Source organism: Homarus americanus, unplaced genomic scaffold (genome assembly GCF_018991925.1).
Source record: "Homarus americanus isolate GMGI-L3 unplaced genomic scaffold, GMGI_Hamer_2.0 scaffold32583, whole genome shotgun sequence".
NCBI classification, from domain to species: domain Eukaryota; kingdom Metazoa; phylum Arthropoda; class Malacostraca; order Decapoda; family Nephropidae; genus Homarus; species Homarus americanus.
The window spans coordinates 23,684,184-23,793,127 of NW_024713129.1; the positions used below are offsets into that span (position 1 = coordinate 23,684,184).

A 108,944-nucleotide genomic window follows, 5' to 3' on the forward strand; every position below is an offset into this window, starting at 1 on the left:
GTTTTTCATGAACTTGGGGTTGGGTGAGTGTAATAAAGAGAACTATGGCCTTTTCTGTGGATGAAGTCAGTAGAATATAACAAAGTACAGTATTAGGTATTAGTGTAAATAAAGAGAACTATGGCCTGTTCTGTGGATGAAATCAGTAGAATATAACAAAGTACAGTACAGGTTGTACCTCTCTAGTCCGGCAACCTCGGGACCTGACCGGTGACGGACCATGGAAATTTACCCTTTTCTTGGATACATAGTGACTTGTGCTTATGCTTGGCAACACTAGCACCACTTTCTCTGCTTCATGGTCCCTTTGAAGACATATTGAAGGGTTAAATGTCGTACGGAAGCTTTTCAAATTTGCGAGTTTTTAATTCGACGTTTTTTATTTGAACACACAAAAAAAAAATTTTGACGGCGGAAACTCGAATTTCGACGTGTTTGAACGGCCCACCAATGTTCCGACGACGTGCACAATCATGTAAACAGCGTCAATTCTCTTATGTACAAAAGATTCATTATTGTTTAATACTGAAAGTCTTTTTGATTGAATTAAGAGTCCCGGACCTGACATGGTGCATCCTAGAGTGCTAAGAGAGTTGTGCAACGAGCTTGCAGAGCCCCTGAAGATCCTGTTTTGTAAATGCCTAGATGAACAAAAGGTCCCCAGTGAATGGAAAGTGGCTTATGTGAGTCCTATCTTCAAGAAGGGCGATCGTCACTCCACGAACAACTATAGACCGGTGAGCCTGACCAGCATAATATGTAAAGTACTTGAGAGTATTATCAGAGATGCCGCAATGGAACATCTAATACGAAACATCCTTGTAAAAGATTGCCAACACGGTTTTATCCCGGGGCGCTCCTGCTTAACACAACTGCTCAAGGTATTGGATATTTGGACCCATATTCTGGAACGGGGTGGTAATATCGACAATATTTACCTAGATTTTGCCAAGGCTTTCGACAGTCTACCCCACGGAAGGTTGAAAATCAAACTGGAAGGGTACGGAATTCGGGGAAATTTCCTAGCGTGGATAGAAGACTTTCCACATGACCGCAAGCAGTGTGTGGTGATTAATGGTAAGAAATCGTCATCTGTACCTGTCACAAGTGGGGTACCACAGGGCAGTGTATTGGGCCCGCTGTTGTTGGTTTGTTTCATAAATGACATGCCCGACGTTGTACACTCCTCCATACAAATGGTTGCCGATGACGCCAAGTTATTTCGGGAAATTAAGAACCAAGCGGACTGTGAAGAGCTGCAGAAGGACCTCTGTGGGCTCCAGGAATGGTCGAAGAAATGGCTGCTGAGATTCAATGTCACGAAGTGTAAGAGGATGCACCTAGGGCGTACCAACGGTAAGGAGGCGTATCATATGTCCCAACGGGATGAAGAAACTGCACTAGTTGAGACTGTGTGAGAAGGACCTAGGTGTGTATGTTGACAATGAGCTGAAGTTCTCGGGCCATTGTGAAAAGAAGGTAAATCAGGCAAATAAATTATTGGGTCTTATAAGAAGGTCGTTCAGATATCTAGACGGACCGTCCCTCATAACGATCTTCAGGAGTGAAGTGCTTCCCCGTGTGGAGTACTGTCACCCCATCTGGTCCCCGAGATATGCTCGGGACTGTCAGTTGGTTGAAAATGTTCAAAGGAGGGCCACCAGACTGGTGCCTGCACTTCGGCACCTCAGCTACCCTGAGAGATTGGAGCGCCTGAACTTGCCTAGCTTATACTACAGACGGGCAAGGGGAGACCTAGTTGAGGTGTATAAGCATCTCAGGGGGCACTACTCAGTTGAGTGTCCTTACTTGGAGCTGGCGGACGCTCGCCCCACAAGGGGTCACAGCTCAAGATTGAAGAAGCCAAGTCCAGAAAACCGTGAGGGCAAACTTTTTCGGAGTGAGGGTTGTAAACTCTTGGAACAATCTACCAGAGAGTGTTGTGACGGCACCGAGTGTGAGCTCTTTCAAGACAAGACTTGACCAACACTGGAGCGGGTTCAGGTACATTCAGGAGCCGGTGCATGCCCAGTATTTGTCAACAGTGCGTGACAGAGACGTGACCGATAGCCCGGGCGGCTAGCGGGCCGATCAGTGGCGAGAGAGGATAAAACACTAGCGTAGCTAGGGGTGGGGGGGGCGGTCCGCCCGGGCGGCACTTTTGGGTCTGCTCATCACCCATATCTGCAGCTACTGGAGACGTTAATCCATCCCTTTGTATCGGCGGCAAGTTAATCCTTGTCGTGTCTGACCTAACACCTGACCCACATCATCACGGCCACGTCATGAGCTACACCCTTGCTATGCGCCCCCCCGCCACACACACAACCTGTAACCTGTTGAGGATTAAGGAAACAACTTCAAACAAGTACGCCAGTGAGCTCATGTGGTGTGGGTCAGGTGTTAGGTCAGACACGACGAGGATTAACTTGCCGCCGATACAAAGGGAAGGATTAACGTCTCCAGTAGCTGCAAAACCATGCAGTCTCGGGTCATATCAGTTCATGTACAGCCGACCAATCCACCAGTTACAAGCAATTCACTTCAGTTCTGCACAAGTCTCCATCGTGACAAGACGAGGGGAGGCTAGACGACTTTTAAGTTCTCTTGTGTTTTCGATCCAGTTATTTACTTCGTTGGAAGACATAATACTATAAGGTAAGAAATATTAAAGTATTGGTTAAAAAATATTGATGTGACTTTTGCTGCGGTACTGAGATTAAATATTAAGATTTTGTTTCACAGCATTGCGATTTTATACTAAGACACTGTAGTGGACGTCTCCCTTACAACTGCGTAGCCGCATTCCAATGCCACAGTATCCTAGCAACCAGCCACGTCTTCCCTAGCAACAGAGTCAAGAAACCGGCGACTTCCCACGGTTTACTTCCGGCGGCTGTGTATATAAGCTCTGTCTCTCCATTGAGATTCATTCTGCTCTCGGTTCCTGAACACGCAACACCTCCTCCAAGCAAGCTCCTCGCTGTCCAGCTCTCATTCAACCTGGAGGCCAGCAACAGGCAACATCTCCTCTAACGAAGCTCCTGCACATCTACCTCCTTCAGCACGCTACTCACCGAACGTGTCTACTGAGCAGCTCCTCACCACACGGCATCTCCAGCACCAGACTGTCTACCATATAACTTATATAAGAAAACCACCACCTTAGAGTTTCCATTCATCCATCCTGAGTGCTAGACAACATAATATCACGAAACCCTACAACACTATCCTCACTGGGGTACAGACAAAAGCCCCCCCGACAAAATGTTTTCTTCGCTGGACAGAGTGATCCAAGAAATAACTTTGAGATTTCCACAGCTTCATGAACTTGCTGAGAAATATGCCTTCCTTACCCCATTGAATCTTTTGGATGATAAATATGAGTGTCAAATAGATCACGATCACGACGACATTGATAAAGAGGAGTTCCTCGTTGAGAGAAAAAGACTTCAGCATTTTGTTGCTGTTGCTGCTATAACTATTAAAGACAGAATACAGACGTGGAAAGAAGGCCCCCTTGAACTTTTGCAGTGTATTCAAAAGTATAACCTTGGGAACACGGTTCCAAATATAGTAATAATGCTGAGGATTTTCCTCACAATTGCTGTTAGTGTTGCTACCTGTGAGAGGAGTTTTTCGAAACTAAAACTGATCAAGAATTACTTAAGATCTACTATGAGCACCTTGCGGTTGAGAAATCTTGCCATACTGTTTATAGAGCGACAATTGACAGATGAAATAGTTTTTGACAATGTCATTGAAGAATTTGCCAACAAAAAAACAAGAAAAGTTACTTTGTAGAAAGTTGTAGTTTTCATTTCAGAAATAAAGATGGTCCTAATTTTTTTACACTTTTTTACTTTTTTCCCTATCCTATATGTCGTTTTTGCTTTTTGTTTAACTGTTACTTATAAAGTTTAAGTATGTTTGGTGTGTATTTAAAGCATACTATATTTGAGTATGTGAAAGTACAGTAATATTATAATGGTACACAAACTATATATATATATATATATATATATATATATATATATATATAAGAGTGAGTCACTGTGCAATATGTATTTTTTGTGGGGGCACGGGGGGGGAAGGGGGGCGGCAAACTCAAGGGCCGCCCCGGGCGACACACACTCTAGCTACGCCACTGGGAAAAAAGCAAAAAATGTGTGCAAAATGGGCAATACAATTCATTAATAATACGTAGAATATTAAAACACACAAGGAAATGAGAAAGCATTGTTTTCGTTGATTACAAAACCAGTGACTGACTGGTTCTACATATAAAACTGAAGAAAATAAGACCTTGGTTGCAGCTGCAGTAAAATTAATGTGGTTGTTTTAAGTAATGTTATTTAATGTTAATAAATAGAGCAATAGAAGTAGCTAACGATAATGGTAAAGAAAAAAAGAGAGATCGCGTATGTAAGTGCGCACATGTGAAAACATATCGTCATTACTCTACATAAGAGTATGAAAGCAACACTTATTTACTGCTCATATATATTGAAGGGATAAATGTTGTACTCTGTATAGACAAGCAGAGAGATAGAGAGAGAGCAGCCGAACTGCCGGATGTAAACATACCTTAATTTCCCGCGGCTTTGTTTTTTTTTTTTTATGGGGATTAGCCCACCCCAGCACAGGTCACTGACCCACATTGGGGCCGAAGGGGCAAAAATTGAATACTCCAGCAGCAGCAGCAGCAGCAGCCTATCTACCTATTGGACAAACTAAAATCGTTCCGAACCACCGGAGTTTCCGGACCACAGAATGCAGGACTAGAGAGGTACAACCTGTATTAGGTATTATAATTTTGTTATGACAGATGAATTGGGATAAAATCTTGAAAAAATATCACCATAACTGTTAGTTTTCTATAAAACAGGAAATTATCTTTGTACCAAAAATTTTACTTTCATATTATACATGTATAAAGGCCAGTTATCTACAAGATATGAAAACTTGAGATAATGTTTCCTCCTTTAATCCACCTGATTACCGTATAGTAATGCAATAAATACCCTTTCAAAAAAGCAAGACATGAAGACTTCCCCAATATCAGGAGTAAGAATGTATCTGCTGTTTAAATGGTCTTTTATTTGGAAAAATATTCCATGTAAATCCTCACCAGAGGATCCTCACCAGAGTCTTCATATAGTTAGTGTGTAGACATTTGTTTACAGGGCACATACTCAACTGTTATGGAAATGAAGACATGTTAGGTTAGGTTAGATTAGGTTCATCTTGTGAGCAAATGTCATGGAACCCATATACAGTAGGTATTGTCATGAAATTCTACCAACTAATCAGAGACTAATAATGTTAAACATAGAACAAGATGATAATTAAATGGTTTAAAAATATCCTCAATACAGTCTGCAATGTTAATTGCAAATTATTCCTGCATTTTTTAATGTTTAATATAAACTGTAATAATAATAAGGATGAGAATACAATGATAATGGTTGTTATTTCAGAATATAGGCTTTATTAAAAGCAGGATATGTTATAATATATGGATTATCAAGAGTTAAAAAAGTATTTTAAAAGAAAAATCATCCACAAATTTCACAAATATATTAATACGTAATATCCATGTATGTATGCAGTGTAAAAAAAAAAATAATAATAATAATAATAATAATAATTAAGGCATACAGTGTGTTATAATTTCTCCAAGGCACATTTTCAGAAAATTCCAGAAACTGCATTTTTTCTTGTCAACGAGTAATTTGGGGATTTTACGGAAAGTCTCCACATTTTTCTGTTCCAAGTCTGGGAACCAATTCCAAGGTTAGCTTGTAGTGGACCCCATCCCCTACAAATGACGACTGAGTTCCCGCGCGCCTACCAGCCAATCAGCGTACAGCCAGCGATGCTGGTAGACCTACTCTCCAGTGAAGACGCACACGTAGCAACGCTAGGACCAGAGTGCCAGGTATTCCTGGCCTCCTCCTCTGTGATTGGCTCTCACGCTACGCGCAACCCAAACCTGATGTTTCTGAATTATATAAATATGGGCGTGGCTGGCCAGGGAGACCATTCTACTCTGACCTACTGAACCAGCAAGACCTCTCTCCAGCGCCTCACCACCCAGCTCCCTCAGAAAGCTCCTCGCCCTACAGGACCTCTGAGCAAGCTACTCATCACTTAGTAACTCCTTAGCACTGCACTGTACAACAATATATATACAGAAAATGCATTGAGTTTCTATTCTACCTCATTCCTGAGTGTGAGATATCTACATGTATGTACGTTTGTGTGCCCATACAAAGAGACAATAGACAACTAAAGAGAATTGACAACTGGCCACATACTGTACGCGACAAGCTTATGTAGCAAATTCTAAAATCTTCCCTCGAACTGGAAAAATTCCATATCACTCATGATACCAAGATTTATTTCTTCAGTATTGGTGAAAGGTCACCTGTATCTCCACCTGTAAGTGAAAATAAATTCATTAATATTGTGTTAGTTAAATTTGCGAATTCCGAAACATCTTTATTTATGAGGGTTAATATTTATAAGTTTCCAACATCTAATTTGGGGATTTTACGGAAAGTCTCCACATTTTTCTGTTCGAGTCTGGGAACCAATTCCGAGGTTAGCTTAGGTAGCTCAAATTTGTTTGGTTTGATATGCAACACACACTAAAAATATTGATCCCTTTTTGGGGAGCAATTCGTAGAACAAAAATTATAAGCCCTTTAAAATTTTAATGATCTACACTCAAAATGTTAACCTAACCTACCTAACTTAACCTAACTGGAAACTGACTTAACTATCATAAAATAAAGTGTACTGTCTTTCATATTTTAAAGGTTGGATTGAGGACAAAATCACTGAGGTTAATTTCTGGTTACAGTTAATTAGTCAAGTATGACATATTTCTGTTGTCATCATTAGAATGTACGTACAGTGGTCCCTCGGTTAACGAACACAATCCGTTCCAGCAGGTTGTTCGTTAACCGAAAAATTCGTTAACCGAAACCATTGTTTCAATGGGTTTTTGGGTAATTGGTTCCAGCTCACCGAAAATTGCCTAAATTCAACAAAAATGGTAGAAACGTTCACTTTCTTTGAGGTGTGTATGTAGAAGGCTCCTGGATGATGATGATGATGTGCATTTGAAGTGGGAGGTGGAGGAGAAGGAAGAAGAGAAGGAAGTGGGAGGTGGAGGAGAAGGAAGAAGAGAAGGCATTGGGGTGGAAGAGAAGTCACCCCATGGCGCCATTTCACTCATAAAATTTTAGCTCTCTTGGTGTATTTCAAGATTATTTTCTTTAAATCAACACTGCACTGCATTATATATTGTCAATATGTAAAATATATTTCAAAATGACCAATAATTTGCTTGGAAACACAGAAAAAAGCGTTTAGTTGAAGAGAGTCTCAAGCAAGATGTTACTTTTTACTTTTACTTTTATCCTCTTCGCCACTGATCGGCTTGTTAGCCGCTTGGGCGATCGGTCACGTCTCTTTTCATTTATATTCTTCACCGAAAGATCGGCTCGCTAGCCGCCCGGGCGATCGGTCACGTCTCTGTCACGCACTGTTGGCAAATACTGGACATGCACCGGCTCCTGAATGTACCTGAACCCGCTCCAGTGTTGGTCAAGTCCTCTCTTGAAAGAGCTCACACTGGTGCCGTCACAACACTCTCTGGTAGATTGTTCCAAGAGTTTACAACCCTCACTCCGAAAAAGTTTGCCCTCACGGTTTTCTGGACTTGCGGCTTCTTCAATCTTGAGCTGTGACCCCTTGTGGGGCGAGCGTCCGCCAGCTCCTAGTAAGGACACTCAACTGAGTAGTGCCCCCTGAGATGCTTATACACCTCAACTAGGTCCCCCCTTGCCCGTCTGTAGTATAAGCTAGGCAAGTTCAGGCGCTCCAATCTCTTAGGGTAGCTGAGGTGCCGAAGTGCAGGCACCAGTTTGGTGGCCCTCCTTTGAACATTTTCAACCAACTGACAGTCCCTAGCATATCTCGGGGACCAGATGGGGTGACAGTACTCCAGATGGGGAAGCACTTCACTCCTGAAGATCGTCACGAGGGACGGACCGTCTAGATATCTGAACGACCTTCTTATAAGACCCAATAATTTATTTGCCTGATTTACCTTCTTCTCACAATGGCCCGAGAACTTCAGCTCATTGTCAACATACACACCTAGGTCCTTCTCACACACAGTCTCAACTAGTACATTTTCTTCATCCCGTTGGGACATATGATACGCCTCCTTACCGTTGGTACGCCCCAGGTGCATCCTCTTACACTTCGTGACATTGAATCTCAGCAGCCATTCCTTCGACCATTCCTGGAGCCCACAGAGGTCCTTCTGCAGCTCTTCACAGTCCGCTTGGTTCTTAATTTCCCGAAATAACTTGCCATCATCGGCAAACATTTGTATGGAGGAGTGTACAACGTCAGGCATATCATTTATGAAACAAACAAACAACAGCGGGCCCAATACACTACCCTGCGGTACCCCACTTGTTACAGGTACAGATGACGATTTCGTGCCATTAATCACCACACATTGCTTGCGGTCATGTAGAAAGTCTTCTATCCACGCTAGGACATTTCCCCGAATTCCGTACCCTTCCAGTTTGATTTTCAGCCTTTCGTGGGGTACACTGTCGAAAGCCTTGGCAAAATCTAGGTAAATATTGTCGATATTACCACCCCGTTCTAGAATATGGGTCCAAATATCCAATACCTTGAGCAATTGTGTCAAGCAAGAGCGCCCCGGCATAAAACCGTGTTGGCAATCTTTTACAAGGTTGTTTCGTAGTAGATGTTCCATCGCGGCATCTCTGATAATACTCTCAAGTACTTTACATATTATGCTGGTCAGGCTCACCGGTCTATAGTTGTTCGTGGAGTGACTATCGCCCTTCTTGAAGATAGGACTCACATAAGCCACTTTCCATTCACTGGGGACCATTTGTTCATCCAGGCATTTACAAAACAGAATCTTCAGGGGCTCTGCAAGCTCGTTGCACAGCTCTCTTAGCACTCTAGGATGCACCATGTCAGGTCCGGGACTCTTATGGACCTTTAGCCTGGACAGTTTATTTCTAATACCCTCTTCTGTGAACACAATGTGGGTCAGTGCTGTGTCGAACCGTCTGTCCTCAAACGCAGGAAGGTTAGTTGCATCCTCTCTTGTGAACACTGAGGAAAAGAAGCTGTTCAATGCCTCAGCTTTATCCTGGTCAGAATCTGCGTAACTACCATCTTCAAGCCTCAGGTCTGATACTCCTACTCGCGTTTTCAATTTCGACTTTGCATAGCGGTAAAACACCTTTGGGTTTGACTTGACCTCGCGTGCAACCAGCCTCTGGAACTCCTTTTCAGCCCTCCTACATTCTATCTTTGCTTGGTTTCTGGCTCTTGCATACATCCTCCTGTCTTGCTCATCGTTTGACCCAACCCACGTCTTGAATTTCTGGGTTTTCTTAATTTTGTCGACCGCCGCATGGTTCATGTGTAGGGATCCCCTCGTATTCCTAGAAGCACTGGGTTTGGTCTTGGGTATATATTTATCGATCAAATGGGTCACATTACTAGTTATGATATTCAACGTAGTGTCTGCGTTCTTGTACCTTAATAAGTCAGGCCAGTTGATACCCCTCATCTCTTCCCTCATCCCATTGTAATTTCCCTTGTAATATTTGCACCTTGGCCTGGCCTTATCTTGAACTAGGTAACAGTTAAATCTGAATGACAACACTGTATGGTGACTGGTGCCAACTGGGGCAAGGTGTTCCAGTTTGGCCACCATACCCTCCTCGTTTGTTATGATGAAAAGACAGAGAGAGACTAACGCCTGTCTGGTGTGTTAAGAGGCTGGATGGCACGCCAGAAACTAGTTTCTTTACCTTCAATTATGTTCAATAAATGTTAAAATGACTAAAAAAGTTAATTTTAAACTCTTAAAATTATTGAATAGTATAAACTTCTTGATATTTACTAAAATAGTAAGGAATTTAAGCCTTAGAACCTATTAATGTATTGGCGGACTAATACTAAAGCTGGTTGCCCGGTCAGTGCAAGCGAAAACATGTTGAGGTCGGTTCATAAGAAATTCATTAACCGAATTTTTGTTCGTTAACCGAATTTAAGAATCTTATGGGAGGCAGTTCGTTAACCGAAATTTCGTTAACCGAGGCGTTAGTTAACCAAGGGACCACTGTATATCACATTTATTGAATATTCATAATTTCATTATCTTTGAATATCCAAGAATTGTAATAAAAAACCAATTAAAGGTAAAGGGAGTCATACCTGTGATTACTTTCTACAATTATTACATCTAGTTATAATTGAGTGGAACAGCAAGGTGAGTTAGGTAAGATACAAGGAGTTTAAAGATGAAATTGTAGTACAGTCTCTCCTCGACTTACGACGGAGTTCCGTCCCGATGACCAGGTCGTAATACCTGAAATATTGTTATTTAATATTATCATCAATGACTTCTTTTGGTATTAAACAATACAATTTGGTGCTAATTTTTTCCTCTTACATAAAGTAGCTTTAGTGTATAGGGTGAAACATCTATTATGAAGTCTGAATTTGTAAAAAAAAAAAAACCTAATGTTTCTGATCTACTCATAATCAATTTGGTAAAATGAATGTTCAGGTCATCCACCTACTTGGCATTTGAAAAAAACATAATTTCAATGTCACCAAACCTAACCTAACTCAACTTAACTAATCTAACGTAACCTATCTTAACTGGTAAAAATCGGTCAACTTAAAATCATTAAATTCGCTGGATGGCCAAACGATAATAATATCATCAATTCCATTTACTTTAGAAGGACTTATTAATTTTTCTGGAAATCATGGACATACAAAGCCAATATATCTGCATTTGATTCTACCACTGTGAATGGCAAAGTTAATTAATATCACCACTCCAACTGTTGGCCCAAACAAGTCGTAAAATAGTTACTTCTTGTAATACATTGAGTCACTAAGGGAATAAAAAAATAAACATGAATTTAGGTCACTGAATTTATCTTATTAGTAGCAAATTGTGGTTAAACTGATACACAAATGAAACATGCCTGGGAAATACCTGGCACTAGTTACCTGGCATATTTGGACTTATTAAAATATGAAATCTAGGCTAATAAGTAATTATACTAAGGAAATAATTATTTTTGTAATTGCTGGAAGGTTATTAATTGCTCTCATTATGAAAATTAGGTCGATATTATTTCTGATAAAGGACGTCCATTGACCATCACGGATGGACCAGTTTGGATTCACCTGGCATTGGTTACCCGGCATATTTGGACTTATTAAAATATGAAATTTATGCTACAAAGTATTTATAATAAGGAAATAATTATTTTGGTAGTGCTGGAGTGTTATTAATTGCCATCATTACGAAAATTGGGTCGATATTAATTCTGATAAAGGACGTCATTCACCATCCCAGAGGAAGCTCTTCTCACCACTCTTCAAATAGACCATTTACGACTTTTTTTTAGCTTAATTTTATTTCAATACATTTTTACACATAAATTAGTTATATTAGTTATCTTAAAGGCTTACCTTTTATGATGGTTAGGCGAATTTGCAGGATATAAACGGCGATGAGACAAGTAGAGGCTGGCGGCATTTTTCGTCCACAAACATGGACCGCTGTTAAAAAGAACAATAGAATTCTGCATGTGCTGTTCTATATGGAGTATATCGTATAAAAAATATTATTCCTTTGCAGATTTATACATTTTATGTGCATCCAAATCAATTTTCTTTCTTTTGGTTTCAAAAATAGTTCCATCGTAGCTATCATTGGGCGGGGGTACGAGTACCACGAAATTTCCCCACGTTCCAATAACGAATCGTACATATTTTTTTTCAGCCAAAAACGCTTCTTGCACAACAACCATGGCAGTACTACAGCATGGTATACACCACGGCTGATCTTGCAATTGGCCCCAAATGCTATCACTGCCTACACTGTACAGTATCTCCCTTATGAGTGGTGGATCATATGTGCAATCACAGTCCTTTAGAAAACACAGAAAAAAACTTTGTGTCGGCAATAATGCGCTTCGGTTTCTTTACAGGCACTCATGCCTTTTGCTTGTCTCATTTTTTTTTTTTCACTCACAATTATTTTCAATTTCAACCTAGGTCACTGTTATCACTATGGACTGTCCTAGCTAGAGGAACAATACTACACTCTCTGATCATCCTTTGGACGGTCAATCACAGCCATGGACATGCCTCGTTAAAATTTTCTGAAGTAAATCTTGGCATATGGCAGTGGTTTTATGGTTGTGTCCTCATAGCCTATACATCAGTCGAGTAGGTAGAAAGTTTCAATATACAATCACAAATAACATTAAAAATCCTACATTGATTTGCACATTCACACCACAAAGATAATCTTGATGCTCTTATGCATTTACTGTCCAGTTTTTTATGATATCAAATATTATCAACCAATACGTACTGCTATCAGTAATGCAATAAGAAATGGTGTTCATGTGACCACAAAAATCATTGGCACTTCTGCATTTCCTTTTTTTGAAGAATCATGAAAGTGGTGTAAAATTAAACTAAAGGAGAGAGACTTACTCATTGTTGGATGTATCTACAGATCCCCAAACTGTACCTTATTAAACCAAAAGAACTTAAGACCCTTCATTAATTGACAACACTATGGCGCTCAACCCAAGCCACCTCCTTGTCATGGGGGACTAAACTATTGCAACATCGACTGGAGAAATGAAACCATGCCAAATGACTTAAATAATCCCACTACCCCTTTTGTAGAAACTCTGAGAGACGATATTCTGTTCCAACGTGTTAAAGATCAAACTCACTACAAGGGAGAGGAAACACCCAAGCCACTGGACCTCATCATAACAAACGAGGAGGGTATGGTGGCCAAACTGGAACACCTAGCCCCCGTTGGCACCAGCCACCATGTAATGCTGTCCTTCAGATTTAACTGTTTCTTGATTCATGACAAAACCAGGCCAAGGTTAAAATATTACAAGGGAAATTATGACTGGATGGGGGAGAAGATGAGGGGTATTCACTGGCCTGACTCACTAAGGTATAAGAACATAGACACTACACTGAATATTATAGCTAGTAAACCAAATGATCAATAAATATATACCCAAGACCATACCCAGTGCCTCCAGTAATACAAGACCATTGCACATGAACCATGCGGAGGTCGACAAAGTTCAGAAAAAACTAAGAAATTCGAGATGTGGGTTAGGACAAATGATGAGCAGGACAGGAGAATGTATTCCAGATCCAGGACCCACGCAAAGTAAGAGTGTACAAGGCCTGAAAATGAGTTCCAGAGGTGGACTGCAAGTGAGGTCAAGTCAAACCCAAAGGCGTTTTACAGTTACCCAAAGTCGAAATTAAAAACGCTAGTAGGTATATCGGACCTGAGGCTTGAAGATGATAGTTACGCAAATTCTGACTAGGATAAGACAGAGGCGTTAAACAGATTTTTTTCCTAGGTTTTCACAAGGAAGGATGCAAACAACCTTCATGCATTTGAGGACAAACGGTTTGACACCGCTGACCCACATTATGTTTTCAGAAGAGGTTATAAGAAATCAATTATCAAAGCTAAAGGTTCATATGAGTCCTGGACCTGACTTGATGCATCCCAGAGTGCTAAGAGAATTGTGCAACAAGCTTGCTAAGCCCCTGAAGATTCTGTTCTGTAAATGCCTGGATGAGCGAAAGGTCCCCAGTGATTGGAAAATAGCTTATGTGAGTCCTATATTCAAGAAGGGCGATCGACACTCCACAAATAATTATAGACCAGTGAGCCTGACTAGCATAGTGTATAAATTACTTGAGACCATTATAAGAGAAGCCATGATGAAATATCTACTATGAAACACCCTTGTAAAGGACTGCCAACATGGTTTTATGCCAGGACACTCCTGCTTAACACAATTAGTCAAGGTTTACAGGATGTTTGGACCCAAATTCTGGAACAGGGCAGCATATTGACAATATATACCTAGATTTTGCCAAGGTATTCGACAGCATACCCCATGAAAGCTGAGAATTAAACTAGAAGGGTACAGGATTCAGAGACGTGTCCTAGCATGGATCGGAGACTTTCTGCATGATCGCAAGAAGTGTGTGGTGATTAATGGTATGAAATTGTCATGTGTACCCATTACAAGAGGGGTACCACAGGGCAATGTACCGATATTGGGCCTGTTGTTGTTTGTTTGTTTGTTTCATTAATGACATGCCAGATCCTAGACACTCCCCCATACAAATGTTTGCAGACAATGCCAAGTTACTCAAGGAAATTAAGAACCAATCAGATTGTGAAGAGCAACAGAAAAATCTCTGTGAGCTTCAAGAGTGGTCCAAGAAATGGCTGTTAAGATTCAATGTCATTAAGTGTAAGAGGATGCACAGTATGGAGGCATATCATATGTCCCAAAAGGGCGAAAAAACTGCATCAGTAGAGACTGAATGTGAAAAGGACCTGGGGGCATATGTTGACAACAAACAGAAGTTCTCAGGCCATTGTGAGAAGGCGAATAAAGCTATTAAACTATTATAGTACCGGTAGGTCTTATAAGAAGGTCGTTCAGATATCTAGATGGTCTGTCATTCTTAACGATCTTCAAGAGTGAGGTGCTTCCCTGTCTGGTGTACTGTCATCCCACCTGGTCCCCAAAATTTGCTAGAGACTGTCACTTGATCGAATATGTACAAAGGAGGGCCACCAGACTGGTTCCTGTGCTATGGAACCTTATTTACCCAGAGAGATTAGAATGCCTGCAACTGTCTAGCTTATACTATAAATGGGCAAGGGGTGACCTAATTGAAGCTTAAAAATATCTCAAGAGGGCACTACTCAGTCGAGTGTCCCCACTTGGAGTGTAAATTGTAAACTCTTGGAATCATCTGCCAGAGAGTGTTGTGATGGGACCGGGTGTGAGCTCATTCAAGACCAGGCTTAACCAATGCTGGAGCAGGTCCAGATACATTCTGGAGCCAGTACATACGCAGTACTTGCCAGCAGGGCTTAACAGAAATGTAACTGACAGCCCAAGCGGCTACCAAGCCGATCAGTGGCAAAGAGGATAGAAGTAAAAGTAAAAGCTAGAGGATACAGTAATGCCACTTGTAGGAGGAAGTGGTGAAGTATGGTGTTGTGATCTTTGTATTCGGCTTGGAACATGTACGTACCAAGCAAAGTAAAGTACAGTATTGTAAAAAAAATTCCATTTTATTGCCGGCATGAAGGACCCAACTCTTGAGATCTTTCCACAATTGTTTTACATTTTGCATATGAATGTCTGTAGCACAGAGGTTGGCAGAATACCATGAGCCTTAAAAATGTTAATGGCAGCAGCTTTGTTTTAAAAAACACGATGGATGATTTGCCAAACTGAGAAAGAACACCCATGTAGAGAGAAACTATTTTGCAACAAGCCAACTAAAATTAAAAACTTTGAGGATGCACAGGATTATCATGTGACACTGAGAGCAACACTGATTGGTGGAACGTAGTCGAGTGACACCAAGGATCACAGTGATTGTTGAGACGTGTGTGATTTAGCTGGAGACAGGGTCTCCTGCCAAAATATAATTTCCTAATTTTCTGTGTGAAATCAATAAGTCCAAAATGCTAAAAAATTAGAAATTTGTGATGGAAACATTATAGAAAGAAGTATTTGTCTTTACTTTTGCTCTTTCTCCCTGTATAAAGAAAAATATGAATTTCTATGGTTGACAAATTCTGAATCTTAACCCAGAAAGAGAATACTTGTACAGTACCTGTATGTTTAGCCACTCTTCTCCCTACAATAAATGATAAACTAGTCGGTCATATAAGAAGGGTGTTCACATACCTAGATGGACCGTCCCTCGTGACGCTCTTCAAAAGTGAAGTGCTTCCCTGTTTGGAGGACTGTCATCCTACCTAGTCCCCGAGATATGCTAAAAAGACTGCCAATTGATTGAGAATGTCCAAAAGAGGGCCACCAGACTGTTGCCTGCACTATGGCTGTTAGTCACATCTGTCATGCATTGTTGATAAGTATTGGACATACGTAGGTTCCAGAATGTATCTCGACTTGTGCCAGTGTTGGTCAAGTCTGGTCTTAAATAAGTTCATATTTGATGCCATCAGAACAATCTCTGGCAGATTATTCTAAGAGCTAGTTACTCTTACTCCAAAAAAGTTTTCTCTGACAGTTTTTGAACTTGTGGTTTACTTAACCTGAGGCTGTCACCTCCAGTGGGGCAGGCATCTGCTACTAGTTATAAACACTACTGATTAATGTCATCTATTCTTCTATTAAATCACCTCTTGCCCACCTATAGAATAAGCTAGGTAACTGCAGGTGTTCTAATCTCTTTGGGTAAGTGAGTTGGTGGAGCACAGGCACCAATCTGGTGGTCATTCTTTGCACATTTTCAATCAACTGACAGTCTCCAGGATATCTCGGGGACCACAGGGGATGGAAATACTCCAAATGTGGAAGCACCACGCATTCAAAAAGCAGTATGGAGGACTGATTACCAAGGTATGTGCAGTTAATCTTAAAAATCACAGGCATTACATTCATTAAACTCTCTCTCTTCAACTTAACAGCAAAAAACTGTAGAAACAAATAATTAATTTAATATCCCCTTCAACAAAACTCTATTAATACACTGTACAGTATTAATATGTTGTATAGATAAGTATTTTTGTTAGTTCAAACTCACCCAAAATAATGCTATCTTTGAATATAGAGTATTTTCTAACCTGAGTGCCTTGTTCATCCTAAACACAAATGTACATACAGTACATAGTCTCACCACTAATCTCACTTTTTTATTTTATTTTATTTTGCCAGTGTTACTTTCGTCACAATATAATTAGGCCTACTGGAGAATCTCCAGTTACATGTTAAGACAATTTGGACATGCAGGTGTCTAGTTACTGGTAATACTCTACTATATTAATGAACAATTTTAACATAAATGGTGAACATTTGTTTCTATCAATGACAAAGATGATGATGACTGATATCAGGGTGTATGGCATAAACTGTCCACTCTTTGTATAAACAATCTAAAATATGTTGGGGACTGAAGGAGGATGTCATAAATTTAGCAAAAAAGTGACAAATGCTATATTGGATGTTTATTGAAGAAGAAAAATGAGATACTTTAGCCATAAAATTTAGGATGGAGATAATGCGAGAAATAGTAATGAACACAACTGAAGGTAGGAGGGCTAAAGGTCCTTTGAGATACAAAATTTGGGAGGATTGCTAAAGAGAATCCAAAAATATTTTGGATGGAGAGCTGTTGTCACCAACCAGTAACTGGGTTGATCTATTGCCTGCTTGAACTGTTTCTTACCTCACTGACTTTCTCAAGCAATGTATTTTACCCCTTCACTACTGGGATACCACTTTTCATATTTTATTTGGCAAATGTCAGAGGATTTTATTCAGCAGAGAGGACCCTGTACACTAGTGGTTAAATATCTGCTGTACTGTACTTATTGCATAGGGGACATCATAAGATTATTGCAACTCAAGATCTTATTAGTGTGTACTTCATTCAAAATGAAAGGAGCAGTTAACTGCCCTTAAGAAATTCATGATTATTACTTGTACATTTAATAGTTCAGGATAACACGGCAGGATACACAGTATTGTACTTAGAAGGTGTTATACAAATGATACTTTGCTTGGTTTTTTGTAATTTATTAGAGTCATTAAGATCCTTAGAGTACTACATAAAAATACACTTTTCACCAATCCTATTTGTGCAGAGAACTGGTATTAACATGAGGAAATTCACAAAGAAAATACACCTGTATTAAATACAGGTGGCATACTTTTTTGTATGATTGCAAATAAAAGACAAAAATTAAATACAGTACCATCCCCCCACCCCAAGTTCGCAGAATTTTTACTCCGTGGTTTTCGGTTATTTGCGGATGACACCCTGGATGTACTCAAGAATGTCTGTGGGTAGTTTTAAAGTTGCCGGTATTTTTGCGGCTGGGACAGGGAGCCATTCATTCTAGAGACAGTAATTTTCTTTACCTGTATATAAAATTCACCAGGAAATGAAAAAGTAAATAGCCTAAGAATGTAAATGTTTACAACAGGTGTTGTTACTCATAACCTCTAAGAAAGAATCACAGATGAAGCTTATTAATAAAAAAGCCCCATGCAATATTGAGGTTCTTGTCAACTAAGGACAAGAAATGTTAAAAAATTTCCGAGCCTGCTAGAATCTTGATTATCCAAGACTTTCATTTATATGATGATAATTTGAAAGCATACCTTCCTCCCAGTACAAAACTTAAGCCTGTTTTAACCCTTTGGGTGAGTGATAAGATTTCTTGGGTATTCTCTAAAGGTGCAATGAAAAAATTTTAATAATATTTTCAACTTTTTTTTTTCAAGATTTAAAATTAAAAAGCATGAGATTTTCGTTTCTGGCATTCTGATTTCTTGTAAATCTTGTGAAAGTGGGTCTTATAAATGCTATGTACCCCAACTCTACTGTTTAAAATGGGCCAAAACTAATTTAGAAGGCATTTATAATACTGTATAATAAGTCATAAATTACTGTACAGTATATTCAATATTATTGGCTGCTTTTTATTCATAGAAAATAGGAGATTGAGAAGGGGAAAAAACTTTTGATGGCCATGTCATTACTGTTACCATCATCCCAGAGGGTTAAAGGTGGTTGCTCACAAGGAAAATTTTATAAACATGAGTCATTGCAATTTCAAACCTTCATGTTATGTTAATTTACATAAATTACCATAATATTAAAAATTGCAGGGAAATAAACAATAGACATCCTGAAAAATAAATGTGGCAGGCATAGAGAATGAAAGACTCGAGTTGTATTGGCAATCAGTGGGCAGAAAAATGCTGGAAATTCTGCGGGTCTTTAACATATAATAATGTGAAAAAAATCAACTACGTATATCCTAGCAGCTTTTCCTTATAGTACAGTATAACAAACAAACTTAAACACAGCTCCTTCCACACCAGCCATCTTGGCACAACATGCAGCACTACCACTATCAACTCCCTGACCTGCCACCATCATCACTTCCACACACTTCACTTACAAATATTTTCAGCATTTATTTTCCCGCACCTCCCGCCATATTGGGTTTCATTCTTTTATTCCATCAACCAAAACTATATTTTGTAAGTTTCCCACAATTCCCTCATTCATCACTGTTTTCACTCTCCAAACATAAAAATACTTGTTAAAATATCCTCAACTGTTTGCACTGTAGTAGTCAATCTACCATCAAACATTAAGGTTGCACTGGAATACAAATAACTTATAAAATAATTTAATATTCCGTTCTTGGCTAAACTGGTTTCCAATAGTATATTAAATCATAAAGTTGTTATTTCTACAAAAGCTTACATCCTGGATAATCAAAAGAATGGTTCAAAGACCCTTATAAATAAAGCACAGTATTGGACTGTACTGTATAATGTAGTAAGGAACAGAAGAGTAACCTTTTACTCTCCTGACAGTTTTATCGTTAAGATTTAATTCTTAAAACTAAAGGAAACTTAAAAGGTGTAGGAGCAAGTTTTTCACGAGATTAAATTTTTTTTATTTATTTTTTTGTACTTATCTCATTGTGACTAGCCCTCATCCACCACTCATAAATATACATTTCCACTGCCACAGAAAATATATCCATTAAACTAAATATTACAGTATTAATCAAATATATACCAAGTTTAAGTAAAAATCATATTTTATTACCTGACAACAAAAATAAAGCATACCTTCAGTACCCGGTACATGAGATAAAACACAACAAAACTTATACACAAGGCTTTTAAGAACTAACTGGTGAGTGACGAGGAATACACGTAGTATTCATTATGTTGCCTGGACCCTCACCCCATCGGATGAAGTCATTCACTCATCTACCAAGTAGAACCTATAACTAACAACTGTAACTTAAGCCACTCAGTGAGGTGACACATAAAAAAAAGGGGCTTTTCCAGCCAAGGCCCTTTGGAAAAAAGGAATTTACAGTGTATTTTCTAAACCACTGCAATTACAGTACAGCAATACCATACAAATGACCCAGGTCTTACTGTATTTATAGAGACCTCTCCCTGGCCAACCACTGGTAAATAAATACTGCCATTTCTTTCATACCCTGACTGCCTAACAATACCCTCACAACAATTTGTTTTATTTTAAGTACAGTACTGTGGAATAGACTTAAAAAAAATTATATAATGCTTTCAACATTTTTACTATTTTGTAACTGAGGATATATGGCTCAAAAATATATTGCGAATTTTAAGTGTAATGTATGTCTTTAAGTGTGTATTTGTACAGGATGTTTGTATATATACATATATATATATATGTACTGTATTTGTATATGTGTATATACAAATGTATGATTCACAAAAAATATGGCAAAAACAGGCAAATTCATCCTTTTCCATATGTGCATATAACACAATAAAAAATCATCTCACTTCACTGTACAGTACAGGAAGATGTGACTCAATATGTGATGACTAAAGAAACTACAGGTTGAACCTCCCTAATCCGGTACTCTATTGTCCGGCACCTCCCGTCATCCAGCAAAATTTTAGTTTGCCAGGCGGCCCCTAGTACCCACCGGTGCTAGTATCCATAGTTCGGCATACCCTTTGTTTACATCTGGTCTTCGTGGAGTTTGGTGCGTTCCTAGGTTTTCAAGTGTTTCTGTAATATTTCACTTGTTATTTACCCTTAATATGCCTCCTAAGCATATTAGTTTGGTATTTGAGAGAAACAAAATACTAAAAAGATTGAAAGTCTACCCAGATACACCTCAGCCCATCTCCTATAATAAACAAAACATTGTTTTTTGTAGTATTATGTTAAAGCAAACATTCATAAATCAACACAGCTAAAATTAAGGGATGCGAAATGGTCTGTTTACTGGCTGGAAAGATGGGAGGGGGGGGGGGCAGGTGAGGTGATACCGGTATGTTTGACAGTTGATGCCAAGGTCTAGTGTTTATTTATCTGTCCTTATGAGTGACTAAGTTTTCCTCTTATAAAATGTCACTGAGCTGACCTGGGAGAATATAATTAACATTGCTGGAATTCTTATAAGATAGTGATTAATTTGATTATAAACATGCATTAGACATACAAAGAGCAAATTTTTTATCTCTTGTGCAAAATATATGAAGTTTATATTCAAATTATTCGCTGTCTTGCAAGGATTCTAGCAATGTAAATTATATTCTCCTAACTTTAGTCTGTGATATTATATATGATAAAAACTTAAAGCCTACTGTATAACCACCAAACCCTGGCAGAGAGGGAGGGAGGAAGGAAGGGGAGGTGACAGTGACATGTTTGACAGTTGGCGCTGAAGGCCTAGTGAAGTATTTATTTGTTTATTTATGTCTTTTATCTTAGGTTTATGTTTTTTGCTTATAAAATGTCACAGAAGTGACCAGGGAGACTATAATTGGCGCATTAATAATACTAAGTATTTTACAAAGACCACCTGTGGTTCGGAAAATTCTATAGTCCGGCACCGGTCAGGTACAAAGGGTGCCGGATTAGGGAGGTTCAACCTGTACTATATACAGTATCTGCCTAAAACTAAAAGGAACTACTAAGTGATCCATTTTACTCTCAGAATAACACAACTTTGTGTATCCTCTTTCTGTATAATTAATCTTCAAACTAAATAATGAAATGCTTGACACAAATATGCATCTATCCATTGTCTACAACACAGAAGACCATAGGATTTTCCTACAAATTATTATCACCTTTTTTTATAATACAATTACAAAAACTAAATACTCTTCCATTTTTATGAACAAAAATACAGTAAAGAAAAAACAAAACAGAAGTGAAACAATTCCTTGCTGTACATAACATTACTCATTATATAAATGACGTGATTCCATTCCCCCAATAATAATAAGGATGGGGAGAGGGCTTTGTTAGGTGTTCAAAATACTTCCTCAAAGTCCATGCATGAATTGCCAATCAGTCCAGAGTCGTGAGGAGAACCACAATATTGCGACACGGAGCGGCAGGTGAAGAAAACAATCCTCTTGAGACGAGAATTGTAAAAAAAGTAGTTGAATGACCAGAGACAACCATCTTCAGAATAAGGGTCCGATGTTTGATCTGAAGACAGAACACACATAAAACATTACACTTTTCTTAAAACAATAACATCAACATATGTACAGTAAAAGTCCAAAATTCCGGATGCCAGAAATCCCGACCACCCGAGAATCAGGACTTTTCGAAAACTGATTTTTTTTTTTTTTTTAGCAGGCTTTTGTGTATGTGCGCATGCGTGAGCGCCACAGCTGCACAGCGACAACAAGCGACCACGTGGTCGCTACTTTAAAACGAGCAATCAAACTGTGACAACATACCGTTTATAGGTCGACCCTGATTTTTTGATCAAGAAATCGTTAATTTATGATATTCCTCGTTTATAGTTTGACCCACGTTTTTGAGGGTAATGGAACAACAAAACCTTCAGCAAAAACACTCTATGTCCTATAAACTGAGGCTCGCCGTGCCTGAAACACGAGTGCCGAAGGCAAATTGTTTACCATTTATTATTACGACACTTTACACTGAAACGCGGGTAGTTTCAACAAAAATATTGTATATTTCCATTCAAATATTTATTCAAGTCAATTAGGAGGGAATATTATTGCAATACAACAGTTTTTTAACTAAACCATTCGAAAAGCGATTTCGGTAACATCTTTTGAAGGAAAGAAAGCGAAAGTCATTGTTTTCGTCACGATTTTATCCCACTTTCCACTGTAATATGTACGTAATTTTAGCAAAAATATTACATTTCGTGAATGTATTATATCAAGCACAGTATGAATAGAATATCATTGTAATATAACAGAATTTTATCAGAAAACTATTAAAAAAACGAGTAACATCTTAAGAACATTGGAAGCTTAGGTAAAGTCTTTTGTTTTCGTCATGTATTTTATCCTATTTTACATTGAAATATGTCACGTTTCAGCAAAACTATTTATTTCCAAGAATATATTCATTCAGGCGCAGTTTAAGTAAAATATACGTGTGATGTAATAGTTTTTTAATTGAAAACGATTCGAAAAACACGTACCCTCTAGCCCTGTTTAAGGAGAGGACTGGGAGAAGCTGTTTGGTGATGCAGACGATGACAAGGAAAATGATTTTGATGGATTTTAATGAAAATATTCAGAAATATGGTATCGTAGTATTTATTCAAGTCAATTAGGATAGAATATTATTGTAATACAACAGTTTTTTAACTGAAAACCATTCGAAAAGCGATTACGGTAACATCTTTTGAACGAGAGAAAGATAAAGTCATTGTTTTCGTCACGATTTTATCCAACTTTCCACTGTAATACGTACGCCATTTCAGCAAAAATATTACATTTCCGTGAATGCATTATATCAAGCACAGTATGAATAGAATACCAGTGCAATATAACATTATTTTGAGTCTTACTCTTTCCATTTACAGAGTACTGTACAAGCCCATGATAATGGCTCCTATAGTAGATAAACCTCGTTGTGTGAAGAGAAAGAAGAACTCGTTGAAATTGAGTGACAAACTTGAAATAATTAAGAAACTAGAGCGTGGTGTGAGCAATACTGTTCTAATGGAAACATACGACATTGGAAAGTCTACAATTTATGATATAAAAAAGGCAAAGAATAAAATTCTAGAATTCACAGCTTTTTCATTAAAACTGCTCATTTTGGTATATGAAGCATGCTATATTTGCTAATGAATAAACTATCAAAGTGTACCTGTTCATCTCTTCTTTATTCCTCCTTAAATTTGAATTTTAAAAGTACTGCCTGAGAATCCGGAAAATCCGAAAATCAGGACCGACCCAAGCCCCAAGCAGTCCGGATTTTTGGACTTCTACTGTAATCATCTTATTATTATATTTAATTCTCAGGCAAAAGTTGAATAAAATTAATTTATTTGGAAATTTCATACTACTGCCACAGCTCTGAAATACTGTAGAGTATAATAATTTTGTAATCACATGAAGATAAGCCCCAACTTAATTCACCTGATGATTAAACACCCTTAATACTACCTGAGGTGGTTTGGTTAAGTTAAGTTGTGAAATTACATTAGGCCAAGTCAGGTTAGGTTAGCATTAGGATGTTTAATCATCAGGTGAAATAAGCTGGGGAGGGTGAATCTTATATGATGCCATATTTGTTCAGCTTTAACTATTGGTAAACAGTGAAACTACTCACCAGGGTTATAGCTGTAAATCTCACACTCTCGCAGACAGATGGCACTGTCCAGAGCAGCCCAAAGTGCAGACTCCACAGAAATGAATTCTGACCGAGCAACTGCCATCATCTGTCGCTCAACAGCACGCATCACCCACTATCAATAAAACATTATCACTGAAACTAAAGATCAATAAATGTAACCACAAAAACAGTTTTATGTTTTATGTACAGGATATGAGAAGGTGCATGTGAATGTTCCTGCTTGATGTTTCATCCCTTTCCTCTTAAATAATCTTATAACCCTTTATAACTCCATGTTAATCTTTGACAAGAGTGGCTGGTATTTGACAAACAATTAGTAAATCCTCCCATGGCAACCAGAGCTTTTAAAAAAGGATTCTTAGAGGTGACAGTTAACACTAAAGGCTGAGGAGTGACAAACTCTGGAAATAAGATGCAATATTTGCCACCAACTCAAATGTGGTCCTTTTCATTTTTCACCCTCCAGAAGTGGGATTTCTACTGTCACCTAAGTAAGGTACGTACAAAATTTAAACTTATAATCTATTATATCCTCTCCAAGACTCGAGCTGGTGTGAAAATTGATCAGCCTATCTCCAAGTGGCCCGGGAACCCCAAAACTTCATTAAACACAACTCTTCCTTGGTTCAAAGGGGAAAGTACAGTACAGTAGTACCCCGATTTACGCGGTCAATTGAACCCACGGGGTACCGCGGAAAGTGAAAACCGCGTTAAGTTAACAACAGAACATATGGGATTAATTGAAATAGAGACTGGCCCGACCCCCAAACTCCACTTTTTCAGACACAATACCTACGTTGTAGTAAAAATTACATCTTAATTTTATGATGGTATGCACACACAATTAATAATTAAGAGAAATATCCATAATATTAGTTTTTTTAACACTTACATTAGTAGAAAAGATGGCTGGGCACACAGGGATGAGGGGTTCGTTCCGAGGCAGAGGGCAGATTATTGGCCCTCACCTGTATCACTTGTATCACTATCCACCACATAGGCTTGCAGGGCCTCTTTGTCAAACCCCTCAAAGTCCATATAAGTCCATATCCTCACTATCACTGACTTGGGCCGGCTGTGGTGGGTGGCGGGTGAAGAACTCGGTAATGTTTTGATGACTGGGCGACCTTGTGCGCATTCTGCCCAGGCCGCTTCCCGCGTATATGAGTTGATGCACCGCGTAAAGTGAAAGTCTGGTTCTGGCTAGGTACTGCGTAAATGCGAAATTGCGGAAAGTGAAACCGCGTTAAGCGGGGTATTACTGTAGTGTACCAGAGAAAATACTCTTTCACCTTACTGTATATTAAATTTTAGATGACCCAGCTTATATCACCTTAACCTAACCTCCAACCAGGTAGCATTGGGGTGTTTAATCATCAGATGAACTTAGCTGGGGGCTAATCCTCAGGTGATCCAAAAATTCTAAGGTGGACAGGACACCCTAAAAGTTACGCCTAACACTAAAACTGTTAGCATAAATTTGAGGAAAAATAGAAGACTGAGCTCGGGGGTTGAGAAGTAACAGCTATTATACTTTATCAGACGGGCAGAGAAATATAACCATAAAGCAGAGTATGACAAGACAGGAAGGAAGCTGTCCCAGTTTTCAACACAAACCTTTCAAATAATGTATACTCCATTAAAACAGTCATATGCCACATAAACCTGTTCATTGAGTGAAAATAAATATTTTCCCTGTAATCTTCTCAATTTCCAATGCATCCTTCTCTTTTCCTTCCTAATCACCACACTTATATGATCTTCACCACAATTTTCCTTTCCAATAACAATGCTTAAATGGCACCCTACCCTTCTCCTTCCCAATCTGTCTGTTCTATATCCACTACCAAATAAAACAGAATGAAATAGGTTGTCAAGACTTCTACATCCTAAGGCCTTCCTCAGCCCCTCTGTAGTCACTGTCACATCAGATGCAGGGAATTTGGTGTTCTATGAGATGCAGGGAACATGGAGGTCACACAAAGCACAAAATGCAGGGAGGTTGTATGAGAAACAGGAAATATGAGTAGCTCTCATTTATAATCCATAGTATATTCTGTCCTTTTTGGATACAGTTGTGTGATGCTGAAAATACTCTCAACTCTTTCAGCCACAACTGGACAGATAAGTATAGACAGTTATTCAGATAAACTGATAAATACTTCAATAGACACAGTGCATAGACAGATAGATATTTAGATAGACAGAAAGATAGATATATGAGATGCCTGGGCAAATCTCTGTAATGTCAGCTGGGCCAGGAAGGGAGATACTGTATGTCTTTGGAACAGGGAAAAATCGACTTATAAAACATAGGAATTTCAACCATTTGTGCAGTCTTCATGTGTCACTTGTAGGTTGCAGGGTCAGTGGGACATGATGTCACTCACCCAATGAGAGACCCAGGTGTGTGTGTGTGTGGGGGGCTTGGTAGGGGAAACTAAAGCTTTGTTATTCCCACCATTATCAGATGCCACTTCAGTGATTCTCCATTACTTTTTACTTAAATAGTGCTCATCATCCACACACACCTTTTCTAGTGATCATTTACTGATGTTCTAAACTCTAAAGTGATCCTCTAAAATAAACTCGACCAAATGACTATTCAGACTTTAGCTACCAAACACATTTTTATATACCCTGTATTGTACTCTAAAACTATATTATTTCTCTATCTTTTGACACCAGAATCATTTGGTTGGCTACAGTGTAATGATACAAATTATGTACATTATAAACCTTGAGTACCGGAGCATCTGAGTAACACCACGAATCTTGGAAAATTTATTTAAAAATATAAAAAAATTTCTTGCGGGTCATAGTAATTGTTGTGGATCTACGCAGATTGTACCATGTGGTGCCCACATCACAACAACACAGCCGTGCTGTACTCAGTCTACGCTTGGCTATTACTCAGTGCAGACTTACTTGTTCTTTCATGATATATAAATTACAAGCATTGTGCAAATACATTCAGGTAAGGCCCCAGAGTAGAAAGCGCCTACCACGAAGGATAAACTTGAAAGTGCTAACTATGGTCGACAATAAATACTCTGTTACTGAAATAATGCAGAAATTTGGAACTCTGAATATACTGAAAGCATGTCTTAAGTGTGAGCCACTTCATCTCCACTAAAAACAAAAGTGGATCACATGTTGCCAGGCAGCTGTGGCCTTGAGATGGCTATGCATGATGCCAGTGATTCATGTAATGACACTGTTAAAGTTAAGTGAAAATCATTTCAATACTCTGTGACTTAGAAATAAACAAAATATAATATAAAACTAAAAAAGAAAAAGAAAAAAGAAAAGCATAAATGTTAACAACATTGTGTGTGGATCGTGAATCTTATATGAAAGCGCTTTACTCTCCCCAATGTAACGTCACGACATTCACGGCATAGCAGCCATGTGTCTCAAGTCAGCTGGCTGGCTGAGCTCTCCACTCTTATCGTTACCTATAAGATGGTTCAAGGGCAAAAGAAGCTATTTTTTTTTTACATAAAATATGTGCTACTGTATTTTATAATGTGCTATGTACAGTATAGTCTGCATTTACGCGGCTTTTGTTTATGCGTTTGGTCATTTACGTTGGTGCCTTGCCAGAATGAAAATGCTTTAATTATGTGGTAAATTTGGTCATTTATGCGGCGAGCGGCTGGAGGGGTCCAGACCGCCGCGCCATTTTTTACTCACGCGGTCCATTCTTGACCATACGAGGGAAGCGGCGCGGTGAGTGGTGCGCATTAGGTCGCTCTTACGTTATCGCTGACGTCATATATGACGTATCGGACTGTGATTGGGCCAAGCATACTTACCCCCCTCCACCGCTAGCTGTGATTGGTCTAATGTAACATGACGTGCCCTGCCACCAGAGGGTAGAAGTCGCTGACCTAGCAGGGCATTGTCTCATTGTTCTCAGTCCGTGTATACAGTTCTCTCTTGTGCCCGCTATTCCCCTCACAACTCATAATGGCTTCCTCGGGACCCCCACCACCAGAGAAAAACATTGAATTACCTGGACCAAGCCATGATAATGTGAAAGAAATCATCGAGTTGGGGGAGAAACTTAAGCTCATCCTTGACAACGACCCAGACAAGCATCGGTACGAAGTGTCTAATAACCATCTGACGAAAGTTGTGGAGCCGTATATCCAGATCTATCTTGACAACATCAATGGTAGTTGTCAACGTAGTATTGAGGACTTCCTCGCCCGCAACCCACCACAACCGCAGCCAACCCATGTCAGTGATAGTGATATTGACAGTGAGGATATGGATTTTGAGGTGTTTGTCTGGGAGGCCCTGCAAACCTCTGCGAGTAGTGTAGGTGAAAGTGATTCACCGGCGGGCAACTAATCTGCCCTCTGCCTTGGAACCAGCCGCCATCCACGCGTGCCGACCCAGCTTTTCTAATGTAAGTGTTAAAAAACCTAATATTATTGATATTTCTCTTAATTATTAATTGTGTGTGCATACCATCAAAAAATTAGATGATATTTTTACTACAAAGTACGTATTGTGTCGGAAAAAGTGGAGTTTGGGGGTCGGCCCTGTCTCTATTTCAATTAATCCCATATGTTCTGTTGTTTCATTTATGCGTTTCTCGTTTTACGCGGCACTCCATGGGTTCAATTGACCGCGTAAATGCAGACTATACTGTATTATTCCCATTATTACCTGTATAATAATTTTTTGCTCATTTTGCCGTATGTAAAATACAGAATAATGAAGGATTGGAACCTACTCCCTTTTACTCATTGTTACATCAACAGCACCTACTGCATAACAATGAAGTTCCTGAGAACGAAGTGGATTTTGTGAACATATCCATTTCATTGCCAGAGGTATACAGTACACATCCACATCATCTTACACAACACAAGGCCATCCATGCCACATACATACATATGTCGGGACTGAGAAACCTTCAGTAATCTTCTTTCCTGCTGTGAAAGCTTCTACCTACATTATAGTATTAACACTTTAAATAAAAAAAATTAACTGAATTTACTATTAGTATACAGCATATCATAAGTATAACCATTTTACTTAAACTAATTTATTATGAGCCAATCTGCATTAGTGTAATATGCTGGTTGTTATAAACAGTTGTGCCTCCTTCCCTACTGATATGGACGTCTGAAAAAAAAAGCACCCAGATTTCGTCTAATTAACAACGTCGCTGTGGCATAATTGGTCCGGTACTCGGTTTTTTTTTACTGTACACTAAGTTTAACCTTGATTATCACAGAGAGTGAACTTTGCACATGTTGGTGTTTCACCGAGTGCCTTATATACAGACAGATAGAAGAGTCATCAAGTCTTATATTAATCCCTTCATGTACCACACATTTTTAACCTGACACCATAATCAAAACAGGATCTCTTGACAACCACTTCCAGACAACTTGTGCCATAAACCTGGGATGAGTGACTTGTTCCACCTAGTCATAAAATAGGATGTCTGGACTCATTCACCCACTTATATTAACTTGTGACTTACCTGAACTAGCTAGAGAAAGGGAAAAGGTGAAACAAAGGAATTTGTACACTAATGTCTAAGGAAGTTGTGTTACAGTTATTATACAATTAAATAACTACAGGAATGGCCAACTTGGAAGAGGATTTATCTACCTAATTCAAGGACTGCAGGTGAGGTAGTGACTAACCTTCCTTACTTTCACTACTTATACATTCAATTTATGGGATCACCTAAAATCAGCCCTCCCAGCTTATTTTACCTTTAGATTAAAGATTAACCACCCTAATACTAACCTAACATTAAAGGTGTTTAATCATCAGGTGATCCAGTCTATGCAAAATACGTAGTTATTCAAAATGGAGGTCCTTATAAAGCAATAATATTCCTCTTTGTAAGGTTAAGGAAAACACACCCCCCATGCAAACCACAAAACATTTGAAGCCTCTCCTGTCATTAAGTAGATTGCACTATTACAGAAAGAGAAAGAAAGACAGAGACTCATCACTTTCTCTGGTGACCATTAAGATAAACAACTCATACAATTGTAAAGAATGCTTGTAAATTCCTCAATAACAACTTTTATTCAGACCCTGTTAAAAAAATTTTAATCTCTCATGAAATTTTGTACAGTTTTAAAATTTCTTGAGATAAATGTACCATATTTATTAGGGGCAACCAGCATTCACTAAACTCAGCCATGTCAATAATGTTAGTGTTCACTTTGAACCTGTATTTTCTCAAAGTTAGTAAACTGGTTCAATTTCAAGATTCATTTCTTCCTGCCTAGGCAATCCACTCATTGATGAACAATCAGTGAAAAATATCACTAGTTTACCATACTATGTGTTTATGAAGAAATATTTAATTACAGTATTAGTCTTATAACTAATAAAGCTGATCACATTTAAATATGCAAAATAATGTACTAATGATGCAAGATAATGAATGTAATATAGTTTATGTAATACAGTATTGTTTATAGGGGAAAAATGACCTTATTGGGTGGTGCCCAAAACCAAACTCTAATTGATGGAAAAAAAAAACTAATCTTGGGAAACAATCCACCTTTTTCTAGTTTAATTAATTATAAGTGATGTTATATGAAGACTGTAATGTTGTAAGTTGCATAAAGGGGAATAAGAATTGCAGTAATAGATGATCTTTGCAGTTCCTGGACCTTAGTCATTACTTTCCAATCATTTAATGGCTTTGTGTAGTGAGAATTTAATGATTACACAATCCCTTTTCAAACAAAATCTCACATAAAAATGAGGGTTTATTCAACTTGAAATTTTGCAGTGACTGATATTTGAAGGAGTTTCCACATAAACTACCACACTGGCAGGATATGACAGGAAGCATGCATATAACTCCTCACCTTATAATGTGGGCTGGTTAACACCCTTTCAATCACAAAGTAAAACACATTTACAATTCAAAATTCACTCCGAGTCTTTAAATACTCTGAATGGGACACTCAATACAGTATATGCAAAAAAAGCATTCAAGATTGTTATAATCACTTTTTAATATTCCAGCAATCCTGTGAATTGTCCATTAAAAATTATCTTTAGCCCCATATATCAACATGACGTTTATGTAGCAGAGCTATATCACCCTCTCCCTATCTTACATTAAACTCCAGATAAATCTTACCTCTAGGGAAGGCTCCCTAGAAAATTCCTGAGAAGAAGCATTGCTGAAATCATAGTCCGGGTAGAACGCTGCATTGAGGGTGGATATCAGGTAAAATAATGTCTTGCGGTTGATCTTGTCCTCCAGCGGACTATCCTCGCCTCCACTGCTTTGCGAACTCCTGAGAACAAATCTTACACTTGACAGTGGAGGCCAATAGGGGCACTCCTTTAAACTGTAAACCAAGACTATGATCAATATCTGGAAGCACTATGATTTACCTCCTTTTCATCTATAAACTTTACCCAAATTTCTATGTCTAAGAATTTTAGTGAAACTGTTTTGAAAGCATCACTTGTATTCTCTCATCTTCAATACATAAACTGTTGTAGACAAATTTTCAAAATGAAATAAGATTGTTACAGTGATATGTACTATATCAATACAAACCAGAGGAAGGTGATCACCAGAAACAAACACTGTCCCCACAACCATCTGTCACACACCCAACAACAAAACCTGAAATGAAGCTAACAGAATGCGTGGTGCAGTTTGCCGCGGGTGCCTCCTCTCCTGGCCTTACCACCATGGTTGAACCTGCCAGAGGGTCGCAAGCCACAACACTCCCATCAGTCACACCCTCAACTTGGTGAACAATAGTAATTTGATTTTGTTTTGGCTTTGACAGTACAGTATCTACATAATGGCATCCAAGGTTTACTGTATACAAGATAAAACATCAAGACTCATACAACTTATTATCAATGCATCAAACTTGCTTTTCTCAATCAAGTCTGATCATTAAATCTACAAAGTAAGATCAAGCTACTGAATATGTTAATTTATAAAATCATAATCTACATACAGATTTGAGTCTTTGCTACTGTACACTACTGTATATTCCATATTGGAAATAAATAAGTTATGAAATTCAACTACATAAAGGAAGAGTATGTGAATACAATACAACTGGCTTTGAATGACTCTATATGCAATTTCAAAATATAGTATTGTAGTTACACTGTTTACAATTACTTACTGATAACTGGCATTATGCTTAATGAATCTGAAATTCCAAGTACGTATGCTATCTAATTTAATTCCAAATTAAATCTAACTTTGATACTTATAGGAGAATTATGATCAATTTGATACAAAGTGCAGGAATTAAAGTATTCTTTGATATTAAGCAATTTATGAATCACTTCTAAAGTTAAACACTGATACGATAGTTTCAGTCTTCAAAGGTGCACAATACACACCAGTGAACGTCATCTGAAGTACGTACTGTATTATGATTTTAACAATTTCATTATATGTAATGAAATGTGCACAGACCCAATCACACTCAAAGGTCTCCGGTGTGACAGTGGGTTGGTCAGCGGAGAAGTCCCGTCATGACCCTGACCAAACGCCCTCCGGTGGCCTCGCCCAAGAGATTCATTGGCACCCCCGTTGCCACTGGTCCACCCACTATGAGGTAGCACCACCGACTTCGGACCAGAACTTGCTTATGTACAAATCCATGTAGAATGAAATTTCAGGAACGGTGTAGAAAGAGTTAAGATATCAAGTTGACTTACTGTGTATTTAACACCCATCACTAATCTGTCTTCCACTCCTACTCTGTGTGCAGGGTGAACCAAGGAAAAAGAGAAACCTTAAGAATGGGATGAAACAAGCAGAAGCAATCCACAGTGTCTCATATTCTCAACTTGCTTCAGAAACTAATTATACAATGTAATTCCTCTATCTTAACACTGCTCACAATTCACTATGTAACCCACTCACATTATCACAATACTCTCTGTCTTACATTTCTAGGCCAGAATAATTCAATTTTACACTCGGTTCATAATTTTTTTCCTGGTGCTCTCATAAATCTTCCACATCAATCCTTCCCGTCATACCCTACATGCCATAACAGAATCACCATAACACAATCCCCTGCCATACAATACAGGTTGACAACCCTTTATCCGAAATTCTGAAAACCGAAAAGCTATGAAAACCGAAATTTTTTTTTTTTTTGTGGGGGCCATTTATTTATTTTATTTATTTTTTTAACAGGGATTAGCCCACCCAGGCATAGATCACTGACCCACATCGGGGACTGGGGGGCGAAAATGTAATAGAAATAATAATTATAATAATAATAATTATTCATAGTAAATAAGATTTTTAATTAAAATACTGTACACCAAAATAAAATAATAATGATAACAACAATAATAATAATAAAATATAATAACAAAATTAATAATAATAACAATAAAGAAATACAAGAATGAAAAAAAGATCAAAGGTGAGAAACGCGACCTAGACCTATGAATTATTATTATTATTATATTTCCCCCCCCCAGGCCCCAATGTGGGTCAGTGATCTATGCCCAGGTGGGCTAATAAAAAAAAAAAAAAACATTCCGAAAACCGAAAAATTCCGAAATCCGAAATGCCTCCGGCCCCAAGGATTTCGGATAAGGGATTGTCAACCTGTATCACCATAGCACAATCCCCCCCATCATACTCCACTTGCCACTATCACTTAAGCACAATCTCGTCCATTCCACTCTTAACAGACTACATCACCCCACATGTCCTCTTCAGAATTAATAAACTGTTCATCTCTCATTATGTATCACTATTCATGAAATAAAAATTAAAAGTTTTACATCGACACAAATAAGATTGATCGAGCACTCCTTGCATGAAATCTCCTTAATATCTTATACTCATAGTCCACCCATAAATGCTCCCTGGGCTTCACTTACAATTCTACCTCCAAGCATTACTCAATTTCCAACTGTTGCTTATTAATTACTGTACTGTACCATGTATTTTGACAGTTCTCTTTCTCCATACACTTCTCAATACTGTACACTCGTTACTTGCTTTCCCCTTTCTATTATTTAATTCAGTTAGTTACTCAATGTTCCCCTTGCTGACACAATTACTAGAACCTTCTCACTTTATTCTATCGTTCTTCAAACTTTAATAATTAACTGCCTCCATTTTTCATGCACTTTACTTTTGTTTATATTTAGTAATAAATTTCTCCTAGTGCAGTACTGTTTTGTTCTGACCTCACTAGGGGAAAGGTCACGGCAGCTTAGCTCCGCTCCCGGGGATAATTACCAGATATGGCTAGTGCTACTTGTAAACGGGGTCACGCCCTTCTGTAGGCCGAGTTAGAGAGTACCAAGGAAAATAACCTGAAATTAGAGGAAGAAAACTTGAAATTAAAGGAAGAGATAGCAAGGATGAAGGAAGAAACGAGACAAGGAAAGCCGGTGAATGACGAATGGAAGGTTGTGAGGAGAGGGACTACCAAACTGGTGGCTAAGAAACACACCAAGGATACAACAATGACAACAACAGCTAAGTGTACCAACTCGTTCAGTCCCTTGATAGACGAAATGGACGTTAGTACAGTCAGGGACAGGGCTGACAAGGAAGGTATAAAAACTTTAATTGTTGTTGACTCACAGGTAAGGTACTTGGACAGAGCCTTTAGTGGTAAAAATAAAAATAGGATGATGGTGTGTTTGCCAGGGGCTGGGGTGGGGGATATAGTTGACAGGATGGACAATATCTTGTCTGGTAATGGGAACAAACCCATTATCTGCCTCAGTGCAGGAGGCAATGATATAGGCCGGTGTAGGAGTGAAGAGCTTCTTGATAAGTTCAAGACAGCTATAGATCATGTTAGGACTAAGGGAGGGATCCCTAACATATGTGGTGTCCTGCCTAAAAGGAGAGTTAGCATTGAATGGTTGTCAAGGGCAGTTGGTGTCAACGGCCGTCTTGACGGATACTGCAAGTCAACATCAGTCCCATTCATTGACAACTGGGGCAACTTCTACGGCAGAAGGGACCTTTATGCTAGGGATGGGGTGCACCTGTCTCGGGATGGGGTGGCAACCCTGGCTGGGTCTCTAGAGGGGGCAGTTCAATAGATATCGAAGTCTTTAAACTGCTAGGGGAACATATGGGCATGGGGGTGGAGGAGACTGCAGTGGGAGTGGGTAAACAAAGTGAAAGATTACAGGGAAATAGTGTTAGGAATGATGACAAAACTAAATTAGACGGAGTTTAAACCTAAACGCGGTAAAGGGAGGACTCACAACACGACAAACTTAAATGTCTACTACGTGAACAGTAGAAGCATGAGAAACAAAATGGATGATATTACGGCCTTGGTATGTACTGAAAAAATCGATACAATAGCATTCACCGAAACATGGATCAACCTAGAACTCACGTGAGTTACCGGTCGAATACCAAATTGCGGGTTACAAATTGTTCCATACCGATAGGCAGACCAGGAAAGGAGGCGGAGTAGCAATCTATGTCAGGGATAATCTGAAGTGTGAAATAAATAAGGAAATAAAAACTGAGCAGAATACAGAAACAATTTGGATAGAATTAATCAACGGAAGGGAAAATTAATCACAGGAGTAATATATAGACCACCCACTCTTGATAGAGTCAATGAGAGACTTATCTGGGATGAAATGTGCAGGGCTTCCATACACAATTAAGTCTGTATAGTAGGCAACTTTAACCTTGGCCAAATAGATTGGACTGACATTACGGGTAACTCAGAATCAGAGGATTTTCTCGAAACGATCCAGGACTGTTTTCTAAGTCAACATATAACCAAACCCACCCGGGGTAATAATATACTCGATTTAGTTCTGTTGAACAGAGAAAACCTCATTAGCAATGTCGAGGTAGGGAACAGACTTGCAAACAGCGATCACAAAGAAATTAGATTCCAGTTAGATTTTCAGGGCAGACATAAGGAAAATTCCACTAAAGTACCAGATTTCAGAAGGGCAAACTTTGACAGTTTAAAGAGGCAGCTGAGAGAGGGGGTGTCGCATTTGGGCGTGAACCTGACAGATGACACCGACCTGATAACGAGATCTGAGATTGCCGAGTTCCACGACAATTTAAATAATGAGTTACTTAATGCACAAGGGCAGAACATACCATACAAAAAACTCAGATTAGACAACAATGACCCTAAAAGGATAAATAATTATTTAAAGAACATCATTGGCCAAAGGAAGGCTATAGGTACAATAGGCTCTCGCCAATAATGACTTCCGCAATAACGTTTTCGACAATAATGGTAAGTTACAATAGATAACCATTTTTGATAATAACGTCTGAATTCTCTTGAATAACGGAAATTTCGCTGGAAGCGTCCGAGCGCATCAATGATCGCGTTTGTTTGCTGCCATGTTGATGACGTAGTTGACCGCTCCGCCTCACTCTCTCTCACACACGCTCAGTGGAATACAGCACTGTGCCCACGTGTGAGATTTTTGCCTCTATAACCAATGGTTGTTAGGGTCGGTGATCAATAATGGCTTCCGCATTTTTGCCTGTGGGGGCTTATGGGAGGTGGTGGAGGGAGTGATTTGCCACCTGAATGACTGGGAACTTTTAAAGTGAGGAAATTGAACTGTCCTGAGTCTACAGTGCGAAATATTAAGAGGAACGTAGAAGAGACCAAGAAGAGTATTGCGCTGGCTAAAAAATTTCGGTAGTGATGGAAATGCGAGGCGAGCTATGAATGATAAAGGCGATAGAAACAGGTTGTTAGTGAAAACAGAGCATTTTCTTGTGAAATGGTTAGCTTGTAGAATGAAAGACAATGCAAGTGTTAGCGGCCCTCAGATACGGAACAATCATCACACCAAGCACCCCAAAAACTCCCCCAAGCTAAGTGTTATATTACTCAAACTCTTTATTTTGATGATTGAATAGCAATTCTTTTTATTTCAGCTAACAAAAAGTGTTAGGAGGGCTTTAAGGTGAAAAACTAGGTAAAATTCTTGGGCGGCGGCACCAATAAACCCTTTCTACATGTATTTTAATGTCACAAATAACGTTTTCACTAATAACGGCTTTTTCAGGCACCTATTAAACGTTATTGGCGAGAGCCTACTGTAGAAGGATAAATCGTGGCGAAATTTACCTCCGGGATTATTATAAGGTATTGGCAAGTAGGGTAAAAACCAAGATAAGGAAAGCCAAGAGGAATAATGAGGTAAGGATAGCAAGGGAGGCGAAGTCAAACCCCAAAGGATTCTACCAAATGTAATAAACTAAAACACGAGAAAAGATTGGACCAATACGGTCAGATACCGGCGAGCTCACTGATAACGACGGAGAAATGAGCAATAATTTGAATAAATATTTTTCAACAGTTTTCACCACTGAAAATTTAAACATGATACCCGAGGCACCGACTCTATTCAGAGATAGTGAAGAAAACAAATTAAGCAAGATAGTAGTGACTAGTAACGATGTTAGTAAGCAAATAGACAAACTAAAGCCTAATAAGTCACCTGGTCCCGATGAGATATGTGCCAGAGTATTAAAGGAATGTAAGGAAGAGCTTAGTATGCCCTTAGCAAAGTTGTTTAACATGTCCTTAAAAACAGGTGTAGTACCAGAATCCTGGAGGATAGCGAATGTAATACCGATTTTCAAGAAGGGGGATAGATCACTATCCTCTAACTACCGCCCAATCAGTCTAACATCAATAGTAGGCAAATTACTGGAAGCAATCATTTCAAACTATACAAAATCACCTGGAGAAGCACCGAATGATCAATGATTCCCAGCAAGGCTTCACAAGCGGACGTTCATGTCTAACTAATCTATTAACATTCTTTTCATCAGTTTTCGAATCGGTGGACAAGGGGCACAATTATGATGTGGTATACAGTGGGGTATGCTATAACGAACGGATCCTACTATGAATATTCCTATAACGAACGGTTTTACCTATAAAATTGAGAATGCTATAACGAACGCAACTCCTACAACGAACGCGGATGAATACGGGACTATTTCGCCTGGCGCATGAATATTGTTGTACCGCGACCCACAACAAGAGCGTCAGGCGCCATCTTTGTCTCATTGTGTAGCCAGTGCACCACTGTTATTGTTGAAATTTCGTCTTTTGATGTGGAAATTCGCGTTATTTGTATAACTATTTTGTTATACAAGTATACAATTGTAACAATGAGTCGTCCAAAGCGAGTGAGAAAGCTAATAACCCTTGAAACTAAGAAAGAAATTATAAAGAAACGTGAGAATGGAAGAAGCATTGCGAAACTTAGTGATGAATATGGGATGGCTAAATCGACTATATGTACGATTTTGAAGAATAAAGAGGAGTTAAAAACTGTGCAAGTGGCTAAGGGAATCTTTAGACTTAGCAAAGCAAAGTGTAATGTGATTGAAGAGATGGAAAATTTACTCTTAGTGTGGATAAAGGAGAAAGAAATGGCAGGTGGTAACATTAGTGAAGCTATAATTTGTGAGAAGGCTAAACAATTGTTTGAGGACCTTAAAGCCAAGACTCCCAGTGGAAGTGATAGTGATGTGCCAGTGTTTAGGGGTACCTGCATGCTGAATAACACTAAGGTAAGATAAAGTACCGTATTTTTTACATTTTCCACAGAATTTTTTCAGTGTTAAGTGGTTGTATTTGGGGGCCTGGAACGGATTAATCCTATAACGAACGAATGCTATAACGAACGAGGTTCTGGAACCAATTACGTTCGTTATAGCATACCCCACTGTATCTCGACTTTAGCAAAGCCTTCGACAGAGTCCCCCACAAAAGACAAATTAGAAAGGTAGAAGCACATGGCATCAAAGGTAATATCCTTAAATGGATTAGGGCGTGGTTACAGGACAGGAAACAGCGAGTGAGCATTAACGGCACTAAGTCCCATTGGAGCAACGTCACTAGTGGAGTTCCCCAAGGCTCAGTACTTGGACCATTATTATTTATTATATACATAAACGATATCGGCATAGACAGCAACATAAGTAAATTTGCTGATGACACTAAAATAGGAGGTGTTATTAAATCTGACGAGGACTCCGCAAAACTACAGGAAGATCTAAACAAATATTTCAAATGGTCTGAAAAATGGCAGATGAAATTCAAAGTGGACAAATGTAAAGTACTCAGTATAGGAGATGTAAACAGGGAAACCAGATACCAGATGAATAACGATGCCATAGAGAAATCCGACTGCCGGAGAGATTTAGGAGTAACGATAAGTAGGAACCTTAAACCAAGAAAACAATGTGTTTTTGCTCGTAACAAGGCTAATAAAGTACTTGGGTTCATACAAAGGAGTGTTAGTTACAAGATTAGCGAGGTCATCCTAAAACTGTATCTTGCGCTTGTGAGACCACACCTGGATTACGCAGTTCAGTTCTGGTCACCTTATTACAGAATGGATATAGAAACCTTGGAAAGAATTCAGAGGAGAATGACAAGACTAATCCAGGGCATTAGGAACCTTGAGTATAGAGACAGGTTAAAGCATCTCAATTTGCACTCTCTCTCGAGACGTAGAGCGAGGGGCGACCTGATAGAGGTGTATAAATGGAAGTCAAGGCTAAACAAAGGGGACATTACAAAGGTACTCAAACTATCCAACCAGGAGCAAACTTGTAACAATGGTTTTAAATTAGACAACTTTAGATTTAGGCGCGAAATAGGTAAACACTGGTTTGGAAACAGAGTACAGTGGTCCCTCAGTTAACGAGATTTCGGTTAACGAGTTACCTTCCTTAAGATTCTTAATTTCGGTTAACGAGCAATCCCTCGATTAACGAGTTTCTTACGAGCCGACCTCCACATGTTTTAGCTTGCATTTGGCGGTCCACCAGCTGTAGTATTAGTCCGCCAATACAGTAATCGGTTCTAGGGCTTAAATTCCTTACCCCTTTTACTAAATATCAAGAAGTTTATACTATTCAATAATTTTAAAAGTTTAATATTAAATTTTTTAGTCATTTTAACAATTATTGAACATAATTGAAGGTAGGGTCACTAGTTTGTGGCACGCCATCCAGCCTGCCAACACAGCATACAGGCATCAGTCTTTGTGTCTTTTCAGTGGAGGTAACATCTAGCTTGAGACTCTCTTCAAAGAAATGCTTTTTTTGTGTTTGCAAGCAAATTATTGGTAATTTTGAAATTTATTTTACATACCTGTATTGATAATATATAATACAGTGCAGTGTTGATTTAAAGAAAATATTCTTGAATTACACCAAGAGAACTAAAATTTTATGGGTGAAATGGCGCCATGGGGTGACTTCTCTTCCACCCCAATGCCTTCTCTTCTCCCTTCTCCTCCACCCCCATTCTAATTCCCATCATCATCATCATCATCACACACCTCAAAGTAAGTGTACTTTTCTACCTTTTTTGTTGAATTTAGGCAATTTTTGGTGAGCTGGAACCAATTACCCAAAAACCCATTGAAACAATGGTTTCGGTTAACGAGCAACCTGCTGGAATGGATTGTGCTCGTTAACCGAGGGACCACTGTATATTACACAGTACTGTGAGATGGAGTGGGTGAGCGACCAGCTATGGGGGGGTGGGGGGAGCAATGGGTGGGCACCCCGGCAACCACAGCCTGCCGGCCTTACCAACGCCTCTGACCCACCCCGCCTCCCATCCTGCCCGCTGCGCCCTGCCCCATGCCACATGCCTCTTTACCCTGCCACCCACACCCTGTCCTCCCCCGCCCGTCTGACAGTGACGAGACTTGCATTGACCTTGATGGTGATAAAAGTGAGCCTGATCCAACGAATGCTAGTGAAAGTCTTATAATGAAACTGAACTGTTGCCGGCATCCATAATCAATGATTTAGTTGATGAAGAATCTGTGTGGCAATTTTTAGAGAGTGCAGAGAAAGACTTTGATCAGTACACGATTGATTATGACAAGGCTATTAAAGTTATACGCACTCCTCATGATTTAAGTAAGTTCAAGTTGCTACAATCTTCAGGGATAATAAAACGAAGGAACTAAACAAAGTAAGATTGTTAAACTATTGTCATAATACTGGTTTTACCAATGATTATGCAAACTTTCTCCGCCTTTGTATGCGTATGTTAATTACGTTGGGGGAAGAGAGAGAGGTTAATGGTGGGGGGGGGGGATGAGTAGTGGTATTTCCTTATTATTACACACTATTATACTTAACAATATTATAAATCTTTGGCTAATAATAGGGACGGAAAGATAAATACTGATAGGCAAATAACCTTTTATTATTATTGTTTAATTTTGGGGGGGTTATGGGGAAGGGGGGTGTAAGACGAGTGCGTTTTTTGGTGATTATTAACTTGTTTTACAGTATTAGCCCACAATAATAATAGAATTTTGCAGAAAATTGCAATTATTGTTGGTTTGAAGCTCAAACAACTGTACATCACGGGTAGTTATTCTCATTCAACTCACGCTAAAATAATAACTATTCACAGTACCAACTTTCAGTTTTCACAGTTCGCTAGGAGAGGGATTGAGCTGCACGATAAAAAAAAGAACCTTCTAGCTTATAAAACAAAAAAGTTACGATTGTTTGAACTTCAAAAACTTTAAACGTTTTTTTCTCAGCTTTTTTTAATTTGGCGATTCACCCCCTTCTGATGCGGAGCACCTCAAATGTTATGTAACAATGTTGAAGGGATACAAATTCGCTCATTTATACTTACACTTATCACATTCTCCCTCAAAAATACTTTAGGTTTCATGTTTATTCAAAACATCTTCAGGTCACGAGACCCACTAATCCTCCAGCCAAGAAAGGGTGACCTGACATTCCATCAGGTCAGTAATATGAGATCAATAATCCCCCACCCTACCTCAACCTGACATTGCATCGCAACAGTTAAGGTGAATGAGGTCCACACACTTTTATGTGGTAGTGTTGACACTGCTGCGACCATGAAGATGTGGACGAGTGGCTGCAGGTGGATGCCAAAGGGCCTGTTACCCTCACCCATGAGGAAATTGCTGCTGGTGTCATCAGCGAAGGACAGGAGGAAGCAGAGGATGGCACAGAGGAAGAAGTGGAGGAAGTTCCCACCAACAGTCTCAGCGAGGCCAGGAAATACCTAGACGGCCTCCTAAATATTACGGCCAACACTGACACCCTCCGCCTCTTCCCCTTTTACCAGAACCTTCACGATATGTAAACAGTCGTCACTGACGAACTCCAGATGAAGCAGCGTAAGAATGACCACTACTTTTCTAGGGCCCCCCAGGTGTCCCAGTGCTGCTTCCTCTACCAGCTGTCTCCCTTGTACCAGTGGTGGCGGTATTTCTGGCCCCAGCCCATGGCCCTCAATGTCAGAGATAGCAGACCTACCATTAAGTCCATCACCACCACCTACGTCATCAACACCACCAGATGATTCATCATCACCACGAACCAGCACTTCGTCGGCAGTGGAAATCATTGGTGTCATTCCTGACTTGCCTATGTCGTCCATGGAGGGAGAGGTGAGTGACGGTTAACACCACCCACCTGCCTGCATCACAAGCTCAAAGTGACAGCATCTGCTGGTGAGTACTGTATCCTATACAAAATGTATTATTTGACAATTTCCTACTTTTGTGATGAGGTGAGGGGTGTGGAGGCAGGTAGTGAGGTGAGGGGAGTGAGGAATGAGGAGGCAGGTAGTGAGGTGACGAGTTGAGGGGTGAGGGGGCAGGTAGTGAGGGGACGCAGTGAGGAGGCGAGGGGTGAGGTGATGAGATGGGGCAGGTAGTCAGGGGACGAGGTAGTCAGGGGACGAGGTGAAGGATGAGGAGGCAGGTAGTGAGGTGACGAGTCAAGGGGTGAGGAGGTGAAGCAGTAGGTGAGGTGACATGATAAAGACACTTAAACAGCACACACATTAATTGCATTGTCTTATAATATTTCGATTTATAATTTATAATCTAAAATTAATTGATACATGGCTACTTTTGTACTGAAAATCAACGTATCCTGCGGTAAAGCATCAACCCTCTTGAGCAGTGAACAACGGCGCGTGAGATGGCGAGTGCTGGCAACTTTACTGTACTATATTGGGAAGAGCGGTCGGTGGAAACATCAGCTGTTGTAAACAAGAGACTGATAATATACTACGGCACAATAGCTCATCTGAGACTAAGTGTAGGATTTTGGAGGGTAAATTATTTATTTTTTGATAATGTTTTATTAACCAGGCACCAAATGAACCTAAATAATGTGGTAATTATGTTGACAGCATGGGCCGGGAGGTGAGTTGTCCATTGTCCACCCGCCACCTCTCCCAGACTATGCACCAAAATGTAGTTTTATACAGTATCTTAATACAGTATAATTCATATTCTATTCCTAAAATTCATTAGTCGGTAATTTATGAGGAAACCGCTACCACCAGTTGTTCAATTTCGTTCATTTTACCACAGATGTTTATTATACAAATTACATCTGCTCTTCAACTTACGACGGGGTTAGGGACCCAAATCCAGGTCATAAGTCGAAAATGCTTAAATAATACAGTACTGTACATAGAAAATCTAAAATGGGTGTTTCTTTTTCTTCTCAGCACCACAAAACTCTCACTTTTAAGCTTGCCAGTCATTTTAAGGTGAATTACAAACAAAAATTTTGTCAGTACACAGTGCAATCACTAAAGTCGGGACTCAAAAAAACGTAATATGACAAAATTTTGGGAAGACTGAGGCTGTCGTATGTCCGGGTGGTCGTAAGTCGAGTAGGTCGCAAGTCGAGGATAAGCTGTATATACAGGAAAGCCTCCGATAACGACAGTTCTACTAACAACGATTCATATTTAAGACCCTGGATAATTTAGGACCCAATTCAATTTACGCCATTATTTTCTTCGTATTTACGACAAAAAAATAAAAAATTAAATAAAAAATAAATTTTCATATAATAAATAAATCCCAATATGTATTATATACTGTAAAAAGAAAAAAAACCCTTGTGCACAATTATTAGATGTTTTAATTGCCTGTATGTTGGCCTAGCGAGGTATTGCTAGGCATTAACATACCTAGGTATAAAGCTAGACGTCGCATTCTGGATTGAACAAAAAAAAAAAAAAAAAAGTCTTGCGCACGGAGGCTGCTGGGCTTGTGAATGGTGACGCCAGCATCACTAGTATAAACAGTCGCAGCTTGGCGGGCCTTTTGTTTTCACGCATCTGATCAAGAAAGAGAGAAAAACTTTCTAAGGTTTCTTACGTAATTTTTGCGTCCCTATTCAACATGAGCAAGACAGCAAGTGATGGTAGTACTGGTTCAAAATCTAAAACAAAGTGTATAAGCTTAGCCGAGAAACTAGATGTGTTAAAACGATTTGAAAAAGGTGAAAAGTATGTGGATATTATATGGAGCAAGCAATGAACATATTTTCTGAAGTGGATCCATTGACAGAGCAAAGCATTAAAATTAACAGGGACGTGAAAAATGCAAATGAACCTCTACATCAAGAGGTATAATGCGATAAGAACGCAGCTGTGCAAGGTTCTTTCAACAGCTTTATTATTCAAAAGCCTAAACCATCAACTTCAGCTACACCATCAAATTCAGCATCATAAGTAACTTCATCGACAACTTCAGGTTCAGCAACAGTTTCAGCAAACAGCTTTATGGAAAGATACAGCTTCAGCCAGAGTTGAACCTGATGACTTTGAGTTAAAAATCACACAACATCATTGGTTGTCCTTATGTTTTAGACTTGACCACCATTGGTGAGTAGAATTTTTGTTTTACATTCATAAGTATTATTTAAAACATTATGAACAGCAAATAAGTGTTGCTTTCATATTCTTATGTACAGAAATGACGATATGTTTTCACATATACACAATTACATACGTTGGCGTCCCTGATCCATCTCTCCTTATTTCTTTACCTTTAGTGGTTAGCTACTTCTATTGTTCCATTATTAACATTAAATAACATTACCTAAAACATATACTGTACAGTATACAGTATTATTTCTTTTTTTACATTAATTTTACTACAGCTACAACCAGGGTCTTATTTTCTTCATTTTCTTATGTAGAACCACCGTCCCGGACTCCCGGGTGTAAAAGTGCATTCAGAAACATTATTTAAGGAATATAGTTTGCATTTTTCATTAATTGTATTGTTTTTTGGGGGAAAAAAGAGGGTAAAAAGCCACACAAAAGATATGAAAAGGTCCCACTTGGGAACGCATCTCATTATTATTGCTTTATTTTACTGGTAATTAATGATTCACGATACGATTCACCTTGCACTGCAATATTGGATGACACATTACAGTTGTATTAGAGGCTTTACTGTATAATACAGTTGTACCCCGCTTAACACGGTTTCACTTAACGCGATTTCTCATATACAGTGGCCCCTCCATTAACGAACTCAATCCGTTCCAGAAGGTCGTTCGTTAACCGAAAAGTTCGTTAACCGAAACCATTGTTTCAATGGATTTTTGGGTAATTGGTTCCAGCTCACCGAAAATTTCCTAAATTCAACAAAAATGGTAGAAAAGTTCACTTAATTTGAGGTGTGTATGTAGAAGGCTCCTGGATGATGATGATGATGGAAATTAGAATGGGGGTGGAGGAGAAGGAAGAAGAAAAGGCATTGGGGTGGAAGAGAAGTTACCCCATGACACCATTTCATCCATAAAATTTTAGTTCTCTTGGTGTATTTCAAGATTATTTTCTTTATATCAACACGGCACTGCATTATATATTGTCAATATGTAAAATATATTTCAAAATGACCAATAATTTGCTTGGAAACACAGAAAAAAAGCATTGAGTTGAAGAGAGTCTCAAGCAAGATGTTACCTCCAGTGAAAACAGAGAGAGACTAACTCCTGTTTGCTGTGTTAAGAGGCTGGATGCCGCGCATTAAACTTGTCACTTTACCTTCAATTATGTTCAATAATCGTTAAAATGACTAAAAAATTGAATATTAAACTTTTAAAATTATTGAATAGTATAACTTCTTGATATTTACTAAAATAGTAAGGAATTTAAGCCCTAGAACCGATTAATGTATTGGCGGACTGATACTAAAGCTGGTTGCCCGGTCAGTGCAAGCGAAAACATGTTGAGGTCGGTTCGTGAGAACTTCGTTAACCGAATTTTTTTCGTTAACCGAATTGAAGATCCTTATGGAAGGCAGTTCGTTAATCGAAATTACGTTAACCGAGGTGTTCGTTAAACGAGGGGTCACTGTACGCGGTGCCTCGAGCCAGAACCGAACTTTCACTTAACGCGGTTCATCTACTCATATACTACTCATATACGCGGTGAAGTATAATATATTTCTTTTTTTATTTAGCTCATAAAATTCATACAAATTACCCGGCCAGAATATAATTTACATTGCTGGAATTCTTACAATATGATGATCATTTTGAATATAAACATCATGGATTTTGCATTAGACATACAAATTTTAGATCTAATGTAATAATTTGGTTTACACAAAGCAAGTATTTTATCTTTTGTGCAAAATATATGAAGTTTACATTCAAAATATTCCCTGACCTGCAAGGAATCCAGAAATGTCAATTATATTATCCTAACTTTAGTCTGAGGTATTATTTATTACTAAACGTTAAAATCTAGTGTTTCACCCAATCATTTCTCAGAGAGGTAGGGGCCAGTGAGCTGGGAAGAGGGGGGGGGGATTTGAGTCTATTATTTGAATGGACATTAACCTGGCGACTGTATTTCTCTTAAATATTAATTGTGTGAGCATACCATCATAAAATTTAGATGTTATTTTTACTACAACATAGGTATTGTGTCGGAAAAAGTGGAGTTTGGGGGTCGGGCCAGTCTCTATTGGAATTAATCCCATATGTTCTGTTGTTCCATTTACGCGGATTTCACTTTCTGCGGTACCCTGTGGGTTCAATTGACCTCGTAAATCGGGGTACTACTGTATATATATAATAATAATAATAATAAATAGCAGTCAATAAACCAAATTTAAATTTCAAATGTTGCAAAACTTTCTCTGGCAGGTGCATACCAAAGTAGAGTAATATAACTAGTGATAAATATTAAAAACTTGACTATCTTGAAAATTTAGAAACAATCTGGGATGCTTCATATATCCTGTATACCTGTGGTGTAATGGTCAGCATGCTCGCCTCGCATGTGAGCGGACCCGGGTTTGATCCTCGGGCAAGGTGAAACCATGGGCAAGTTTCTTTATGCCATTTGCCTCTGTCTACCCAGCAGTAATTGGGAACCTGGGTGTTAATCGATTTGCGGATTTTTATTTCAGGGTAATGGTTAGCCAGTGCAGTTTGCGAGTTGTCCGGTCTTCTCGGACTATTCCTTGACACCGGGTCATGCAACTCGTTAACTCAAGGAGTGGTTGTTGTGTTGGCAATAGTTTCTACACCTTTAGCAAATTCATGCCTAGGTGGCCCTTGGGCCGACCATCCTTGTTTCACGAGGGCAGCCATTATTATTATTACAGGGTATTATTATTATTATATACAGTTGAGTCTGGATTTACACAGTTTTGGTTTACGCGTTTTGTCATTTACGCGGTGCCTTGCCAGAATTGAAATGCTTGATTTACGCAGCAAATTTGGTCATTTACGCAGGAAGCGGTGCGGGCAGGGTGCGCACAAGGTCGCCCAGTCATCAAAACATTACCGAGTTCTTCACCTGCAACCCACCACAGCCGGCCTAAGTCAGTGATAGTGAGGATATGGACTTATATGGACTTTGAGGGGTATGACAAAGAGGCCCTGCAAGCCTTTGTGGTGGATAGTGATACAAGTGATACAGGTGAGGGCCAATAATCTGCCCTCTGCCTCGGAACCAACCCCCCCATCCCCGTGTGCCCAGCCATCTTTTCTACAAATGTAAGTGTTAAAAAAACTAATATTATTGACGTTTCTCCTAATTATTAATTGTGTGTGCATACCATCATAAAATTAAGATGTTATTTTGACTACAAGGTATGTATTGTGTTGGAAAAAGTGGAGTTTGGGGATTGGCCCAGTCTCTATTTCAATTAATCCCACATGTTCTGTTATTTCATTTACACGTTTCTCGTTTTACGCGGTACTCCGCAGGTTCAATTGACCACGTAAATGAAGACCCAACTGTACCTGAAAATGTGACATGAATGGAGGCACAGTACAGTCATTTCCACTACAATGCGTGTTTTGTCAACTCAAATTAGTTATACAGTAACGATATTGATGAATAGGGGAAGGCTGTTTGTAAAACGCGAACTTTTGCATATGAATGTTGGTTATAACGCGATTCCCAACATTTTAAGTGTCGCGTGGCGCGGGGTTATGCAATGTTTACAGTTCACGTTTGACATCACATGTTCAATTGATTCATGTGTTTTGTCTGTGAAATGTTTTTTGAGAGGTATTCTATAAATTTTGTTTTTGTTTTTTTTACAAATTTAGCCATTACCCATAATTAAGTAAAAAGAATGTTTCGCAGTGTGGACTAATAACGGTTTACAACAGCGCTCACCTGCTTACATCACATGATCAGTTGAATCGCGTGGGTTCTATTGAATTCTCTTTGAAGTGTCCTCCGTGATTTTTGACGTTTTCTCCAATTTTGTTATTAGCCATGAGTATGGAAAGACAAAGTAAGAAGAATGTTTCCAAGAAGCGTTCTGGTGATCGAATTGCCGGTGATGAACATAAAAGAAACGCTAAAACACTTAAGAAAAAAGCTCGACGTTATTAAGCGTTTTGAAGGTAATGAAAGAATGTGATATTGTTTGTGCAACGGGAATAAAGGAGTCTACATTACGCATCATTAGAGACAAGGCAGAAAAGAATAAAGCAAGCTGTACTGCTGGGACAAGCTTGAGTGCTAGCAAATCTGTGAGATCACGGCCAAAGGAACTTGAGGAAATGGAACGGCTTCTAAGTTTATGGATAGATCAAACGAAAAAATGATCTGGGACCAGCTTCCTCACCATTAAAGAGAAAGCCTTATCAATTTATGAGGACCTAAAGAAAAAGGCTGAAAACCCTGCTGATGTGCTTGCCTGTACTGCTAGTAGTGGATGGTTTTCTGGTTTTAAGAACTATGCTTTTCATAATGTAAAGTTATGTGGCAAAGCAGACAGTGCCGATGAAGGAGTTGCGATGACATTTCCTCCCATAGTGAAGAAATTGATCGAGGAAGAAGGCTACACCTTAGACCAAATTTTTAATTTGGATGAAACCGGATTATACTGGAAGCGAATACCATCAAGAACTTACATTTCTAAGAATGAAGCACATGCTCCAGGCTTTAAAGCTGCAAAGGATCGTATGACAGTGCTGCTGGGTGGCAATGCTAATGGAGACTTAAAACTTAGGCCTGTGGTGGTGTATCACTCTGCCAACCCGTGAGCTTAAAAGGGTTACTTAAAGTCTACTCTAGGTGTTTACTTTAGGTCAAGCAAAAAAGGTTGGATGAGGGAGCAAATTTTTTCCGACCTTCTTGTGGATGTTTTTGAAAATATTTTTAAAAGTTATTGCAAGAAGAATATAGATTTCAAGATTCTCCTCATTTTAGATAATGCACCAAGCTGCCCTCCCACCATTAAGGATCTTTCTGACAATATCAAAGAGCTCTTTCTCCCTCCAAATACAACATCTTTCCTTCAACCAATGGACCAAGGTATAATAGCAGCTTTCAAAGCCTGTTATTGAAGACGCACATTTAAGAAGCTGATTGCAGATACTGAGGAGGGGGGATGATAAGGCCAGTGTTCTTTAATTTTGGAAGAGTTTTAATATCAAGAATGCAATTGACATCAGTGTGGAGGCCTGGGGTGATGTCAGTAAGGATTGCTTGCATGAAGTTTGGCAGAGGCTTCTCCCAGATTTCATTCATGATTTTAAAGACTTTGATGCATCAAAGGAGCTACCCCAAACACTATCTGAAGTGATCCTCACAATTCCTGCCAATGGAGGTGTGTGGTAAAACACCAACAACCTTCTATCACTGGACTAGGAGATCGAAGGCCAGCTTTAATCCTGGTTAAATGGGTGAAGAGCTGTTATGTAACACTAACCCACGGGAAAGTGTAGCTAGTTGTTAGGCCATATCAAGCCTCTCATCAGGGCAGGCACTGACAAGGGGTACTCTAATGGAGGTATACTCATGGGTCACTCGCCAACAATTCGTGAGCTATATACTGTACCTGTATGTAACAACAAAAAGTGTAATGTACTTTGTGACAAATAATGCTACACAGCTTTAATCTACTACCGACATCCTCAATCTGAACCTAACTAACAAGAGGACATCAAGAACCCATAAATTTGTGGCAACAGTTTTCAGTGGCATAGCCATAGGGGGACCATAGAGAGGGGCCACATGCCCCCTGCTCAGGAGGGGCTGTGGCCCCACTCAATATTTCTATAAGTTATATATAAAAAAAAAAAGAGACTAAGATTCATCATATAAGAGATTCACAAGCTACCTTAATAACTGTGACTGCTGCTGACTGATTGATGGCCAAGATGTAGAGGTAAATTTGTTCCTTTGTTGTGTAGCTTTGTTTTACAGTGGTCCCTCGGTTAATAAACGGTTCGATTAACAAAATTTTGGTTAACGCATTAGCTCCCATAAGGATTTTCAGTTCGATTAACGAACAAAACTTCGATTAACGAAATCGTTACGACAAACACGTTTTGTTGTGCGCATCAGCCGATTCGCTAGTCCGCCAATACAGTAATTGGTTCCATGTTTACATCGTTTCCAGTGGAGTAAATATCAAGAAAGTTGGTCTCTTGAATATTTCTGCATTTTTTATATTAATATTATTGGTCATTCTGAAATTTAGTTAACATATTGATAATATAGACAATACAGGGAACTGTTTTTGTGCGCCCATCAGCTGATTGAATCACCCAACAACGCTTCTCAGTTTAACTTTGTTTACAGTGGAGTGAACATCGATTTTGTTGGTCTCTTGAATATTTTTTTGCATTTTTACATTAAAATTGGTCTTTCTGAAATTTAGTTAACTTATTGATTATATACAGTGCAGAAATTATTATGAAACATGAAGAAGGCATTAGAACCAATGCACTGGCATGTCATCATCGACTACCTCTACAATCAGCTGTTTGCTATGTAAACAAAGCTGCAGGGAATACGACATACACACGTCAAAGTAAGTTAAAATACAGTATTCTATTGTTTTCTATTTATTATTGTACAGTATACAGTACTGTACAGTACAGTACTGTATTTAGTTTATATTTAATGTTTTGTTAATTCTATTACTGGTATACAGTACTTTATGTGTATACCTTTTCTTTGAGTTGGAACCAATTATCCAATATCCCATTGAAATAATAGATTCGGTTAACGAACGACTCTGTGGAACGAATTGTGTCATTAACCGAGGGACCACTATACTAGAATACAGAGCTTTATGTTTTTATTTTATGATGGGGTGTTTTTTATCACCTAGAATGGCTATTTTCCCCACTTACAGCAAGTACAACAAATGCAGCTAACTTCATATTTCTTATTAACTCAACTCTAGAGTCTACTGTCCCTGTTACTCATTGTTTCTTGTTCATGTCAATATAGAGCAGTGACAACACACTATTCTATTCTGTAATGTTACAAAGAACTTACTACTGAAGAGCAGTCACCACCCGATAGGTGGACACTGGTGTCTTAGTGGTGCAAGATGCTTTATCTTTGACAATTTGGCTTTAATGAATGTCTAAGGCTGGGTCCACAGAAGGGTAAATAGACTGGTTCCAGGTCAAATTAAATCTAGTTTACCCACAGCTAGAAATGTTTTAAAGAACTTTGGAGAACAAAATAGTACAGTAAATAGATTGATTAAGAGAAGATATAGAAGTACAGTACTGCATATAAATTAAAAACAATCACCTCATAATTGATACTTTCCAACACCTTTTTTTGTGTGTGAAAAAGTGTGCTGTATTAGACTGAGTAGTTAATATACTGCATACTGAAGCTTACTTGCTTTGAAGGAAATCATATTCAAGCATATAAAATAGAAGGCAATTAACTCCTCATATTCGATCATTGACAACATCTTGCTTTGAGTGCGTTTAGTTTGTTGTTTGAAAGGTTTTAATTTAGCACAAACATTATTCTGTGTTAGCAACTTGACATCCAGAAGAGCATAGAAAGCAACCAGACGAGTTTGATACTTCCACAACAGTGATGACAGTCCTACAGTGTCCCAAGAGTGAGCCATGGCTTGATGAGGGTACTTCAGACTCAGACATCACAGATAGTGATGATTTCGTGTCAGTGCATAATGTCAGCAGTAAGCCGAGTCTGAAGCCACCTGGTCCTAGCTACTGATATTAGTGCTAGGCAAACATATGACCTTAAACAATCAAAGTTATCTGCTTTTCCACCCACAGTCTTTAGTAATAAATGTCAGTCCTTCTCCTCTAGGTGGTATGAGATACTGCATATCACTGGCTTGAATAACCAGTGAGCCAGGATGCTGCATACTGTTGACCTTACCAGGGAAAACTATACCAGAAAGTGTTCAGAAAATCTGGGTATAGGTAACATAAAAAGATGGAGATTTTCTCAGTATGAGAGAAGTGACTATCACAATACTATACTGTATAATGTGCCTGGAAAGATTTCAAGACTCATGTTGAAGCAGAAAAAAGCATTGACATTGCTCTTGTATCTGCAATGAGAAGCAAGTATAAATAAACAGGCACTATGTTAAACAAGTTAGAAAAGTGTTGTGCTTGACCACAAGGCAGAAAATAGCCTGAAGGGGTCATAGGGAAGGCAGTGAGAGTACCAATAGAGGCAACTTTCTTGAGATCATGGATTCGTTAAGTGAAAATGATGACATTGTCAATGACCGGTTGAATGACATATATCAAATTAAGTATACAAGTCCTGAAATCCAAAATTAAATGCTTCCAGTGTAGACTAATCAGTTATGACTAATGAAAGTAAGGATATCAGTGGGAAGGGAAAATTGTCATGAATCTGTATAAAAATGCATTCCCAGATCTTTGCAAGTTGATAAACTTTGCTCTTGTTTTACCGCCAATGTCAGGATCATGTGAGAGGAGTTTTTCATCAATGCATCTTATCAAAAGTCATTTTTTGATTTTGCTCATCTGCAGGAGTTAAAAGCAAGTTATTTGAAAGACAAAATAATTCATGTATTAAATTCGTGCAATATACAGTAGAACCAAAAAACCGTGTAGGACAAACTTATAATGGACATTCTGTAATGAGTGATGTGAACCAAGGTGTGCAAGTAGCAAGTATTATTTCTAGAGTGTGCTCCAAAGGCAGTTTATATCCAGTGCTACAGTCACAGACTCAATCTGGTCATTGTTGACTGTGTTAAGTCAGTTAAAGTAGCAGACAAACTTCTTAGCCTCCTTGAGACTATATACAGTATATGTATTCATGTCAACACATGTTCTTCATAAAATTTACTTGATGAAGCAATATATATATATATATATATATATATATATATATATATATATATATATATATATATACCTATATATATATATATATATATATATATATATATATATATATATATATATATATACATATATATATACATATATATATATATACATATATATATATACATATATATATATATATATATACACACATACTGCTGCTCTGCAAGTAAAATCACTGTGCGTGATCTGGTGCTGTGTACAGGAAGAGAAAACCTTGAGGTTCCCAAGCTACGTGCAATTCACATCTTCAGGGGTGGTACAGTCTGTACTTTCACCTGAACTGACCAGAAAAATACAGACTCCCAAAAAAAAAAAAAAAAAAAAAAAAAAAAAAAAAAAAAAAAAAAAAAAAAAAAAAAAAAAAAAAAAAAAAAAAAATTCGACACTCGGTGGTCATGGCAATACCTGTCATGCTCAGTATTACCCAACACTCTGTCTGCAGTTATGGGAGCATTGAAAGTCACAGTAGAGAATCACACAGGAAAATGAGCTCATGATGCCGGTAGCCTGCTGAAGAATATTGACCATGGCATGATTATATGCCTTGTGATGTTTACAGCTAACTTGCACAAGACAAAGCTACTGTCTGATATGCTTCAAATGCCACCACTGGATCTGTCTGCTGCAGCTTACATGGTGCAAACCATACAAGAAGACTCGATTAGCAGGTGAAGTGAGGAAGCCTGGCATGAAATGTGGCTAAAAGCTGAAGACCTCAAGAGAGAAAATTGGCATTGAACCCGAGATTCCAGCATCAAGAACAATCAGACCATCAAGACAGCTAAGTGATGGGATCTACTGGCCAACGAGACAGTGGGGGAGAACAATGTCTATGAAGCACAAATAATGTGTCAACTTGTACTACCAGGTATTGGGCAAGTTGCTGTCTGTATTAGAATCTAACATCGAAGTTTCTCAAAGTTATGTCTGTACTGTATCCGTGTAGTTCCAGATTTCTTGAAATGGACATACTCAAACCCATGGCTGAGCAATACTCTATTGATCTTACATATCTGGATGTACAGTAGAACTGAGACAGGCAAAAAGACTAACACAGTACCATGCAAAGAAAAACTGATGAATATGGATCTGTGGAAAGTTGGGTGGATCTTGCATCCTCTATGAATCTGTATAAAGATGCATTCCCAGATCTTTGCAAGTTGATAAACATTGCTCTTGTTTTGCCCCCAATGTCAGGATCATGTGAGAGGAGTTTTTCATCAATGCATCTTATCAAGAGTCATTTAAGAAGCAAAATGTCTGATTGTAAACCATCACAATTTGTGTGACTGGAAGTCACCCTGGAAGGGCAAAATAAATTGATATAGCACATTTTGTCTCTGCACCAAAACATAACAATAGGAAAATACAATTTTTTTTTTAGTATTCACAAGTCTTAGTTACTGAAAGGCATACAATCCATGTAATTCTGGTAAACAAATATATAAGTGAATGTGTGATTCTTCAATCTGATACTGTATTAATCAAATCATCACATGTAAACTTTTGAATCTGCATGTATACCTGTGGCCACCTAAATATACAGCTTGAAATTTTTTGTTAACTGAGGTTATAATTACTTGGAGTGCATCATTACAGTATATGTTTTATTACACTTATGAAAGCACACAAAACAAGAATGAGTATACTTTACTTAAAAATGTGAATTTTTTTTTTGAAAATAATTCGTTTTTCGTTGAATTGGGTTATTTATTTGTTGTTACTGTATATCATTTGGTTAAAACTGCACTTTCATAATTAAAAATAACACAGTACAGTTTGTAGATCTATAGCTGGTTTTGATATATATATATATATATATATATATATATATATATATATATATATATATATATATATATATATATATATATATATATATATATATATATATATATATATATATATATATATGTGCAAATAAATCACAGTAGGTGCACGTGATCCAAGTATATGCTGATAATCACAAGGAAACAACAAAACACGAAGTTCCCAAGCGCTTTCGTGTAATTCACATCTTCAGGGGTGAGTACAGACTAAGGAGTATTACTTGACAAGGCTAATATATGCAGTAGAGGAGAGTGAGAGCAAGTCCCTAGGGGACAGCAGGTGTCCACAATGTTCTTGTCATAAGGCAATGACCCTTACTAATCTTCTTAATCAAAAAATTGACCATGCCATCTCTAAGCACAGCAGTTGTCCGTAGTCAGGTCATAGGGTAAGATGACCCAACCTTCTCACCTGGTTACAAATCTTCTTAATCACAAAATTATCCATTTTGTACATACCATTACGCAAATTCAAGTTGACAGATTCGGTATGTTTAATGAGACTGGATTCTATAAAGTTCCCACTGACAATTGAATTACAAGGTAATATTGAGGAGGCATTATCCCAGCCAATGCAATGCTTATTATCTCTCATATGAATGAACAGAGCATTGGATTCCTGGCCTGTCCTAATGCAATATTTATGCTGTTTAAGTCTAGTTATAAGATCTTTACCCGCCTGGCCTAAGTAGAACATATTACATTCCTTGCAAGGAACCTTGTAAATGCAGCCGCCTGCATTGTTGGGGGGAGTTCTTAATTAACATTTGTTTTACAGTGCACAAGTTTTTTAAATGTCACATTAATGTTCCATGTTTTCAGTTGTATAGGAATTTGAGAGAAATTTTTGTTAAATGGTAATACTGTACTACGAGAATACATGAAAGCACTTGGGAACTTCGTGTTTTCTCGTTTCCTTATGGTTATCAGCATATATATATATATATATATATATATATATATATATATATATATATATATATATATATATATATATATATATATACTGCAGTTGTTAAGTTGTTGTGATAACTATGTATGTGTTTGGTATGTTTCCCCTTTGGTGGCCCCCTGCAAATTTGACCCTAGCTATGCCACTGACAGTTCTTCCAAGTGCAAAACTCTTAAATGACAAAATAACTTCAGATTTACATTACAGATCCTATAACACTATATGACACAAAGATTCTAAGGAAAAAATTTTAGCCGACTTTTCTTAACACATTACTGTACAGCACTGTACCGGTATTCCAAAAAACCTTTTGAAATGACCCAGCTGCATTACTGTACAGTACCATTAAGCAGTACTGTACTTGAATATTTCAAAATGAATACAGTATGTACTGTACTGTATTTCACTACTACATTGATGTACAGTATTATTTATTCACCTAATGTCATATACTACCTTTGATATCAAGTGACATTTAATTTTAAAATAAAAGGAAAATTAGTTAGTACATCTCAGAAATAACATAATACTGTACAGTAATATGAGTAAAGGAAGACTATACAGATCATGAAAATAACCTTAGATACTGAGGCAAATAAAATAATTCCTAGAATCTGACAATGAATATACAGGTAATTCACTTTAGTGCTTTTAGCCTACATATGATTATTTTTAACAAAGAATCATATGAAAAAAAATCTCATCCTTCCAAAGAATCTACCTCTAACTTGAATTATTTATGCTCCATACTACAGTACAGTATACTGAAATCATACTGATATTAGCAGTGTTGTACAGTACAGTATCTACACTCACTACATCCATCTAGAGTGTGAACTGAACTATGCAGGCCATGACCAACTCTCTACCACTACCTAGTGCATCTATATTTACTCCTCTTCCCAAACTGTAATGCATTTTACTTTTTGTAATGTATAATATTTTCATTCCTAATGTATCTCTGTACTGAGTAAAAAATGCACTTCATGAACTATCATGCCCAATAAAAGCATTTATAGATCAATGGCCTTACTCATCATTTTATCATGTATATTTGGTACCAATATGTACCACCTACTTTTAAGAAAGGTACTGTACAGAAGAGTTTATTTCATATTGGCTGCTCTAGGGCCCGATATACAGTAACTGATCTCTCTAACCCAAAGATTACAGCAACAAGTCATCTTTGGTGAATGGCAACACAATATCGAAGATGACAAAATGCAATAAAGTATACAGTACCAACCATTTCCAGTGAACAGTACATACTTAGCAAGAGATTGCGGTGATGATGCCTCAAACATAGACTGTGGCGGTGACAGGGCCTGAAGGTCATTCACTCCAGAGAAACTATGGAATCTCTTGTACAATGCCTTCTCTTGACCCACCATTTTGCACGAGTAGCTCTCTAATCTGCAAAACAATTGATATATATGAGCAGGGATATTCCATCATAAAACTTCCTAGAAAATTATGATTACAAAAACTCCCCAAGCATCCCAATCTCATGTGACTTAGGATGACTTGATGCACTGTGTATATTGTTTGTATACCTATGATGTCTTGTTCATAATATTGTTTGTGTACCGGGTATATGTGCAATGTCTGTACACCTGCAGTCTATGTACATTGTATACCTGCACTGTATATATACATTGTACACCTGTATCTATATACTGTTTGCATACCTGCAGTCTAAGTAATGGACATTGTTTTTAAACCTGCAGTCTCATATATATTTTGTATACCTGCATTGTATATGTAGTACAGTATAGTCTCGGTTTACGAGGATTTTCCTTGCTTGGTTGGTCATTTACGCGGCACCTGTCCAGACGTGCCAATTATTAGTTATGCGGTACATTCCTGAATTTACGCGGGAAGCGGAGTCAAGTCACTCTTACGTCACCGCTGAAGTCAGATGACGTTTCGGACTGTGATTGGGCCACGCATCCTTACCACCCACGCATACCCTCCACCGCAAGCTGTGATTGGTCTAATTCTGGTCTAATTCAACTCAGCGTGCCCTGCCACCAGAGGGAATAAGTCGCTGACCTTAGATCCCATTGTCCTCCGGCTCCATGTATACAGTGCTCCCTCCTGCCTGCTAATCTGCTCAACAATGGCTTCCGCTGGACCCCCACCACCCAAGAGAAACCTTGAACTACCTGGCCCAATAAATAAAAATTTAAACATGAAAATAAAAATAGACCACTTTTCTAGAGAGAGAGCGAGAGCGAGAGCGAGAGCGAGAGAGAGAGAGAGAGAGAGAGAGAGAGAGAGAGAGAGAGAGATATATATATATATATTAAAACTCCAGGATTTTCTAAGTTTCTCCATCCTCAATTTGAGTGAAGTACTATACAGTACATCGTATGTGTAGTAGCAACCGAAACGCATAAAAAAATCAAAAGGGTGCGCAAAATGAACCTTTACCTTGGAGCCTTTTGTCCGACGTTTGGCCCTGGTAAGGACATACAGACATACAGTACACACAGGACGAAATCCAGACAACTACGTATCCCCGACCACAAAATCTACTCAGTACAGACATCGGGAGTACCCCCCCCCCTACAGATTACTCTGTGTGGGTGGGTCTTTAAACTAGGAAGGGGGATGGGAGGTAGTCGTTATTGACGGAAACTGGAGGGAAAAGGGTGTATGAGGTTCTAGGAAAATGAGGATAACGAAGTGAAGTACAACACTGTACACAGCAATCCTATCATATCACTGTGCACAGTTGCCAGACGCCGTTACTGGTGGAAAGAGAAAAGTATACAGTAACATTATGTGCGCGGGATATGTGTAACAGGACACATGTAAAGACAGTAAGGCCAAATGTTCTCTATTCGCCACATAAGTTTTAGGCCCGAAGACTGAAGAACGAGCCACTGAATATATTACACTTTATATGTTGCTATTTTCAAAGTTAAAGAAAGATGACAACAACAAAATTAAATACCTTAAGTAGTAAGCTTATACTAATTATTTCCAGGTTGTTGCAAAAAATATTGGTTCAGGAACGTTTACTGTATTCTGTACTGATTCGCTAAAATTAACAATACAAAACATGGATATATTATGGATATCAAGAGACAAATATTAAGTGCATAAAAAAAATTTCGGCAACTGTTAACGGTTTTCCCACCAAATCAGAAAAAGTGGCTTGGCAGTCACAGCGCCCGGATACAGGGGTGAGGGAGTACGTTCCTGCCATCTTATACTGCACACACCTCGGTTGAATGTGTTTGTCTCTTGCAACGATATACAAATAAATAACATTATACACAAAAAGGCGTGAAAATGCACAACATAGTAATTCCACCTTCTTGCTTAATGTGGAATTGCCTCAAAAAGTCAAGTAGACCTTGAAAAAATGCCAGACAAAGTTATTGAAAATGTACATCTAAGAGTTTCTAGTAAGTAAACTAAAAAGCATTAAACTTATTTTTTTACTTATATAGGGTCCTCTTTACCATGAAGATACAAACCAATATGGCAAGTACAGATCAGGAGCTTAGTGTATTAGATAAATGACAGAAGTATCATACGGCAACACCGGTCCAAGACGTGGGCGTTGCAGGAGTCACGCGGTCGTCATCGTTTCTATTAACTTCTATGATTCAGCAACTAACAACCAAGATCTGTCATATACTCTAAAAAGGTCCGTAAACTACACAACATAACAACTATTTAAAAAAAAATCTTCCTTTTCAAACGGCCGTGGCGCTCAAGTTAAAACTTGGCAGGTTCCACGAACATTCGTACTCTACAGTATAACCTAGCCAGCTACAATGGCAAGGTTACATCCACTCACCCAGTCAGTATAGTATATGTACTGCCGAAGCAGGTGCGAAACTAATTTTTAATCATAGCTATACTGTACCACAATCTTGTAACTTTAAGATCTTGAAAAATAAATGCAGTTATAATGCCATATCATTGTAGACAGCTTTTATTTATAGGCATATCACTAACGCACTGTCAGGTCAGATCAACCAAGCCACAAGTATCCTATCTACGTAGTTATATCACGATGCGTCAGTGTTCGCCATATACTTCTAACCATATATATTTACCGTCAATTATTTTCACGCACCCTTCTACAGTTTTAGTCGGCCAAAATCAATACAATGTCAAATACACTAAATATTTTTTGTTCCGACCTTTCTAATCAAACCTAAGTTTGACCTTAAGTGTGGTCAGTTCTAAAATTTTCCTTTTTTTTATATTTGCCGTTAATATCCGTGTTGGGTGGCTACAGAACTTCTGACGCGAGTCTAACATCCATCTCATTTCTTCCCTAACTTTCTCCCACGCATACATCCTTCCTCCCCAGGTGAGACTTCACATTTACAGTAGCTTCTTGTATAGGCAGAACGGAACCAAAAAGTCAAAATAACTTTTTTTCCCTTTTCAACATTCTTTTTTACGATCAATAACTTAAAAGAGTACATTCAATTCACAGCCAGGCTCGGTTCGAGCGGGCGCCAACCACATTCTTACCTCAATTTGACCAGCACGCCCATATATACCTCGACATTCATGCACGGAACGCGGAACCAAATCATCTTGCACTGTACTTATTTTTCGTCATGGCTAGGAAGCTTCCCCAAACCTGGTTAGCTATGTCAGCCCCCGCCAGCCACCAGTGAAGACTTCCATCATAATTTGATTATTGATTCTGATCCCGTATAAGACTACGGCTTCACAAAAACACCCTGAGATCATAATATGTCCCACCATCGATCACGGCCACTCATGACGCTGGTCGAGTCTCTCTCTCTCTCTATGCAATATGGTCAGCACTGCACTCGATTGCCTTTCAATGCCTCAATTGTAAACTTGGGTACCCTATCACAGCCGAATGAACTGGGAGTCCCCGGAAGTGAACTACTAATCCTTAAGACTATGAATTGTCCACATTTCAGAAAATCTAAAAATCGTGAAAGCTGAAAGTAGTATAACACAAAACACAAGTAACAATAAGAGAAACACGAAAATCATAAAACAACAATAATAATAATTCACACAAACAGGAAAAAACACATTAACCCAATGAATATACTAAAATATCAATGTTATTAGTGAGGGAAAGCACCCTCAATACTTTTCCCAGTTTCCTTGTTATAAGGAGATACAGATAAAGGGTACTATGGCACAGACCTCGTGATGAACCTTCGACCGTATGCAAGATCATTTAGCTTGAGATCTTCCTATGCAGGGCTGTCGGAATTTCCGGATCTTGTTTACCGAACACGCCGATTGTTCAACTGCTCGCGGTGTGATTGGTTGCGAGTCCATGACGTAATATTACTATTTTCTATAATATAATGTCTGGTGAGGGGTAACGAAGATCCCAGATACAGTAATTATATTAGAGTAGTCCTCATACTCAGTGAATTTCATTGTTTCTGTCATTAGTTTTATAAATTTCTGAATAATAAACACTGCATTATACACCATTCAGAGTGTTATATGAGTTCACATTTGGAACAGACCGTTGGCTTCCTTGTCTCGACTCTCGATATCGCTTCGTGTGTGACTCAGCAGAATATAATGTAGGTAAGGTAATTAAATACATCTAAAATTTATTTATGTGTATTCTATATGGTATTTTAGCCATGAAAAAGCATATTTCCTAAAGTCGGTAATTTACCGACTGTCGGAGCAGTGACGTCACGGCTTACCGACTACGTCATCAAGTACCGGATTTGAACCAATCAGCGTGTTCGATAAACAAGAGTCGGAAATTCCGACAGCCCTGCATATGGGGATTGCCCACGTTGACTATGAACATAATATCAATTACAAATACGTTACAATGCTTCTAGTATTGTCGAAAAAAATAATCATCATACATTTATGATGAATTTCGCTGATGGAAAAAAGACGATATGGCGTTTTGACATTCATACCCTACCCCCAAAAAATTGATATTTCACGTTTGTTTACGAAAAATCAGACCGCCAAATTTGAAACCCATCTTCAGACGACACCACAGCAAATCTCATTCAAGCCTCAAGGTATGCTATCTCAGTTGTATTTCCTATAGATAAATAAGTATTGACGAGGTTTGTTCAAACAAAAATAAAACAGCAAATCGCTTATTAGAATATTTTGTATTTTCATGAATCTAGTGTTAATATAGAGGAAGGCAAGTCTTACTATAGAAATATCCCTTCAATTTTGATGTCTTTAGGCCTACTCTAATGTAACACACGCATGTGTAAACTCTCTCTCAAATAATATAGAAGATACATTTGATAATACTATTGACTTAGTATATCTTTAGTGTATTTTATTGCCCACGACTAACATTACAGTATGGGTTGTTGAACACTCAACAAGATTTCTCTTTAGTTGTCAATATTGGTGCTACTATAGTATGCGGTCTACCAAGCTGGAGTTGTCTACCGGGATGTTTACTCTATAGCATCCATGTTAGGATACGTTAGGTTAGGTTAGGTCAGATTAAGATATATATTAACTTATGTTAGGTTGGGTTAATAGACACTAGTGTAAATATCCCGGTAAACCAACTCCAGCTTGGTAGACCGCATACTAAAGTAGCACCCAATATTTTTAATGGTGATATATTAATCAAATAGTATATCCGAAATTAATTAAATGTTTCAATACTTATGAGATATTAGCCTAGGTAAGGACCGAGTCAATACTGATGCTGAAGCCTTCACTCTATATCACACTTACATGTGAACTCATTCATCACCAGTATACAAGATTTGTATTTTGTACAATACAGTAAATATGATAATTTTATTGATTTAGTATATCTTTATTTTATTTTCATTACGCACAACTAACAGTACTTGTGATCAGCTGTTCGTGTACAACTGTAAGGCATACCAACATTCCTTTTTTTCCCCCAAGTTGGCAGACATGGAGCAAGTCCCACGCAAACCATACTATTTGTGCCACCTAGCAAGCGACCTACGCCCATGTCTTAAGACAAACTTTACCGTGGATTGCTCATGGGGAGAACCCACATAAAACGATCTTGAATATGGCCGCTTCACGGTATCATGAACTCAAACAGACGCCACACGGTTCCGTCCAGACGATTCTTCACCCGTCAATTTGTCACCGATATATAAGTTTGTAGTGTCTGAATGTCGGTTACCATTACTGCGTCAGAGTCCGTTGTTATTTTTGCCTTTATCCACAAACAATTAAAATCAGTATAAACCTAACCTACCTAATTTGTCTCCAAAATAAAGAAATTATTTAAATTTAATAAATATAACACGGCTTTAAAAATAATGGAATTAAATATCGTGACTAATTGTCCGGTAACTAATTGTCCAGTGACGTAATGTCCGGTGACGAAATGTCCGTGCACCCCACCAGTCATGGATCACCTGAAGATTAATCCCGATGCTAACCAAACATAACACAACCTAACCTTACCTTGATAGTGTTAGGGTGGTTAATATTCAGGTGAAATAAGCTGGGGGACGAATCATCAAAGTGAAATTAGCTAGGGAGCGAATCTTCAAGTGAAATACGCAGGGGTATACTGTATATTCAGATGACCGTAATACATTGTAGATGAATAATTCTTTAAAAATAACAATTCATGGCTTTAGGAAAAATGAATCCGAATAGTAGTACAGAAAACCCAGTCATGGAGTGACGTCAGCAACAGCAGCGGGCGGTGGTTGTATCGATTCCCGGCAGTGTCGCCTCAGGTACTCAACTCTCCTACGGTTCCGTGGCCGATAAGGTGTGTGTGTGGGGGCGTGCCCACATACACTCACACACAATGAAAAATACAAATACACAACAACCACACGAAAAAAAAACACACAATGACTAATCCTTACGCACGCGCACACAATGACTTCACCAAACGTTCAATAACTGACACACACAAATCCACCCATAAGACAGACACATACATAGTAACAGCCATATATTAAGTTACACCCAAATAATACACAAGCAAACGAGTTGACACTAACTGGCCAGATAACGCAAGCCTTGGCACTGTTAACCTTTTGAACACAGGAGAAGACCCAGGGTAACTCAGTGCCAGGTAACCTATAACAAGGGAAACAAACACTGGAGAATATTACAAATATAAGCGTATGATAGTGAGTGTGCTCAATCGTCACCACAAACCTTATGTACGGTATATATCTTAGTTAAACGTACAAAGAGCTCGTACAGTACAACAGTACATCAACCCATGTATATTATATATTATACAATATCAACACCTGTACCTCACACATAATTATCACCTAAATACCTAGATATTACTGATCATTAACACCTGTACACCTTGGTTATCACACCTCACCAACACCTGCACGACGGATTACCTCGTACACACATCACCAAAACTAACTCTACGATAGTTAGTGATCCTTTCAAAGGAAAAAGAGTGACCCCTACCCTTTAGTGGCAACAAAGGAATGATAACCACAAACCTTACACCCCCTACCCCCTCGAGCTCACTAAAGGAGGATTTTAAAGTTGCACGTATCTTATACAAAGGAAAAAATGGCAACTCACTCGTAGAAATTAAAACGTAAGATCGATACACCGTTTTTTTCATTCATATAAAAATGCATCAAAACGAGATCACCTGAGGATTTAACACCCCAGTTTAGTTCACCTAATGATCACACACACCCAAACGCCCCCTAGGCCCCGTTGTGGGTCGATGACCTGTGCCCGGGTGGGCTATTCCCAGATGTTTAATTTGACCAAATAAATTGGGGTGTCTAATCTTCAGGTGATCCTTAATATAAACTGGCCTCTCCATCTTTTTTCATATTAACCATATCGTTGTGAACAAATAAAACACTGAAGTCACACAAGTAAGACATTGGTGACTTACTATTAACAAGTTAATTGTAATGAGCCTCAGGGAAGACGTACGGTAGTGTACCGTATTATAATCTACACAATGTTAAGTTTACGGAATGATTTGGGACGTAAAATAAACAATAAAATAATACTGTCACACGATAATGGCAGACGTGACAACTATGGATGAGGTGATGATGGACGGTTGTGCATACTCGGTGGCTTATAACCTTTATTTCGTTCTGGCGGTGACCCAACATGTACAGACTCTTCACCTACATTTTTCTACAAGGATTAACCCACCCAGACACAAGTCACCGACCCACATCGGTGCCCGGACGAGGGGGGAGGGGGGGGGTGTGAACTGCACCATAAATAAATATAAAATATTACGAGTGAGAAATGTGTTGTCAAAGTAAGAGAAACAACTGACACCCTGTAATTGTGTGTGTAACAGGCGGAAAGTCAGTCAGATCAGCAACCTGGGACTACCGGTATTGTACAGATAATCATCAATTACGTGTACACTGTCACCTGCACTTTATGAACACTTGGGTGCAACCTGTGGTGCGAGCTGGCTCACACGACGGTCAACCTACACCACTGCGTAATACCACGATACCGGTATACAGTATGTTGCGTGTTTGAACACACACACACACAAAGGTTCCTTAATGTAATGTTTAAATATAAAATAGATTTGAGTGTGGTCCATTTACCGTCCTAACAGTACACAAACGAGTATTATGTGTATATACAGTATAGGTTTAAGTTACTTACGGTAAATTTACTTACACATTTTATAAAAATGTAAGTAATGTAAGTTTTAAATGCCGTTCGAAACATTAATCGCTGTTCTTTAAATGGTATGCTTCAGGTAAAAAATGAAAACCAATTTGTTTAATAGTATTCAAATAAGAGCTAAAATAATAAACTTAATCCATCAACATACAAACTAAATATTTACAAGGAAGATAAACGTAAAAACTTTGCACCTCTTAACACATACAACAACGCCACAAAACAACTCACAACGCCTCTTTAGAAAAATGCATGAACAAACAGTTGGCAAAACAGCAAAAACGCGGTTGACGTGTGGGTGTGGGCTGCAGATCTTGTGGCACCGCCTTTAAGCTCGAGCAGTGGCACCAGGTAGGTAGGGGGTGAGGTAGGTAGGTAGGGGGGAGGGGGGAGGGGGGAGGAGGGGGAGGGGGAGGGAGGGAGGTGAAGGAGGGGGTGAAGGAGGGAGGGAGGGAGGGCTAGTGTGCTAGCAACACCCTGACCTACTTGTGTGGCCCTCCTGCCTGCCGATCTGCACACCTCCCCTCCCCTTGCTCCTGTTCATCACTCATAGATGCAGGCATACCTGTATATACACACAGATACACTTACATACACACACAGGCACACTTACATACTCAGACACACATACACCTACTGCATACACAGTAGACATACACCTATTGCATATACTGTACACACACACATACACCTACTGCATATACAGTACATAGAGGTACAACCCCATACACACACAGGTACACCTACATACATACAAAGATACACATACACACAGGTACACGCTTATATACACACATGTACACCTACACACACAAAAGTACACCTATATACAGTTACACACGCGCGCTAACACATCCACAAACTCATCACCCTTGGTAGTACAGTAGCATTTACCTCGTCCACTGCCCCCCTCTCTCTCTATCTCCCCCAGCAACACACAACATTCCCCCTCAACCTCTCTTATCTCCTAGTTTCCCCCCAGCAACACACACACACACGTTCTCCTTACCTCTCCGTTTCCGAGTTCTCCTAAACTTCATAAGTATTCTCCCAATCTCCAACGCCCCCCCCCATCTCCTCCTATTAATTATCAGTATCTGCTCCTGGCTAGTTAAACGGGGACAAAGGATCTCACAACAAATGGGAACTTAGGGATTACGTCTGTGGTGGCGAGATGGCAGGTATTTTGGGTGTATTTTATTTGATAAATCCTTCAGTTCCCATTTGTTGTGAGATACATGGTCCCCGTTTAACTAGCCAGGAACATAGGTTTATTATTTTGAAGTGTAGCTGTTAAACCCTAATAAAAAGTATTCAATAAATACAGTAACCGTTAATAAGAGTCCTAATTCATCCCTCCCTTTTTGAGAAAGGTATTATGCAGTAATACGGCGAGTCATATATATATATAATAACTATCCTATATTTCCCCCTCTGTGAAGTATTGTATCTTAGTCCCCAGCTATCCACCCTGAGTCTCCCCTCGGTGTAGGTCTTTCTAGCCTGACCACAAACCCGCCGTTAGTCCCATACTCCCCTCCCCTCACACCCTCTCCTTAAACGTAAACAATTACCTCTCACTACCTCCACCGAGTATAACGAGAAAGAAGAACGGGAATAAGTAAAAGAAAGAGTAAGATAAATAAGTAAATAAACAAAGAATTAAAGACAATAAAAGAGTTATTTGTTACATAAGATGTTACGAGAGAGAGAGAGAGAGAGAGAGAGAGAGAGAGAGAGAGAGAGAGTTACCGTACTAATCAATACACCTCATCCAGTACCTAAACAAGTCAAACAATAATGCCACTAATTCCATGTACCTAATACCATCTCCGTGTACTGTATACAGTATCGTGGACATATTGCGTGAGGGTATACCGCATCTAGGACATGTTCAATGAGGATATACCGCTTCTAGAACATGTTCAATGAGGATATACCGCATTTAGGACATGTTCAATAAGGATATACCGCATCTAGGACATGTTCAATGAGGATATACCGCATCTAGGACATGTTCAATGAGGATATACCGCACCTAGGACATGTTCAATGAGGATATACCGCATCTAGGACATGTTCAATGAGGATATACCGCATCTAAGACATGTTCAATGAGGATATACCGCATCTAGGACATGTTCAATGAGGATATACCGCATCTAGGACATGTTCAATGAGGATATACCGCATCTAGGACATGTTCAATGAGGATATACCGCTTCTAGAACATGTTCAGTGAGGGTACATCGGATCTAGGACATGTTCAATGAGGATATACCGCTTCTAGAACATGTTCAATGAGGATATACCGCTTCTAGAACATGTTCAGTGAGGGTACATCGGATCTAGGACATGTTCAATGAGGGTATACCGCATCTAGGACATGTTTAATGAGGGTATACCGCATCTAGGACATGTTCAGAGGATGTGGGACACTGATACCCCACAGTTCAAACAGGCTACAGATAAGCTAAACAATGAATATTCTTATAATGAGTGGCGTATGACTTAACTGAAGTTAAATTTTCTGTTAATGCTGACTATTAACTGGTAGATGATGTCATTGACTTTATTTTTTTTTATTTATTATTTTTTACGGGGATTAGCCCACCCGGGCACAGGTCACTGACCCACATCAGGGCCTGGGGGGCGAAAATATAATAATAATGCTAGTGACCTACGTATCTACGCCAAGAAGGACGTCCCCCTTGAAGCCGACACTACCGACATACACGCCATCACAATCACACTAAAAGGAATGTCCCTCAATATTGCCAACGCCTATGGCCTGGCACTTGACATCATTAGGGACCTGCCACACTTTGCCATAAACAGATAAATTGTACCGGGAATCCCCTCCCCCCACACACTAATCATCGTCACTTTATGTAACTTGCTGACAAAACCCATGACCCTTCATGCTTTTACGCCCTTACGCATGAGGTATAAAGGCAAGCATGAACTCCGCATGATTCCCAGATGGGCGCAGTAAACGGTTCTGTGCTTCACCTAACACAAGATATACGGGGGTGTCCAATAACTAGCCCCCTCGGGGGCAATCTATAAAACAAATAATAATCTAAAAATAATAATTATTATTATTATAACAAGAATATTTAATATCAATAAAAAAATAAAAAAATAATAATAACCATAAATAAATAGTGTGGATCGATATACAGTATGTATGTTGTGTTGTCAATAGTAAGAGAAACAATTGAGACCCTGCAATTGTGTGTAAATTAGTCAGATCAGCAACCTGGGACTTGGTGTAGGGTGAGGCATTAAACGATCCCATTACCCAACCGCTGACAGGTGATATGACTGTTAGGCTGCATTTACACCAAGCCAGTCAAGTTGAGTCAAGTCAATCATAACTCATCGTGAATCGCCACTCTAATGCACATTTACTCCAATGTATATTCTCAGAAACCATTCCCACCAGATGAGTCAAGTCAAGTCACGTCACGTCGCATCAAGTCACAGATGGGGTTGGGCCATTTTCTTCATCAGTCACGCCGGGTCCGCAGTGGTGTTTACATCATGCAGGTTGACGTCCTGATAAATTTAGTTCGAGAGCGTCCTGCTATATATGATCCCACTGATCTTAGCCACCGGGATCGTGATGTTATAGCTGCTCTGTGGAAGGAGGTTGCTGCTGCATTGAAATGGTGGTTCATCAAGTCTGGGAATAAATGACTGAAGCTTCCAAAATTGGGTCTTTTGGTGTTGAGCTCATGCATCCAGATTTGGGTCCTCCTCTTGCGTTTACGAAGCCGAATCCACAACAAAACAGCTAATTCAGCGAGAGAATATGCGTCCATTCTCCTCGAAATCAGTCTGGGTACTGGGTCCTGATTGAGTTTCCCCTCAGCGAGTGTGTGTGTGGTGGACCACCTGTGATCTTTTTAAGATTACGGTGGTACACACTGGGATTAGAGGAGCAGGATTCTCACAGGGTGTTACTGAATATTAGGTGTTCTTCCTAACACAATGACTTGGAGGATTACCTTAACCGATAGGTGAACAACTGCAAATATGTTGCCTGTACAACAAGTGAACTAACGCGTCGTGGGTTGAGTACTGTGGAGTGGGTGTGTAAGACCCCAACTAGGCAGGCCTACTCCTGCGGTCACCCCTGGCCATGTGGTGAAGGTTTGTATAAACAACCCCCCCCCCTTATATGGTGCCAAGGTGGATAGTTCTTTTGAAACTAAAATTGACTTTGATACTGTATCTAACCAGAAAAACAGAGATACTATTAAGAACAAGTGAAGTGTAATAAAAGTGCTTATAAACTGAGAATACGCCTGTTACCTTAGTCCCCCCGACACCACCCGACACCACACTCCCTCCGCTCCCAGGAGGCCCTCCTACCCTCACACCGTTGATGTCAGGCTCCCCTTGTCCTATAAGTGGGTTTAAGCCTCAAGGACACCGCTGGCCTACATATCGCCTCTCTGCCCCAGTGTATAAGACCTAGATTCCATCTAAATCTAACCATGGCAGGAGTCATCGCTGGGCGGCGCTCTGCTAATGTCCTTGATGAAGAAGATGAGGAGGACAGTCATGGCGACACTGAAGCTGGCTTTCAAAAGTTTAAGACACGTCAGCAGAAACGCAAAATGAGGACCCAGGGAAGGAAGCAGAGGAGAGCCAATAGGTGCATCCCTCCCATTGCTCCCCGGGCTGACTACATGCGCCTTGCCTTCCCCGAGAACGCAACCAATTTGATGAAGATTAATTGGTTGACTGCCCTGAATGAGGATTATGGCACGACTCCGCTGAATGTTGTTGTGCCAGGTAGCGCCCCTCGTTTTGTCTATGTAGGCCGAGAGGAGACGGATGCTATCCAATGCTTCATTGATGGAAAGGTCGGCTCACTACATCTCATTAAGTGGGATGTACCTGTTCGACCCCCAAAAATGAAGGAATACCTTGTCACCCAATTCCCCAAGGGTATTCCCCCCAGTAGACCTCTGTCACTTCAGGGCATCCACAGAGCAAGAAGACTTTATAAGGATGGTGGAAAAGGAAGGAACCACCTCCTGAGGAATACCGCTTCTTCGGCAGCATGTATGGTACTCCTAGTAACATCAGTCGGTGGACTCCTCCCCGTGGTGTGCTACAACTGCTTCGGGGTCAATCATGTGGCGAAATACTGTCACAAGACAGCCACCTGCGGCTTCTGCGCAGGAATGCATAGCACAAGGAGCTGCCCCACCAAGGAAGCTGCCTCTCAGGAGGGGAGAGAGCAGGACTCCCCACCTGGGTGGCAGTGTGCCAGATGCAGGAAGAAGGGTGGCTAACATACACTAATTGAAAAATACATGTCCCAGTCATGCCTCGCCGGGCATCTTATCTCTAGTAAAACAAACTTTGGCGGTGGTTGCGTGGGTAAGCCTAACGCAACCCATGACAATCAATAATCATAATATCACTGTATACGACACAGACAAGGTGACACATCTGATGGGGGGCAGACTTGATTATGTGATTGGGTATAACCTAGTAGACAGTAATGTCAAGGCTAAAGTCATCTCAGACCACCTAATCAGTGATCATTATGCAATACTTACTGAATACACTGTTGCTGATGTCAAGAGTGAACCCCATCCTAAGCTCAGAATTAACATCCCAGATAATCTTAAACTGCACTTCAAGGCCTACATCCACAGATGGTATGCTGGATATACACCTGGGTCAGTGGATGAATTTTGCTGTGAACTTGTAAATGTCATTACCACATATTATACCACCTGGGTTAAGTCAAGGAGGAAGGGGGGCAGCACTAAACCACCTCTGTGGACACAAGACCCCATCCTCACCAAAGAAGGAGAGAATGTAAAACAGCTTGCCAACACTTATAAGCAAAATAAAACGAGTGATAACCTTTTGGCATTCCTCAAAGCTAACAGAGAATTTTGTGAACTCAAAGGTCAGGTGAGAAACACCTATTGGGAACAACTCTTACAGGGGATTAATAGAACAACCACTCTAGCAGGAGTGTGGAACAAAATTAGAGCCATTACCAAGTCGCCCACCCCAGTCCAGCTTCATCACAGCCCTGCAGAATATGCTGACATGCTATTAGACCAATGGTCTAGTGTGTCACAAATCACTTCCCTGCCTCCTGACATACAGCAATATCTTAACACCACACACATTAATAGGGGTTTCAATATTAAAATAGCCTGTTCCTCACCAGACCTTATAAACCAGTTTCCTATAACGCACCACGAACTAACAACATCACTAATGAAAGGTGAGTCATCCTCCCCTGGTGAGGATGGCATAACCTATAACACCCTGAGATTGTTGAATGAGATCCCTAACCATCCACTGCTTGACCTGTATCAAATGAGCCTCACACAGGGTATTCTGCCTAAGACATGGACTCATGGAAACATAGTTCCAATCCCTAAAGCTAATTCTCCAAACTTCAGGTCAATTTCACTCACATCCTGTATGTGTAAAGTCCTTGAAAGAGTTGTTCTAAACCATCTCATGTTTCAAGTCAAAGACAAACTCGCCCCTAATCTGTACGGGTCCATGACCGGTCGTAGCACACAGACATGCTTTGCAGAATATCTTGTTCACTCAAAAGATAAGACACAAACAGCCTTCATAGACCTTAAATCAGCCTTTGGTGTAGCTAATAGGGACATTATACTTGAGCAACTAGCTAATTTTGGCATCCAAGGTAACCTCCTGACATGGATAAAGGGTTATCTGTCCAACAGGTATGCCAATGTTCTGCTTAGGGGAGTTAAAAGCACCAGATGAGATCATTTGAGCTTGGCACGCCTCAGGGAGGAGTGTTAAGTCCTATGCTCTTTAATATACTGATGCACAAGCTTATTGCTGAAATTCCAGTTCAGCCAAACAAAGCCGTAATATGCTATGCTGATGATATCTGCATTATGACACAAACCAAACTTAGGCTCCAAGCCTTGCTGGTTGTATTTGCTCGGAGAACTGTTGAATGTGGTCTCATAATATCTGTTGACAAGACGAGGGTCCTCAATCCTCGTCCTGCTCACCATCTGCCTCTTGACTATAACATTAACAGCATGCCCTTGGAACTATGTAGCTCCTATAAATATCTTGGAATTTGTGTGAATGATGCAAATTTTGTCAGCAACCTTCGTGACAAACTAATGCAGTGCATTAAACCCCTCAGAACCCTTGTTGGCAAGGGCTATGGAATTAACATCACCTATGCTCGTACTTTCTATCTTCACTTCATTCGTTCTGTAGTTGACTATCATGCTCTCCATCTTGTGACTATTCCGCCTAAACAACTCAACAGCCTTGAGGTAGTGCAAAATGAAGCCATGCGCATCATTCTAGGTTGCCCAAAATCAACCAGAATTGTAAACATGAGGAAAGTGCTCGGACTGCCTTCCGTATCTGAGAGGATAGCTCTACTTAATACCATGTTGTGTGTCAAAGTTTTGAAGAACAATGGTTCCCAAACAACAGCTCAAACTGAGTTGATGTTCTATCTAAGTAATCCCGACCATCTTGCCAAACTTCCACAAAAGATTCTCTTTGGGGCGTGGCTTCATAAAAGTGTTGCAGATCTCTTGAAACTGAATGTCCTAATCACCCCAGACGAACATATTAATGCCATTCCTCCTTGGCTGGATATATCAGTTCCTATTAATTACACTCCTGTTGGTAGTAAGCAAATGCTAAACACCGATGTGGTGAAGTGTGTCACACTAGAAACTTAACAGACACATAGAGAGTATTAAATTAAGTGAATGTTATGCTTTTACTGATGGTTCTGTGCAGACAAACACAGGTAGAACAGGCAGTGCAACTGTAATATATAAAGAAAAAGAGATGATAGTGTCAAACAAACAATGGCTGAACAACTGGGCCAGCACAACACAAACTGAACTAACTGGAATCTACTTAGCCACAGACTACCTCAAAGAAAATGGAGGTTGGGTGATATTCTGTGACTCTCAAAGTGCTTTGAAATCAATGAACAGCCCGTCACGCTCTATGTCTAAAGTTGTATGTGATATTAAAAGGAATGTGATAACTGCCAATAAGAACATCTTTCGTATCGAATTAGTGTGGATTCCGTCCCATGTTGGAATCAGGTATCATGACCTTGCTGATAGACTGGCCAATGAGGCAAGTAAGAAAGAAAATGTTGACCGTGACCTTGGCCTGTCCAATGCTGTAATTAAAAACATTCAAGTCAGAATCATGAACTCTGATCTAGAAGTGAGAAATGCAGAGAGACCTGGTAGTTGTAGCATTAGTAATTATGACAAATTTTGTGACAAGAGGTACCGGTATGGCCAGCATAAGGACAGAACGAGACAATGTGATGTAGTCGTGGCCAGAATTAGACTAGGATACAGACACATCTGGCAAGTTAGTAACGCTGTACCCATACCGGAACACTCAGCATGTAAACTTTGTGATAAACCTCTAAAGCAGGGGTCACCAAACTACGGCCCGCGGGCCGGATCCCAAGTCCTTCCCCGGCTTGTGGTAGCTCTGCCTACGCTCTGACGTTACCAGAGCTTTCGTTCTGGCTTGCAAGTATTGAACAGAATGATTATGCGGCCCGCGCTCGTCATTCTTTCAGTTATCCGGCCCACTGTGAAAAAAGTTTGGTGACCCCTGCTCTAAAGCATACACTTGAAACACTATATTATTGAATGTGACACTGTCAAAGACTTCAGGCCACCTGACTTATTGTATCTTGAACTATGTAATTACTACATTGAATCAGGGGTGCTTGAGGACATTCTTGCTGTTTATTCCAAATTTGCTAGCCCACACTGATTAGTCTTCAATTAGAATATGACTCCAATGTATATGATCCATTGACCTATATACACTGCAAAAGAATATGATGTATTTCCTTCTTTGTGTACGAACCTCTGTCCTGCATGGCAGTGAACAGTGACATTACCCACATGAATCTGACCTCTATACATATATAGCTGTTAATGAATATGATGTGTATGAACCTCTGTCCTGCATGGCAGTGAGAAGTGATACCACCCTGTGCCAAGACCTGACTGAATTACTCAGAATAGGCAAACTGTACTACAAGCTTTGCCAATAAATTTGTTAAACTTAAAGAGTCAGGTTGACTCAGTCGGCGTGAACGGCAATGAGTCAAGTCAAGTCAAATGACTTGATTGACTTGACTTGACTGGCTTGGTGTAAATGCAGCCTTAGCTTAGTATCAGCACTGATAAGTCATACGAGGTGGCACTCAATTGAAAAGCAACCAAAAACACCCACAGAGGTAAATAAAAAAGCAGCGGCATTTACAGCACACCAATAACATTACACTAGTGCAAACCCATAACAAAGCATCTACAATAGTAAACACACTGCCGTGGCCAGATGTGATAGAGGCGTTGTTTCTAGGGATCAGCCGAAGATTAGACATCCCATCTTATTTCACCTGATAATTGAACACCCTAAACTTGCAGCGGTGTCAAACTCAAAACCTTTCGAGGGCCAATTCTTATTTTAGTTACCCTCTTCAGGGCCAACACAGTATCACATATTTGCAGGATTGAAGTTTACAGGTTCACACATTGCCTTACCTGGCTGACCAGGAATACCCCAATTGGGTTTGTCTGAAATTATTAAAGAAACTGGCAAATAGGTGTTTTATAATGCGCCAAAAAAAAATCAGAAAAACAAAAACAAAATATGAACCTGGACTGTACCCATACACCGGCGAAGCCTAGCGCAAGGCCGCGGTTAGCGGGTTTGATGCAACTGTCATGTGTACAAGTTTCCCTATAAATCTTATATATTCTTTTAATTTCAAAGGATTGACTGCACATCAATTCTACATACAGTTAGTCATACCTATAGATAACTGAGTGATTAAATAGCGAAGTATAACTCACGAATTCTCCAAAGAAGTGGAGAGGGTCCAACAACGTACACCAGTTCTCCTCGTCTGTTTAGCATAGTTTTGCAACGTTTGGCTGCTGCCTTTCTTCAGATGCCAGTAATGGCTGAGGCTTCATTTTTTATTTCTTAAGTGATTTTGATTTATAAGCATTTTCCCTTTACAATAGTGTTATTACTGGCATTAACAATATAAATTCAATTATTGCCACAATGCTGTAGATCATTTAGGAATTTACTGACTCATATCTGCATTTCTCCCTTCATATCTATTTCTGTCATTATTTCATGGGCTGATAAATTTTACCGTCATCCAGCGGGCTATGAGTTTGACACCCCTGCGGGCCTAAAGCCACTGGGGGATTACCATGGGTTAGGTTAGAGTATTTAATCATCACGTGATCCGGTAAGACTGGGTTGGGAAAGGTCAATTAAGACTCGCTTCGTTCAGCTTCATTATGTCAAGTACAAGACAAGTTTCGGAATTTAGGTTCAGTCGTCAAGTGGACGATAAAACCGCTCCGGCGTCCTCCATCACCTTGTCAAACACGTCGCCATTCCCCTGGAGTGACGTCATAAGCTCACACCTGGTCCTCAGAGAAATTGTTCCTTTTTTTTGTCTAGTCATTTCCTTACACACTGTTCCTACCTCAATACCGCCCCCCTCTCACTATCACCCACCCGACCGCCATCATTTGCACAATCCACCGCTCATCACCAACCCAGTGCCAGCTGTCAGGGGATGTTAGTTTGCACCCCCCTCCCCCCATCAGCTCTCTCTCCTTGTTACCACGTTCTTTCTTTCTTTGTTCTTTCCCTCCAACCTTGATTTATTTCTCTCTCTCGTTTCCTCCCCATATGTCGCCCATCTTGTGAAGAATGTTATATGCATGTAAAACTATGTATAACTCACAAGAGTAATAATTGAAACTTGGTTATATCAAGGTCATCGAGACTCAGGCGTACCCCACTTGCTGTGTGCAGAGATGTCAAGACCAGACCCCAGAACACCCCAAGCCCAGCAGCTGTCTCAGCCTGTCTGTAAAGTATACCTGACGGAGGAGCTCACCCTAGACTCGAAGAGGTACTAGATACTGGTATGGTTCGACTCCAATTGACCCGAGTCTGTTGTAATAATGGTATGTATTAACAGAGCATCTAAAAATTACCCCCACTAACCCTACCTGTAGGGTTAGATTAGGTTAGTCTGTTCATTATGGAAATGTCAGACATGGCCCCGCCCAGTATTGATGTACGGTTTTGTGATTGGATAACGCGGTAGTATCTCACGTGGTAGCAAATTTTAAGTCAATATACAAACTTCATTAATTGTTTTCTAACTGGCCAATCACAAGCCAAGACAGAAAGTGGGCGGGGCTATTTGACATTCCTATAATGGAGACTACAGTAGATAGCTATTATGGATAAACAAAAAAAAATGGTTAGATGATAAACACGAACCGGATGTAGTGTAAGAAACACCTAGATCCCCAGCTGACACGTCGGAATCACTGCCCGTGACCCAACTTCCCACAACACTGTAGACTAAAGTACAATAATACCTCACCTTACCACGACAAAACCATGACAAACGGACAGTGTGATGGAGGGGAAGGTAAATGACGGGGGTTACCAGGCTTCGGGACAGCATCACACTGTCGTAATGGATAACACTACGCTCCCTGTACTTGTACTTATTTGCTTAAATTGGATTTTTATGTATTGGCATTTTAATACTGAATCAACCCCAAGCTTAAAATTAACTACACTTACTGGGGGTCTAATCTTCAGATGATCCGAATTAAATATAATCTACTTAAAGAGGTAATTAATGCTGCACGGTGACATAATTTTAACAGGGTTTGTTTCAGGTGGTGGTGGCATAGTTGTATGATACTGTACTGCGCCACTACACGGCCACACACAACGCCATGCGATAAGGCCAACACGAGGGACTGCCTGGTGGTTATACGTGTTCACTGTCTGTTACGTACACGTCCAACTTACGTCATGCCGTCTGCCCAGTAATGTCGTCACCCCCACGCACGGTGCAGCTAGGTTAGTTTAGTTGTTGGATCACCCAGAAATTAGCCCCAGCTTATTTCACCTGATGATTAAACACCCTAAGGCTAACCTAAACTAACCCAAGGTAGCTTTAGGGTGTTTAATCGTTAGGTCTTGGATCAGCTGCCCAACACCTTGCCTGGCTAAAGCATAAACATGTTCCACTCCAGCAACAATCAACACTGCTGATACTAAACCATGTTTCTTATACACGACGGTCCACAACCCCTCACTACGGGACGCCACTTTTAATGTTTTATTTGGGTGTCGCCAGACGTTTTTCGTCAGTACAGAGACTCCTCGTACCCAAGAAGTTAAACATCCTCCTCTTACATGTGCCCCGGCGGCTCAGCACATTTCCCCCACAGCACTGCTTCCAACTGCGTTACGCCCTTCAGAGTGGGTAATGTTGCAGGAAGATGGAGTTACATAAATACAGCTCACCCACAAGAAACATAAATGGATTTTCTTATTTAAGGCTTTACGAATATACACGACTAATGTATGCCTCGCCTCTTTGTGTATGCTTTTTTATTTGCTCACGTTTGTTTTTCTAAGCAACTGGATTGCATTTTTAGTATCACTAGAAGACATTGTGAAAATGTTTAATTTATGATATTTACTGTCAGTCTGTCAAGTAGATTAATTACAATAGATCACACCCATTATTTTACGTGATCAAATACTCAAACGTTACCTGGGGGTTAGGTTAGCGTTAGAGGCTGTTAAATCATCACGTAAAATAACTAGTACACCTAATTTTATGTGAGTTTTTTCTTTATTTATATTGTTGACAAAAATATCGTCAAAAACAAAGATAATCATATAAGAGGAATAAAGGTGCTGCAAGTCATTAAGCCCACAGGAGGATGGCTGGGCACAGTGAGCAGGCCCAAATTAACCCCCACACACACACACACACACACGGTGTTGGCGACTGTGACTGGCAGAATGTGGAAATGGCAACAGTCAGCAACCAGAGCATGGGCGACCCGTGTTTACCAAGTAAAAGAGTGGTTATGTGGTTTAAACATACTCATTCACACACCGAAGACAACACTGTTGTCTTTCAGGCGTCCCTTGCTGGAAGAGTTTATAATGTCTTCAACCAAATAACTAAAGTAAAGAAAACATTTAAACGTCTTAACTACCGGTGCTGTACACCAAATTCTCATCTTTATTAATGTTTGTATAACACGAGCCTGAATGCAGGTTACAAGTCCTTGTCCACACACCCACGCACGATCACAATCAATTTACATGAACACGAAAACAAACACAGTTCATTAAGACAAATGCAAAACTATTCAAAGTACGAGCACGCTGCATAAAAACAAAGATGACCTCGTGACACTTATGGGCCACCGCCATTCTTGCTCTCATGCAAGGGTTACCAATTGCTATGCAAGGTTCTGTGCTTAAGAACTGATGCCGAATTTTAATGGTAGCTACGGTAAACAGGCATTCCAAATCGACCTTACTACGCTAATACTGATACCAGATATACTGAATACATCTAAAATATATACTGTACAGAACTTATCTGTGTTTATAATCTTCAAAACCAACAGAACAAAATCGCCAACAGAGAAACACATTATAGCTGGCTCTCTATTACTGTAACCTTGATCTTCCCGAGGATTTCAACATTTAATGCTGGACCTTACTCAACAAGGCCACAAACAGCCACATTTCTCTAGATAGCACATTCACATTTCAGGATTTCTATTTCGATACTGGTATGTAAAGTTTTCACAAAATACCTTCAACTTCAAGGACGGACGATGTGGCAGAAAAGGCCACGAGCAACACTCCGTATGTTTAAAGCCCATACTCACAGTGTACAGGACAAACACTGACCTTTATACCATCTGGAAATTACGGTACGGTACCATGTTACAAGCGACTCGCCACCAGGAAACATTAATTCAAGTACTTTCTCCACGACCCCCTGACGGAGACACGATGATTCTCTCCATACTGGCCAGATATTATGTAATTAACATTGATTATGTGTTAAAGGAATATCCTTCCTTCCTTAGGCTTTAATAAACCCCTTTATAATATTTATATTGTATATACTTGTCACACTTGCCAGATGCTTCTGGTGTTATTGTACAGGGGTACCTAGTGACAGCACTAGGTTCCCGCTTCCTCTATCAAGGAATAAACAATTGAAATTGAATTGAAGTACTTTCAGCAGATATAGCAATGTTTGCAAAACAAAAGCTACGGCATCAACATCCACTCCAGTACTCATCCCTGATATAGCAATGTTCACAAGTCACTGAAGCAACGGTATCGTAAAAATAAACCATCTCCCAGTACGCATTTAGCCAGGTGGTGTCAAGAGGACTTGGAACAGTAAAAAATCAGCTTAACAAAGCACCACCACTGAAATTAGCCATCTCGTTAAAATTGCCTATGTAACTTTCAAATTTTGGTTACTATATATATTGAAGGTTTTACTCCACGTACTGTATAATTAATGACATACATAAATGTATACCAAAATATAAATAATTTCTGAGGAGTTAAAGGTACGCCGACAGTATTCAGGTTTGGGCGTCACTCCCGTAGCAACAAGGTAACCTTGAGTCTTACTTTGTACCGGGTGACAGCAGCACTTAACTTAGTATGCTGCCACAAAATTTTCGTATCTCAAGAAATTAAGGAACCCCCGCTTATTTCACCTATTATTAAACACTCGATTACAAACCCATTTTTCAAAGATATGGTTAAGGATATTTTGTAAAGTACTTTAACGAACTTAATTTCACACGGAATGGGAACACCATTTCATTATGATATCGGATAGAAAAACCTTTCATTAATAAAAGTTACAGTATAGCTATAGACATTAGTACAGTACAGTGGAAATTGGAGGTCTATTTATCAGATAGTGTAAAATTTTCCACTGAATGGACTGTACTGACAGGTTTATCAAATCATACATGGTTGCCGTGTATTTAATGAGAAACATCTCAATACCAAGTGTTGTATGAAAGACACTAAGGTGTATAGCATAAAAAATAAACATTGTACAGTACACATGTCCCTCATACATGGCGGGGGCACAGTTTATGCACTAGGTTTGCGTCATATCCGAAAGGTGTTTGCTCTGAACCCCCTGAAGAATAGACATTCAAAATTATTTCACCTTAAAATTAACCTAACCCCCAAGTAGCGTTCGGGTAGTTGACCGTTACCGTTAGGTGATAATTATAAGCTGGAGTGTTTCATCTTCGCGATCCTTTCTCCCTAACCCACCATTTTTTTTTTTTTTTTACGGGGATAAGCCCACACGGGCACAGGTCACTGACCCACATCAGGGCCAGGGGGGGAATTATAATTAATAAAAATTACAAAATATATAAATAAAATAATAGTAATAATAATAAAAATTAATAACTATAAGTAATAAAAAAATAAACAATAAATCAAGAGTGAGAAACGACATACAATATGTATGGTGTGTTGTCAACAGTAAAAGAAACAATTGAGACCCCGCAATTGTGTGTAAATGGGGCAGAGTCAGATCAGCAACCTGGTACTTGGTCACAGGTACAGTACCTAATCTGTTCTATAATCAAATTTTGTGATAAACAAAGAGGTCCTTGCCCCGGCACCATCAGCCTGCTTTTGAATGTTCGTACCACTGTCTGATAAATTCATTGTGATCGTGCACTATAACCGAGTCACTATATAATAGCGAATTCTGTCACTAACGTTTTCTTGTATGTATTACCTACAGTATATACTGTACTATTTTTTTATAATTAGTAAATCATAAATTTTAAATGTTATGATGTACAGTGATCCCTCGGTTAACGAACGCCTCGATTAACAAAATTTCGGTTAACGAATTACCTTCCATAAGACTCTTCAACTTGGTTAACAAACAAAAATTCGGTTAACGAAATCCTTACGAAATCGTGTCAACATGTTTTCGCCTGCTCACCAGCTGGAATATTAGTCTGCCAATACAGTAATCAGTTTTAGGGCTTAAATTCGTTACCATTTGAGTAAATATCAAGAAGGTTGTACTATTCAATAATTTTCCAAGTCTTATATTAAAATTTTTAGTCATTTTAACAATTATTTAACATAATTGAAGTACAGGGAACTAGTTTTAAGCATGCCAAACAGCCACTTGACTCACCCAGAATGGCGTCAGTTTGTGTCTGCTCAGTGGAGGAAGCATCTTGCTTGAGACTCTCTTGAACATAAACTATTGTTACATTTTTACAGTACAATTATTGGTCATTCTGAAATTTATTTTACATATTGACAATAAATAGTGCAGTGCAGTGTTGATTTAAAGAAAATAATCTTGAATTACACCAAGTGAACTTAAAATTTTATGGGTGAAATGGCAGCATGAAGCACGGGACGATTTCTCTTCCACCTCCACTTGCTTCTCTTCTCCCTCCTCCACCCTCACTTCTAATTCCCATCATCATCATCATCAACCAGGAGCCTTCTACATACACACCTCATTTTTAGTTTGTATGTAATTTTCGGTGAACTGGAACCAATTACCCAAAATCCCATTGAAACAATGGTTTCAGTTAACGAACAACCTGAAACGAATTGTGTTCGTTAACCGAGGGACCACCGTATCACTAAACGAGTTCTAGAGGTTTTGTTTATAAAATACAGCATATAGCAGTCCTGTATTTGTTATTTGATTGCACTTGAAATTTATTTATCTGGCGCTAAAACTGCAAAATAGCAATTTTCGTGTTTTCAACCCAGCAGTTCTTATTCAGTAAAATTGGGCATGATACAGCAGCCGCCATGATGAACACCACATTCCTGGTAAATAAATGAAAATTGCTATTTCACAGTTCAGACACCTGATCAGTGAACTACAAATACATTATGGTACTACAAAGTACATTCAAGTAACAAATGTTATATACAGTACTGAACTGTACTGTAATAAATCTCCCAAAACCTGCTGGTTTACCTTAAATACCATCAGATCCACACCATTACTGGTACAAATCCATTAATTGTCCATAACTGACCACCAGGTCTTCACATCCATCTAAAATGCATAACATACTGTAATTATAAAGTAACCAATTTTAAAGATCTATTTAGACTAGTTAAACAAATGTGGGTACAATATACTTGTACAGTACAGTATATAGGGTTTATATATTCAAGCCATATTACAGCATTTACTTTGGAGCTTAAAAAGGTGTTTAATACCTTTACCAAATAGTACACTTGTGATAAGGAAAATATTTAACCTAATGGCCACCAAAACCAGAAATGGCCATACCGAGGGAAGAGGCCAGTGGCCTGTGTATGATCCCTCCATTGTTCTTGATAGTCTTGCCAAAGAATCCTGTGAAGCCCAGAAATGTTCCATAGGTGTGAAGAAATATTTCCTCATATGTACTCATCCTGTATGCCATCATGGTGAGCTTAAAGATGAGTTCCCTCAAGTTGGTGGTGCATGACATCATGCCCTTCAAGATTTTTAATATTTATGAGATCTGCCCTATTGTATCTTCCCTGGAGAGTTGTTAGTCCAAAGGTTATCAGTCTCCATACATAGGCAAAATGATCACTTTATTTGGCAATCACTTGTAAGTCACAAAATATGCTCTATATGGGCACCATTACACTGAATGCACATACAGATGTGTTCCTCCCACTCATGGTGAACGTTCGTTAACAAGTCTGGTGTTATGCACGCACACGCATCACGAATGCGTTCCTCTAGTTGGTTCGTGTTTTGTATCTTCACCTGGTACACCTTGGCCTTCAAATGCCCCCACAAGTAAAAATCAAGGGGGTTTAGGTCTGGGAACCTCGGAGGCCACCCCACGGGATCAGGGCGGCCAATCCAGTGAGCTGGAAACTGCTGATCCAGCCACTGGCGCACGCGGATACCGTAATGGGGTGGTGCCCCACCTTGCTCAAATGTAATGGTGCCCATATAGAGCATATTTTGTGACTTACAAGTGATTGCATAATAAAGTGATCATTTTGCCTATGTATGGAGACTTTTGACTCACCCTGTACTTTGATAACTGAAATGACATAGTTCAGGAATCATTGTAACTTTGAACCAAGCAAAAATCTTTCAGGCTTATGGGTAAAGTAAAATACAGTAGTACTGCACAGTACAGGGGGTCCTCATCATCCATACAATTGCAATACAGTACTGTACTGTACATACTAGTATAGTACTGCATAGTACCTATTTTTACCACCCAAAATTTATGATTCGTACAGTATGCCATACTCAGTTACACATATACAAATACAGTGGTCCCTCGGTTAACGAACACAATTTATTCCAGAAGGTCATTCATTAACCGAATCCATTGTTTCAATGGGATATTGGGTAATTGGTTCCAGCTCACCAAAAAGTACATACAAAGTAAAAAAATAAATAAATGCAGTAAAGTACACTTACTTTGAGGTGTGTATGGAGAAGGTTCCTGGTTGATGATGGGACTTAGAAGTGGGGGTGGAGGAGAAGGGAGAAGAGAAGGAAGTGGGGATGGAGGAAAAATCACCTTCCAGGGGACCCATGCTTGATGCCGTCATTTCACCAATAAAATTTTAAGTTCACTAGGTGTAATTCAAGATTATTTTCTTTAAATCAACACTGCACTGTGCTATATATTATCAATATTTTAAATAAATTTCAGAATGACCAATAATTGTACTGTAAAAATACTCTGTGTTCAAGAGACCCACAAGCAAGATGTTTCCTCCACTGAACAGAGACACAAACAGACACCTTGGTGGGTGAGTGAAGTGGCTGATGGGTGCACCAAAAACTAGTTCACTGTACTGCAATTGTGTGAAATAAGTGTTAAAATTATTAATAAGTTTAATATAAAACTTGGAAAAATATTGAATAGCACAACCTTCTTGATATTTACTCCAATGGAAATGAATGTAAGCCCTAGAACCGATTCTTATGGAAAGCAATTCGTTAACCGAGGGACCACTATTATTATTATTTTCTCGCCCCCCAGGCACCGATGTGGGTCAGTGACCTGTGCCCGGGTGGGCTAATCCCCGTTAAAAAACAAAACAAAACAAAAACAGCTAATATAACACACCAGCTTTACAAATGCCTAAAATAACAGTACGTCAATATATATAAATGACTATGATAAGTCAACTGATTGAAACAAAAGTTCAGCTGCACACACGTATCAAAAACTAACAAAACAAATATTTTATTGTGACCAAAAAAGACAGTACATTACAGTACTGTAGCTACATAAACATTAAGCTTTTACACTCAACGATAACACAAACTTGGTACCTTCAGCAAAACTTCATAACTGTCAAACAAACCTTGTCTATAACATACACACACTATACACAGTATTGTACCTGCATAACCAGGTACATACACTAGCTATTTAACACAATGGTTTGCACAGTGGGGTACCTTGACAAAGGGTATAATATTGTAATATCATCGACTAATTCTAAACCTCACCGATATCACTGTCATGGGTTGCACTGGGCATGGCTCAGGCAACCCGACTTAAATGTTTGTTTTATGGAAGATAAGACAGCAGGCAAGACGTGATTATGTTACCAAGATTCCATTAACGAGGTATGTGAGCCAAGCTATGGGGCCCAGTATATGACAAGTGCTGTATTGTTCATTGTGTCTCACACTGCCACAACCACATTTTAGCCAATAGACCCAATACTATGGGCTAGTTAAGATCTCCTGCTTCCCTGCCTTCAGGGAACAGGGCATTCCACATAGTCCTTTGCCGCGACACCATCGAGATGACCGTCAGTGACACGAGACTATGTGTGCCAAACCCAAGGCATTATTATTCCCCATGAAAAGAAGATCACTTGTGAAGGCTTGTTTGCAACAAGAGCAATCCAGGCTGGCCTGGTGAACCTTAGTGGTTATATTCCATAGTAAATGAATGTATCAGTTGAGGAATTAAGGCTCTGATAAGCCAACCCATAGCAGTGTTATTAAATGTGCAGTCCCCAGGTTGATAACTACCTCTTTATAACATTATGGTACTTTTATTGTGGCATGAATGAGTTACTTATACTATATCCATGCAAATTGTAAATCAGTATATGGAACCTTGCCAAATAAATGTAAGTGCAATACTCTACTCGTATCTGTGATCCTATCTTATTATTACTAAAGGTAATGACAGATTGGTTATGACAAAGTATAACCAATAACTTAGATGGATGTTGGAAATTAATGGAAGTCATTAAATCATCATTTATCAAGCATAAATCACAGGGAATGTTGGGTGGTGGAGTGTATTTCTAGATAGTGATACACCATAATCTCCTTGGTGAAGTACAACATGCCCTTACAATTCGCAAATTTTTAATTCACAGCCTTCGATTGTTCGCGGAGGACACCCTGGATGTACCTAAGAAACTCTGCAGGTAGTTTTAAAGTTGGCGGCATTTTCACGGCTGGGACGAGGAGCCCCCGAGTTTTATGGCTTCCCGCAAGGCATCTCTCTTGTCCCAGGTGGCTGGGCCATGTGCGCTCACTCCGCCTCAATGATAGTCCGGGTTAAACACCTGTCCGTTTCACGCATGTGCTACTCTGCTCTCTTAACTGCTCTTATGCTTATGATGGTTCCCAAATGCCCCCAATCACCTTCATCCCTACCATATTTCACTGGATTTACTGTTATCATTAGTATTTACTGATAGAATAGCATTTAATAGTGATTAATCCTGGCATTGTAGTTAGGTTAGCTCTTTGTAACCACCAGGCTACTGGGCTAAGCTGTGAGGAATTACAGTTTTTTCAACTCTTACTTTTGGGTAGATACTGTACTGTATACATAACATCCTCAATACATACAGCATTGTGAAAAAAAGGTAAAAGAAATAATTGTCCGTAGAGCAAACACATAACGGGAGGAGGGAGCAGAGTGTAGCTGGTGGTATGGTGAGGTGTTGTGGTTATTTTGCAACTCGTATTTTTGGGTAGATATATGTAACTGTCTTCATTTATTTTTTTACTCGGTTATATGCAAACACCATCCTATACTGTATACATATTGTAAAAAAAATACAGTATTACACTACAATTACCGACATCCTTCATGTTGGGTCGGCTAGATGGCTACGAAAGAAATTTTGTAAGTTTGATCTACGTATCAACCCAGCTGGCGCTGGTGCCGTTTGGCAACTCGGCCAACTCAACTGTAATAACAAAGCATGGAGTTGACTTGAGGGTAGACTCGCAGTTTTTCTACACTTTGTTATCTTGTTTCTGATTATTTGTGAGAGGATTTAACCAATATTATTTATTTGTGTGCGTATGTGTGGCTACACACACTTACAAATATACAGCAGGGTTGGAAAAATCTGATTTTTAAATACAAATCAAATTTGATTTTTTTTATTATAATCGATTTTTTTTACCCAATCATTCACAATTCATTCTTTTACACAATAATGCCAGCCTTATTCAGGAAGGGTACAGAATTCGGGGTAATGTCCAAGCGTGGATAGAAGACTTTCTACATGACCGCAAGCAGTGTGTGGTGATTAATGGCACGAAATCATCATCTGTACCTGTCATAAGCAGGGTACCACAGGGCGGTGTATTGAGCACGCTGTTGTTTGTTTGTTTCGTAAATGACATGCCTGACGTTGTACACTTCTCCATACAAATGTTTGTGGATGACGCCAAGTTATTTCGGGAAATCAAAAACCAAGCGGACTGTGAAGAGCTGCAGAAGGATCTCTGTGAGCTCCAAGAATGGTTGAAGAAATGGCTGCTGAGATTCAATGTCACGAAGTGTAAGAGGATGCACCTGGGGCGTACCAACGGTAAGGAGGCGTATCATGTCCCAACGGGATGAAGAAACTGCACTATTTGAGACAATGTGAAAAGGACCTAGGTGTGTATGTTGACATTGAGCTGAAGTTCTCGGGCCTTCGCGAGAAGAGGGTAAATCGGGCAAATAAAATATTAGGTCTTATAAGAAGGTCATTCAGATATCTAGACAGTCCGTCCCTCGTAACGATCTTCAAGAGTGAAGTGCTTCCCCATCTGGAGTACTGCCACCCTGTCTATAATAATAATAACAATAATAATAATAATAATAATAATAATAATTAACGGTTTATTGAAAAAGTTCTGCAGCCCGAGGGCTGAAAATATACATTGGACATAAATGACTTATTACATACATTGGTGGTTTAACAAAAGCCTTCATTAAAGAAAGGTAAAGGAACATACAGATTAATGTAGGGACCTCACGTGATGTAATTACCTCACAGATGGTGTTAGGAGGGTCCTCACGTGGTGTGGTAATTCCCTCACAGATGGTGTTATTAGGGACCTGACGTGGTGTAGTAATTCCCTCACAGATGGTGTTATGAGGGACCTGACGTGGTGTAGTAATTCCCTCACAGATGGTGTTATGAGGTCCCCAAGATATGATAGGGACTGTCAGTTGGTTGAAACTATTCAAAGGAGGGCCACCAGACTGGTGCCTGCACTTCGGCACCTCAACTACCCTGAGAGATTGGAGCGCCCGAACTTGCCTAGCCTTTACTACAGACAGGCAAGGGGCGACCTAACTGAGGTGTATAAGCATCTCAAGGGGCACTACTCAGTCGAGTGTCCTTACTTGGAGCTGGCGGATGCTCACCCCATAAGGGGTCACAGCTCAAGATTGAAGAAGCCGCAAGTCCAGAAAACTGTAAGGGCAAACTTTTTCGGAGTGAGAGTTGCGAACTCTTGGAACAATATGCCAGAGAGTGTTGTGACGGCACCGAGTGTGAGCTCTTTCAAGACCAGACTTGACCAACACTGGAGCAGGTTCAGGTACATTCAGGAGCCGGTTCATGCCCAGTACTTGCCAACAGTGCGTAACAGAAACGTGATCGATCGCCCAAGCGGCTAACAAGCCAATCAGTGGTGAAGAGGACAAAAAAAAAGTGAAGGTATGTTTAAAGCCATTAATTTATGTTATATAAATGAAATTTTCCATTTTTTTTACTGGGGATATAATTTGACTCCTATATCTTTATGAAATGTTACTATACATTTGATTGATAAACTTGTCATTTATTAAATTTGTATATAATGCAACAATGTCATGAGTTTCCCGCCACTTTAGAGTTCCCGCCAATTTTAAGCCAATAGTGTGAAGGCTTTAGGCCTGTCTTCGACCAATGAGAAAGCCTATGAGGCGTGATGTCATGAAAGTTGTGGCGTCTCTTGTAGGCTGATGCGGTTTGACTAAGGGAGTCTGTGTAGGAATTTTGTGTAGGGAGATGTGGGACGTCTGTGGTGGCGACATGGCAGGTATTTTGGTGCATTTTATTTGATAAATCCTTAAGTTCCCATTTGTTGTGAGATATGTGGTCCCTGTTTAACTAGCAAGAAGCATAGGTTTATTATTTTGAAGTGTAATTGTCAAACCCTAATAGAGGATATTCAATAAATACAGTAACCTAATTCATCCCTCCCTTGTTGGGAAAGAGTGATGTGTTATAGATGTCTTGGTATTATGCATTAGTATGGTGAGTCCTGTGTATAATAACTATCCCACATTTCCCCTCTCTTAAGATTGTATCTTGGTCCTCCTAACCAGTTTTCCTAAGTCTCCCCTGACTGGTGTGGGTGTGTGTGTGTGGGAAGGCCAACTGTAAGCCTGTGTCACCAGCCGACCGCAACCATAAACAATTACCTCCCTCACCCTCTCCATCTCTCACGAGTGTAACGAAAGAGATAGAAGAATAAGTATATAAATAAGTAAATAAACATAAAGAATTAAAAAGACAATAAAAGAGTAAGTTGCTACATAAAATATGTTACATTGAAGTAGGGACACATATAATCTTTGTTACAATAATAACGAGATTTAATCAAATTTCTCTTAACCACATTATACAGTTACCGAAAAGAATTTTCCTAAAATAAAAGCAACATGACTTTTTTTTAAATAATAAACATCATTGTTGAAAAATACACTGAGATCCAGGAACCTGCATATAACATGATTATGAAATACACATTAAATCTAAATTAGTCATATCTTTATGAACATAATATATTAATAAGAAAATACTTATGATTTCCAGAATTAGGAAATACAGCTCCTCCCCGATTTACGACGGGGTTAAGGACCCAAATCCAGGTCGTAAGTCGAAATGGTCGTAAGTCGAAAATGCTTAAATAATACTGTACATAGAAAATCTAAAATTGGTGTATCTTTTTCTTCTCAGCACCACAAAACTCACTTTTAAGCTTGCCAGCCATTTTAAAGTGAATTACAAACGAAAATTTTCTCTGTGTACTGACGTTGGGACTCGAAAATACGTAATTTGACAAAATTTCGGTACGACTGAGGCAGGTCGTAAGTGCGGGTGCTTGTAAGTCGAGTAGGTCGTAAGTTGGAGAGGAACTATAAATGCTTCTATATTCATATAAATTAAATATTACATTTTGTTCATACAGTATAGGTCATATTATTGAAGGCAAAAGCATTAGTAAAGTTCATAGAAACCACTTAAATACACATAATTCAGTGAGGTATATAATAATGGTGAATAATGTAGGCTGAGCATGCAAGTAATATCTTCTAAGTCATACATAAACACAGAACATAACAAAATTAGTAAATTTACCCAGTAAATTCACCCAGATGATATTCCTCACTGAGCGATATGACTCTGGGAAGAGTTCCCAACTACTGTAGTAGTTATGTTAAAACGAAGCATTAGTGAAGCCATAGTAATCACTTATACACACCTAATCTAGTGAGGTAATAATGCAGGCTGAGTACAAAAATAACTTCATCAGAGTCATACATGAACATAAAGAATGACAAAAAAGTAAATGTGTTGTGACTTTGTCTATCTGTATGTTATTATAGATATTTACAAGATAAATAGTGATAGAGAGTACACAAAATAGTGTAAAATATCTTTTTAATTTTTTAGATTATTTTATTTAAAATAAAAATAATTTTGATTATAATAAAATATTTTTCTCTCACAATAATTGATTAAAATCACTTGATTTAAATTGTTTGATTTTAATCTTGCTAACCCTGAATTATACAGTACGTACAGGTAAAAGAAATATTTGTCATAAGGACAAACACATAAAGGGAATATACATTTCTTTGCACACGAGTAAAAAGTACCACCCCAGGTCAGGAAATGATATTAGCAGTTTTGACAATTCACGACCATTTTGAGACCCAAGCCACCCGCAAATTTTAAGGGCACGCTGTACCCAGTATTAAGACTGCGGTAAGAAAAATAAACATGTATCCCCCCCCCCGCATTTTTCCCTGGCAATCACTATTAGTTCTTAGTACAGTATATTTTTACCCTATAGTTTCCTTGTTCCTTGTCTGATTCTGCCTATATTATCATTTTAGGGCGGAAAAAAAAAAAGAGAAATGAGGATAGGTTTTGGTCTGCTTTGGTTAGGTAAACAGTCCGGTATTAGTTTCCTTTAAAGTTAAATTTCATTAAAGATTACTGGAGACTTCAGGTATTATACTTGCATTGTAATATGCTGTGAGTCTATGACGATATTGTTGGAATAATAAATACGTATGGATTTCTGTAATTTTATCTTGTACCGGTACCAGTATTGTACTACTGTATCTGTAACCCTAAACCACACATGGAACATTACCAAGTTAACACAAATATCAAACTAAATATATATCTCATGAAAGTAGGGTGCCTGGCTACACAAGTTCTTACAGTTAATATCCCATCTGTATTACTCACATACACTCTACAGTACTGTACCAATTATACTGTACTGTAAGTTCAATTTTGTACTGTGTCCTTCTGTGCCAAGAAACAACAATATTTATTCAGTCATTATACACATTTACAATTACTTTGGCATGTGTACAGTATATTGGTTGCTACTGTAGTACAGTATGTGGTCTACCAAGCTGGTGCTACTATAGTACGTGGTCTACCAAGCTGGTGCTACTATAGTACGCTGTCTACCAAGCTGGTGCTACTATACTGTAGTACGCTGTCTACCAAGCTGGTGCTACTATAGTACGCTGTCTACCAAGCTGGTGCTACTATAGTACGCTGTCTACCAAGCTGGTGCTATAGTACGTGGTCTACCAAGCTGGTGCTACTATAGTACGTGGTCTACCAAGCTGGTGCTACTATAGTACGCTGTCTACCAAGCTGGTGCTATAGTACGCTGTCTACCAAGCTATAGTACGCTGGTTCACTGCTGGTGCTTACTATAGCACGCCGTTCATTGCTGCGCGCGTTACTATATCGTCAAGCTGTTAAGGCTTATAGTGGCTGGTTCATTGCTGCCATTGCTACTGTAGTACGCCGTTCACCAAGCGGTGTGCTACATTATAGTACGTCTACTGTTGGTGCTAATATAGTATCGCCGTTCATCAAAGCTGGTGCGTTACTTAGTAATGCGGGTCTACCAAGCTGGTGCTATAATGCGTGAATCCTACCAAGCTGGTGCTACTATGGTATGGTTCATCGAATTGTTGTAATGCGTTGTCTACCAAGCTGGTGCTATCTCACCAAGCTGCTATAGTGCTACTATAGTACGCTGTCTACCAAGCTAGGTGTCTACTATAGTACGCTGTCTACCAAGCTGTACTATAGTACGCTGTCTACCAAGCTGGTGCTACTATAGTACGTGGTCTACCAAGCTGGTGCTACTATAGTACGTGGTCTACCAAGCTGGTGCTATAGTACGCTGTCTACCAAGCTGGTGCTACTATAGTACGCTGTCTACCAAGCTGGTGCTACTATAGTACGCTGTCTACCAAGCTGGTGCTATAGTACGCTGTCTACCAAGCTGGTGCTACTATAGTACGTGGTCTACCAAGCTGGTGCTACTATAGTACGTGGTCTACCAAGCTGGTGCTATAGTACGCTGTCTACCAAGCTGGTGCTACTATAGTACGCTGTCTACCAAGCTGGTGCTACTATAGTACGCTGTCTACCAAGCTGGTGCTATAGTACGCTGTCTACCAAGCTGGTGCTACTATAGTACGTGGTCTACCGAGCTGGAGTCGTGTCTCATGGATATTCACACTGTAGCGTCCATTAACCTAACCTAAGTTAGGTTAAGATATATTAGATTAAGTTAGGTTGGGTTAATAGACGCTAGTGTAAATATCCTGGTAGACCAACTCCAGTTCGGTAGACTACATACTATAGTAGCACCGTATATTGACTGTGGAGATATGGTATACATTGGTCCCTCGGTTAACGAGCACAATCCGTTCCTGCAGGTTGCTCGTTAACCGAAACCATTGTTTCAATGAGTTTTTGGGTAATTGGTTCCAGCTCACCGAAAATTGCCTAAATTCAACAACAAAAAGTAGAAGAGTACACATACTTTGAGGTGTGTATGTATAAGGCTCCTGAATGATGATGATGATGATGGGAATTAGAATGGGGGTGGAGGAGAAGAGAAGGCATTGGGGTGGCAGGGAAGTCACCTCATGGCGCCATTTCACCCATAAAATTTTAGTTCTCTTGGTGTAATTCAAGATTATTTTCTTTAAATCAACACTGCACTGCATTATATATTGTCAATATGTAAAATAAATTTAAAAATGACCAATAATTTGCTTGCAAACACAGAAAAAAAGCCTTTAGTTGAAGAGAGTCTCAAGCAAGATGTTACCGCCACTGAAAAGACAGAGACTGGCGCCTGTTTGGTGTGTTGCCAGGCTGGCTGGCGTGCATGAAACTAGTTCCTTACCTTCAATTATGTTCAATAATTGTTAAAATGACTAAAAAAATTTAATATTAAACTTTTAAAATTATTGAATAGTATAAACATCTTGATATTTACTAAAATAGTAAGGAATTTAAGCCCTAAAACCAATTACTGTATTGGCGGACTAATACTACAGCTGGTGGACCGCCAAATGCAAGCGAAAACATGTTGAGGTCGGCTCGTAAAAAACTCGTTAATCGAGGGATTGCTCGTTAACAAAAGTTAAGAATTTATGGAAGGTAAATCGTTAACCGAAATCTCGTTAACCGAGGCGCTCGTTGACCGAGGGATCACTGTATACTGGTATACAGTACCCAATGTACCTAGACAGTGCAGATATACATAACAGTAAATAATTCAATAATTTCTCAGAACAGCACTACCACCAGAAGGAGTTGTTCACCTCCCGGCCTGGAAGTTAGGTAGGTTTCATTGGTTGGTTAGGTCAGGTACTATTGTTCTAGTAAATGTCGCCTCTTTTAAAATACTTACTATAATGATAAGAACATATGTGGAAAAATTGAATACATCATTGGTCACGACTGGATGACGTCAGTCAATATTGATCATGTGTGATGTGCCGTTAACATCTCCTCATAGATAAGAAGACTGAAAACTACGTAAAACCAATTAAATCCAATTGCGCCTGGTATATGGGTGATTCAGCAAAGAGTACATTGAAGATGTTGTATTAATGAGAGTGAATTTGATGTGAAACCCCCATAGGTTTTTGTAATCATTTATTCACAGATCTCTACAGTGTGACACCTCTTTGTTACAACCTAAAGGAAATGTTCAAAGTTGCCCTCTTCTGCCTCAATGAAGGCCTGTACACGTCGTACCATTGATTGTCTGACTCGTTCCAGAATGCCTGGACTATGTTTAATTTGCTCACACCTGTCACGAACACATTGGCATATGCAGAATCAGACATTTTACCATAGACACATTGTGGTTTAGAATTATCCAACGATTTCATCCTCCAATTTAATGTACTCTTTGCTGAATCACCCTGTATATGGGATTCAAAATGCTCAGAATAGGGAGATTTAAATGTTTCAGTAGTTTATAACTTTTGGGTGCACTATGTCCCAAAGTAAAATAATACCTTTTATTTTTTGCATATATCACCTGAAGTTTGATCCCCTGGTTAATTTTGCCTGAAGATTAACCTTTCTAATGATATTTGGGGGATTAGGTTTAGGTTAACAATAGAGTGGTTAATCTTACGGTGATCCATATATTCAGTAAATTCATCATATAAACACAATGGCAGACAAGAGGAGTAAGTAGATTTGGTCAATTTGGAGTTCTAGAGTTGAGCAATGTGTTTTTCTGATGGTTTAGACAACTTTAAGAAAACTTCCTATATTTGGCCGTGAGACTGGCAGCATTTGCAATTTATTTCGCCTTAAGTCAATCATTCTGTAGCTATAAACATACTAAACCATATTTCTGTAAAGTACACATTTTAAAAAAAGACAATATTTACTAGAACCTAACCAACCAAAGAAACCTACTTAACCTTACCTAACTTCCTCGCCAGGGGACAGACCCCCTTACTTTTATCCTCTTTACCACTGATTGGCTCATTAGCCGCTTGGGCGATGGGTCACGTCTCTGTTATGCACCGTTGACAAGTACTGGGCATGCACAGGCTCCTGAATGTATCTGAACTTGCTACAGTGCTTGTCAAGTCTGGTCTTGAAAGAGCTCACACTCGGTGTCGTCACAACTCTCTCTGGTGAATTGTTCCAAGAATTCACAACTCTCACTCTAAAAAAGTTATCCCTCACAGTTTTCTGGGCTTGTCGCTTCTTCAACCTTGAGCTGTGACCCCTTGTGGGGCGAGCATTCGCCAGGTCCAGGTAAGGGCACTCGACTGAGTACAGGTTGTGCCCTTTTTGAGATGTTTACACACCTCAGTTAGGTCCCCCCCCCCCTTGCCCGTCTGTGGTAGAAGCTAGGCAATTTCAGGCTCTCTAATCTCCCAGGGTCGGTCCGACTAATTACCCAAATGTAGCCGCAATGAAGTCAAATAATGGTCCTACATGAATAAATCGGACTGCTAATCACTTCTCGACTAGTATTTGGTGTCACAAAGTTACAAAAAATTGGAAAACTCTCTTTAATCTGAGTTGATAGATCGCGTGCATGTACCGAGGGAGCGAGTAATTACCCAAATGTAGCCGCAATGAAGTCAAATGATGGTCGTACAAGCGTAAATCGGGCTGTGAATCACTTCTCGATTATTACTGTATGTGGTGTCATAAAGTAAAAAAAAATTGGTAAACTTAATTTAATCTGAGTTAGGTTAGGTTAGGTTAGATTTTGTACATGCACTTGATCTATTAACTCAGATTAAATTAAGTTTACCAATTTTTTGTGACTTCGTGACACCAAATACTCGTCGAGGTTAGGTTAGGTTAGGTACATGCACTCGATCTATTAACTCAGATTAAATTAAGTTTACCAATTTTTTGTAACTTTGTGACACCAAATACTAGTCGAGAAGTGATTGGTAACCCGATTTATTCATGTAGGACCATTATTTGACTTCATTGCGGCTACATTTGGGTACATTTGGGTAATTAGTCGGACCCCTCAGGGTAGCTGAGGTGCCGTAGTGCAGGCATCAGTCTGGTGGCCCTCCTTTGGTAGGGCCAATCAGAGCACACTCAAGGTAAAATAGCATTAGTAGGAACTTAGCTGGTCACGACAAAACATCCACTACGTTTTTTTAAATCGATTTCTAAGAAAAATCAGCGGCGGGAAAGTAGTCAATAATCACCACAAATTAACCATAGATACCTCCAAGGGTAGCCGAGAAAACTATTAAAAAGCTTACATCATTGAGGTAACCTTTACATCAACAACTGGGTACTGTAACAGTACTCACCTGCCCATTATGCTGCCATCAACAGTCTCAAAGTTGAGGGCGTTGTTTATGGCCTCAAAACCTGAAGATTCTGGAAGAAGCTTCATCTTGACAGCTTCACTTGACAGGAAACAATTTTGAGCACAACGTTTGGAAGTTGAATGAAGAGTAATACTGAATCTTCTTAGTTATTACGTTCCTTTGATATGCATTACAAAAGCTAACTGAACTTCTTGTTTTGTCTCGTAACTTAACCTTCTTAGTTCCTTTATAGGAGATTTACAAGACAGTCAGGTCTCGGAAATCTATTTCGAGTCAAACAGAAAATCCTTCAATTTATAACTTATCTTGTGCGTGAGAAATAAGCCCTTGTTGCTTAACTATCTTACAGACAAACACAAGAATCAAAATATTTCACCTATAACAATTAACAATGTCTTCTCTGAGATATTTTCCAACAACTTAGGTTACGCACAGTCCAAAGGCTTCTGCTACTGAGACTACTCGGTATTAAGGCGACCCTAACAGGGTTGTACACTTCATCTACGACAAAATACTCTTGCCTCGAGATGATCATAATACCACCTGCAGTCAAGAACCCAGAGGAGTTAAAAAGCTTCCCTCCAAACAAGGTGAATTCAGCGGAGCGCAAAATGGATTTTCCTAACCCTTGTCTCCCGTCCGCTTGCTATGAGGTAAATCCCATTTGCTTGTTGCTTGAGCAATGATACGTCTTTACAGAGTTCCAGAACGGGATGTTTAACTTTTCTACACAATTCTGGTAGAGTTTAACGGTAAGTTTTGGTGGTTAAGCGGCGATACTCCCGTCACAAACCATAACACTCCCACTTAGCTCTGTGGTCTTGAGCGTTGTGATGAAGCTGCCTGGCATCACTGTTATTATTGACGCGGGAAAAACTTCGTGCAGGTATAGATTTTTATTTTCTCTTAGGTGTTATAAATTACAATTAGATTGAATATTTTTCTTTATTTTGATCGTAAGTAATTACATCTAATTCCAAAAAATTGGAAAGTATTGGAATATATGGGGGTCCAGTTTATTACTTTTACGTCAGTCAACAAAACATATTGACGTGCGCGAGCGAGTTGCGTTCTTAAAAAATATTTTCCTCAATATACCTTTTCTTCACTGATACTATAAAATTTAACTTACTTTTATTCTCTTCACCACTGATTAGCTCGTTAGCCGCTTGGGCGATCAATGAACAGCCCCTCAGGTTCTATGTCTAAAGTTGTATGTGTTATTAAAAGAAATGTAATAACTGCCAATGAGAACAACTCTGGTATCGAATTTGAGTGGATTCCGTCCCATGCTGGAATTAGTTATCATGACCGTGCTGATAGACTGGCCAATACTTTTACTTTTTACTTTTATCCTCTTCGCCACTGATCGGCTCGATAGCCGCCCGGGCGATCGGTCACGTCTCAGTCACGCACTGTTGGCAAGTACTGGGCATGCACCGGCTCCTCAATGTACCTGAACCCGCTCCAGTGTTGGTCAAGTCTTGTCTTGAAAGAGCTCACACTCGGTGCCGTCACAACACTCTCTGGTAGATTGTTCCAAGAGTTTACAACCCTCACTCCGAAAAAGTTTGCCCTCATGGTTTTCTGGACTTGTGGCTTCTTCAATCTTGAGCTGTGACCCCTTGTGGGGCGAGCGTCCGCCAGCTCCAAGTAAGGACACTCAACTGAGTAGTGCCCCCTGAGATGCTTATACACCTCAACTAGGTCCCGCCTTGCCCGTCTGTAGTATAAGCTAGGCAAGTTCAGGCGCTCCAATCTCTCAGGGTAGTTGAGGTGCCGAAGTGCAGGCACCAGTCTGGTGGCCCTCCTTTGAACATTTTCAACCAACTGACAGTCCCTAGCATATCTCGGGGACCAGATGGGGTGACAGTACTCCAGATGGGGAAGCACTTCACTCCTGAAGATCGTTACGAGGGACGGACCGTCTAGATATCTGAACGACCTTCATATAAGACCCAATAATTTATTTGCCTGATTTACCTTCTTCTCACAATGCCCCGAGAACTTCAGCTCATTGTCAACATACACACCTAGGTCCTTCTCACATACAGCCTCAACTAGTGCAGTTTCTTCATCCCGATGGGACATATGATACGCCTCCTTACCGTTGGTACGCCCCAGGTGCATCCTCTTACACTTCGTGACATTGAATCTCAGCTGCCATTTCTTCGACCATTCCTGGAGCCCACAGAGGTCCTTCTGCAGCTCTTCACAGTCCGCTTGGTTCTTAATTTCCCGAAATAACTTGGCGTCATCGGCAAACATTTGTATGGAGGAGTGTACAACGTCAGGCATGTCATTTATGAAACAAACAAACAACAGCGGGCCCAATACACTGCCCTGTGGTACCCCACTTGTGACAGGTACAGATGACGATTTCGTGCCATTAATCACCACACACTGCTTGTGGTCATGTAGAAAGTCTTCTATCCATTGTTTGGGCCGGGGTTTGATATCAAACGATCTCACTTGTTAACACTTGCCTGAACGAGTGTAGAGTAGTCGCTGGTACCTTTGATGAAGCTGGGTGAGATAATAGGTAGTCTCACGGCGTGTCACCTTTGATACAGAAGTAGTTTTGAGTCGTTGAGTCGTCCAAGCCCACCTGGGTTACACTTGTAATTATCTTAGCTTGTAAGTATACACAAGTGTACACAGGTTCTATTATCTTCATTTGTGGTTCCTTGGTTTAATGTAAACACACGTGGTGATTTTCTAGTTATATTAGATGCTCTGGTAGTTGCAGAATTGTTTGTTGACAGACTACTGAGCATTAGCTATTAGCTTGTAATTAGCTGGTAGAATTAGAGAGAGATACAGCCTTGGGAGCTATGCTCACACACGTCTCTTTGGTACGGTGTCTGGCTGTGAACTGGTGAACTGTGTGAAACTGAACTAGGCGAACCTCTCTCTGTCTCCTTGTAAGAGGGTATGTAATCTATACGTCAACACGGAGATAAGAGGCTACACTCCACAGGCCTACTCTCACGGAGGCCTGGGGACATATATTTATGGGTTGTAACCTGAATCTGTGTGAAACTACAAATGTTTATGTGTGCTGTCCACCCTAGGAGGTGTGACAGAACAAATGCTTATGTAGCTTTATGCTCAATAGTTTGGGTGTTTGAATGTATATAATGAATATATGTCCTTAGCCCATATTTATATAATACTGATTGATAGGGGCTAGAACACCACGCTAGGACATTTCCCCGAATTCCTTACCCTTCCAGTTTGATTTTCAGCCTTTCGTGGGGTACACTGTCGAAAGCCTTGGCAAAATCTAGGTAAATATTGTCGATATTACCACCCCGTTCTAGAATATGGGTCCAAATATACAATACCTTGAGCAATTGTGTTAAACAAGAGCGCCCCGGCATAAAACCGTGTTGGCAATCTTGTTTCGTATTAGATGTTCCATTGCGGAATCTCTGATAATACTCTCAAGTACTTTACATATTATGCTGGTCAGGCTCACCGGTCTATAGTTGTTCGTGGAGTGACGATCGCCCTTCTTGAAGATAGGACTCACATAACCCACTTTCCATACACTGGGGACCATTTCTTCATCCAGGCATTTACAAAACAGGATCTTCAGGGGCTCTGCAAGCTCGTTGCACAACTCTCTTAGCGTTCTAGGATGCACCATGTCAGGGCCGGGACTCTTATGGACCTTCAGCCTGGACAGTTTATTTCTAATACCCTCTTCTGTGAACACAATGTGGGTCAGTACTGTGTCGAACCATCTGTCCTCAAACGCAGGAAGGTTAGTTGCATCCTCTCTTATGAACACTGAGGAAAAGAAGCTGTTCAATGCCTCGGCTTTATCCTGGTCAGAATCTGCGTAACTACCATCCACCAGCCTCAGGTCTGATACTCCTACTCGCGTTTTCAATTTCGACTTTGCATAGCGGTAAAACGCCTTTGGGTTTGACTTGACCTCGCTTGTAACCAGCCTCTGGAACTCCTTTTCAGCCCTCCTACACTCTATCTTTGCTTGGTTTCTGGCTCTTGCATACATCCTCCTGTCTTGCTCATCGTTTGACCCAACCCACGTCTTGAATTTCTGGGTTTTCTTCTTAATTTTGTCGACCGCCGCATGGTTCATGTGTAGTAATCCCTTCGTATTCCTAGAAGCACTGGGTTTGGTCTTGGGTATATATTTATCGATCAAATGGGTCATTTTACTAGTTATGATATTCAACGTAGTGTCTGCGTTCTTGTACCTTAATAAGTCAGGCCAGTTGATACCCCTCATCTCTTCCCTCATCCCGTTATAATTTCCCTTGTAATATTTGCACCTTGGCTTGGCCTTATCTTGAACTAGGTAACAGTTAAATCTGAATGACAACACTGTATGGTGACTGGTGCCAACTGGGGCAAGGTGTTCCAGTTTGGCCACCATACCCTCCTCGTTTGTCATGTTGAGGTCAAGTGGCTTGGGTGTTTGCTCCCCTCTGTAATGTGTCGGGTCTCTTAACGTGTTGGAACAGAAAATTATCTCTCAGAGTTTCTACGAAAAGAGTAGCAGGGTTATTCAAGTCATTCGTGGTGGACTTGTTTCTCCAGTCGATGTCGCCATAGTTAAAGTCCCCCATGATAAGGAGGTGGCTAGGGTTGAGCATCGCCGCGTTGTTTATTAAGGTTCTTAAATTCCTTTGATTTAGTGGGCCACAGTTTGGGGATCTGTAGATACACCCGACGATAAGTAAGTCCCCTCCCTTTAATTTAATTTTACACCACTTGGACTCTTCAAAAGCATCCTCTCCCTGCACTCTCGCCTGGCTGGCTCTAAGGTCTTGCCTAGCATAGATAACCACACCCCTCTTGCAAGTTTCTTGAGATAAGTTCGTAAATGAGTCATATCCAGCGATTCTGAACTCACATTCCTCTGGGTCGATTCTCCTGTTCTTGTACAACAGTTCTACAACACCTACAATATCTGGTTGGTGTACTCTTAGTAGTGTTTCAAACTCCTCTCTCTTATCAAGGAACGTGTCAGTATTAGTGTACATGACATTCAAGCCAGAACTTGTTCTCGGTAACGTCTCTGCTCTTAGCAATAAACCCGCTCCCCCCACATTCTCAGAAGCTGCAGCATTTGCTAAGTACACTGTATTTTGCAGGGTGTGGTTAGAAATGTCATTGTTTACACGGCGCTCACCCCCTGCTGTCCGCTAGGCTGAGCTGGTGCCGCCTCCCGGGTGGGGGGGTTGAGTGGGTGGAGGGTGCACTGCTGCCCCCTGGCCCTTTCTCGGCACACTTGTTTCCACTACCCTCCCCCTGAGTATAACCCATGTACATTGTACACCTGTCCCCGTTCCTCCTCGACTCCTCCCTCTTCTGCTTCAAGTCCTGCAGGAGCTTCTTGTGCTGTTCCCTCTGCATTACCGGCCGGTCTGGGTGAATGAATACATCCCGAAATGCCTCGCTCCTTGCTAAGTTTTTTGCCTGCCGAATAACCTGCCATTTCTCCTCCTCACTCACTAGTGTGATCCTGATGGGGCGAGGCTTAGCCCCCTGCTTTTGTCCCAGCCTCCTCACATCCTGAGGGGTTGATAGAATCTTCAGAACCTCTGTGCAAATATTTTGAAACAGCACCTTATCGTGTGTTTCCTTACTAACAGTTCCCTCCGCCTGGCTCTCTGGGACTCCAAAAACTATTACATTGTTCCTGCGCTGGAGCCGTTCCTGGTGTTCCTCCTCTTCCCTAACAGTAGGTCCGTTAATTTTCATTTCTTTGACACACTTCTTCAAAGTCATAATTTTTTTTAAATATTTTATTTACACAATTTAAAATACATGAATTTACTGCATTAAATATAGAGTATATAATATGGTTATTACTGTACTGAATGTGTAACAATCATTAATCATTTTAATACTTGTATATAATGACTAACTATCATTGAACACTAACAGAGCTCATAAAATTTGCTTGACAGTTTTTGAACACCCGTAAAATACATTGCCTTTATTTTTCTGCAAGTACATTGGCAAATTTCATCTTCCTGGGATTTCTCTGTGCAAATGTGTCAGTTACTGGGTTTATATCCACTGGTATATCTCGGTGCATGTGCAGTAATGTCAGGCCTGTCGGTCTCTCATTCTCCATTATTGATCTGAGTGTTGTTTTTATTCGTTTCAGTCCACTGAATGATCTTTCTGCAGAGCATGTCGTTACTGGTAGGGTGCACAGGATAATGAGCAGGGGAACATGGAACCTGGTGTCTGGGAGAGGGTGGTGGTCAGTGTAGTTGGAAGACTGGTTGGGCCCTGTTCTTTGGATTTGTTTTCCCACCTGACACGCCAGGTGTGTACCTCACCTCACTGTCTGTCTGGCAGTGCTGTACATTAAGTGCATTCAGGTGCATGGGAATGGCAGAGGTGGTGGAAGTTACCGTGGCGTGGGGTGAGGTCAGGTAAGCTGACCCAACCTTCGTGTTACTAAGGTGTCGCCAGGTCAGGTATGGGTTGGCCGCACCATGCAGTACCGGGAGGGGGGGGGGTTCCGGGAAACCAGGAACCCCCCTGGGTGCGCCACTGACTGGTGAGTGGTGAAGAGTATAAAAGAAAAAAAAAGAAAACTGTTATTTTACTTAATTCAATTAAATTCAATTTCATTATTTATTCCTTGATATAGGAAGCGGGATCCTAGTACTGTCACTAGGTACCCCTGTACAATTACACCAGAAGCATCTGGCAAGTGTGACAAGTATATATAAATGTTATAAAGGTTCTTACTAAAGCCTAAGGAAGGAAGGATATTCCTTTAACACATTATCAATATTATTTACATAATATCTGGCCATTATGGGGAGGATCATCGTGTCTCCGTCAGGGGGTCGTGGAGTGGTGGTCCAGCAGGCGTCATGGAGGTAGTGGATAAGGGTGCGGCTGCTGGGTCTTTTGCATAATGCACACGAGCATTGCTCAGGGGATGCGGGAATACCAATCTCCCAAGCAAAGTCATACCCAATGATGATACTGGCAGGATTCACGTCGCTTTTCAGCGACCCTTTTCCATAGACATACGAGAGGTCCGGAATTTTACGGAGGACATCGTACCAGGTGGGTGGGGAGTCCAGGGGGATGGCTGCTTCCCGAGCTTCTCTCTGTTTGCGGCGAATTTGGGTCTTAAGCTGTAAAAGTGTTCGAGGAACAACGTAGTCAGGTGTGGCCTTGTTACAGCCAGTCTTGGCAAGGCCATCTGCTGCCTCATTCCCCAAGATACCGACATGACTGGGTATCCATAGGAATGTCACAGGACGGCCTGCATCCTGAAGTGTGGATGTTAACCCTCGTATTCGGAGGATGATATCCTTATTTTCCCCTGATCCAAATGCAATCCCGTCGAGAGCAGACCTGGAATCGCAGCAGACAACCAAGGGGCAAAAACCATTTACTTCTTCCTCAGCGAGAAGGGCAGCAAGGAGGGCTATCAGTTCTGCCTGAGTGGAGGATGCCCCGTCAGAAACTCTGAGAGAAAGTTTGGTGGGCCCAGGGTCATCAGGACGGGAGATTTAGACACCAGCCCCGGCCCTACCTGTAGCGGGGTCAACAGAGCCATCCGTGTAGAGGACGACCCTACCTGGGGACCAGTGAGCGATCCTGGAGAGGTGGTATTTGCAGAGAATAACAGGGTTCACTGGGATTTCGGGAGCAGTCTACCGAGGGCAATCACTTCAGGTTGACAATCCAGCCAGGGAGAAGGAGACGAACCAACAGCAGGGGTGACAACAATATCAGAAAGGAGGTCGTGTTCCTGAAGAGCTCGGATGAGTGACCCTCGCCACTGTCTTCTAAATGGAGGTCGGCCTCGGACAGCAAGAGTCAAGTTGGCTTGGACATAGTTGCCCCGAGGATCCAGTAGAATGAAAACGGTAGTTTTTAGGTAAAACTCCTGGACACGATCCTGTAAGGGGGAAAGACCAAGTTCGGTATAAAGAGAAGTAGAGCGTGTCCACTGAGGAGCCCCAAGGATGATACAAGCAGCTTTCCTCTGGATAACTTCGAGACGGTTGATAGCAGTCCGACTGCAGGGAGACGTCGGATATGGAGGATATAGGCCTGACCCTTATGGCGTTTAGGATGTTGCAAACTGCCGTAAAGCATGAAGGCTGTTGCTGGTATTGCCCTGACTGCATAGTCAAGGTGAATGAGGCGATTGCAAGCCATAAGGGAACGAGTTCTCTAGGGACGAAAATATTGTAGATGAAGCTGGAGCCCTGCTGGTTGCCAAACTAGAGCAAGTTGGGAAAGAGATCCTTGCTGTGACTGAGGAAGTCGCCGATAGAATGGAGGTGGTTGCTTAGAGGAGTTATGCTGACGTATTAGCAGGGCCACGGGAGGGAGCGGAGAGTAATGTAGGATCAGAACAGGTTCTACAGCAGCGAGGGGCTCTGAAGAAGTGTGTCGAAGAAATGAAAATTAACGGACCTACTGTTAGGGGAGATGAGGAACAACAGGAACGTTTCCAGCGCAGGAACAATGTAATAGTTTTTGGAGTTCCAGAGAGCCAGGCAGAGGGAACTGTGAGTAAGATTACACACGAAAAGATGCAGTTTCAAAATATTTGTACAGAGGTTCTGAAGATTCCATCAACCCCTCAGAATGTTAGGAGGCTGGGACAAAAGCAGGGGGATAAGCCTCGCCCCCTCAGGATCACACTAGCGAGCAGAAAGAGAAATGGCAGGTTATTCGGCAGGCAAAAAACTTAGCAAGGAGCGAGGCATTTCGGGGTGTATTCATTCACCCAGACCGGCCGGTAATGCAGAGGGAACAGCACAAGAAGCTCCTGCAGGACCTGAAGCAGAAGTGGGAGGAGTCAAGGAAGAACGGGGACGGGTGTACATGGGTTATATTCAGGGGGAGGGTAGTGGAAGCAAGTGTGCCGGCACAGGGCCAGGGCCGGGAGGCGTCACCAGCTCTGCCTACAGGACAGGAGGAGGCGAGCGCAGTATTAACAATGACATTTCTAACCAAACCCTGCAAAATACAGTGTACTTAGCAAATGCTGCAGCTTCTGAGAATGGGGGCGGGGGGCGGGGTTACTACTAAGAGCAGAGACGTTACCGAGAACAAATTCTGGCTTGAATGTCATGTACACTAATACTGACACGTTTCTTGATAAGAGAGAGGAGTTTGAAACACTACTGAGAATACACCAACCAGATATTGTAGGAGTTGTAGAACTGTTGTACAAGAACAGGAGAATCGACCCAGAGGAATGCGAGTTCAGAATCGCTGGATATGACTCATTTACGAACCTTTCTCAAGAAACTTGCAAGAGGGGTGTGGTTATCTATGCAAGGCAAGACCTTAGAGCCAGCCAGGCGAGGGTACAGGGAGAGGATGTTTTTGAAGAGTCCAAGTGGTGTAAAATTAAATTAAAGGAAGGGGATTTACTTATCGTCGGGTGTATCTACAGATCCCCAAACTGTGGCCCACTAAATCAAAGGAACTTAAGAGCCTTAATAGACAACGCGGCAATGCTCAACCCTAGCCACCTCCTTATCATGGGGGACTTTAACTATGGTGACATCGACTGGAGAAAAGAGTCCACCCCAAATGACTTGAATAACTCTGCTACTCTTTTTGTAGAAACTCTGAGATAATTTTCTGTTCTAACATGTTAGAGACCCGACACATTACTGAGGGGAGCAAACACCCATGCCACTTGGCCTCATCATAACAAACGAGGAGGGTATGGTGGCCAAACTGGAACACCTTGCCCCAGTTGGCACCAGTCACCACATAGTGTTGTCATTCAGATTTAACTGTTACCTAGTTTAGGGTAAGGCCAGGCCAAGGTGCAAATATTACAAGGGAAATTACAATTGGATGAGGAAAGAGATGAGAGGTATCAACTGGCCTGACTCATTAAGGTACAAGAACGCAGACACTACACTGAATATCATAACTAGTAAAGTGACCCATTTGATCGATAAATATATACCCAAGACCAAACCCAGTGCTTCTAGGAATACGAGGGGATCCCTACACATGAACCATGCGGCGGTCGACAGAATTAAGAAGAAAACCCAGAAATTCAAGACGTGGGTTGGGTCAAACGATGAACAAGACAAGAGGATGTATGCAAGAGCTAGAAACCAAGCAAAGATAGAAAGTAGGAGGGCTGAAAAGGAGTTCCAGAGGCTGGTTGCAAGCGAGGTCAAGTCTAACGCAAAGGCGTTTTACCGCTATGCAAAGTCGAAATTGAAAACGCGAGTAGGAGTATCAGACCTGAGGCTTGAAGATGGTAGTTAAGCAGATTCTGACCAGGATAAAGCTGAGGCATTGAACAGCTTCTTTTCCTCGGTGTTCACAAGAGAGGATGCAATTAACCTTCCTGCGTTTGAGGACAGACGGTTCGACACAGCACTGACCCACATTGAATTCACAGAAGATTGTATTAGAAATAAACTGTCCAGGCTAAAGGCTAAAGGCCCTGATATGGTGCATCCTAGAGTGCTAAGAGAGTTGTACAACGAGCTTGCCGAGCCCCTGAATATCTTGTTTTGTAAATGCCTGGATGAACAAAACGTCCCCAGTGAACGGAAAGTTGCTTATGTGAGTCGTATCTTCAAGAAGGGCGATCGTCACACCACGAACAACTATAGCCCGGTGAGCCTGACCAGCATAATATGTAAAGTACTTGAGAGTATTATCAGAGATGCCGAGATGGAACATCTACTACGAAACAACCTTGTAAAAGATTGTCAACACGGTTCTATGTCGGGGCGCTCGTGCTTAACACAAATGCTCAAGGTATTGGATATTTGGACCCATATTCTCGAATGGGGTGGTAATATCGACAATATTTACCTAGATTTTGCCAAGCCTTTCGACAGTGTACCCCACGAAAGGCTGAAAATCAAACTGGAAGGGTACGGAATTCGGGGAAATGTCCTAGCGTGGATAGAAGACTTTCTACATGACCGCAAACAGTATGTGGTGATTAATGGTACGAAATCGCCATCCGTACCTGTCACAAGTGGGGTACCGCAGGGCAGTGTATTGGGCCCGCTGTTATTTGTTTGTTTTATAAATGACATGCCTGATGTACACTCCTCCATACAAATGTTTGCCGATGACGCCAAGTTATTTCGGCAAATCAAGAACCAAGTGGACTGTGAAGAGCTACAGAAGGACCTCTGTGGGCTCCAGGAATGGTCGAAGAAATGGCTGCTGAGATTGAATGTCAGGAAGTGTAAGAGGATGCACCTGGGGCGTACCAACGGTAAGGAGGCGTATCGTATGTCCCAACAGGATGAAGAAACTGCACTAGTTGAGACTGTGTGTGAGAAGGACCTAGGTGTGTATGTTGACAATGAGCTGAAGTTCTCGGACCATTGCGAGAAGAAGGTAAATCAGGCAAACAAATTATTGGGTCTTATAAGAAGGTCGTTCAGATATCTAGACGGTCCGTCCCTTGTAACGATCTTCAGGAGTGAAGTGCTTCCCCATCTGGAGTACTGTCACCCCATCTGGTCCCCGAGATATGCTAGGGACTGTCAGTTGGTTGAAAATGTTCAAAGGAGGGCCACCAGACTGGTGCCTGCCCTTCGGCACCTCAGCTACCCTGAGAGATTAGAGCGCCTGAGCTTGCCTAGCTTATACTACAGACGGGCAAGGGGGGACCTAGTTGAGGTGTATAAGCATCTCAAGGGGCACTACTCAGTTGAGTGTCCTTACTTGGAGCTGGCGGACGCTCGCCCCACAAGGGGTCACAGCTCAAGATTGAAGAAGCCGCAAGTCCAGAAAACTGTGAGGGCAAACTTTTTCGGAGTGAGGGCTGTAAACTCTTGGAATAATCTACCAGAGAGTGTTGTGACGGCACCGAGTGTGAGCTCTTTCAAGAGAAGACTTGACCAACACTGGAGCGGGTTCAGGTACATTGAGGAGCCGGTGCATGCCCAGTACTTGCCAACAGTGCGTGACAGAGACGTGACCGATCGCCTTAGCGGCTATCGAGCCGATCTTTTGGTGAAGAAGATAAAAGTAAGTAAAAGAAAGAAGGAAACTAAGTG

At 40.0% G+C, this 108,944-nt stretch overlaps 1 protein-coding gene across 1 annotated transcript; it reads right to left on the reverse strand.

The window, feature by feature from the left end:
* Positions 1 to 21,401: 21,401 nt before the first annotated feature.
* LOC121869528 (repressor of RNA polymerase III transcription MAF1 homolog) lies at positions 21,402 to 97,750 on the reverse strand. Its single transcript, XM_042370891.1, has 5 exons — positions 96,889 to 97,750; positions 57,881 to 58,024; positions 31,490 to 31,649; positions 24,325 to 24,460; positions 21,402 to 22,203 (listed from the first exon to the last, which is right to left on the reverse strand). Exons 1-5 carry the CDS (start codon positions 96,972 to 96,974, stop codon positions 22,022 to 22,024), a joined length of 708 nt encoding a protein of 235 aa, XP_042226825.1. The 5' UTR covers positions 96,975 to 97,750; the 3' UTR covers positions 21,402 to 22,021.
* Positions 97,751 to 108,944: the final 11,194 nt, after the last annotated feature.

What these genes read in the sequence shown, in the direction of transcription:
- LOC121869528 (XM_042370891.1), bottom strand. Translation starts at nt 96,974, where the DNA reads ATGAAGCTTCTTCCAGAATCTTCAGGTTTTGAGGCCATAAACAACGCC. An exon ending in TCACCGCAATCTCTTGCTAA is followed by an intron (nt 31,650 to 57,880) that starts GTATGTACTGTT and finishes ATTTGTTCTCAG; the next exon opens with GAGTTCGCAAAGCAGTGGAG. An exon ending in CTAGGGAGCCTTCCCTAGAG is followed by an intron (nt 24,461 to 31,489) that starts GTAAGATTTATC and finishes TTTTATTGATAG; the next exon opens with TGGGTGATGCGTGCTGTTGA.